The 144179-nt window shown below is 43.3% G+C and overlaps 5 protein-coding genes across 7 annotated transcripts; 2 read left to right on the forward strand and 3 right to left on the reverse strand.

The window, feature by feature from the left end:
* Window positions 1-451: 451 nt before the first annotated feature.
* Window positions 452-20007, reverse strand: LOC112231131 (arf-GAP with Rho-GAP domain, ANK repeat and PH domain-containing protein 1). Its single transcript, XM_024397704.2, has 24 exons — window positions 19867-20007; window positions 15800-15926; window positions 15660-15703; window positions 14567-15179; window positions 14285-14386; window positions 13448-13579; window positions 13234-13294; window positions 12973-13093; window positions 12713-12873; window positions 12489-12595; window positions 12069-12268; window positions 11906-11991; window positions 10219-10401; window positions 9002-9176; window positions 8662-8730; window positions 8444-8567; window positions 8223-8322; window positions 7842-8037; window positions 7678-7723; window positions 7364-7539; window positions 7024-7233; window positions 1234-1339; window positions 991-1138; window positions 452-883 (listed from the first exon to the last, which is right to left on the reverse strand). Exons 2-24 carry the CDS (start codon window positions 15901-15903, stop codon window positions 830-832), a joined length of 3318 nt encoding a protein of 1105 aa, XP_024253472.2. The 5' UTR covers window positions 15904-15926; window positions 19867-20007; the 3' UTR covers window positions 452-829.
* Window positions 20008-20300: 293 nt separating this feature from the next.
* oatx (organic anion transporter X) lies at window positions 20301-26544 on the reverse strand. The gene is made up of 10 exons (XM_024397705.2): window positions 25627-26544; window positions 25254-25357; window positions 24421-24575; window positions 23761-23929; window positions 23482-23605; window positions 23148-23263; window positions 22828-23042; window positions 22582-22690; window positions 21148-21354; window positions 20301-21071 (listed from the first exon to the last, which is right to left on the reverse strand). Exons 1-10 carry the CDS (start codon window positions 26044-26046, stop codon window positions 20954-20956), a joined length of 1737 nt encoding a protein of 578 aa, XP_024253473.1. The 5' UTR covers window positions 26047-26544; the 3' UTR covers window positions 20301-20953.
* A 1564-nt stretch (window positions 26545-28108) lies between these two features.
* On the reverse strand, window positions 28109-37590 carry LOC112231134 (reticulon-3). Of its 3 annotated transcripts, XM_024397706.2 has the most exons (8): window positions 37475-37585; window positions 37279-37371; window positions 31702-31909; window positions 31417-31555; window positions 30678-30747; window positions 29564-29610; window positions 29423-29481; window positions 28109-29212 (listed from the first exon to the last, which is right to left on the reverse strand). In XM_024397706.2, the coding sequence occupies exons 2-8, from the start codon at window positions 37355-37357 to the stop codon at window positions 29164-29166; spliced, it is 651 nt and encodes a 216-aa protein (XP_024253474.1). In that variant the 5' UTR covers window positions 37358-37371; window positions 37475-37585; the 3' UTR covers window positions 28109-29163. The 3 variants fall into 3 exon arrangements, with proteins under 3 accessions (XP_024253474.1, XP_042167387.1, XP_024253475.1); XM_042311453.1 differs by lacking the exons at window positions 37279-37371; window positions 37475-37585 and adding an exon at window positions 36664-36687; XM_024397707.2 differs by lacking the exons at window positions 28109-29212; window positions 29423-29481 and having other exon boundaries at window positions 29599-29736; window positions 37279-37590.
* A 326-nt stretch (window positions 37591-37916) lies between these two features.
* LOC112231135 (mitogen-activated protein kinase kinase kinase kinase 2) lies at window positions 37917-65328 on the forward strand. The gene is made up of 32 exons (XM_024397708.2): window positions 37917-38346; window positions 39997-40054; window positions 40552-40642; window positions 41265-41329; window positions 41590-41645; window positions 42848-42895; window positions 43125-43167; window positions 43304-43376; window positions 43466-43597; window positions 43755-43817; window positions 43935-44016; window positions 44172-44282; window positions 44432-44510; window positions 46576-46634; window positions 46747-46793; window positions 46880-46918; window positions 47261-47294; window positions 47386-47599; window positions 47779-47885; window positions 47985-48026; window positions 57995-58079; window positions 58173-58252; window positions 58346-58406; window positions 58489-58609; window positions 59229-59287; window positions 59406-59509; window positions 63122-63296; window positions 63438-63506; window positions 63669-63755; window positions 63989-64059; window positions 64163-64218; window positions 64336-65328. Exons 1-32 carry the CDS (start codon window positions 38254-38256, stop codon window positions 64421-64423), a joined length of 2592 nt encoding a protein of 863 aa, XP_024253476.1. The 5' UTR covers window positions 37917-38253; the 3' UTR covers window positions 64424-65328.
* A 198-nt stretch (window positions 65329-65526) lies between these two features.
* Window positions 65527-88659, forward strand: LOC112231136 (serine/threonine-protein kinase 26). Its single transcript, XM_024397710.2, has 11 exons — window positions 65527-65998; window positions 68316-68546; window positions 83090-83146; window positions 83229-83337; window positions 85123-85280; window positions 85622-85807; window positions 85919-86067; window positions 86217-86313; window positions 86395-86457; window positions 86548-86681; window positions 87006-88659. Exons 1-11 carry the CDS (start codon window positions 65948-65950, stop codon window positions 87019-87021), a joined length of 1251 nt encoding a protein of 416 aa, XP_024253478.1. The 5' UTR covers window positions 65527-65947; the 3' UTR covers window positions 87022-88659.
* The last annotated feature ends 55520 nt before the right edge of the window (window positions 88660-144179 follow it).

A 144179-nucleotide genomic window follows, 5' to 3' on the forward strand; every position in this document is an offset into this window, starting at 1 on the left:
CCAGTTCTACCATGGCCTACATACCTCACCAGACATGTCACACATTGAGAATGTTTTGGATGCTCTGGATCGACGTATGACAGTGTGTTCCAGTTCCCTTCAATATCCAGCAACTTTGCACAACCATTGAAGAGGAGTGGGACAACATTCCACAGGCCACAATCAACAGCCTGATCAACTCTATGCAAAGGAGATGTGTTGCGCTGCATGAGGCAAATGGTGATCACACCAGATACTGACTGGTTTTCTGATCCACGCCTCTACCTTTATTTTAAGGTATCTGTGATCAACAGATGCATGTCTGTATTCCCAGGCATGTGAAATCCATAGATTATGGCCTAATGAATGAATTTCAATTGACTGATTTACTTTGAAATTGTTGCATGTTGCGTTTATAGTTTTGGTCAGTATATTTAGGCTTGCCATAAATGAGGGGATGAATACTTATTGACTCAAGACATTTCAGCATTAAATGTTTTACACTTTTTTTTTTTAAATGTCAGTGGACAACACATCTCAATTCAATCTATTTTCAATTCTGGCTGCAACAACAAAATTTGGAAAAAGTCAAAAGGTGTGAACTTTCTGAAGGCACTAACAACATACAATTTGAGCTTGGTTTGTTATTATTTTACCATCACCTAAATTACAATAATCCCCAAATGAATATAGCAGAAAAAAGAAGTTTAATCCAGTCCATGGCCTAAATGTGTAGTTCAAAGAAGTTGTGAAAACTACACTATGTAACTAGGGGCACTATGTAACCAAATATATCTTTCCCATATAAGCTTTCTTTGAGAGCCAAAGCCAAATATATACATGTGTTTTTCTATAATTTTGTTATGAGTTCTTCACTCTCCATGTCAGACTCTTGTTCTTTACCCTGTAGAATACAATACATGGTGTTAGGCATAAAAGTCTCATACACTGTCCACTGCTTCATATGTTCCATGACCCAACAGAAGAGATTAAGTTTATTTAGTGTCTTACCAGGAAGATGAGTGTGTGGTTTATGATGAGTTCTCTGGTGAGGCGCACCATGTTTGTGTTCATGGCCAGCTCCTGGAACAGTGTTGGGACAAACACCAGCGCCAGGTTCTGAGCTGTCATACGGTTCTCTACACTGTACAGCTGAACTCTAGAAAGAGGTTGGCAACGATGAGCATTAGTCATGCAGGATCATTTTGTTGCCCTGTTAAAATCTTACAATCATTGATCATGTGTTGTTCTTACATGTAGAAGTGTCCACACAGGGCGTTGAGTGTGATTCTGTTGTCAGGGGGCAGCTTTTTCAGGAGTCTGCGGTAGGTAGCCAGTCTAAGGTTCTCTTCTGTGTGGGCTATGGTGACACAGGCAATGAATGAGAACCCCATTACTCAAAGTACGGCTTGTATTGAACAACTTGTTAATCTAGATCAGCGCTTACTCCAATACTATTTGAGAAGATCCGGTCACATAAATTTCCTAGGTGGCAAAGATCTGGATAGATATTGTCATTTAAAATCGACATAGTAACAAACCCCTACCTCGTGACCCCAAACTGTTCACAACCCTCTTGTTAGCGGAGAGAAAATAGTGCAGTTTAGAAGCTAATTTCCTGAAATTCAACACGTTTTGCCATGTCTTATGTTGCGTGTTCATACGTCTGAGTGACTCAAACATTACCTCAAAATGTAATAAAAAAACCTTGGCATGTAATCTGGACATGATAACTACAAGGCTTTCTGGACATGATACTACAAGGTTTTCTGGACATGATACTACAAGGTTTTCTGGACATGATAACTACAAGGCTTTCTGGACACGATAACATCAAGGCTTTCTGGACATGATAACAACAAGGCTTAGAAAGCTAGTTCATTAACCTAAACTATGTTAGCTGACATGGGATAGTTGATCAACTGGACATTTCTGACAGGTTATGAATAGCTGTCAGTGACTGACATAAGAAGAGACACTTCCAATGCAGTAGAACATTTTTTAAATATCTCAACAGTAAGTTGAAAGCCTGACTGAGTTTCATATATGAAATATGCCCATACCACAGGAGGTTGGTTGCACCTTAATTGGGAAGACGGTATCGTGGTAATGGCTGGAGCGGAAATGAGTGGAATGGTAACATATACATCAAACACACGGTTTCAATGCGTTTGATGACGTTCCAATTGAGCCGTCCTCCCCTCAGCAGCCTCCACTGGTCCATAGTGACCCTAAACTGTGCCATTGGTTGTGTTCGTGAGCATCAAAGCTGAGATGTATCATGGGTAAATTGTGACCAACTGACTGATCTACAAATAACATTGAGTAATTATTTATGACGCAAGTTGATTTGTAGAACAGTCATTCTCGACTCGCCTTTAACGTCGGCTGCAATGTTGACACTGGCTTCCATTCTTGCATCCTTCTCTCCTCGCCATTTTTTCAAAATTTAATGATAAGTTTTCTATTTTTAGAAGAGACAAAATTCACAAATTCTACAGCACAAACGGCAGAGTCATGTCTTAAGTGTAAAACTAACAATGACTCAATAATCCATGCTTTCTGGGAATCCTGTAAAGTCAAAAAATTATGGGCGGAGCTAGAAAGTTGTCTGTCAGAAGTATTACAATGTAAACATATATTTAATCAGTCTGTCTGCATATTTCAAAACATGTCAAATGGGGGTGTGGTGAGATACCCAATGGGCTGGACGATTCTCTTCTCATCACTCATCTTGAAAACATGTATACTAAAAACATGGAAATTAATTAATCCTCCATCATTAACTCAATGGAAAAATCTATTGATTTATTATTGAAATAGTATGGGTGACCGAGAAAAACAAACTGGTACCATTTAAGGCCATGTGGCAAACAGTGGTGTTCGGTGCTGTTTAAGATTTTTGGCCTTATTTCTATTACAGCATATTGGAGGACTGTCATTCCTATTCCATTCACCCTGTTCAATTCAACGTGTGATGTAGAAGTCCGTCACTGGCAGCATTTGGTACTGTAACGCACGCACACATTCATCACTCCTCCCTGCTCCGTTATCAGATAAGTTAACAATGTGAGTCGACACACAAGTTAACTTCTCTTAGTACATATATTTCACACTTACGTCAGTAACCGGTTGTGGGATAAAGAAATAAACAGACAAGTGTTCATATTTAATATAAGCAATATTTATTAAACCTAACGATGCTATGGATGAGCGCGTTGTTTGTTTGTTCTGTTCCTCTCTCTCTCCATCTCTGTAGCTTCCGGGTACGCTGGAGAAGGACCCGAGCTAAGGGAATTGGGCTGACTTTGTTGTGCCTGTCCCGAATGGTTCATTAATGTAAATGGGCATATTGAAAGACACTGTCAGTAGAGATGTAATTTTGTAAATGTTATATTGTGATATTGTTTCATAAAAAACGTGTTGCAATGTATATACTTTAGTATGTTTAGTTAAATGGAAAATGTTGGTTTGAATAGATAATTACTTAATTAATTATTGCTAATTGTTCTGAGGGGAGGGGCTATCCCTACAAAAGGAGCCTCTCTTTCAGTTCATGGAGAGGCATTTTGGAATGAGCTGTGGATGGGGAAGCATTGTTTTTAGCTGGCCCATAAGGTATACGTTTGATGGCAGTACTGTTGTTTTTCTTCCGGAATCACTCTGTAAATAAACACCCTGAAGCACAGAAGAACTTTTGCAGCTCCGCCATCTTTTTATTTTGATAGAGGTTAGGTTTTCCAGTTTAGCCTTCTGGCCTACTCTACGTGACTTAACGTCAATAGGTTTAGGCTCCTACACGATTCTCTAATTTTCCTTATTAACATGATGTTGCTACAACCTAGCCTATCAATGAAAGTTTACAACGTAAGTGCACACAGGTCGAGAGAGTTTGAATTGACAGATAACGACACGTGGAGACAGTGACACATTCAATAACACCTTGCACACTCTTGCCTGCATCTAGCTGATCTAGGGTGTAATCATTAGTCCAACAGTTGCAAACAAGTGTTTCTATTGGACAAATTCAGGTATATTTATCTCCGCTTCGTTCTGTTTGCTTCCATTTAGGAACAACCTTTTTCAACAGAATCTGTGGAATGAATACACCCCTTGACCACAGGTAAACACAGTTCACTCATAGCTCGTTGTATTCTCCTTGCATCTACGCACTCTCCTCCTCCACCTTTACCATTCATTTGTGGACTTCAATGCACAACACATCAGCTGTCTGACCAGGCAAAAAAAAACAAAGCCGAACCTTCATAACATAAACACTAACCCCTATATCATTGTCACCATATTAGCTAAAGTAACGTCATAGTCAACATATCTACTAGAACTAACACGTTAGTAAACCTGCTACGATCATGCAGTACAGTGTACAGTCAGTAAGTTTAGCAGTTACACCGGTGGGCCCCGGTGGCATTAAATTTGTAAAAACTAAAAGCTTACCTTGACTTGGAAGAGTTCCAGTGTCACGTTGGATAATCATAGCCTGCTAGCTAACATAGCATCCCTCTGTTTGAGTAGGCTAAACTAGCTAGCTGTATTTGCTAGCTAAGTAAGTGCAAGTGAAAAAATATATATATATAACTAGATATCTCTTGCTCTCTCTCTCTCTCAAAAGAAATTAATTTGTTAAACTAATGTCTTTCTCTTTGAGTCAACTACTCATCACATTTTATGCACTGCAGTGTTAGCAAGCTGTAGCTTATGCTTTCAATACTAGATTCCTTCTCTGATCCTTTGATTGGATGGACAACATGTCAGTTCATGCTGCAAGAGCTCTGATAGGTTGGAGGACGTCCTCCGGAAGTGATCATAATTACTGTGGAAGGGGGTAAGAACCACGAGACTCCTAGGTTTTGTATTGAAGTTAATGTACCCAGAGGAGAACAGAAGCTAGCTGTCCTCTGGCTAACCCATGGTGCTACCCTAGAGTGCTGTTGAGGCTACTGTAGACCATCATTGCAAAACAGTGTGTTTTAATCAATTATTTGATGACGTGAATATATTTAGTATAGTTGTATCTAAAAAGGATAACTTTTTAAATGTTTCACTATTTTTATTATCATGAAATTCACTGGAGGAGGACGGTCCTCCCTTTCCTCCACTGGTGGCAAACAATAATGAAGGCACTAGGGATGGGGGTGTGAACATGTGGGTCTGGGCAGGTGAGATGTAGTCATTGTTTGTGTACGTCTGTAAGTTGTTGTTCAGATGTACAGTTGAAGTCGGAAGTTTACATACACTTAGGTTGGAGTCATTAAAACTCGTTTTTCAACCACTCCACAAATTTCGTGTTAATAAACTATAGTTTTGGCAAGTCGGTTATGATGTCAACTTTGTGCATGACACAAGTCATTTTTTCAACAATTGTTTACAGACAGATTATTTCACTTATAATTCACGGTATCACAATTCCACTGGGTCAGAGGTTTACATACACTAAGTTGACTGCCTTTAAACAGATTGGAAAATTCCAGAAAATGATGTCATGGCTTTAGAAGCTTCTGATAGGCTAATTGACATAATTTGAGTCAATTGGAGGTGTACCTGTGGATGTATTTCAAGGCCTACCTTCAAACCCAGTGCCTCTTTGCTTGACATCATGGGGGAATCAAAAGAAATCAGCCAAGACCTCAGAAAACAAATTGTAGACCTACACAAGTCTGGTTCATCCTTGGGAGCAATTTCCACATTAATCTGTACAAAGAATAGTACGCAAGTATAAACACCATGGGACCACGCAGCCGTCATACCGCTCAGGAAGAAGACGCGTTCTGTCTCCTAGAGATGAACGTACTTTGGTGCGAAAAGTGCAAATCAATCCCAGAACAGCAGCAAAGGACATAGTGAAGATGCTGGAGGAAACATGTACAAAGAGTATCTATATCCACAATAAAATGAGTCCTATTATCAACATATCCTGAAAGGCCGCTCAGCAAGAAAGAAGCCACTGCTCCAAAACTGCCATAAAAAAAAGCCAGACTACGGTTTGCAACTGCACATGGGAAAAAGATTGTACTTTGGATAAATGTCCTCTGGTCTGATGAAACAAAAATAGAACTGTTTGGCCATAATGACCATCGTTATGTTTGGAGGAAAAAGGGGGAGGCTTGCAAGCCGAAGAACACCATCCCAACTGTGAAGCATGGGGGTGGCAGAATCATGTTGTGGGGGTGCTTTGCTGCAGGAGGGACTGGTGCACTTCACAAAATAAATGGCATCATGAGGGAGGAAAATTATGTGGATATATTGAAGCAACATCTCAAGACATCTGTCAGGAAGTTAAAGCTTGGTCACAAATGGATCTTCCAAATGGACAATTACCCCAAGCATACTTCCAAAGTTGTGGCAAAATGGCTTAAGGACAACAAAGTCAAGGTATTGGAGAGGCCATCACAAAGCCCTGACCTCAATCCTATATAAAATTGGTGGGCAGAACTGAAAAAGCGTGTGCGAGCAAGGAGGCCTACAAACCTGACTCAGTTACACCAGCTCTGTCAGGAGGAATGGGCCAAATTTCACCCAACTTATTGTGGAAAGCTTGTGGAAGGCTACCCAAAAATGTTTGACCCAAGCTAAACAATGTAAAATGCAATTCTACCAAATACTAATTGAGTATGTAAACTTCTGACCAACTGGGAATGTGATGAAAGAAATGAAAGCTGAAATAAATAATTCTCTCTACTATTATTCTGATATTTCACATTCTTAAAATAAAGTGGTGATCCTAACTGACGTAAGACAGCGATTAAATGTCAGGAATTGTGGAAAACTGAGTTTAAATGTATTTGGCTAAGGTGTATGTAAACTTCTGACTTCAACTGTGTATATATATATATATATATATGTTTGTAACTGGTAAAAAAAACATAAAATTGAAGAAAATAAATATTATACAACATACAAAATATGAATGAGAAGGTCAGAGGGGAGGGAATTCCGACCTCATCCAATGGGTTTTGAGAAGAGAGGACACGAGGAATCAAGGAAATACATTCTCTCTGGGGTTGTTTAAGATGCAAAGGACAGTACCTGCAGCCTTGACCCACAGTTCCCTTTGTGTCTGAGGGATGAGCACCACCTGCTGGCGGACATACTGCTTCAGGGCCCCTGCAGCGTCCAGGAGACCCTGTTCATCTTTCTCCAGAGGGGCAGTTTTAGGTGATCTGCTGAGGGCTTCCACCAGAATGCTGACCTTAGTGGCCAAGCCACAGCGCCGGTACAGCCCATCCACCTTCAGGCCTGGGAGGGAGACAGAAGAGGAGCAGAGCAGATTAACCAGTTGTGAGAATTCATGTTCCTGCCGGAAACTGGTTATCCAGATCACTACAATACTTGTTCCAGTCTCAAATGGCTTGTAGCTGACACTCACCATATTGTGTGATGTGTGAGATACACCTCTCAATGGCAGGGGGCACATTGCCAATGGCGTTGGGTGGCAGCTCGTACAGTGATGGGCGCTGCTTCCTCTTTGTGGTCACTGCCCGTTTCAGTAGGCTGTGCCAGGACTGACAGCTGTGGTCTCGTTCAAACTGCATGGACATGGTTCTAGCAGGAAGAAGAGATAGATGCATTGGAGACCATCCTTTGAATGACAGATGCTGAAATACATTTGGGAACCATTGCTATGACATCAAGTACAATGGAATGCAACTTGTTATAACAAAGTGTTCCTGTGGTGCGGACCTCTCTCCAGTGACCAGCTCTATGGTGTTCTCAGAGGAATCTATCTCTGTGGGCAGAAAATAACACCGTCATATTACCTTATCATGATACTTCTGCTCCTCTACACAAGGCATGTAGAGAAAAATCATGTTGTGTAAACATGCAGACAATGAGGTGTGACTCACTGTATTGAGTCTCAGGGTTGAGTGTTAGCCTCTCTCTGTGGCGCTGCTGGTCAGTAGGATAGACGAGGACCTGACCTCCACGGAGCACTGCCCAGACCTCAGTGTGCTGCAGGCCTCCTCCCTCCCTCAGAGACACCCGGGACACAGCAAACACCCCGTCCAGCTCCTCCTCATCTATGGGCCCGGGCAACACCACCTGGTAGGGGGAGAACATATGATTAGTTTTAACACACATTACTATATCTATCTGTGTTATCTGTAGGCCTACTCTCTGCTCAGGAAAGTTGACACAAAGGTCTCTTATCATCCAGCGTATGGAACACTGTACCTACAGTCCTTAATACTCCCAGATTGATAAACACACAGCTGTTATTGTATTACCCTGAGAATATGAAGCAGGTGATTCAGTAGACCCTCTTCAGTGTCAGCATTGCACACCAACTCGTCCGTCAGAGTCACCATTTCAAACTCATGAGTCGATCTGTGGGGGAGGAGGAAATCAACAAATCCCCCTCATATCTTATAAACCGTATTAAAACATAACATCTTAAAAATGGATATGAAATGTCTCCCACAATGTTAACGTCATAAGGTTGCAGTACCCGTTGGAGCTGTGGAAAATGGAGATGACCTCCCTCAGGTCCAGAACATCACAGGCTGCAGAGTCATTCTCCTGGGAGAACAGGAAGCGGTCCTCCTCCAACTTCCCATGGAGCTCCTCCTCTCCTGCGCACACAGTTTTACACCCATTAAGAAGTCGCCTTTTATATCAAACGATAGGCTTTTAGGCTATTGTGATATGCCCATAGTATATGGGTACCTGCAGCAGAAGGAGGGTCAGAGGTGCCCAGCAGAGACCCTGTGACCTGATGAACATAGGCAGGGGCATCTGTAAAAGAGAAAAACAAACATATTTGAAAGCATGATGAACAAGACAGACATTTTGATGTTCTGACTGATATCATGAAAGTGACAAGTTGAGACTAAGCAAAGACAAAACAACAGCAGTGCTGTGGATCTTAAGCTGCAATTACACAGTCAGACAAATTCAGATAATTTTTTCACAAATTTCGACCAATCAGATCAGATATTTTGGATCTTAGAGCCTGGACCTCTGAAGTCAGTATCTGTGGATCTTAGAGGACCCCTGATATTAGTACCTGTGTACTCGTTGTGTCTGAGCAGCTCCGTCTGCATGGCCTGTCCAGCCCGCTCTGCCAGGGAGATGGGCGTGGGGCACTGAGAGTCCCCTGAGTGGCACAGGACCCGGGCCCCCGAGCACAGCAATGACATGGTCTCTGGGACATTAGGGCCACACACCACCTCACACAGCCTCTGGAGGACACAGGGTGAGGGGAGGATGTCATAACAACCAATAACACATATCATTCAGCACAGTCTGTCCTGTACAGACCCTGGGAGGTTTATGTGTAATTTCCTATCTTTGAGGATTGATAGGAATCAGAATAGCATGCATACATGTAATAACACAAGTTAGGAAGGCATCTGAACAAAAACCAGATGAACTACACTGTCCTCTGCTGGTTGAGAGCAGCAGTGTAGTCTGAGAAAGGGGCTAAAGCTGGGATTGGGGCTGGGATTTGGTCTGAGGCTGGGTTTGGGGCTGGGATTTGGGCTGAGGCTGGATTTGGGGTTGGGGCTGAGACTGGGGTTGGGGCTGGGATTTGGGCTGAGGCTGGATTTGGGGTTGGGGCTGAGACTGGGGTTGGGGCTGAGACTGGGGTTGGGGCTGAGACTGGTTGGGGCTGGGATTTGGGCTGAGGCTGGGTTTGGGGCTGGGATTTGGGCTGAGGCTGGGTTTGGGGCTGGGATTGGGGTTGGGTTTGAGGCTGGGTTTAGGGCTGGGATTTGGGGCTGGGATTTGGGGCTGGGATTTGGGCTGAGTTTGGGGCTGGGATTTGGGCTGAGTTTGGGGCTGAGGCTGGGGCAGGGGATGAGACCTGGGGTTGGGGCAGGGGATGAGGTTGGGGCTGAGACCTGGGGTTGGAGCTGAGACAGACAGACTGAGACCTGGGGTTGGGGCTGAGACCTGGGGTTGGGGCTCAGACCTGGGGTTGGGGCTGAGACCTGGGGTTGGGGTTGGGGCTGAGACTGGGGTTGGGGCTGAGACTGGGGCAGGGGCAGGGGCTGAGACCTGGGGTTAGGGCTGGGACTGAGACCTGGGGCAGGGGCTGAGACTGGGGTTGGGGCTGGGGCTGAGACCTGGGGTTGGGGTTGGGGCTGAGACCTGGGGTTGGGGTTGGGGCTGAGACCTGGGGTTGGGGTTGGGGCTGAGACCTGGGGTTGGGGTTGGGGCTGAGACCTGGGGTTGGGACCTGTGGTTGGGGCTGTGGTTAGGACTAGGGCGTTGGCTGACCTGGTTGAGCAGTCTCTGGCTGGAGGCTAGAGGATGGGTGAATCTGTATCGGCCCTTGGTGTACTTGGCCCTGATGAAGTCCCCCCTCTGATCCACAGAGGAGTCTGGCAGGATCTGCTCTGCACCCGGCACATTGTGACCCCATACATCATTGGCTGCTTTGTTCCCATAATAGACAAATAGCTATGGAGGAAAGAGAACACAGTTATTAGCAGTGCCTATTTTCACATTACTTTACTTCTGTATTTGGTTATACATACAAGTATTCAGACACGTTCCCTTTTACCACATTTTGTTATGTTACAGCCTTATTCTAAAATTGATTAAATATGTTTTCCCCTCATTACACACAATACCCCATAATGACAAAGCAAAAAAATAGTAATAATAAATTGTTGAAAAGTTAATAAAATTCAAAACAGATTTATATTATTTACATAAGTATTTAGTCCTTTTGCTATGAGACTTGAAATTGAGGTCAGGTGCATCCTGTTTCCATTGGTCATCCTTGAGATGTTTCTACAACTTGATTAGAGTCCACCTGTGGTAAATTCAACTGATTTGACATGATTTGGAAAGGCACACACCTGTCTTTATAAGGTCATACAGTTGACAGTGCATGTCAGAGCAAAAACCAAGGCATGAAGTCGAAGAAATTGTCCGTAGAGCTCCGAGACAGGATTGTGTCGAGGCACAGATCTAGGGAAAGGTACCAACAAATGTATGCAGCATTGAAGGACCCCAATAACACAGTGGCCTCCATCATAATTAAATGGAAGAAGTTTGGAACCACCAAGACTCTTCCTAGATCTGGCAGCCTGCCCAAACTGAGCAATTGGGGGAGAAGGGCCTTGGTCAGGCAAGTGACCAAGAACCCGATGGTCACTCTGACAGAGCTCCAGAGTTAATTGGAGATAGGAGAAACCTCCAGAAGGACCATCTCTGCAGCACTCCACCAATCAGGCCTTTATGGTAGAGTGGCCAGACGAAAGCCATTCCTCAGTAAAAGGCACATGACAGCCCGCTTGGAGTTTTCCAAAAGGCAACTAATTGACTTTCAGACCATGAAAAACAAGATTCTCTGGTCTGATGAAACCAAGATTGAACTCTTTGCCCTGAATGGGTGACGTCTGGAGGAAACCTGGCACCCTCCCTACGGTGAAGCATGGTGGTGGCAGCATCATGCTGTGGGGAAGTTTTTCAACGGCAGGAACTGGGACACTAGTCAGGATCAAGGGAAAGATGAACGGAGCAAAGTACAGAGAGATCCTTGCTGAAAACCTGCTCCAGAGTGCTCAGGACCTCAAACTGGGGCGAAGGTTCACCTTCCAACAGGACAACGACCCTAAGCACACAGCAAAGACAACACAGGAGTGGCTTTGGGACAAGTCTCTGAATGCCCTTGAGTAGCCCAGCCAGAGCCTGGACTTAAACCCAATCAAACATCTCTGGAAGACGAGGCTGTAATTGCTGCCAAAGGTGCTTCAACAAAGTACTGAGTAAAAGGTCTGAATTCTTATGTAAATGTGATACTTGCAAAAATGTTAAAAAACAAATGGTTTTGCTTTGTCATTATGGGGTATTGTGCGTAGATTTATGAAGAATAAGGCTGCAACGTAACAAAATGTGGAAAACTCAAGGGGTCTGAATAGTTTCTGCAGCACTGTTACAGGGAAGGTCATCTCACCAGAATCAAAGGTTCAGTCCACACTTTACTGTCCAACTTCAGGCTTCTCACTTTGGAGACATGGATGCCCAAAGAGCGATGCTGACCTTAGAGAAACAATAGGGACATAGGTCATATAGAGCAGTGTGTACACATCCTGAGTATCACCACAGTCCCAGCTCACCTGCACAGGCCTCACAGACAACCACCAGCAGGTTAACTGAGGCCCACTCGGGGTTGGCACTGCCACAGTCGGCACACACTTTGTTCCATGGGCTGGCCCAGAGTCGGTGGGCCACCTCGCTGCATGACAGGGCACTGAGGATCACCTGGTTCAGACTCCCCAGCCACACCGCCAGCTCCCTCGATGAGTCTGTGGAGAAACTAGAAATACAAAGACTGTGTTTCTCAGTAGTAAAGCAAGGCGCTCACATACACGGGCCAGATACTGGGATAATCTGATAGAAGAGCAATTGTGTAATAACACAAGTTAGGAAGGGATCCTAACAAAAAACAGATGAACTACACTGTCCTCTGCTGGTTGAGAGCAGCACTGTGGGCTGGGGCTGATCAGACAGAGAGAGAGAAAGAGACGGACACTCACTTGAAGGTTTTGTACGGTGTGATGAGGCTGAAGTTATGACGGCCAGTCTGCTTCACTGACGCCACGTTCATGGACACATAGGTCAGCCCAACCCCCAACTGGAAGTCCTGCACGGCACAAATAACATGAACTGAATGACACAAAATACACTCAAGATGTCCTCCCGAACTGTCATAACAATCATATAGTGATGGAGCTCAGCAGAGCCCTGTTCCCTTCCTCACCTCTTTGTTGTTGTAGATCCATAGGTTGTGTCCACAGATGGCCGCGTACACTCTGTTGCTGCGAGGGTCCTTCATGGTCAGGGCTCCATGCTGCTCCGGAGGGGCTGGGGGGTCCCATCCACGAGAGGCCAGGAGGGACGTCACCCAGCCCTCCTGCACCGCTGGGACCGGGGAGAGGGGTGGAGAGATGCTCAGGCACAGGGCAAAGCACAAAAACAGTAGGAACCAGAAAGAGGAGTTCAAATCCATCAGCAGCTCACCTTTGTTGTGCGCCATGAACTCAAAGTGTTTCTTGCAGAAGTAAAGGGAGAAGCGTCCTTTGTCCTGCTTGCAGACGTTGGTGATGCTTGACACATGGAACACTAGGTCTGTGAACTTGTCCTGCGGCACAGAAAAAGAGGGGATAGTGTAAGATACTGGCATAGCCTGGGAGAGACAATAATGATACAACAACGTTATGCCTTAGTTCTAGTCAAAAGAAAGGGTCCATTGGACCATGGTGGTGCTAGTGGTTCACTCACTGTGCGTTTCTTCCAAAATGATACCAACGGTCCATCCAGCGTGGCCCACAGAACATTGTGCCTTCAGGAACCAAAAGTATCTCAATTTTCAAATACATAGAAATTAGGCAATGACATTTGGAAAATAATCTGAAATGTCATATCAGAGAATGTGATTTCAATAAGATGTTGTTGAATAGCAACAGTACATATATCCCACAGTGGCCCACATTACCTGCGGCCCTTCCATACATCCAGCCAGCTGGATCGGGACACCACATTCTCCCTACGAGAGGACTCTGCTGCCTGGGTAGCACCACCGCTCGCTGCTGCCTGTTTTCTCCTGCTGACACGGATGGTGGCCGCACTGTGGACAAAGAGAGAAGAAGTTATCTCAAAGAAACATGACAAATATTTAATTAACTGGCAGCTATCTTGAACAAATATGCTATACAATTAATACAGACCCACTGCTTGTACAGTAGCTCATGGGTAAATTACAAGACACCTATTGCATAACATGTCTTGCACAGAGCACTGCTACACAGGTAAAAACATTCTTAGTGGGGAGGAAGCAGGAAGTATAGGCATGTGTAATACAGTGATCTGAATAGGTAAACAAAGGGGCTTGTAGAGTTCACAGGTGATTAGACAAACAAGTATATCACACTCAAAATCAAATAGCTACTGTTTCATGTTTGATCCGGCAACACATTTTTACATTTACATTACAGTCATTTAGCAGACGCTCTTATCCAGAGAGACTTACAGTAAGTGAGAGCATACATTTACATACTGGTCCCACTGTGGGAATCAAACACACAACCCTGGCGTTGCAAGTGCCACGCTCTGCCAAGTGAGCCACACCCGAAATGACCACTTGGTTTTACATTCTATCACACCCTTAAAACCATGTAATAATATTGAAAACCCATTGAAATTGTATCAATATTGGTAAGTGGCTATGTTAAAATCTCAGTTGATTAGGTATCATTTTACTCTAATTGAACTCCCCATGAAGGCCATCTGTTAACTTCCTGTCTGTCTGCTGTGACGGGGTGCTGTGACGTACCGTGGGATCTTCTGTTTGAGAGGTCTGGTCTGCATAGACTCCTTTTCCACAGGAGGTTTCCCGCTGGGGACAACACCAATACAAACATGCCCTGACGCCACACTGGAAGAGGCATAGAAGAATGACAAAGCCATTCAACATTTCTACCACCAATTTGTTTCGTGTGACCTGTAGCTTGTTACATGTAGTTACACACATTGATATACATTTTCTTCCCTGCCTTTAGCCATGGCCTATACTGTTTTGTGGCCTATGCTTTTGCACCTCTTATTTGATACTCACTTGTTCATGTGGGATGGGTTCTTTATTTCTTCAGTAATGGCATCGTCATCATTGGACGATTCAGATCCAGATCCAGGGCATTTTTCCCAGTCAGCTACGTCAGTGATGTAGGGGTCAGTATCCGCAGCCGGACTGACGTAGGGGTCAGTATCCGCAGCCGGACTGACGTAGGGGTCAGTATCCGCAGCCGGACTGACGTAGGGGTCAGTATCCGCAGCCGGACTGACGTAGGGGTCAGTATCCGCAGCCAGACTGACGTAGGGGTCAGTATCCGCAGCCGGACTGACGTAGAGGTCAGTATCCGCAGCCGGACTGACGTAGGGGTCAGTATCCGCAGCCGGACTGACGTAGGGGTCAGTATCCGCAGCCAGACTGACGTAGGGGTCAGTATCCGCAGCCGGACTGTGTGGAGAGAAGGACAACCAGACAGATGGACAGAGTCCATTACTGTCCAGTACTGGGTAAGATGGAGTCACTCCAGAATCAGATCTGAAGAGAAGGAAGTTACACGGGCTTGGATTCTGCTCCGCTGGACTGGTAATGGCAGGCTTATTTAGGATAATGGCAGGGTTGTCTTCCTTTTCTGCCAGCAAATCATTTGCGGGTGGAATACCTGTGAACCCAAGATAAAATGGTGAACCGTAAAATATGCTGTGTTGTTTGGTGACAAATGAAAGCAGGAAGTATTTCAGAAGTCTGTCACTGAATCACAAGCGTTTGTGTTTAGGAGTAAAAACCATTTTTTCTTGTGTTGCTATTGTGACAGTACACTGCAGCTATGTTTGGCTGTAGGGGTGCTTTACTGGAAGTTAGGACTCAAGCTCAGTATCACATAGAATGCACTTCCTTGACCTCATTGACCTTGAGTAACTCTTTAATGAATGGCACAGAACAAATCTTGTTTAGCATGATAAAATATTGTTAATTGGTGAGATGTTGAAAGGTAAGCTGTTTCACTGGCACACTGTGTCTGAGCCAATCAAATATGGCCTGTCATTACACAAGTACAGTCATAGTCCTAACAAAACTCATCTGATCCCTATCTTTATTATTATAAAATATGTAACTTATCATGATGAGCACAAGGGCCTACCTCTGCTATGAATTCCTGTGTCAGGTGTATCGTGTATCAAATCCCTTGAAGACAAGTGTAAAAACAAAGAATTAGAAAACAATCCCCAAGAACGTATCAGGTGTTTGGTAAAACAAGTGGACATCACGAGGATCACTCACCGATCAGAAGAGAGCTGGATCTGTGGGCTCCCTCCAGCCCGCTTGTAGCGAGTCCTTGGTTTAGGTACTGGCACAGGCATGTCTGGACCGAGGGGGGCAGACATCTATTTCACAGTAGGATCTATTACTGTAGGTCACAAACACATGTCTGAAATTACTTTTTTCCCCCCAGACTTGTAGATTTGATAGTTACTCAACTAAAAGTGAAAGTCAGACAGTAAAATACTACTTGAGTTAAAGTATATGGTTTTAAATATACTTAAGTATCAAAAGTAAAAAATAATTTAAAATGACTTATATGAAGCAAAGAAGACGGCACCATTTACCTTGTTATAAAAATGTCCGATGTCCGGATAGCCAGGGGCACACTCCAACACTCAGACATTATTTATAAAAGATGCATTGTGTTTAGTGAGTTCGCCAGATCAGAGGCCGTATGAATGACCACGTGTTCTCTTGATAAGTGAGTGACTTTGAAAATGTTCCTGTCCTGCTAAGCATTCAAAATATAATGGGTACTTTGGGTGTCAGGGAAAATGTATGGAGTAAAAAGTGCAATATTTGATTTAGAAACGTAGTGAATTAAAAGTAAAAGTTGTCAAACATATAAAGAGTGAAGTACAGATACTCCAAGAAACGACTTAAGTAGAACTTATTTTTACTTAAGTACTTTACACCACTGATACCCCATGACAAAGCGAAAACAGGTTTAGAAAATGTTGCAAATGTATTAAAATAAAAAACGGAAATACCTTATTTACATAAGTATTCAGACTCTTTGCTATGGGACTCAAAATTAAGCTCAGGAACATCGTGTTTCCATTGATCATCCTTGAGATGTTTCTACAACTTGATTGGAGTCCACCTGTGGTAAATTCAATTGATTGGACATGATTTGGGAAGGCACACACCTGTCTATAAGGTCCCACATTTGACACTGCATGTCAGAGCAAAAACCAAGCCATGAGGTCGAAGGAATTATCCGTAGAGCTCCGAGACAGGAGTGTGTCGAGGCACAGATCTGGGGAAGGGTACTAAAAATGTTCTGCAGCATTGAAGGTCCCCAGTGGCCTTCATCATTATTAAATGGAATAAGTTTGGAACCACCAAGACTCTTCCTAGAACTGGCCGCCCGGCCAAACTGAGCAATCGGGGGAGAAGGGCCTTGGTCAGGGAGGCGACCAAGAACCCGATGGTCACTCTGACAGAGGTCCAGAGTTCGTCTGTGGGGATGGGAGAACCTTCCAGAAGTATAACCATGTATGCAGCACTCCACCAATTAGGCCTTTATGGTAGAGTGGCCAGACGGAAGCCACTCCTCAGTAAAAGGCACATGACAGCCCACTTACAGTTTGCCAAAAGACACCTAAAGACTCTCATACCATCAGAAACAAGATTATCTTGTCTGATGAAACTAAGATTGAAATCTTTGGCCTTAATGCCAACGTCTGGAGGAAACCTGACACCTACCCTACGGTGAAGCAGAATCATGCTATGGGGATGTTTTTCAGTGGAAGGGACTGGGAGACTAGTCAGGATCGAGGGAAAGATGAACTGAGCAAAGTACAGAGAGATCCTTGATGAATACCTGCTCCAGAGTGCTCAGGTCCTCAGACTGGGGCAACGGTTCCCTTCCAACTGTATAACGACCCTTAGCACACAGCCAAAACAACGCAGGAGTGGCTTCGGGTCAAGTCTCTGAATGTCCTTGAGTGGCCCAACTAGTGCCAAGACTTGAACCCGATCAAACATCTTTGGAGAGACCGGAAAATAGCTGTGCAGTGACGCTCCCCATATAACCTGACAGAGCTTTAGAGGATCTGCAGAGAAGAATGGGAGAAACTCCCCAAATACAAGTGTGCCAAGCTTTAGTATCATACCCAAGAACACTTGAGGCTGTAATCGCTGCTCAAGGTGCTTCAACAAAGTACTGAGTAAAGGGTCCGAATACTTATGTAAATATGATATCAGTTATTTTTTGTAATCCTGTTTTTGCTTTCTCATTAAGGAGTATTGTGTGCAGATTGACAAGGGATTTAAAAAAAAATCTATTTTAGAATAAGACTAACTTAAAAAGTGAAAAAAGTAAAGGGGTCTGAATACTTTCCGAATGCACTGTACATGACCCTCGTTCGTTTACATACACTACATGACCCTCGTTCGTTTACATACACTACATGACCCTCGTTCGTTTACATACACTACATGACCCTCGTTCGTTTACATACACTACATGACCCTCGTTCGTTTACATACACTACATGACCCTCGTTCGTTTACATACACTACATGACCCTCGTTCGTTTACATACACTACATGACCCTCGTTCGTTTACATACACTACATGACCCTCGTTCGTTTACATACACTACATGACCCTCGTTCGTTTATATACACTACATGACCAAAAGTATATGGGCACCTACTCGTCAAACATCTCATTCCAAAGTCATGGACATTAATATGGAGTTGATCCCCCTTTGCTGCTATAACAGCCTCCACTCTTCTGCTTTCCACTAGATGTTGGAATATTGCTACGTGGACTTGCTTCCATTCAGCCACAAGAGCATTAGTGAGGTCGGGCACTGATGTTGGGCGATTAGGCCTGGCTCGCAGTCAGCATTCCAATTCATCCCAAAGGTGTTCAATGGAGTTGAAGTAAGGGCTTTGTGCAGGCCAGTCAAGGTCTTCCACACAGATCTCAACAAACCATTTCTGTATTGACCTCGCTTTGTGCACAGGGGTATTGTCATGCTGAAACAGGGAAGGGCCTTCCTCAAACTGTTGCCACAAAGTTGGATGCACAGAATCGTCTAGAATGTCATTGTATGCTGTAGCTTTAAGATTTCCTTTCACTGGAACTAAGGGGCCTAGCCAGATCCATGAAAAACAGCCCCAGACCATTATTCCTTCTCCACCAAACGTTACAATTGGCACTATGCAGGAAGCACTCTCCTGGCATCCGCCAAACCCAGATACGTCCGTCAGACTGCCAGATGGTGAAGCCTGATTGATCACTCCAGAGAACGCTTTCCACTGCTCCAGAGTCCAATAGTGATGAGCTTTACACCACTCCAGCAGACACTTGGCATTGCGATTGGTGATCTTAGGCTTGTGTGCGGCTGCTCGGCCATGGAAACCCATTTCATGAAGCTCCTGAGGAACAGTTATTTTGTTGACATTGCTTTCAGAGGCTGTTTGGAACTCGGTAGTGAGTATTGAGGACAGACGATTCACGCACTTCAGCGGTCCCGCTCTGTGCGCTTGTGTGGCCTATCACACAAGGCTGAGTTGTTGCTCCTAGATGTTTCCACTGCTCAATAACAGCACTTACAGTTGACCAGGTCAGCTTTAGCAAGACAGAAGTTTGATTAACTGACTTGTTGGAAAGGTGGCATCCTATGATTGTGCCACATTGAAAGACACTGAGCTCTTCAGTAAGGCCATTCTACTGCCAATGTTTGTCTATGGCGATTGCATGGCTGTGTGCTCAATTGTATACACCTTTCAGCAACGGGTGTGGCTGATATAGCCGAATCCACTCATTTGAAAGTGCATGCTTCCTAAATGTTACAGCAACTTATTATCACGTCGTTATTACTTTTAATAATGTCTTAGATTGACGTTTAGGCCTACCGAGACAGATTCTGGAGGTCATTTTATTGCCTTTTTCTATTCAAAGCTTATAGGTAGGCTATAGTTGCTGTTTATTTTAACATTTCACATGGCCTACAAAAACTTTGCGTTCCAGTTTTGTAAATACATTAAAATATTGTTATGATTATTTGATGGCGGAAAACTGTGTGAATATGAGTTAATAGTTCGTGTTGGAAATGTTGCTCTCAACTACAGTCGTTTAAAGCTTATAAACTCTGATCAGTTACGGGTACATTCATGCTGTTCTGTTCAAAGGTGACAAACACCGTAGGCTACCGCACTTGTTTCGAGCACGTGACATAACTAGGACTGACCGTGAAGGCTAGATTTCTGTGTAACTCAACCGTGTTTAGAAAATCCTAAATTAAATGTTACATAAATGATTTGGTAGGCGTAATTAAAATCTTACCTTATCGTTACTCTTCTGTTCTTGTTCAAATGCGATGTTCCGTTCAAAAGAGATCTGGAAAGGTTACCCTCCTGATACTGAAGAGGTTTGTGGTGGCTGTTTAGCTTTCTGTCGACGACGACCGTGTGTAGCCTATGCGGGTAAAATCTGTACAGCGCGGTCTCACCTGTATTACCTGTTCAGCGGCTGAGCTAGGTCAGCTGCTGGGCAGGGCTACTAAACGAGTATTAGCACATAGATAACATCAAAGTTCAATCATTGTAACTTATTCATGAGTCAATAAATATCTCAATTAACCATACTTATTTTGCATGTACTTGGGCATGTTCAGTGCGCACGCAAACAGACACACACGAACACATTAATTGAATATGGAATATTGTCCTTTGGGGACTACTGGCTTCTACCTTCTAAGAACTGCACAAAACAAAATGTCAAGGAAACAACTGCTGAACCACACAGGCCTACTGTTTATTTTTGATTAAGCTACAATACCGCCCCTAGACAGCCAACACATTTCAAGTTCTAAATCTTGTTCTATAATGACCAATCAAAAATAGTTCCACAATGTTGCAAATGTCATAAAAACAATCACCATAAACTGCATGTTGAAGTCATAAAATGTCATGTAAAAGTGTCTAATTTATTATTTATCTACATTTTGAATAAAAAATGTAGGTAACAAAAAAAAACACATACAGTGAATATACAAGTGAAGGTTTCCAAGTGTTTTGGTTACAATTGAGACAAACTGTAAAATGATATGAGATAGGCAGCAGTTGTCAACAGGATCACTGTTGATCATTTCAACCTTGTGCCAAAGAAACCATACATCAATCAGACAAACACAAATTAAACAATGATGGCTTAGCAAAGAAACACCAGTATCTCCTGCATACCACAATCAACTTTTCGGTTCTAATCTGTTTCCATTTTGGTTTCAATTAAATAATATTGTTCTCTAAACAGTTGAATGCATCTGTCTTTAATTTGCTACCCAGAGTATACCGTTTGCTAGCATTTGCCGACACAGTAAAATTATACCACCTCTTCTACATTATTCTGATCAGATGCTGTGCTGTGTTTCTCACAGAGCATTGAGTCCCGTGATTTCCCCATCCCCCTCAACTGCTCCCTTCTTCATCTCCCGAAGAGCCACTGCCTCCTTTTTAGCCAGTTCCTCTGCATCCAGATTATTTTTAGCCCTGGAAAGCATTTTCATCATATTTCAAAACATGTCAGAGGTAAATGATATGCAGAGTCACAGCCTCACAACCTTACCATTTCTCCTCCACATCCTCGATGGTGTCAGGAAGAGGGATGTTGAGGGTTTCAGGGAGGAAGAAGGCGATGATGCCAGCCACCACAGCAGCACCTCCATAGATCATACTGGGCAGAGCGGGCAGCATCTCTTCCAGGATCAGCACAGCAGGTGCTGCCATGGAGCCCACCCTGCTCATGGTGGAGGTAAATCCCATTCCTGTCTGTCTGTAGGAGGAGGAGGAAGAGGAGGAGAGTGGGGGAGGAGGATGCGGAAGAGGAGGCGGAGAAGGAGGAGGAGAAGTAGGGAAATAGCTAATTAAACACAGAAATACATCATTTACCTAAGTTTTCACACTAATACATGTTAGAATCACATTTGGCAGCGATTACAGCTGTGAGTCTTTCTGGGTAAGTCTCTAAGAGCTTTTGCTGGATTGTGCAACGTTTGCCCATTTTTTTTGTTATTTTTGAAATGATTTAAGCTCTGTCAAGTTGGTTGTTGATCATTGCTAGACAACCATTTTCAGGTCTTGCCATAGATTTTCAAGTCTATTTAAAGTCAAAATTGTAACTTGACCACTCAGGAACATTCACTGTCTTCTTGGTAAGCAACTCCAGTGTAGATGTGGCCTTGTTTTAGGTTATTGTCCCGCTGAAAGGTGAATTCATCTCCTTGTGTCTAGTGTAAAGCAGACTGATCAATGTTTTCCTCTAGGATTTTGCCTGTACTTTGGTGTTGCAAACAGAATGCATGTTTTGGAATATTTGTTATTCTGTTCAGGCTTCCTTCTTTTCACTTTGTCAATTAGGTTAGTATTGTGGAGTAACTACAATGTTGTTGATCCATCCTCAGTCTTCTCCTATCACAGCCATTAAACTCTGTAACTGTTTTAAAGTCACCATTGGCCTCATGGTGAAATCCCTGAGCGATTTCCTTTCTCTCTGCAGAGTTAGGAAGGACGCCTGTATCTTTGTAGTGACTGGGTATATTAATACACCATCCAAAGTGTATTTAATAACTTCATCATGCTCAAAGGGATATTTCATGTCTGCCTTGAATATCCCTTAATGAAGTGGTACCTGATGACGGTGTTGTCTAATGAAGTGGTACCTGATGGCGGTGTTGTCTAATGAAGTGGTACCTGATGACGGTGTTGTCTAATGAAGTGGTACCTGATGGCGGTGTTGTCTAATGAAGTGGTACCTGATGACGGTGTTGTCTAATGAAGTGGTACCTGATGACGGTGTTGTCTAATGAAGTGGTACCTGATGACGGTGTTGTCTAATGAAGTGGTACCTGATGACGGTGTTGTCTAATGAAGTGGTACCTGATGACGGTGTTGTCTAATGAAGTGGTACCTGATGACGGTGTTGTCTAATGAAGTGGTACCTGATGACGGTGTTGTCTAATGAAGTGGTACCTGATGACGGTGTTGTCTAATGAAGTGGTACCTGATGACGGTGGGGTAAAGCTCTCCAGTAAACAGATAAATACAGGTGAAGGATGCAGAGGTGAAGGCCTTCCCCAGACAAGCCAGAGTAGTCCTAATAGACTGCATGTCTGTGTTGGGATCAAAGGGGTTGTCATTGCCAATCCTTGTCAATAACTGTTCTCAATTAGATTATCAAAGACAAGACCAATGGCACTTAATTAGACGCGAGCACAGTAGCCAACACAAAATTGTGTGACCATCTAACCTGTGGGGACGAAGATGTTGGTGAATATCATCAAGGCAGACATGAGGAGACAAGTTCCCTGAGTGATCCTCCGACCCAGAAAGGTAAGACTCCCCAGAGCCACCAGCTTGGCGGGGAAGTCCACCAGCCCAAAGATGATCTGGATCAGGTAGATGTTCACCCCAAACCTCTGCAGGTCCATTGCTAGGCCGTAGTAGGCAAAACTGGTAGAGAACCTGTAGGGTGAGAGGTCAATCGGATCACTGGAAGGTTTTGTAGATAAGAATAGGCACAAAGGTAACTGGAATGACAAATGAACCTTACCAAACAATGAACCTTACCAAACAACCATAAGACAGAGAGATATTCTTCTCATCACTGTGGTGCGTATCAAGTCGTATGCTGTGTGGGTGGTCTTACTCGACTGGACCTCTTTGTGCATGTGACATTCCAGAACCTGTAATTACACACATGCACATGCACAAACACGCACACACATGCACACACACATAGCCACACACACCCACAGAGCCACATGCACACATGCCCAAACAGACACACACACAGACACACAAGCAGGTCATAATCCTTCTCTGATCTCCAAGATCACCTCACCCTTCCAGGAACCTCTCAATATGCCTGTATCCTTCATTGTACCCCAGCCAGCTCTCTCACCTCCACGGTGATCTTCTCTACCATCTCAGGTTTGCGGTTGATCCTGGCCACACGGTGGATGTGTTTCAGGGCCTCGTCAGACCTGCGATTTAGCACTAGCCAGCGGGCAGACTCTGAGTACCACCTTAGGACCAGTTAGGAAAACACAAGAGACATTGTCTCTGGAAACCTTTCAAAGACTGCCATTCACCCATCAATCAAAAGGTAAGACATCCTGAATTGTTCATTCATGATATGGATAAGTACCTGTATAGTGGTGCAGTAAAATGGTACGCTCACCAGCTATAGAGGAAGAAGAGGAAGAAGGGAGCACAGACAGCCATCTGCAGCTTGCGCCAGTCCCGGAGGCTGTGGGCGATGCCCGCCAGGACCATCTGGCCGAAGGTGAAGAAGAAGGACGAGAGGGTGCCCACTAGAGTGCGAGACATGGTGGGAATCCACTCCACCTCTGTGGACAGAAGTCTGTTATGACTCTGTTGTCTTGCGACAGGCAGTGGGTGGAAATGGGAACTCTCCAATGTAAAATCATCTGATTCATCTGAACTGGATTTCCCCAGGGTTTTCATTCCCGGACCCACCTCTGGCAAAAGGTAATCAATTTCCCCCTTGAAAGACTTAAAAGACAGTAGCAATTTCCTTATGCTTAAAAGAGTAACAATGTCCTTATGCTGCAAGACCTGATAGTGTGCCAACTTTCACACATCACACAAAAAAAAGAGTAGAGCATCTAAGTAGCAGGTAGGCTAGCGGTTAAGAGCATTGGGACAGTAACCGAAAGGTCGCTGGTTTGAATGGTGAAAAATCTGCCAATGTGCCCTTGAGCAAGTCACTTAACCATAATTACTCCTGTAAGTCGCTCGGGATAAGAGCATCTGCTACATTACTCAAATGTAAGTCTCTAGATGTATGGGCTATAGGTGGGGTTGTAGGGAGACTCACTGAGAGAGACTGTGTTGAGGATCACCCCAGATACTGCCATGCCTGTCATGAAGCGGAAGATACAGTAGGTCATGAAGGAAGGTGAGAAGGCTGTACAGGTGCCCAGCGTGGCTAGCTGAAAATAGGACCAGATCAACAAGGCCTTTCGCCCAAATCTAGAGGGGAAAACAAATAGGGGAAACCACAGCAACACTTGCTCAAAAGTCACAAGAACATAATGTATTGTTGTTGGTGGTAACTAAGCACCAAAAATACAAGCCCTACCAAATCATTGAGTAGGGAATGTTCCCTACTGTGAAGTAAATTACATGGACACACAGGTGTGCACAAATGCGCGCACGCACACACACACAGGGAAAACTTTGCTTCTGTGAAATTACTAAAAGTTCTAAGTGTGTAAAAATAAATAAGATAAAAGTCTGATATGTGGCGAATGTTAATCTTATACTTTCAACCAGCTGGGCTCTATTCTGTCCAAGCACAAAGAAGATCAGGGTTCAAGCCAACATTTGTTTTTTCTGTTAAAGAGTCAATGATGTCCTAGCAATGGATGCAGTAGGCTACATCTTAATTAGTAATGTCAGACATCTATTTACAGTACTGATTTAGCTCTAGGTTACCTATTCATAAAGTACACCTTTATCCATTTGTATCACATTGACCACAATCCTTCATCGGGTAAATGCAGTTCCTCTGTACAACCTCTACAACAATAACGTGATGTTCTATAGGACAATATGATGATTGAATTGTTGAATTCCTTTGCCGTGATGAAAATGTTGAACACAATGACGCTATAAGGTATTCCGTGTCTGTGACAGGACGCCGCTCACCTGTCTGACAGCCCTCCAAATATGACAGCCCCTGCCAGGACCCCACCCATATAAATAGTCTGGCTCATCTGTTTCATAGGACGGAGGGTACAGACCAAGTCCCACTGGAAAACAAGATCACAAACCTTTTCTCATAGGCAGGATTGTAATATCACATTCTTTGCCTTGGCATTCAGCATCGTCATAAGGGCCACTGTTAGTGAATTATTAGACCTATTGAATGATACTAATAATAATATACACGTTTATTCATAAATCATGCATCATGATGCGTGTCGCGGGAGAAGCACATGTACTTCTATTATTTTATATTATTACACCTACTAATTTATAACCCAGTACTTAAAAAATGCACATGGACAGCTCCACTTACCTCTGAGACAACAGTGGACAGAAATTCTGATTTGTCATAGGTCCAGCCATCCAGACATATCTCTGTCTCAAGCTCTGAAAAGTTAGCCTGATGTCCAATGACGCTTACGTTGCTTTCAAGAAGATGCCACTGCGGCTCGACATACCTCGTACACTTGGACAATTTGGTCCCGCTGGCATCCATTGGGATAAAGGCGCGAAGGAGCTCTCTGTCATCCACTTCTGATTGAGAGATGTTTTGACTACTGGCAATAGAAGTCCTATTGGGTATGGTACAGTGATGTCCAGGCATACCAGCTGTGAAATTATTCAACAGATTCTGGCTTGCCATCAGTAGACCAGGGATAGATAACAAGGTAACATGGATCCATTGGAAACGTCCGAACCCGCCAACGTCATTCAAGAGGTCCGCAAAACCCATATCGGTGAGTCTGAGAGGAACAGTAGGCAAGTGTTAGTAGTCTTTAAACTGCTGTAGCAAAGTCTAAGAACAAGGCTTGCAAAAGTTTTTTTTTTTTAAATAAAAAAAAAGTTATTCGAACAGTTATTGGGAAATTATTGAGTGCCGTTATTGTCCTATAAGAGAACTCCAAAGGGCCAAGTGGTTCTGATGTGGTGGCCACCGGCTCCAAATCCGCTGCTCAGAGCAGTAGTTAATTTTATACCTCTGAAGTTTCACCTGCTACTCCTGCACACGTTTTACAACACTACGGGAGCATCACAATTCTTAACTGAGGTGTTAATGGTTGTTAGACAGCAGATCGAGGTCAGTTGTATTCCTTGAGGGAACGTGACTGCATGAGATTCTGTGAATTTGCATGTGTCCCAAAAAGCCTATAGGTCTATAGAAACAGTGTGACATAGACGTGAATAATAACGGTGATGTTGAATAATATTATTATCCCCATATTGGAGTTCTAACCTAGACTCTCCTTCAAAACGAATGAATGCCACGTAATCGGGTTACAGAAAAGCAAAGCAAAAAAGCAACAAAAAAAACACAAAAGCAAAGCCTTTATAATGGAATTTCACAGCAAGGGCTTGTAATGACATGCAAGGGCTGAGAGAAACTCATTGACATAATAATCCAGCTATGCCACTCAATGGCGTTGTTTTAGCATGTTACGTGTTCAATTCAGCCCTAGTTCATCTCAAATGAGCCTATTGGGGATCTTGGTGTAACATTAAGATGACGGATTCCTCAGATTCAGGCATAGAGTTCATAGAAAGGTTTTAGAATGTACACACAGGCATCATATACTGTATCTTCCTTTGAGATATCCAAGGGGGACAACCCATCCTACAGACCCACTGCTTGTGTACATAGACAGCTATAAAGTGGCACCCAAGTGCACATAAACAAAGGACGCCCTTGAGCAAGGTACTTAACCCTAATTACTCCGGGGTCGCTGCTATAATGGCAGACCCTGGCCGTGACCTCACTCTCCAAGTGTTTCTCATGGAGAGTTGGGATATGGAAAAAATACATTTCCAATTCACACATGCGTATTAGTACACACTTGCACGTGTGTGACATAGTACAAATAAGCACCCACCAAATTAAACTTTTTTGTTGTTGCATTAACTAGCCAATCAAATATTGACAACAGGGGTCCATCCTGTGACTGTTAAAAGCTCACAGGGCTGAGGAATCATTGACAGCATGAGAAGACACTTTACTCTGTGGCCTATAGCTACATCTGGATCCTTCCCTCATTGTCTATTGGCCAATTATGAGTTATATCACTGATTGACCCACTCATCATCCAGGGTCGGATTACCCATCAGGAACATGCCCAGGGGCCCCCCACTGATGTTATGTAAAGAACCTGGCATAAACTATGGCAAAATATGTAGAATGTCATGAAATTTGCTTTAAAATTGAATTACTGTTTTAGCCATAAGGAAACATGTAGAATTATATCCAGCGGATCTTTCATTACAAAAATAGACTCGGCTGATGAGTCACTCCCTGGTTATACATGGCCTTTGTGTGCCGCAAAATGTCATGGTTTAAAATATTACACTCACTGTCAGTACAAAACACACATTACATTCTGTGACATGAGCACATTCATTTGACATTAGGCGGTCATGTCTCGTCGTTGGCTTGGAGGAACGGTACAGTCCATACTAGTTTCTTTCCCCTAGCTCCTAACATTACGTTAATGTACACTCAACTGAAAAGATCTTGATACAGTATGTGCAAGCCAGATGGCACTATATCCTCTGTGTTACTTAGCAGAGTAATGTAGTGCCATCGTCATACTCCTTAAACCCCATCTTCTCAGGGTTGAGTCATGGAAAAATGCTTTGGGATTTTTCATTCAATAAGAGGCAAATACGTAGCCTACTTATACAAGCAACCTTTTATCTAATCCTCCTATTGCATCATGTGTGATCCTTTACACCGATACGCTAATTCTGTTGGTTTTACCAGCTCACAAACTGACAAAACAGGATAAATGAACCGTGACAGCTTGTTGCAACGGTTTCTTTCATTTTTATTTCAAGTTTGAGGACTTGCTTGCAAAATACTCAGTGCAGATAGCAAACAAGTGTCTTTAGGATGAACTGAGATGATGCTGAAAAGGTTGAGTGCCCCCTCCAAACAAAGACATTAAGTCAAACAATTAATCCCCCCCCCATCATTGCACACATGATAGGACAGCAGAGGGTCACTTTCTTTATTACCACGACTCAGAATGCTCCTCTGCCCAGTTTAAAAATCCATAACAGAGACACCTGGGGTAACCAGTGGTGCAGTCTCACCTAATCTGGATCCCAGCTTTGAGTTCTTTCATAAATATTATTTTTTTTAAATCTTTATTTTATGCCAATTCACAAACCACACCAACAAATTACTTTCCCTCAAAAAAAACAGATTAGTGTCCAAACATTTGCTTAAACATATATTTTTTTAAACACTATACACCATTCTGTATCCTTGAAATAATTAAAAGTTCTGATTTAAACCCCCCTGGCTCAATCAGGAATCATCTGTTAAAGCCCCAATCAGTAGTTGAAACCAAGCGCTTTCCACAGTTTCGTTAAAAAGATGATATGGGGTTGGAGAAATGCATCCATATCCCTGTCTATGACTTTGATAGTGGTTACAAGTACAAACAACCCATGATATCAAAATTATAGTTCTACCAATGCTTTGAGGCTATAGTGTTAGTTTCCATTTACTTTCAAACATTGGAGTAAAACAAGTTTATATTTCAGGTTCTGATGGGGTACGACAATTGAACTAAGCTCATGAGGCATTTATACATTATATTCTTCAATAATTAATGGGTACATATCATTCATTTATAAGTCACAAAATGGATGTAACAACTACAGATAGTTATTCAGAATGCGTCTGACTCCAACAACAAACACAAGCATTGCACCCTATGCAAGTTAGTTACGGTACATTGAATATTGAGCGATGACTTGGCCACAGGTTTGACGCTGGGAATGCATTTGAAAGGGTAGGACTGAAGTTGCAGAATTAGGGAGAGCGCAGTTGTTGAATAGGGGTCATGGACAATCACTCTGCTTTGGTACGCTTCAGTGCCCCTGGAAGTTTATCTTGAAGCCTGAAAAGGGGAAATCATGCTGTACTTCTCACATGTATATACACTGCACCCTGGGAAGACAAATCCTTTAGGAGGGTTTAACCAAGAAGAAGCTACTGATGCGGTGTGGTCCTGCATGCCATGTAGAAATTCTATTACCAAAAAACAGAACATGGTGTTCTATGATTTCACCTCATCTACGGTGATGGTTAGAAAAAGATGTGCCCTTACTTTGCAAGTGTGACTTCAACTCTGGTGCGAATCAGTTCAATGTATTTATCAATCTGGGTCTGAAAGAGAACAAATTGTTAACCAACACAGGTTCATAACAAACATTAGTAATTGTATGTAAAAACAAACTTTCATTCTTACTTTATTTTTGTCATAAACCGGAGGCGTGCTGAATAAGATGACATCCGCTGTCAATGAGAAACAGAGTGGACTCTGGTTAGGCACATTTGTATCGCTGGAGGTTTCCAGATAGCATGTTAGAGGTGTCCCATGCTATTTCAATAAAGCTACAGTATTCATTGAATACTATGGACCTGTTAAAAGAACAATATATTACTGTCAAGGCTATTTAAACCATGTCTACTGTACATCATTCAGACCTTGTCCCCCCCCATCTTTAGAGTAAATATAAGTCTGATTGCTCCCCGCAATTATGTAGGCAGAAGTACTGATCTGTACAATACAAGAACATAGACCAGGGATGGGCAACTTGGATGGGGTGCCCAAAAAAATTCTGAACTCATGAGGGGCCAGTGTTGTTCGGGGGTCTGAGTACCCACATGTGGATATGCCCCCACATTGCGAGTGAAACATTTTAGGAACCCCCCCTCTTGACAGCAGAGAGAAATGTTTGAGTTAACTTTGTGCAATTCTACACATTCTGCCATGGGGTGAAGAGAAAATGTTGCCATTTTAAAGCAAGTTTCCTGCAAGTCTACGTATTTTGCCATAGGGCGGAGACAAATGATCACAGTTTTTAAATATGATACCTGAGACTGACAAACAAAATCAAATGGGGGGGGCCCAGACAGTAATTAGACCATGATAACAAGTTTAGATAGCTGACTGCTAGAATAATTTACCAATCCTATAAAATGTTTAGCTGACAATGGGCTAATTGAGTGACTAACACCGCAGGTGCACACGCACATGTCCACCTTGTGTATTCTACTAATCTAACTTGCAATAGTAGGTTGAAACCCCGACGGAGTAAATAATAAAAACGGTAAGTGAATTTTTTGTTGATTAATCTGAGGGCAGCCAGTTGCCCATCCCTGACACAGGACGACCTACAGAGCCCCATTAGTTATTAACAAACATGTAATGTAATGAGAAGTCTAGGTTCCCAGAGGATCGTGAAAAAAAAAAAAGCACATGCGCATTATTAGAACATCAAGTGTCTACGTGACCGGGTGCAGAACACTTATTTGTCAGCATTAGACAAATGGAAGACTGGACAGTGTGTGATTCTTACCCAGTATGAGGATTGTGATACCATTGAAGACAGCTCCCACATATGTCATCAGCCACATAAAACCAGCCAGCTGCAACAGAGGGACCAGAACATTTCAGAAACCTACCACACCTTATGGATAAATGTCATGACAAGAATAAGGACCACATTTTCCTTGGCCACTATCGATCAATTTAATTATTATCTTCTTATTCAAACATTGACTGTGTTTGATATGAGCGTCCCACAATGTTTAGCCTCTATAGTAACTTACTGTTGGAAAATACACACTAGCTGTAATCCACTCCTTCCTTCATCTGATAAACTCTTAATCCCTCATTTGAACATCTGCCAGGCATTTCTTTCTCTGCCACCACATGACAACTTTTCAGGCTTTCTTAGTCGGGCATAACAATACATAAGAGACCGACTTCAATCTCTCTAAAGACAACTGACCACAGTTAAAATAGACCACCAGCTCTTAAGGTGTGCAAAATACTACTTTTTAATTGTACAATTCTAAGCACCATAAGTCAATTTTCCATCCAGTCAACACAAACCCTAATTTTGTCCCAAGAGCATTACCCTTCAGCCTAGTAGATGAAACTGGTGAAACTCACAAAACTACTCCCCTTGCTATACATGCCTGACAGAAGACTCTACATCAAGCACTTCTAGAATGAATCATTTAGATCCAATTGAAGACCATAGCATTGAAAATCTCCAAGACAGCAGTAGCTTATAGCCTAATGAACATTACCTTCAGTGAGTCCACCAGGTCCTCCACCAGCAGCAAGTGTTTGATCTGTTTAACGGCTCGGTTCACATAGGTCAGAAACACATCCACATTTTTACGAAAAGTCTCAGGCTGAACAGTTAGGTCCTGCTCCATCAGACCCCTGTGGGAGACAACACATCAGTCATCACCTAACAATCAAATCAGACAATGACTCCAAGGGGGCAAGTTCAATACAAGTAGACTCGGTTCTAATAATGCATCCTTGTTTCCCCATTTTCCAACATATCCCAAGTTGAGCGGTCATACTTGAAGGGGTGGCCCGCTCCAGACTTCTGCACTGCCTGAATGACAGCCTTGTAGATGCGGAAGGTGATTGTGACACAGAGCAGGGCAAACAGCAGGTAGGACAACACACTGATGATGCTGAAGATGGCCAGGGACAGAAGGACCAGCAGGGACATGCCAAAGGCCACCGCAGACTTCTTGGGGTCCCGCCAGTACACCAGCTCCATCACTGGATGAGGAATGAACAGGATGGAACAGGGGAGACAGAGTTCATTATCAAGCCAAACCTGACTGTCAGATGATCACAGATGTCCTTTATAAATCCTAATACTGAAGGAAGGTTTTGATGAGAAACCTGAGAGCATAAAGTTCCCAATTTCCCTCATATGATCTCAGGTATGACCATAACGCCACTGCCAACATGCAGTTCATTCTAGTTGAATGAGTCGTGGCTGTGAGGATTATCCATGTTACAACACACAGATCTCAGACAGAGCCAAATCTAAAAGGCATTTTCTCAGGGTTCAAAATAATGGAATGGAACACATGGTCAGCTCCTTTTCTCCTTGAGGAACTGGAACAATTGACAGTGCGCCGTTATTTGGTCACATCATGTTAGTCTAATTCTCCACAGTACCAGGGCATCAGTCCACAATCAACACTGGAAAATAATTTCCCTCAGTTCTCAGGTGAGCGCAACTGGTGGCAAATGGTTATCATTATCCTGAAAAATTGGTAATCCAGTCAACGGTCTCATATCTAGTGAAATTCAGTGGGGACCTACATTTCATTCATAGTTGTCCTAATTCAGGAGTTGTTCACTATCCTAAATGGGCTGTAGCCTGCAGCCAGGGTTTTTGTAGTTTAGAATGGTGCCAAAAACACGCGCTTCGACACAAATGGCCCCTCATCTGTTAACTTGATGCCAGTTCAGGAAGCACTAGGCTACATCAATAGCTAGGATTCCATGTGAATATTCTAAAATTCACATTAAGAAAATAAACACATTGTCCCACCATTGGTGTGTTTCCACTAGGGTTGCTAAGGGTCACAAACTCTGGTAAATGAATCACTGGAATTTCTGAACTTTTGCTTAAATTCATCAAACAAGTTAGTATAACAGTGAAGCTTCTTTGTGGGATACACAAGGCAATTCTAGGTCTTGTGGCCTAATTTTTAGTTAAACTATCCCCAATTCTATGGAATTGCAACCCTCTGCATGCAGTGTATTCTTCCATCACATGTACAGCTGATTCTCAAGATCTTGCACACTAATGAGATGCTATTGAGCCCACACTACTACACGGTCTGAGCCAAGGACTACATGCTTTCTGGTAAGTTTTGATTACAATACTGGGTGGGGTGAAAATATTTTATATGACTTGTTAACTAGAATAATAGTAGCGTACAGCAAAGTTTGTTTAAATCAATTCTAACTTGTTAACAATTCCTGCTAGTTAGTTTTTGCTACAATGTGTGTTTTAGCTTGCTTGAGCCTGCTTGCCGAGGACTGTTAATTCACCCGTTTCCATACATTTAATTTGAAAAAAAATCTTACAAAAGGATATGTTTAATGTAACTGCTTAACTATTTATCTATTCATGGAATGTCGAATTTACAAAAATGTAATCTATGTACAACAATGCAAGGTTCATTTAACTGTAAAATAAGAACATCTATTCAAAAATATTAGCTTTGAATGCCTGAAATCTATAATCTTGTTGTAGTTAGTTATTTTGCAACTGACATGCAGGCATGACAGTTAGCATGAATTTTTTAAAAATATTTTCAATAGGCACAGGGTAGCTAGCTAGCACCAATACAACTAGCCTGAAAACAATGACCAGTAGAAACTGCAGTAATCTTCATTATTCATAGCAATGATTTAGGAATCCTTGTGAGTAAGTATTAGCTAGGTAGCCACTTGTTGTTGACCTATTGAAATTGAACTTCAGTTCATGAAGCTAACATTATAGGCAGCCAGCTAGCTTCATCTGGCTAGTGAGGCTCAACCGGACAGGGTTATGCGTTGTGAAGCTAGCCACAATAAGGATTAGGCACAAGTGGAATTTGCCGTTTGCCTTCAAAATAAAAGGATCTCTTTGAAAGTGATACAGAAGGTTACAATCGGTGGACTCATGCCATATTTAGACTAATGTTAAATTAAGGTTGGAATGCGAAGCAATAAAATGGGGTATCAGTCTACTCGGCGACACCCACAGAACACAATTGTTCAGAGTTTACACAAATATTAGCGTTGTAGCTCTTATCGCGGGACTGACTGTGTGAAATCACCTCCCCAGTCAACCTATTTTGTGTATTGACATTCAAATTGCACTGTACAGCTTTACCTAAGGACTGGGGATCAATGAAATGGGGTATATTTTTTCCCCAACATCCTCTCAGAGTTAGACTCCAAAACATCCAGCCAGTATTGTTTTTCCTTGGGAATAGTGTTCAATACACAGGTTGACAATAAATGTGACTCAATTCAGTTGTTTCCAAGTCCCGCAATAAGAGCTACGACGCTAATCTTCTCTGGGTGTCATTGATCCACAATCCATAGGTAAGGCTGTACAGTGAAATAAGTATGTCCCCAATGCAATTCTAAAGTATAATACATCCAGTGTGGTTGCAATAGATTTGTCAAATTAACAATATTGTCTTTTGCTTGTTTTACATAACATTCCAACCTCATTTAGCATGACCTATTCAATTATGGCATAATTCTACTATTTGTATTCATTTGCATCACTGACAATGGCGTACTTTTATTTTGAAGGCTAACAGCAAAGTCCACTATTATGGCTGATCCTTATTGTGGCTAGCTTCACATAGATGGGTCCGACCACCATTAATCAAATAAAAACTGTCTTATAAATGAGGGTTATTTTTTTATGACACCTAGCTATAGCTACTGAAACCGATGTCGTTTTGCAATGTTTTTGGGGAAGACATTGTTTGCATCCATGAGCTAGCTAGCTTTTTTATGACCAGTACTGTAGGTTCACAAGACAACTTTACCAGCATCATAGCATCAGTATTGATGACTTGTGACATACGAGTGATAATTGAATAAAAACGCAAAACATTAATGAACGTGTTAAATTATTGTGTGACGTGCAGTCATATTCAGGTCCTGATTGGCCAAATAGTGTTATTTGATACGCAAAGACCCAAACGGCATTCCATAGTATGAGAAATCGTGGTTGAGAATGAAACGACTGAACAAATGAACAAAACAGCACAGCAAGTAAGTGAAAGAAATAGGTTTTGACTATGTTTTACTGATAATGGGGACATGCATAAATGACAACAAAATAACTTTTTGGTCAGTGTGGTGTGTGTAACCTTTAACTAGGCCAGTCAGTTCAGTTATTTACAATGGACAGCCTACCCCGGCCAAACCTGGACGACGCTGGGCCAATTGTGCGCCGCCCTATGGGACTCCCAGTCACAGCCGGATGTGATACAGCCTGGATTCTGAAGCATGCGTTGATGGCTTAGCGTTTATTTCCAGACTGCAACACTGTATGACTTCTACCCCCTCAGCACTCTCTCTCTCCATTGATTGGTAGGTTACACTATATTTAGTGTAACCTACCTATATTTACACTATCCTTCAAATACTGAGCAACACATTTACCATTTGTCTCCATACTCCATAAGTGGTGAAACACTAAAATGTGATAATCTTTGTTCAAATGTATAAGCATGAAACATACATTATGGAACACATGCCCCACTCAGTCATAGTTAGTGGAAATCAAAAGCTGGCCTTCTTACTGTAAGGCACATTGTGCACATTTTGCCAAGCTGTTTTTAGCTTCTGAAGCAGCCAAATTGACTTTTACAATAGCTGGCTAGGCTAGTTAAACTGTAACATCGAAGAGACGTATGGACATGACTGGTGCCCAGAATGATGACGTTTGTAGCAAGAGTGGCGTCAAGGAGAATGAATTCGGTTCAGTTTAGTCAGTCCTCCTGATGACCCCTTCACAGCTAGTTAGTTATACCTGTGCCTAGAAACTTCAGAGTGAATTTGAAACTTGTCTGCCGAAGTTGGGACTGTACAGAATCATTCATTTTGTACAGGAATAATAGTTTAAACTAGACGTTAATCCCGTAGTTGTGATTTTCACCTAATGTACCACAAAAAGTGCTTTAGCCGTCATCCTGGCCTGATATCGGCCTCACCATCTTAGCTACTTCCCTTCTTAATGCGGAGCGAAGGACACTGTGCCGCATCTGTTGCAGCGCATACTCTCCCCAAAGAGCAGTAGACTATCAGTGACATCCAGATGGTTACTACCAATATTACAAGTTATTTCTCGTATAGGCTGCCATCTTACTAAAAATAAAATCAAGTGGGATGGAACAAATTTGAGATTGTGACCAATACTACAAGGTATTTCTCCGTAGCCCATCAAAATAAACATCACTTACTTTTACAAGTAACTAGTGCCATGCTGCTGCCACTAGCCAGCATTTCTAGCTGGAAGGGCTGATCAGAACAATTGACTGAACCGAATCCATTCGTCGCCACACTACGCCGCATGACATACGCCATCCATTTGGGCACCAGGCCTGTCCATATAGCCTCTCCCCTGCAACACTGGCTAGCTTTCAATAAAATGGCTGAGCGGTCAAGAGTTACCTCTACATACGATCAAGACAAGTCACATTGCATGCTGCATATTTCAGGTGCACTCGAGCTGATCAGAGGCCTCTATCTTATTTCAGTCATAAGCTCGGGTTTTACATTGAGATAAAAGCAGGACATTGGCCACCTTCATGACGAGGGGATGTACAGGAGTTCTGATTGCGTCCAGGTTTAGGAGTTCTGGAAATTTGCCTGGAGTATACAGTGTTGAAATGTACTGATGAGAAAAATGTGCAGGAATTGAAGGTGCCAAAAAATAATGTCATAAGGTTTTACCGTATACACAAAATAAACATTACGTTTCTTGGCTCAACACTTACATTTCCTTGACGAAACCACTGAGCTGACAAGGTTGGTTTGATTAATGAAAGCAAAGGGATGGTAACCATGCCTTCCTTGGTCCAATCCTTGTCAGGGTGATTAGAACCATTTTAAAAGCCTTCAAATAGGGCCATGTGCTCGCGGTCGTTGCTACCCGGGATCCTTGGTATGTCCCTAAACGGACAATACCGTAGCTACATAACATTGGTCAGAGATCAACTGGGTGAACAAACGAACTATTGTGGCCTACGGAGCTACTCAAAAATACAAAAGGCTTTCTCTGGTCTTCGGCCTTTGCTAGCTACCAAATTACCCAAACAATTGCTTTATGGTATGGGCAATTCGCAACACTGTTAACCAACAGAGGGACTGTAACGTTACCTATAATATAATAAACCAATAACTAGCTAACGTTAGCCAACATGAGTCCTGTTCAACATGTGATCAAATCGTTAATTCTCTGGGGTACCGTTAGCATTCACTCACACATAACCCCCCCACGCCATCAATTGTTTGAACATGAATCGCATACGAGTGTGGTTGAGCTGAGCTCGAGCTATTACGGTCAAAATGTTTGCATTCAAAATAAAACAATTCAAAAAATAATTTCCTACCGGAATATGTGGATTCTTTTGTCGATGAAGCGTTCAGAGAGGACGAGATCTGGCCAGACTGTGTCATCGGATCTGCCATTTTTGTGATGATTTCTACCCAGACAACGAGACAATCAAAATAAACGTAAAATCGAAGTGCGTAGCTAGCTAATATGTTCTGTTCCAAATTCTTTTCAATTTTTAATAGATGACTGACGCTAAATTGACTACTCAAGCCCGTTTGACGCCTTGAAAATGATGTTTCGGAGCACAACGATGGACGTGCCTTCACCACGAAGGGGGGGCTTGGCTTTAAAGGTGTGGTCTCAATATGGTCTAGTCAGTATCATTACCTTATACCGCATATTTATACAGTGGCTTACTTATGCTACTATTTTATAAATAATTGTTTAAAAAATCCAGAGTTCATTTTTCCTATATCCATAAAATAACCTTAATAATCACCCAGTCAATCAACCAATCATCTCAAGAACCCCAGGGGCTCTCCCAAGTTTATTCACAGGGTTTACTACCTACCCTTTTGTGTGTGTGTTTGTGTGTGTGTGTGTGTTGGGTGTGTGTGTGTGTGGGGGTTGTGTGTGTGTGGGGGGGGTTGTGTGTGCGTGCGCGTGCGAGTGCGAGAGGGGATTATTATCACAAATATTTTTACTGAAATAGAAGGAAAATATAAAATATAATTGAAACAATAACCGAAATGGGGACCAATTACTATTTTTTTGACAAGGCTTTGTGTCACTGAAAAACCCAGAATGTAGATTCTGTTTTCCATTCAGGGGCAACAACAATGCCTTATTATTTACAAAAATGTCATGGCACTGGTAGGCTGCCGTTCTCAGAGCATCACAAGGCTGTATAGCTGCCATTTTTATTTCAGCTTTTGCTTCTGATGGTTTGTTGCAGAGGAAGTGCAGACATCTGGATAGGAATCATATAATTAGTGGCTAGAAAGCACTAGTCGAGACATACAGTGCTGCGATGGATGCAATTGGTGTTTCCTACTCGAACCCATTGGAGGACTACGAGATGATTCACCGGATCGGTAGTGGTACATACGGAGACGTATTTAAGGTAGGCCTATTTGAAATAAACCATGCTCTGATATTTTGCAGTCCTTTAGTGAAAATGATGTCTCTTTCGAACAGGATTTGTATCCACCCCCCGATTTATAAGATTGTTTTGATATGGCTTTATTGGTATACCTGAGCAGACCCACCTGTTTGATTAAATGGTTATTCATATCCCTAGTCGGTTCCATGTTGACGGGTTGCAGTCAACGTTTAAAAACAGAATGTGATGGTTTTATTAATCAAGAGTGATATACATTGTTTTGTGATGGTTTTTCTTTTTTTCCTGATATAATGTTTGCCAGAAAAGTGGTATTTCACCATCCGTTCTGTCATCAATTTGTGCATGGAGGCAGGCTGCATGGTCTCTCTCCATAACTGTATTGAATGTTTGGTTGACATGTGCACAGAGTTTAACATCAGAATGGCTGATGTCAAAACAAGGCTCATTGAAATGCTGAAAAACCCCTTTCTCTTGGTCTACCCAGTCATTTGTTGAAAAAGGTCCAGCACACTAAATTATGAAATGCACTCCACTGTTAAATCTTACAATATGGTTAGCTGAGATGGTGACTAGAAGGGAGCAGTTGGTAACAGGAAACTAACAATGAGTTGAGAAAGGAAGAAGTGTCATCTGTGAGAAACTCACTGTACACATGAAGCCAGTACCCTGACCGATAGCATAATATTTGGAATGGCCAGCAAATATAGTATTTTCACTGCAGCTTCACTGTCACAGCACATGACACCCAAGACACCCTTGTAAAGTATTGGAGAGAGTTCCTTAATGAATGTACTTTTTCTAATTGAAAAAATAAAATGAGTAGATCATTATGAAATTAGGGAACGATTGGTCGCCTAGGTCCTGTTTGGTAAGTGATCTTGATCAGACATTTGCAATAATAGGCGAGGTAAAAGTTCTGCTGCAATATGATACATGCCTTACATCTCCGGAAATCTTTTACTACAGAAACAAAACAGGAAGTGAGTACCGTTCCGTAACAGATGTCTTTTTTTCAAAGGTAGCAGTTCTTCTATTGGTGACACGAGCCTCATTGTTCCCTGGTGGCCGTTTGCTGCTTTGCTTGGTAACAGAAGCATGGTGTCTGTATGATCTGTAGACCAGTGGAAGCTGCATAGGAGAGGACGGCGTATAATAATGTCTGAACGAAGCTAATAGAATGGCATCATGATCTGTAGACCAGTGGAAGCTGCATAGGAGAGGACGGCGTATAATAATGGCTGGAACAGAGCGAATGAAATGGCATCAAACACATTGAAACCATGTGTTTGATACCATTCCACATATTCTGCTCCAGCCATTACCACAAGCCCGTCCTCCCCAATTAAAGTGCCACCAACCTCCTGTGCTGTAGCCATAGAGTGAGGGTGTTCTTTCCTTCATCACCCAAGTTTTCTCAGAAAAAGAAAGTGTGAGCACAAGGCCTACAAATAGGATAATATATCTGGAAATATTTTAACTAGTGATGCGTGAGGCTACTATTCCTTTTCCCATTGTAGTACTGAGATGCTGTGACACTCATGACTTCAAAGGTCATGTCACTACCTATAACGTTCACAGCAAGAAGTGAAACCACAATGTCATATGATCAGAATAAAAATCTTTTTTTTTTGTACTTTGTCTTCTCTATAGGCACGAAACATCAAGACATCCGTGATCTCTGCAATCAAAGTTGTAAAACTAGATCCTGGTAGGATATTTATCCCAAATGTGATTGTGTTTATCTTAAAGGCCCAGTGATTCTCCTGTGTTTAATATATATTTACACACTATGAGTTGGAATAATAGTGCGAAATTGTGAAAATGATGATTATGCCCTTTTATAGAGTTGTTTGAAAGGACTGCCTGAAATGTCTGCCTGTTTTGATGGGATTGAGTTTTGGCCTGCCTGGTGACAAGAAAGAGGGCTCCAAACCTATCTGCCAATAACAGCTAGTTTTCAGTTTTCCCTTCCCCACTCAGACCACTCCCAGACAGTCCTAGCTAAATTCTTGCTTGAAAAATTATCTTTGCTAAGAAGCTATTTTTGGTTATTGTTTTTCAATTAAAATGGTCAAAAATCACAGTAAGGTACTTAATTGTTACCCAGATATGATACGATATTGAGATAAAAATATCTGCATTGGACCTTTAATCACATTGTGGTGAAGTCGTGATATTCCAGTCTTTTCTCATCTCTCTCTTCAGGTGATGACATCTTATCTATCCAGCAGGAGATTACCATGATTAAAGAATGCACTCACAAGAACATTGTGGCCTATTTCGGCAGCTACCTCAGGTTTGGTCTGCAATCAAACATTACGTTGAAACTTGATATGAAATGCAATGAGGTATTCCATTTAATAGTGGTGGGAAAAGTACCCAGTTGTCATACCTTAAAGGTACTGTACCTTAATAGAAAATGACTCAATTAAAAGTGAAAGTCACCCAGTAAAATACTACTTGAGTAAAAGTCTAAAAGTATTTGGTTTTAAATATACTTAAGTATCAAAAGTAAAAGTATAAATCATTTCAAATTCCTTATATTAATCAAACTATGCGGTTTATTTATCGATAGCCAGGGGCACACTCAAACACTCAGACATAATTTACAAACAAAGCATTTGTGTTTAGTGAGTCTGCCAAATCAGAGGCAGTAAGGATGACCAGGGTTGTTCTCTTGATAAGTGTGTGAATTGGACCATTTTCCTGTCCTGCTAAGCATTCAAAATGTAACATGTACTTTTGGGTGCCAGGGAAAATGAATGGAGTACAACGTACATTATTATCTTACTGAATGTAGTGAAGTAAAAGTTGTAAAACAAAATACCCCAAAAAACTACTTAAGTAGTACTTTAAAGTATTATTACTTAAGTACTTTACACCACTGTCCTTTAACGGCATGCCTCTTCCTTTGATAGAAATAACAAGCTGTGGATTTGCATGGAGTACTGCGGAGGAGGTTCCCTGCAGGACATTTATCATGGTAGTTAATACATGGCTCTGGTGTATATGAATGGCAACATCCAGTGTTCAAGTAAATGTATATATTTACCCCCAAAAATATGGGGGATTGGAAATGATGCAGACATTTACATTGATGGAATCCACAATCAATCTGCAATATTAATGCTGATCTTTCCCTTAAAAAAATTATCAAATAAATGATATCAGTTACTACTGTGTACATCATTCTTTTTTTTTTTAATGATGGCCCTGACATACTTCATTTTTATGTTTCAATAGTTACTGGCCCCCTGAATGAGAGGCAGATTGCATATGTGTGCAGGGAAACACTACAGGTAAGCATGAAATTATATGCAGCTTTATTCATTGGCTGAGGCGTTCAACCATTTTCTACTGTGAAACTTTCTATTTGGATGTAACATTTTTTACATTATAAATTCAAAAACATCATGCTTGACTGTTGCTCTGGGGTACAGTGCCACACTCTAAAAAAATAAAGGTGCAAGTTGGAACCAAATAAGGTTCTTGAGAGCAATGTCATAGGGCATGGGTATTCAACTTTGACCCTACGAGGTCCGGAGCCTGCTGGTTTTCTGTTTTTACTTGATAATGAATTGCACCCACCTGGTGTCCCAGGACTAAATCAGTCCCTGATTAGAGGGGAACAGTGAAAATAAGCATTGGAACTGTCTTTGAGGTCCAGAGTTGAGTTTGAGGGCCATAGGGTAACCATTTTAGGGTCTCTGAAGAACCATTCAAAAATCCAAACCAGCAATGTGTTTGGCCTTCCAGGACTGGAATTGAATAGCCCTGCTGTAGTGTTTTAAGCCTTATTTGCATATTTCTCAGTGCCTTTTGAATGAATTTGAGTTACCAGGGCCACCCATGACTGTGTTTGCTACTTAGAGAGACATGGTTGTTGCATTCATTCATTTACAGTCATGTGGCCTTCACAAAGTGACAAAACAATACATATTTCATAAGTACTTATTTTAAGGGCCTCTTAAATTACATTAAGCTGGCTTGCAAAGTGATGTGTAATTCCGATTGGAATCCAGCCTGAGTGGGGATATCCAACATTTGGAACTTTTATTCACATGCAACCTGTATTCAGAATGACTACCAGGGTTGAGAAGATTAAGGTATGAGACGACCTTGAACATCTTAACTGGAACACTAACTGATGCAATAAGTCCAAGTAACAGATTGGAATAGTTTAGAAAGATGTATGTTATATATTTGAGTAGCATGAGATTCAATTAATCAATCAATGTGCATGCAAAAACATAGATATTGAAACAAACAATTCTAAAAACCAACCTGCAATAGAGCATGCTGGGAAATAGATTAATTATGGGTGTGGTTTTGGTTAAACTCTGGTTATTAACACCAACACTGAATGTATTTTACACCAGTGAGTGGTACTACCCCCCTTTTAAATCAATGGTTCTTTATCAGGCAAGAATTCTCCATTTATCCCCATTTAAGAACATTCATTTTTTTCAGTGTGGTGTTATTGGGTTTTCTGTGTTTATAGGGACTGCATCACTTACACGAAACTGGGAAAATGCATAGAGACATAAAGGTAATGTATTGTTGGATATAAAACATGTAAATAGTTTACTCTACCCCTCATCTGAATTGAATCATTTTGGTCTGGCGTGTTGGAACTACTCCTTCATACTTACTGAAATCTAATATTTAAGTGTGTGTGTGTGTGTGTGTGTGTGTGTGTGTGTAATTGGAGCTGTGGGCAGTCCTCATGAGAGAGCATGAGACGGTGCACTCATTGTGTCACTGTGGGTTTTTCACAGGGAGCAAACGTTCTTCTGACAGAGCGAGGAGATGTCAAACTGGGTCAGTGACTGTCAACCACCCTCACACTGTCACTCACTCTCACACATCCTCTCTGCCTCTCCCATAGATGGACTCAAAAACAGATCTACTAAAATACTCTTTCTCCAACTCTCTCACGGCATCTTTTTTTCCCCAGCGGATTTTGGCGTTGCAGCTGAGATCAACGCCTCCGTTGCCAAGAGGAAGTCATTCATAGGCACGCCTTACTGGTGAGTGATCTAAGTTCGTCCATGGTACCAAAACAAGGCCATTGATCATGGTTTAGCATAGTTATCCACGGGCAGCTGTGCTCTTCTAGGATGGCACCCGAGGTGGCAGCAGTGGAGAAGAAAGGTGGCTACAACCAGCTATGTGACATCTGGGCAGTGGGCATCACCGCTATCGAGCTGGCAGAGCTTCAGCCTCCCATGTTTGACCTGCACCCCATGAGGTGAGGGCACCGTTGCTGGGATGTCACCTCTCATTATTATCAGTATACAGATTAAATCTATCCAGTCATATTAACAGATCAGATTTTGATAATTAACACTGCGTCATGTTTCATCAACAGGTTAAGTACATACGATTTTTTTGTTCTTTTTTCCCAGGGCCTTGATGATGATGTCAAAGAGCAGCTTCCAGCCACCCAAACTAAAGGACAAGGCCAAATGGTTTAAGTTACTTTATAGTTAAAAAGTCATATGAGCTCCAGAACCGAAAGTATATACTGTATGTTACTGTGAGTGTCTAGGAGCCCATGTGGTAATGACCAATAACTATCTGTTTAGGTCTGCAGACTTTCACAGCTTTGTGAAAATATCCCTCACCAAGAACCCTCGCAAGAGGCCCAGTTCGGAGAAACTGTTACAGGTACTACCTCAGAGTTCCATCCTTTTAGAGGAGCGCAACAAAATAGCATCAACGTTAATAAAAAAAACTGGTGAATTCATGTCCCTAGTGGAAAAACTGTTCTGTAGTCCTTCGGGTGACAGACACTCCCCAAATTATCTATGTTTTCTCTTCAGCACCCCTTTGTGAGTCAGCTGCTGACCAGGACTCTGGCCATTGAACTGCTGGACATGGCCAGCAACCCTGTTCTGCAAACCACACACACTATGGATGAGAGTGATCTTGACGTGAGCTTGTCCCCCTATCCTATCCTACCCTTTCCTGAAATGTATGCTTGGGCTCAACAATATATGATGTGGATTACTATACTACTAAGATGAATATGTCACTAATGATCTGTATGTGCTGTGTATGTTGTTGTTGTGTGGGTTTGCAGACATGCAGTGCATTCCCTGATCAGATCCATTCCTTAGCGAAACACCTGCCGGTCCAAAGGACTCAGTCTGAGGAGCAGTGTGAGTAACTACAGATGTAGGATCTTAATTTGATCACCCTGTTCCAGAAACATGGAGTGTATTTGAGGTTCATAAAGGCTTCTGAAGTTTGTAATTTGCACTTAGAAATTTCAGAATTGATTTTCCCTCATGAAAAATGTATCAACCTCTACAAACATGTATATTTAATTATATTCCACATAATAACTAACATCCTGTTGCTGTAGATTTTTTTCCTGAAGTAGCAAACTCACCTACTCAAATTAAGATACGGCATCTGTATAGCCTCTCAGATCCTTGCCCTCTAAGCACAGCTCCTCAAGGACTCTGTTACTGATGAGCCATTGTTATGGCCAATGTAGCATTACATTACAGCATCCAGGGGCAAGCAGCCAAGGTCAGTAAGGACACGAGGGGATAGTCACTGGTATCTATTCACAGAAAATGAAAGAGAGTAGTGTGAGAACAAGTGTGTTTTTGTTTACTGGTATCTCATCATTGTCATAACAAATATATATGATGATGATAATGATGATTATCAACTACAGAGTTTATTTCATAAACTCAGCAAAAATAGAAATGTCCTCTCACTGCCAACTGTTTATTTTCAGCAAACTTAACATTTGTAAATATTTGTATGAACATAACAAGATTCAACAACAGAGACATAAACTGAACAAGTTCCACAGACATGTGACTAACAGAAATGGAATAATGTGTTCCTGAACAAAGTGGGGTCAAAACTAATAGTAACAGGCAGTATCTGGTGTGGCCACCAGCTGCATTAAGTACTGCAATGCATCTCCTCCTAATGGACTGCACCAGATTTGCCAGTTCTTGCTGGGAGATGTTCCACCAAGGCACCTGCAAGTTCCCAGTCATTTCTGGGGGGGAATGGCCCTAGCCCTCACCCTCTGATCCAACAGGTCCCAGACTTGGTCAATGGGATTGAGATCCGGGCACTTCGCTGGCCATGGCAGAATGCTGGAATTCCTGTCTTGCAGTAAATCACGCACAGAACGAGCAGTATGGTTGGTGGCATTGTCATGCTGGAGGGTCATGTCAGGAAGGGTACCACATGAGCGAGGGGGATGTCTTCCCTGTAACGCACAGCGTTGAGATTGCCTGCAATGACAACAAGCTCAGTCTGATGATGCTGTTACACACTGCCCCAGACCATGACGGATCCTCCACCTCCAAATTGATCCCGCCCCAGAGTACAGGCCTCAGTGTAACACTCATTCCTTTGAAGATAAATGCGAATCTGACCATCACCCCTGGTGAGACAAAACCGCGACTCGTCAGCGAAGAGCACTTTTTGCCAATCCTGTCTGGTCCAGGAACGGTGGGTTTGTGCCCGCGACGTTGTTGCCGGTGATGTCTGGTGAGGACCTGCCTTACAACAGGCCTACAAGCCCTCAGTCCAGCCTCTCAGCCTATTGCAAACAGTCTGAGCACTGATGGGAGGGATTGTGCGTTCCTGGTGTAACTCGGGCAGTTGTTGTTGCCATCCTGTACCTGTCCCACAGGTGTGATGTTCGGCTGTACCGATCTTGTGCAGGTGTTGTTACACATGGTCTGCCACTGCGAGGACGATCAGCTGTCCGTCCTATCTCCCTGTAGCGCTGTCTTATATGCGTCTCACAGTACAGACATTGCAGTTTATTGCCCTGGCCACATCTGCTGTCCTCATGCTTCCTTGCAGCATGCCTAAGGCACATTCACGCAGATGAGCAGGGACCCTGGGCATCTTTCTTTTGGTGTTTTTCATTGTCAGTAGAAAGGCCTCTTTAGTGTCCTAAATTTTCATAACTGTGACTTTAATTGCATACCGTCTGTAAGCTGTTAGTGTCTTAACGACCGTACCACAGGTGCATGTTCATTAATTGTTTATGGTTCACTGAACAAGCATGGGAAACAGTGTTTGAACCCTTTACAATGAAGATCTGTGAAGTCATTTGGATTTTTCAGAATTATGTTTGAAAGACAGGATCCTGAAAAAGGCACGTTTCTTTTATTAATTTTTTTCGCTGAGTTTATTTAAAGGTGTTATTCTGGATCATAATTGTATATGTGTGTTTTCCAGTTGATCTGCTGAAATTTGGGCCTCCCATGAGGAAGGAGACTGAGCTCTCTCCTGACCTGGTGAGGATTATCTGTGTCTAACCTCTATGTTCCACAAACAGCATGTTGAACATAGAAAAACAATTGATTTATTTGTCAAATTGTCAGTGCATGAACATATTTTCCCCAACAGGGATCATATGATGAATGGAGCATTACAGGAGATGAGAAGAACTCACCGTAAGCTATTATTTCTCACACTTCAGCTGTAATAAATCGCTAATGAAAGCAACAATAACTGAATCTACTCTACATTTGAGGTGCAGAAGTCTACTGGAGTGTGTTGAGGAAGCGTTACTTGAAAGGTGAGGCTATAAGACATTCCATATACAGTGCCTTGCGAAAGTATTCGGCCCCCTTGAACCTTGCGACCTTTTGCCACATTTCAGGCTTCAAACATAAAGATATAAAACTGTATTTTTTTGTGAAGAACCAACAACAAGTGGGACACAATCATGAAGTGGAACGACATTTATTGGATATTTCAAACTTTTTTTAACAAATCAAAAACTGAAAAATTGGGCGTGCAAAATTATTCAGCCCCCTTAAGTTAATACTTTGTAGCGCCACCTTTTGCTGCGATTACAGCTGTAAGTCATTAATTCCCATAACATAGTATATTTGTGTCTGTTTGATATTCCTTGCAGGAGGTTAACCATAAAGAGAGCGCCCTCTGCTGAGGTGAGCGAGAACTACAGACTATCATCAGCCTCTCAGGCACTCAACAATGTTTTTCTGGAACCACACCAGTGTCTGTGTTCATCTGTTGCAGCACTCTCCTGAAGATGAGGACATGGATAAAAGTGGTACCGTGAAGCGGAGTGGGGTCCTCAGTCCTGCCTTAAGGCATACCATCTCCCCATCCACTGACTCGACTCCTCCCACTGTCACACCTCCAGTCTCAGACTCCGCCCTGGCTGAACCCTCTCTCTTCAACTCCACTATCTTCTCAGACCTCTCACTTTCCTCCAACTGCTCGTTTGAAGGTACAGCACCGCACACGACACACCCAGGAACGCTAAAACAATCTATGACATCATCGCGTAACAAGTAGTGAAATCAACTGCTTTTCATGTATACTATCTGCATGACCAATTTAAGAACAGTCTCAAACCCAAAATCCTGAGACGCTATGCCGCACTGATGGGTCTGTGTGTTCCTGCAGAGGGCAGTGAGTCAAAGGGACGTTGGCCGGGAGAGACATCCTACATGGCCCTGGGGCCCCCACTGTCTCCAGAATGGAGCACACTGAGGAGGAGAACTGAGGACTCGGTGAGACACCATCAACAAGTCACTGACAGCACTTTTCAATTCATATTTTGTGCACACATGATGACAGATGATCTATCGTGGAATTTGTTTTTTCTTCAGAGAGGTGATTGTCATGGACTTCCACCCACGCCCAAAGTCCATGTAAGTCAAGATGTCTGGATATACAGCCACCAAAAAATAAAATACGTGTTTAGTTTTAATGTCATGTGCAAAAGTACAGTGAAACGCCTTTCTTGCAAACTCAAAACCCCCAAATGCAATAATCAATAACAATTTAATACTAGGAAAAAACACGAGACATAAGAACACAATAAGTAAGCAAGCATATTATATACAGGGTCAGTTCCATATTTACAATGCGCAGGGATACTGGAGTGATGGAGGTAGATATGTATAGGGGTACGGTGACTATATACAGGGTCAGTAGGAGGTAGATATGTATAGGGGTAAGCATACTATATACAGGGTCAGCTCCAATACCATATTTAAAATGTGCAGGGATCCTGGACCTAATATTGTGTACAATATGTTTTTTTGTAGTGATTCATATGTTGATGATGTAAAGAATATTTGCTGGTATGTAATGAGGAGCAACTAGATGTTGCACTTGATACATTTATAAAATTGCTTATTCCAGTTACTAATAAACATGTACCCATTAAGACAATAACTAAAAATGGTTAAATCTCCTTTTTAAATGTTTTTAAATTTCACCTTTATTTAACCAGGTAGGCTAGTTGAGAACAAGTTCTCATTTGCAACTGCGATCTGGCCAAGATAAAGCACAGCAATTCGACACATACAACAACAGAGTTACACATGGAATTAACAAAACATCCATTCAATAATACTGTAGAAAAAATAAAACAAAAAGTCTATATACAGTGAGTGCAAATTAGGTAATATGAGGGAGTTAAGGCAATAAATAGGTCTGGACAACAGGCCCTCTGATTTGACACACTGAACTCTATCAGAGAAGTAGTTGGTAAACCAGGCGAGGCAATCATTTGAGAAACCAAGGCTGCCAATAAGAATGTGGTGATTGACAGAGTCGAAAGCCTTGGCCAGATCAATGAATACGGCTGCACAGTAATGTCTCTTATCGATTATGATATCGTTTTGGACCTTGAGCATGGCTGAGGTGCACCCATGACCAGCTCTGAAACCAGAGGGCATCTGAAGAGGGGGATGACCTCGGCAGCTTTCCAATCTTTGGGAATCTCAGACGGTACGAAAGAGAGGTTGTATAGGTGTTGCAACAATTTCGGCAGATAATTTTATAAAAGAGGGTCTAGATTGTCTAGCCCGGCTTATTTGTAGGGGTCCAGATTTTGCAGCTATTTCAGAACATCAGCTATCTGGATTTGGGTGAAGGAGATATGGTGGGGGCTTGGGTGGGTTAGGGGTAGCCAGGTGGAAAGCATGGCCAACCGTAGAGAAATGCTTATTGAAATTCTCAATTATAGTCGATTTATCGGTGGAAACAGTGTTTCCTAGCCTCAGAGCAGTGGGCAGCTGGGAGGAGGTGCTCTTATTCTCCATGGACTTTACAGTGTCCCAGAACTTTTTTGAGTTTGTACTACAGGATGCACATTTCTGTTTGAAAAAGCTAGCCTTAGGAAAGCTAACTGCCTGTGTATATTTGTTCCTAACTTCCCTGAAAAGTTGCATATCACGGGGGCTGTTCGATGCTAATGCAGAACGCCACAGGATGTGCTCGTCAAGGGCAGACAGGTCTGGAGTGTAGCAAGGACTATATCTATTCCTAGTTCTACATTTTTTGAATGGAGCATGCTTATTTAAGATGGTGACGAAGGAACTTTTTAAAGAAATAACCAGGCATCCTTTACTGACGGGATGAGGTCAATGTCATTCCAGGATACCCTGGCCAGGTCGAATAGAAAGGCCTGCTCTCAGAAGTGTTTTAGGGAGCGTTTGACAGTGATGAGGGGTGGTCGTTTGATCGCAGACCCATTACGGATGCAGGCAATGAGGCAGTGATCGCTGAGATCTTGATTGAAAACAGCAGAGGTGTATTTGGAGGGTGAGTTAGTTAGGATGATATCTATGAGGGTGCCTGTGTTTACGGATTTGGGGTTGTACCTGGTAGGTTCATTGATAATTTGTGTGAGATTGAGGGCATCAAGTTTAGATTGTAGGTTGGCCGGGGTGTTAAGCATGTCTCAGTTTAGGTCACCTAACAGCACAAGCTCTGAAGGTAGATGGGGGGGGGCAATCAATTCACATATGGTGTCGAGGGCACAGCTGGGGGCTGAGGGTGGTCTATAGCAAGCAGCCACGGTGAGAGACTTGTTTCTGGAAAGGTGAATTTTTAGAAGTAGAAGCTCGAATTGTTTGGGTACAGACTTGGATAGTAATACAGAACTCCGCAGACTATCTTTGCAGTAGATTGCAACACCGCCCCCTTTGGCAGTTCTATCTTGGCGGAAAATGTTATAGTTAGGGATGGAGATTTCAGGGTTTTTGGTGGTTTTCCTAAGCCAGGATTCAGACACGGCTAAGACACCCGGGTTGGCAGAGTGCTAAAGGAGTGAGTAAAACAAACTTAGGGAGGAGGTTACTAATGTTAACATGCATGAAACCAAGGCTTTTACTGTTACACAAATCAACAAATGAGAGCACCTGGGGAGTGGGAGTGGAGCTAGGCACTGATTAACCTCTACATCACCAGAGGAGAAGTAGGATAAGGGTACGGCTAAGGGCTATACGAACTGGCCGTCTAGCACGTTCGGAACAGAGTAAAAGGAGCAGGTTTCTGGGCACGATAGCATATATTCAAGGCAGAGTGTGTAGACAAAGGTAAAGTAGGATGTGAGTACATTAGAGGTAAACCTAGGCATTGAGTAATGATGAGTGATCAAGTCTCTAGAGATGTTTAAACTAGGTGATGTCATCGCATGTGTAGGAGGTGGAACAACACAGTTGGTTAAGACATATTGAGCAGGGATTGATGAGGAATTGAAAAATTGTATGGTTAAGAGGGATGAGGCAAATGGTATGGCAAATAAGTCTGGCAGCCCAACTGATTGGCAAACTAACGAATTAAAAAATCATGTGACTAAGCTAAACAAAAATAATCTATACAATGATAAATTATATAAAGAATGATAGTAAAAAGCTTTGGAGCACCTTACATTACATTTTTGGGGAAAAAGCCAACTCTGCTCCATCATTCATTGAATCAAATGGCTCATTTATCACAAGAACCACTGATATTGTCAACTACTTTAATTACCTTTTCATTGGCAAGATAAGCAATCTTAGGGATGACATGCCAGCAAAAAGCCCTAACACTACACGTCCAAGTATATCTGACTAAATTATGAAAGACAAGAATTGTACTTTGAATTAAAGTCAGTGTGGAAGAGGTGAAGAAATTATTGTCTATCAACATTGACAAGCCACTGGGGTCTGACAATCTGGATGGAAAATTACTGAGGATAATAGTGACGATATTGCCACTCCCTATTTGCCACATCTTCAATTTAAGCCTGATAGAAAGTGTCTGCCATCAGGCCCCGGGGAAGCTAAAGTCATTCTGGTACCCTTGAATAGTAAAAACTCCTTTTACTGGCTCAAGTAACTGACCAATCAGCCTGTTACCAACCCTTAGTAAACTTCTGGAAAAATTTGTTTGACCAGATACAATGCTATTTCACAGTAAACAAATTGACAACAGATTTTCAGCACGCATATAAAGGACACTGAACAAGCACAGCACTTACACAAATTACTGATGATTGGCTGAGAGAAATTTATGATAAAATGATTGTGGGGGCTGTCTTGTTAGACTTCAGTGCAGCTTTTGACATTATTGATCATAGTCTGCTGCTGGAAAAATCTGGTGTGTTATGGCTTTACACCCCCTGCTATAATGTGGATAAAGAGTTACTTGTCTAACAGAACACAAAGGGTGTTCTTTAATAGAAGCCTCTCAAACATAATCCAGGTAGAAGCAGGAATTCCCCAGGGTAGGAACCTTGCTTTTTACTAACAACATGCCACTGGCTTTGAGTAAGGTCAGTGTGCCTATGTATGCGGATGACTCAACACTATACACGTCAGCTACTACAGCGACTGAAATGACTGCAACACTTAACAAAGAGCTGCAGTTAGTTTCGGAATGGGTAGCAAGGAATAAGTTAGTCCTAAATATTTCCAAAACTGAAATCATTGTATTTGGGACAAATCATTCGCTAAACCTCAACTACATTTCGTAATGAATAATGTGGAAATTGAGGAAGTTGAGGTGACTAACTGCTTGGAGTTACCCTGGATTGTAAACTGTCATGGTCAAAACATATTGATACAACAGTAGATAAGATGGGGAGAAGTATATCTATAATAAAGTGATGCTCTGCATTCATAACAACACTATCAACAAAGCAGGACCTACAGGCCCTAGTTTTGTAACACCTGGACTACTGTTCAGTCATGTGGTCAGGTGCCACAAAGAAGGACTTGGGAAAATTGCAGTTGATTCAGAACAGGGCAGAACGGCTGGCCCTTAAAAGTACACGGAGAGCTAACATTAATGACATGCATGTCAATCTCCCATGGCTCAAAGTGGAAGAGGGATTGCATCATCATTACTTGTTTTCGTAAGAGGTGTTGACAAGCTGAAGGTACCGAGCTGTCTGTTTAAACTAATAGCACACAGCTCAGAGACCCATGCATACCCCACAAGACATTTCACCAGAGGTCTCTTCACAGTCCCCAAGTCCAGAACAGACTATGGGAGGTGCACAGTACTACATAGAGCCATGACTACATGGAACACTCCACATCAGGTAACAGCAGTAGAATCACATTTAAAAAGCATGTAGAAATACAGCTAATAGAACAGCAGGGACTGTGAAGTAACACAAACAGAGGCACAGACACATGCATACACACACAATAACATACACACTATGCACACACGTATACATACATTTTGTGTTGTAGATATGTGGTAGTGGAGTATGGACCTGAGGGCACATACTTAGTGTGTTGTGAACAACTGCCTTAATTCTGCCGGAACCCAGGAAGAGTAGCTGAATGGGGATCCATAATATATATATATATATATATATATATATATATATATATATATATATATACACTGCTCAAAAAAATAAAGGGAACACTTAAACAACACAATGTAACTCCAAGTCAATCACACTTCTGTGAAATCAAACTGTCCAGTTAGGAAGCAACACTGATTGACAATACATTTCACATGCTGTTGTGCAAATGGAATAGACAACAGTTGGAAATTATAGGCAATTAGCAAGGCACCCCCAATAAAGGAGTGGTTCTGCAGGTGATAACCACAGACCACTTCTCTGTTCCTATGCTTCCTGGCTGATGTTTTGGTCACTTTTGAATGCTGGCGGTGCTTTCACTCTAGTGGTAGCATGAGACGGAGTCTACAACCCACACAAGTGGCTCAGGTAGTGCAGCTCATCCATGATGGCACATCAATGCGAGCTGTGGCAAGAAGGTTTGCTGTGTCTGTCAGCGTAGTGTCCAGAGCATGGAGGCGCTACCAGGAGACAGGCCAGTACATCAGGAGATGTGGAGGAGGCCGTAGGAGGACAACAACCCAGCAGCAGGACCGCTACCCCCGCCTTTGTGCAAGGAGGAGCAGGAGGAGCACTGCCAGAGCCCTGCAAAATGACCCCCAGCAGGCCAAAAATGTGCATGTGTCTGCTCAAACCGTCAGAAACCGATTCCATGAGGGTGGTATGAGGGCCCGACGTCCACAGGTGGGGGTTGTGCTTACAGCCCAACACCGTGCAGGACGTTTAGCATTTGCCAGAGAACACCAAGATTGGCAAATTCGCCACTGGCGCCCTGTACTCTTCACAGATGAAAGCAGGTTCACACTGAGCGCATGTGACAGACGTGACAGTCTGGAGATGCCGTGGAGAACGTTCTGCTGCCTGCAACATCCTCCAGCATGACCGGTTTGGCCTCCATGTGCTTGCCAGAGGTAGCCTGACTGCCATTAGGTACCGAGATGAGATCCTCAGACCCCTAGTGAGACCATATTCTGGTGCGGTTGGCCCTGGGTTCCTCCTAATGCAAGACAATGCTAGACCTCTTCTGGCTGTTAGTGTGTCAGCAGTTCCTGCAAGAGGAAGGCATTGATGCTATGGACTGGCCCGCCCGTTCCCCAGACCTGAATCCAATTGAGCACATCTGGGACATCATGTCTCGCTCCATCCACCAACGCCACGTTGCACCACAGACGGTCTCCTCATCAGGAGCATGCCAGGCATTGTAGGGAGGTCATACAGGCACGTGGAGTCCACACACACTACTGAGCCTCATTTTGACTTGTTTTAAGGACATTACATCAAAGTTGGATCAGCCTGTAGTGTGGTTTTCCACTTTCATTTTGAGTGTGACTCCAAATCCAGACCTCCATGGGTTGATAAATTTGATTTCCATTGATAATTTTTGTGTGATTTTGTTGTCAGCACATTCAACTATGTAAAGAAAAAAGTATTTAATAAGAATATTTCATTCATTCAGATCTAGGATGTGTTATTTTAGTGTTCCCTTTATTTTTTTGAGCAGTGTGTATGTATGTGTGTGTGTGTGTGTGTGTGTGTGTGTGTGTGTGTGTGTGTGTGTGTGTATATATATGTGTATATATATGTGTGTATATATATATATATATATATATATATATATATATATATATATATTATACAGTGCCTTGCGTATATAAAGTATTCGGCCCCCTTGAACTTTGCGACCTTTTGCCACATTTCAGGCTTCAAACATAAAGATATAAAACTGTATTTTTTGTGAAGAATCAACAACAAGTGGGACACAATCATGAAGTGGAACGATATTTATTGGATATTTCAAACTTTTTTAACAAATCAAAAACTGAAAAATTGGGCGTGCAAAATTATTCAGCCCCTTTACTTTCAGTGCAGCAAACTCTCCAGAAGTTCAGTGAGGATCTCTGAATGATCCAATGTTGACCTAAATGACTAATGATGATAAATACAATCCACCTGTGTGTAATCAAGTCTCCGTATAAATGCACCTGCACTGTGATAGTCTCAGAGGTCCGTTAAAAGCGCAGAGCGCATCATGAAGAACAAGGAACACACCAGGCAGGTCCGAGATACTGTTGTGAAGACGTTTAAAGCCGGATTTGGATACAAAAAGATTTCCCAAGCTTTAAACATCCCAAGGAGCACTGTGCAAGCGATAATATTGAAATGGAAGGAGTATCAGACCACTGCAAATCTACCAAGACCTGTCCGTCCCTCTAAACTTTCATCTCATACAAGGAGAAGACTGATCAGAGATGCAGCCAAGAGGCCCAAGATCACTGTGGATGAACTGCAGAGATCTACAGCTGAGGTGGGAGACTCTGTCCATAGGACAACAATCAGTCGTATATTGCACAAATCTGGCCTTTATGGAAGAGTGGCAAGAAGAAAGCCATTTCTTAAAGATATCCATAAAAAGTGTTGTTTAAAGTTTGCCACAAGCCACCTGAGAGACACACCAAACATGTGGAAGAAGGTGCTCTGGTCAGATGAAACCAAAATTGAACTTTTTGGCAACAATGCAAAACGTTATGTTTGGCGTAAAAGCAACACAGCTCATCACCCTGAACACACCATCCCCACTGTCAAACATGGTGGTGGCAGCATCATGGTTTGGGCCTGCTTTTCTTCAGCAGGGACAGGGAAGATGGTTAAAATTGATGGATGGAGCCAAATACAGGACCATTCTGGAAGAAAACCTGATGGAGTCTGCAAAAGACCTGAGACTGGGACGGAGATTTGTCTTCCAACAAGACAATGATCCAAAACATAAAGCAAAATCTACAATGGAATGGTTCAAAAATAAACATATCCAGGTGTTAGAATGGCCAAGTCAAAGTCCAGACCTGAATCCAATCGAGAATCTGTGGAAAGAACTGAAAACTGCTGTTCACAAATGCTCTCCATCCAACCTCACTGAGCTCGAGCTGTTTTGCAATTTGGAAAAAATTTCAGTCTCTCGATGTGCAAAACTGATAGAGACATACCCCAAATTACTTACAGCTGTAATCGCAGCAAAAGGTGGCGCTACAAAGTATTAACTTAAGGGGGCTGAATAATTTTGCACGCCCAATTTTTCAGTTTTTGATTTGTTAAAAAAGTTTGAAATATCCAATAAATGTCGTTCCACTTCATGATTGTGTCCCACTTGTTGTTGGTTCTTCACAAAAAAATACAGTTTTATATCTTTATGGTTGAAGCCTGAAATGTGGCAAAAGGTCGCAAAGTTCAAGGGGGCCGAATACTTTCGCAAGGCACTGTATATATATATATATATATGGGGTAAGGGGACTAGGTAACAGGATATAAGATAAACAGAGTAGCAGCAGCTTGCGTCTGGGTGGGTGTTTTAGAGTCAGTATAAATGTCTGTGCTTATTATGTGTGAGTGAGTGTTCGTGTGTGTGTTGGAGTGACAGTGTGTGAGTGTGTAGGGCCCTGTTAGTGTGCATAGAGACCGTCTGTAGCTATTTATCAGTCTTATTGCTTGGGGATAGAAGTTGTTCAAGAGCCTGTTGGTGTCAGACTTGATGCACTGGGACCGCCTGCCATGCGGAAGCAGAGAGAATAGTCTATGGCTTAGGTGGTTGGAATCTTTAACAATTTTCCGGGCATTCCTACCACACCCCTGGATGGTAGGTTGTTCGGCCCCGGGGATGCACTGTGCTGTTTGCACCACCCACTGTAGCGCCATGTAATCGAGGGCAGTGCTATTGCCATACCACGTGGTGATGCAGCCAGTCAAGATGCTCTCAATGGTACGCTGTTGCGTGTTCTTCATGACTGCACGTGTTTGGACCATTTTAAATCTTTAGGGATTTGAACGCTGAGGGACTAGAAGCTCTCGACCTGCTCCACTGCAGCTCCATCGATGTGGATGGGGGCCTGCTCGCCAACCCACGATCAGCTCCTTGGTCTTCCTGATTTTGAGGGAGAGGTTGTTGTTCTGGTACTACACTGACAGGTCACTGACGACCTCCCTGTAGGCTGATTTATTGTCGCTGGTGTTCAGGCCTACTACCGTCATGTCGTCAGCAAACTTGATGATGGTGTTAGAATTGTGCATGGCCACGCAGTCGTGGGTGAACAGGCAGTAAACGAGGGGACTAAGCACACACCCCTGTGGGGCCCCTGTGTTGAGGGTCAACGTGGCGGAGGTGATGTTGTCTACCGTCACCACCTATGGTCGGCCCATCAGGAAGTCGATGATCCAGTTGCAGAGGGAGGTTGTTCAGACCCAAAGTCCTAAGCTTGGTGACGAGCTTGGAGGTGACAGTGGGGTTTTATAACGCTGAGCTGTAGTCAATGAACAGCATTCTCACATAGGTTTTCCTCTTGTTTAGGTGGGTGAGGGCAATGTGGAGAGCAATTGAGATTGCATCGCCTATGGATCTGTTGGGGCAGTATGCACATTGAGTGTATCTAGGGTGTCTGGGATGGTGGAGTTAATGTGTGCCATAACCAACCTCTCAAAGCACTTCATGACCACAGAAGTGAGTGCCACAGGGCGGTGGTCATTGTGGCAGGAAGTCTTAGAGTTCTTGAGGACAGGAATGATGGTGGTCATCTTAAAACATGTGGTGATTACAGACTGGGACAAGGAGAGGTTGAAAATGACCGTGAATATGCCTGCCAGCTGTTCTGCGCATGCTCTGAGAACTCGCCCTGGAATAACCTATGGACCCGCGGGTGTTGACCTGATTAAAGACCTTTCTCACATCGGCATTGGAGAGCGAGATCACCCAATCCTCTGCGTCGGTGATGGCCCTCACACCCAGCACAATGTTGTTGTTGTCAAAGCGTGCATAAAATGCATTGAGTTCGTCTGGTAGAGTGTCATTGTTGGGCAGATCACGGTTGGGTCTTCCTTTGTATTCCGTAATAGACTGTATCCCCTACCACATTCGGCATGTGTAGTATGATTCCACCCTATTCCTATATTGCCTTTTTCTTGTTTGATAACTCTGCGGCGGTCATAGCGGGACTGAAATGATGTACAGTGTATATTGACCCACACAATCTTTTCCAGATGGGGGCCTGTTTTTCCAAGGTGTTTAATGGCTGTCCATTGAAGATTCACTGTGCTGTCACATGGGTCCTGCCAAAGACTAAAGGTACGCACAGGTTATAAAGACAAACAATAGGTAAATGAAGCTTCTGTCAAACCAGTCAGATCTCAGGGATAATGTCTGACTTTCCTCCCTCAGATCAACACCTCATACTGGGGACGGAGGAGGGCATCTACACCCTGAACCTCAACGAGCTCCATGAGGACACCATGGAGAAGGTAGCTACCATCATTTGGTTTAACACAAAAAGCAGTGTTGCTCTACCTGTCATTTTTTTGTTGTAATGTATTATTATGTATATATTTTTTCAGTTATTACCCCAGAGGTGCAGCTGGCTGTATGTCATGAACAACGTGCTAATGTCTATCTCAGGTAGGGCCCTCCGTGTCTCCACCACACCCTAATACTTATGTTCTATCTAGATGTGTGTGTTGACTGTCTTTGTGCTCCGTAGGGAAATCATCCCAGCTGTGCTCCCAGAGGCTGACTACCCTGTTTGACCGTAGACATCTGCAGAAGAGGCAGGGCCACCTGTACATCAACGCCCACCGCCTCACTGAGAGGATCAACTCAAGGTAGGGACATCCCACCACTGGTCAGAAGGAGGCTGTAGTGAAAATACCAATGGTTTATATATATATACACTAGATAACTAATAGGGGGCGCTGTGTTGACGCCACTGACTCCATCTTGGCATTCTCCCAATGTTCACAAAAATATTTTGGACACTATAGAAATACATTTACTAATGTCTACATTTGTGTTTGCCACATTTATTCCATTACAGACACTTTAATGCATACTTTTAAATTATATTATGTGAGCTAAACATACAAATAGAAAATGAAAAATATATACAAACATTTTCCTTCATGTAGTTTTTTTTTTATTAATGTAACTGCCCCCACTACAACAATAACATACTAAATGCATGGAATTTGGACCTTGAAACATTTAATTGGAATACAGTAGAATTTCATTCATTCCTATGGAGGACTGCTCCTACTGGGAAGTGCCAATATAGCCAACGGGGGGCTTCAAATCCTCTCAATGGCCAATACATAGCATCAGCAATCCAAGGTTTCTATATATCATTGGAAAATACCAGAGCACTGATACTAACATGAGAGGAAGGGAAATCATCCTGGAAATTGTACCAAAAAAAACATCATGTTAATGTGTTCTCTGTTTTAGAAAGTTTTCTGTGTCTGGGAAGATATCAGACACCAAAGGCTGTCGACGCTGCAGTGTTGGTAAGAAACATGTTATTTTAGTCAAAAATGGAGGTGTACTGCACAGTATCTATGACTAAGATGACATCTCTCTCTCCCTTTCTTTCTGTCTCCCTTCTGCCTTATCAATGCTTCTCAGTGCATAACCCGTACACTGACAGCACATTTTTGTGTGCTGTTGTACCAACTGGCCTTGTCCTACTTCTATGGTATGAGCCTCTTCAGAAGTTCATGCAACTCAAGGTGTGTGATCCCAATGCACATATATACAATTCTAGCATAGCTTTTTTTAAATATATATATATATATACAGTACCAGTCAAAAGTTGACACACATTCCACAGTTTTTCTTTATTTGACTATTTTCTATATTTCTATAACACATATGGAATCATGTAGTAACCAAAAATTGTTAAACAAAACATTTTTTATATTTGAAATTCTTCGAAGTAGCCACCCTTTGCCTTGATGACAGCTTTGCACACTGTTGGCATTCTCTCAACCAGCTTCATGAGGTAGTCACCTGGAATGCATTTCAATTAACAGGTGTGCCTTTTTAAAAGTTAATTTGTGGAATTTCTTTCCTTAATGCAAATCAGTTTTGCTATGGCAAGGTAGGAGTGGCATAGAGAAGATAGCCCTATTTGGTCAAATACCAAGTCCATATTATGGCCAGAACAGCTCAAATAAGCAAAGAGAAACGACAGTCCATCATTACTTTAAGACATGAAGCTCAGTCAATCAGGAACATTTCAAGAACTTTAAAAGTTTCTTCAAGTGCAGTCGCAAAAACCATCAAGCACTATGATGAAACTGGCTCTCATGAGGACCACCACAGGAAAGGAAGACCCAGAGTTACATCTGCTGCAGAGGATAAGTTCATTAAAGTTACCAGCCTTAGAAATTGCAGCCCAAATAAATGCTTCACAGGGTTCAAGTAACAGAAACACATCTCAACGGCAACTGTTCAGGGGAGAATATGTGAATCAGGCCTTCATCAAATCGAATCAAAATCATCAGTTGAAGTCGGAAGTTTACATACACTTAGGTTGGCGTCATTAAAACTCGTTTTTCAACCACTCCACAAATTTCTTGTTAACAAACTATAGTTTTGACAAGTCGGTTAGGACATCTACTTTGTGCATGACACAATTCATTTTTCCAACAATTATTTACAGTCAGATTATTCCACTTATAATTCACGGTATCACAATTCCAGTGGGTCAGAGGTTTACATACACTAAGTTGACTGTGCCTTTAAACAGCTTGTAAAATTCCAGAAAATGATGTCATGGCTTTAGAAGCTTCCGAAAGGCTAATTGACATCATTTGAGTCAATTGGAGGTGTACCTGTGGATGTATTTCAAGGCCTACCTTCAAACTCAGTGCCTCCTTGCTTGACATCATGGGAAAATTTTAAAAAATCAGCCAAGACCTCAGAAAACAAATTGTAGACCTCCACAAATCTGGTTCATCCTTGAGAGCAATTTCCAAATGCCTGAAGGTACCACATTCATCTGTACAAACAATAGTACGCAAGTATAAACACCATGGGACCATGCAGGCATCATACCGCTCAGGATGGAGACACGTTCTGTCTCCTAGAGATGAACGTACTTTGGTGCGAAAAGTGCAAATCAATCCCAGAACAACAGCAAAGGACCTTGTGAAGATGCTGGAGGAAACAGGTACACAAGTATCTATATCCACACTAAAACGAATCCTATATCGACATAACCTGAAAGCCCGCTTTAGCAAGGAAGAAGCCACTGCTCCAAAACTGCCATAAAAAAAGCCAGACTACGGTTTGCAACTGCACATGGGGACAAAGATCGTACTTTTTGGAGAAATGTCTTCTGGTCTGAAAACAAAAATAGAACTCATTGGCCATAACAACCCTCGTTATGTTTGGAGGAAAAAGGGGAAGGCTTGCAAGCCGATGAACACCATCTCAACCATGAAGCACGGGGGTGTTAGCATCATGTTGTGGGGGTGCGTTGCTGCAGGAGGGACTGGTGCACTTCACAAAATAGATGGCATCAAGAGGGAGGAAAATATGTGGATATATTCACGCAACATCTCAAGACATCAGTCAGGAAGTTAAAGCTTGGTTGCAAATGGGTCTTCCAAATGGACAATGACCCCAAGCATACTTCCAAATTTGTCAAAATGGCTTAAGGACGACAAAGTCAAGGTATTGGAGTGGCTATCACAAAGCCCCGACCTCAATCCTATAGAAAATGTGTGGGCAGAACTGAAAAAGCATGTGTGAGCAAGGAGGCTTACATACCTGTCTCAGTTACACCAACTCTGTCAGGAGGAATGGGCCAAAATTCACCCAACTTATTGTGGGAAGCTTGTGGAAGGCTACCTGAGACGTTTGACCCAAGTTAAACAATTTAAAGGCAATGCTACCAAATACTAATTGAGTGTATGTAAGCTTCTGACCCACTGGGAATGTGATGAAAGCTGAAATCATTCTCTGCTATTATTCTGACATTTCACTTTCTTAAAATAAAGTGGTGATCCTAACTGACCTAAAATTGAATTTGTACTTGGATTAAATGTCAGGAATTGTGAAACTGAGTTTAAATGTATTTGGCTAAGGTGTATGTAAACTTCCAACTTCAAATGTATATATATTTGCGCCCGTATGTCGTTGTTGTCTTCTCTGTTGGAATCCTCGGTCATCCTGTAGAGTCTCTGGTTAACTTTCATTGAACTCAGTCTTTTGTGTTTGTAGGTGGTTAGGATGGATACTTCAGAGTACCATTCGGAAATGTTCTCATAGAGTAGATACTTCAGCGGTTGTCGGTAATCTTGTTCTAGGTTTCCGTAATTTCTAGCTGCAGACTAGTAAATATTCATCTAAGATTTGCTCTTAGTCTGTGGGGATTGATAGTCTCATAGTTTAACCATTTCCAGCCGTGTAGCCAATACTCCACGTGATATAGTCTTGTCCTTTGGTAGAGTTGTAGTTTAAACCACTTCACACACCAGCGTCACCCGGCATGTTTTGGTCTTAACTATTCAAGACGTCCAGCTTACCGTGGGTCTCTTTGGCATGAAATGTACATTTTGCCACAGGTGGTTTTATACATTTCAGTAGAAAAGGGCAGTTCCATGATGCCAGATGTAATGGCTGGCCTAACGGGGGCGTGGCCATTGACAAGTTCAACTTTACATGGAAGAAAATTCTCTCATTTTCAAGGTTAATATCACATTACATAGTTTCATGTTTAATCACATACGTTTCACAATATTTAGATCTAAACCTGACAGCTGGGACATGTATACTTTAGGAGATACCGTTATGTGTGTTTCCTGTCCTTCATGAGATCACCAAATGAAACACACTCATCATAACTGTCCCTTAAGTGTCCACAGACCATTCTCAAAAGTAGAAATATTGTTTTAATTCTCCCATTTTAGGGATTTAGGAGTTTGGCCAAGTGAAGTCCTTTGTTCTCTCCGTGCTCTCTCCCTCTCTACTGCATGGCAGTTTCTACCCGATATTTATGACCTGAGGTACTAAACCTGGTTTAGGAGAGGGAGGGAGGGAGGGAGGGAGGGAGGGGGAGCCACGATCTATACCCAAAAAGGGCCACGTCATGACCGTGTGTAAACCTTTCATCAAGGCAAAGGGTGGCTAACACTTTTTTTTTGGTTACTACATGATTCCATTTGTGTTTTTTCAAAGTTTTGATATCTTCACTATTATTCTATAATGTAGAAAAAAATTAAGAAAAACCCTTGAATGAGTAGGGGTGTCCAAACTCTTGACTGTTACTGTATATAGAAAAGCATTGCAAAGAATTCCGACGATGTCCTCCCGCTCTCTCCTTCCCCTCTCAGTACATAGCTGTGAGTCTCCCAGAAACCCTCCCCATCTTTGAGCTGCTTGTCCTGGAGACTGATGAGCTGCCGCAGGTGTGTGTAGGTGTGAGTAGGCTACAGACCCCTGTCAAGACCTGTGAGCGGGTCCACTTTGACATCATCCACCTGAATGACACACCAAGAGCCCAGTCAGGTACTGTAGATGGAATCGATGTCATTATTATTATGATAATCACCCTCCATCACTAATTGGATATTTTAATGTAGTTTTAATCTAGACAAACACCAGCAGAGTGTACAAGCTGTGATGCTATTGTTTGTGATGTTTTCACAGATAGTCGATCTATGAAGGTGATGCAGGTAACCCAGCTGGACAGAGACACAGTCCTGATCGGTCTGGAGAGTGAGTTCATTCTTCTTCTTTTTTTCAATCGTCTTCTTTCAGTATTATTTGGTCAGGAACATTGGATGTGCTAGTGTTCTATTCAGAGCGACAAAGACTCTTGAATGAAAGGAAAAAAAGCAATGATTGAATTGTGACCGTTTTTCCATTGTACCTTTGCAGATACTGTGAACATTGTGAACCTGGATGGCAGCCCAAGCAAAGGGATGACCTCAAAGTTGACCTTTGACTTTTCCATTGAGACTCTTGGTAAGGGAATAGATGCGTTCTGATTTCTAATCATTTAGCTTGGTGTCTGGATTGGAGCAGAGGAGGCAGAGGAGGAGGAGGGGGGGGGGGTCATAATGGCTGGAATGGAGTCAATGGAAAGGTATCAAATGTGGTTGAGACCATTCCATTGACTCCTTTCCAGCCATTACTATGAGCCGCCCTCCCCTCAGCAGCCTCAACTGGATAGGAGGTGAATAAATTGTTCTTTGCAGTATGTTTGCAGGACAGTGTTCTGGCTTTCTGGAAGCATGGGCTTAAAGGTAGAAGCCTACATAGTGATGAGGTAAGGCAGAACAAGTTTTTCATGCCAGGCCAGCTTTTCGGTGTTGTCAGACTCTCCTATTGACAATAAAATGCTGTTGTGACATCTGTGATGTTTTTCATAGGTTACACAAGAGATCACGGATGAAAGTCGAATATTCAGAGTCTTGGGAACCTCAAGGCATGTCTCTTAATTATAGGAGTTTTATAGCAATTTGATAACAAAACATTTCTGTCAAATCATTTGAAGCAAAATAAAAAAATGTGTTGCACATTAACATATGCTTTCATTCCTCAGGGACATTATCTTGCAGAGTACTCCCACGGACAATCCATCAGCCTTAAGCAACTTGTACATCCTGACAGGTCATGAGAGTAGCTACTGAAGAAATCAGAGAATGGAGGACCTTCTGTCTCGAGGAAGTACACAGCAGTCTCCTGCTACTCCTAAAAGGACAAGCGCCAAGTCAATTAGGATGGAACAAGGAGCAAAGCTGCTTACAATGGCGAGTTGTTTGCAGAAGAGACACTGCAGGAACTGTCTGAGCTGTGATTGGAGTGGGTCTCCTCAGGCTCTCTTCACATCCATGTGCCAAATGGACCTGTGAATATCAGTGGTTCTTAACATTACCATTGGTCTAGGCTACATAAAGATCTTGGCAAGGATTTAAAACCACACTTGTGTGCATTCATCTGACTGGTTGTGACTGGGAGAGTTCTTCCCCCCCAACTGTATCTCAAGACTGTCTAAGTCTGCAGTAACCCAGTACCAGTCTGGACAATACTTCCCATAGGGCTGTGGTGTCAGTACTGAAGGGTAGAAAAGTAGAGGTCACAGTGTCCATGGTGTGAGGTGGAAAGCAATGGTATCATGTAGTAGCAGCTCTGTGTGTAGGCTACCTGAGAAGAAGTTATATGCAGTGAAAAACACTTATTCACCATGGGTTGATGCATAGGAGGCTGCTGAGTGAAGAATGGCTCATAATAGTGGCCGGAACAGAGCAACTGAAGGGCATTAAACACCTGGAAACCATGTGTTTGATGTATTTGATACCATTCTACTGATTCAGCTCCAGTCATTACCACAAGCCCGTTTTCCCAGATTAAGGTTCCACCAACCTCCTGTGGCTGATAGAGAATAAATATGGAAAACATAAGTGACAGCAATTGTTTTTTCAGTGTTCTAATTAGCGGGATCAAATGTCAACAATATGTGATTTATAGAGGCCTATTAGATTTGTTGTGCTGTGAAGCTGGCTGCTATACTCAAAATAAAAACTGACCAGATGGATATTTGGTTCCCTGTCAAGCAGAAGCAAATCATTCATATCCATATGTTTCTTCTTTTATGTCCATATGTTTAAATATAGTCAATTGTTTTGTCCAGTAGAAAGAGAAGTTGTAGAGAGAGTTATTTTGACAACCCCCAAAAAGGTGACAGAAACAGTGACGCATGTGTCTCTGTACATTCAGTATTCGGCTCCACCCAACTGCTGATAACTTCAGCCAGCCACATCAACGCAGGTCTGACTCTGACAAGTCGTCGACTGCTCTGCCTTTGGGAGTGCGTTTGTACTCGCTAAATCCACAGATGAATAGCCTGTCGTAACATCTAAGACATTGCTTTACAACTATTAATTATATATTTTTAACATCTAGATCGATTGTTATCATGGAACGAAATAGTCGCCTGTTGTTTTGAAGTAGCTAGCTACGACGACTTAATAGCAGCTAGCTCGCTAGCTAAGTCAATATACTGTTAACTAGCTCCTATCTGAGGTTACGTTGTTTTTCCAAAGGAAAAAAGGTTGCTACGTCTAACTAGCGAATAACAAAAAGCAAACTACGTTAACTAGCTAGTCTAGCTAGCTAAAACTATTATTTAATTGGTTGGCTTTCTGTTCCTTTGGATGCGGAAGATGGCCCAGTCACCGGGTGCGGTGCAAGTGCCTGGGATGCAGGTAAGTGGAGGCCTCCAACTTTTTCTACAACGAAACCATTTAGCTAGCTTGCTAGCTGTGAAGCTAGTTAGCAAACGTTAGCTAACTTTCAAGGCGTTGCTAGTTAGATGGTGTGTAACTTTAGAACTAACGTTACATTTTGTAACTAGCTGTCTCAGTGGTTGGATTGCAAGATCGTTTTTGAGGGGCATTATGATACTAACAAATCAAAGTCGGCTTGCTACCTTTTTACTAGCACTCATGACCGCAGGTATTCAACGACAGTTCAGTGGAAGGAATGACAAATGTCTGACATTGTGTAACAGGTGAGCTAAATGACCTAACGTTAGTCCACGCGAGCTAAGCTATCTGCTTGCCTTGTTTACTATCTAGCTATATATTTTGAGGGTGGCGTTGGTCATCTTAGCAATCAAGGAAAGGTTAATTGGCTAATTGGTAGGTGACGTTTCATAAAGGCACAGGTGTTCACATCTGGTCGCCTGAAAATTATATTTTGTGTATTCCTTGCCGTGGCAAATTTAGCTATACATGTCATTGTTTAGGCGGCCATAAGGTCACCGTTCCCTAGATTTGTGACTTGAAATAGGCCTAAGCCACTAGCTACAACTGCTGCTTTCCATTTACAGCCTGTAATCTGACATGGGTGAGAACCTTTCAGTGCAGTAACGTTAGCGATATTATTGGGGCCCGTCTGTCATTGATGTGAACACCAGAGGGAAGATTGCTCCATGAGAACGTGTGTATGGAGCTATAAGTTGAAACTGGAGCAGCAGCATGACAAGGTAGCATGTCAGGGTTCCATAGCCAATGGCTAAACAGTTGAAACTGGAGCAGCAACACGACCAGGTGGGACAGGGAAGGCCAGGTAGTCCTGAGGCATGGCCCTAGGGCTCAGGTTCTCTGGGAGGGGAGAGAGATGGGAGAATTAGAGGGAGCATATTAAAATTCACACAGGAGCCCAGATAAGACAGGAGAAATTCACCAGATAGGACAGACTGAGCCTAGACCCCCTGCACATAGACTATTGCAGCATAGATACTGGAGGCTGAGACAGGGGTCAGGGCACACTGTGGCCCTGTGACGATACCCCCGGACAGGGCCAACCAGGCAGGATATAACCTTGCCAACTTTGCCAAAGCACAGCCCCCACACCAGCAAATTAATTCCTATCCAACTGTCTCTCTCCAGGGAGATCAGCAGCTCCCCTCTCCCTTATGATTTCCTGTTGTTTTCTTATGTAGCCTGGTCATTAGGCCTACTTGGAGTCCAAAGTCTGACGCTAAATCAGGCCGCAAGCCTTAATGTCTTGTGAAACTGGTATGATACTGCCAACTATGACCAGTAGCATTGGTCATGTTGAAGTGTTGTTCTGTAAGCTCGTAGAGGGTGTGGCCTGAGATGAAGTATTCCTTACCCTCTTGTCATCACTCTGGCTTCCTGTGGGTAACTCCTGAGGTGGAGCTAGGCTAGTTGTCAACAGTGCAGGAATATTGAAACGGCCCGTTAGGACAGTTTGTGCACGTGTGTATGTTAGGCTAAATGTTTAGTATGCTGCATATTCTCTCCACAATGTGCATAGGGGCCTATTCTCTTAAGCTTTTAGTTTTGAATATAAAAAAGTTTCATGCGTGAGACAAGGGGGCAGGCAGGATACAGCCTCCTATCGCTGCTCTGGCCCTCTGTGACGCCATGAGCCGCGCTCTGCTCACCCAGACACGGACACTACACTGGTGCCATTCTAGGTAGTGCTGGAGCACCACACGTCCAAAGGTGTTGAAAGACAAGGAAGTCCTCTAGCCCTGCCTCTGTGCCATGCAGTGCTATTAATAGTCAGGGCAGGGCGAGATCAGGGCTGATGCCTCTGATTTCTTCCACTCTCTATACACCACTCTCTATGCCTTCTGGAACTGGAACCTCATTCTTCCTGTGTCAGGTGAGGCAGAGGGGTCATGATGATATCAAAACACGTCTGCTTCCCAGTGTTCTCAAGGCAGCACTCTCAACTTTGCTGAATTTAAAATGTCCCACATTTTGAACAAGGAAAGTTTTTATAATAAGCTTAACAGAGAAGAAAGTGTTTCATTTATTTGGATCCTCCAGCTTCCTTTTGCAAACATGCTTGTGGATATTTAGGGATGGGCTACATTGCAGCAACAGTGCAGATTTATATGGATTTTCCTAATTGGGTGTTTTTGATCAAATAGTTGATCATCAGTTTTATGCAATGGCCTATCAATAAAATATATTTTATTTTTTACCTGATCCAACCGTATAAACTAGCTACATAACTTGTATGTCTTCGTCTCTCGACCTTCAGAACAGCCGGACGGACCCTGAGGAGCTGTTCACCAAGCTTGAGCGTATTGGGAAGGGCTCCTTTGGCGAGGTGTTCAAGGGCATCGACAACCGCACCCAGAAAGTGGTGGCCATCAAGACCATAGACCTGGAGGAAGCTGAGGATGAGATGGAGGACATCCAGCAGGAGATCACCGTGCTCAGCCAGTGTGACAGCCCCTACGTCACCAAGTACTACGGCTCCTACCTCAAGGTAACACACACTGCTTACTAGGAATTGATTGACAAATGCCTGAACACAAACATCTAACAAAGCGTAGGCCCCACACTCTAGCATACAGCTTGCTGTTGCTTGGTGGAATGTTACCTCATACTTGGAGACCTCGGGCAATATTACACTCACAGCTGGGAGTGTAAATCAGCTACAATTCAACAGGAGATGTTAACGCCTGTTCCTTCAAAATGATAATGGATCAGTCTGTACCATAGAAATACAGTGTCACTTATCAGAAGAACCCTCTTTTACTATTTTACAATACATGTATTTCTAGAAGAGGCAGATGTGACACAGATGTGACATTCTAAATATATTGTCACCAAATAACTGTTTTAAAACACTGTTGTACAATGGTCTACAGTATCCTCAACAGCACTCTGTAGGGTAGCGCAATGGTGTATCTGGACGACAGCTATTTTACATCCTCCTCTAGGTACATAGACTTCAATATAAAACCTAGGAGGCTCATGGTTCTCATCCCCTTCCATAGACTTACACATTAATTATGACAACTTCCGGTGGACGTCCTCCAACCTATCAGAGCTCTTGCAGCATGAACTGACATGTTGTCCATCCAATCAAAGGATCAGAGAATGAATCTAGTACTGAAAGCATAAGCTCCACCTAGCTACTGCAGTGCATAACATGTGGTGAGTAGTAGACTCGGAGAGAGCGGGACAATAGTTGAACAGTTAACAAATTACTTAAATTGAGGAGCAGCAGGAGTTTCATTTTCACACTGTGCTAGCTAATGCAGCTAATTTAGCCTATACAACAACCTGACTCAGAGGAATGGTATTTGTTAGCTAGCTGGCTGATACTATCCAACACCAACTTTTCCAAATCCTTAAGTCCATGTAAGCTTTCGGATTTATACATGTATTGCCACCAGGGCCTGCCTATGTAACTGCTTGTTGTACACTACGGCGTGATTGTACACATGGATTGGAGCTTATGCGGTTGTCGATGCCCTTGGAACACCTCGCCAAAGGAGGCCTTCCTTTACTAACTTGTTAGTTCTAGTAGCTATTTTGACTGACGGTGACGATGTAGGCTGTGTAGCGGTTATGGTATGAAGGTTTGGCTTATAGATGTTTGTTCGCCTGGTCACAGACAGCTGTTGTGCAAAGGAAAAATGTGAGAGAAGAGCAGGTAGATGTGACTGCTGTTTGTATAACTGCTATGAAAGTGAAATTTGGGTGTATTCCACCAATTCTGTTGCAAAACATTTCTTGAATGGAATGAAATTGGAATGGATTTACCTGAATTTGTCCAAAATAAACTTGTTTGGACTAATGATTACATCCTAGATCTGCTAAATGCAGGCAAGAGTGTGCAAGGTGGTATTGAATGTGTCAATGTCTGTCACCTTGATTACTCCAATTTGTGTCTCGGGCCTATTTTTATAAATATTAATTTGTAGGCTAGGTTGTAACACCCTCGTGTGTGTATAGGCAGACCTGGCATATTGTCCCTAAAAAATTTTTTTTTTAAATCACAAGGGGATTTGGCCTTCTGGAGGTGCCCATCTGCTAGGGCACCAAGGCCATTAACCTCTCTGGTACAAGTGGGATGCTAGCGTCCCACCTCGACAACAGCCAGTGAAATTGCAGGGCGCCAAATTCAAAACAGATCCCATAATTTAAATTCCTCAAACATACAAGTACTGTACACCATTTTATAGATACACTTCTTGTAAATCCAACCACAGTGTCCGATTTCAAAAAGGCTTTTCTGCGAAAGCACACCGTGCGATTATGTTAGGTCAGCACCTAGTCACAGCCATTTTCAAGGAGAGGGCTCACAAGTCAGAAATAGCGATGAAATTAATCACTAACCTTTGATCTTCATCAGATGGCACTCATAGGACTTCATTTTACACAATACATGTATGTTTTGTTTGATAAAGTTCATATTTGTATCCAAAAATCTCAGTTTACATTGGCGCTTTATGTTCAGGAATGCATTGTCAAACAAACATCCGGTGAAAGTGCAGAGAGCCACATCAAATTTCAGAAATACTCATCATAAACATTGATAAACGATACAAGTGTTAAACATACGAATAAATAAACTTCTCCTTAATGCAACCGCTCAGATTTCAAAAAGGCTTTACTGCGAAAGCACACTTTGTGATTGTTAGGTCAGCACCTAACCACAGAAACCCATACAGCCATCTTCCAGCCAAGGAGAGGGCTCAAAAGTCAGAAATAGCATTAAAATTAATCACTTAGCTTTGATCTTCATCTGGTGGCACTCCCAGGTCTCCATGTTAGACAAATGTTTGTTTTGTTCGATAATGTCCCTCTTTATGACCAAAAACCTCCCTTTTGTTTGCACGTTTTGTCCAGTAATCCGAATGCTCAAGGCGCGTGCACTAAGTCAAGACAAAGTTTTTCAAAAAAAATGTTTTTAAGTACAATAAAAGTTAGTAGAAACATGCCAAACGATGTTTAAAATCAATTCTCCGGTTGTTTTTGTCATAAATAATCATATTTCAACCGGACAAAAGCTTTGTCAATAGAAAAAGAGAAAAAAGAAAGGCATGTTCCCGATCAGGCTCATGGCTGATGTCTGGAAATTTCCACTGGCCCCTGATTGCAAGTGCTGTATCTCCCTCATTTTCAGAGTAAAAGCCTGAAACGATGCCTAAAGACTGGCCACATGGAGAGGAAGCCATAGAGCCCGTGAACTGGATCCTAAGTCTTTGTATGGTGGACAGGCTTTCAATGGAAAAACAGCCTTTCAAAATAATAGTACTTCTTGGTTGGATTTTCCTCAGGTTTTCGCCTGCCATATCAGTTCTGTTATACTCAGACATTATTTTAAGTTTTTTGTAAACTTTAGTGTTTTCTATCCAAATCTACAAATTATATGCATATCCAATCTTCTGGGCCTGAGTAGCAGGCAGTTTAATTTGGGCATGCTTTTCATCCAAAATTTTGAATGCTGCCCCCTACTGTAGTGAAGTTAACAAAAGAAAAGCATATGTAAATGTACATAAATAATTAGCCTACATGTTGAAGTGTAGGTGATAGCCTGTGTTGGCTACAGCCTGTCATGTCCAGACCGATGCTTCCATGAGGGAGGCACCAGAAAATGGAGCCAGACTTTAAGGAGACTTTTAATTACATACAGTGCATTCGGAAAGTGTTCAGATTCCTTCACTTTTTCCACATTTGTTACATTACTCTTATTCTAAAATGGATGAAATACGTTTTCCCTTTATCCATCTACACACAATTCCCCATAATAACAAAGCGAAAACAGGTTTTTAGACATTTTTGCAAATGTATAAATCAAATCAAATGTATTTATATAGCCCTTTGTACATCAGCTGATATCTCAAAGTGCTGTACAGAAACCCAGCCTAAAACCCCAAACAGCAAGCAATGCAGGTGGAGAAGCAAATAAAAAAACTTGACTTGAAATTGAGCTCCGGTGCATCCTTTTTCCATTGATCATCCTTGAGATGTTTCTACAGCTTGATTGGAGTCCGCCTGTGGTAAATTCAATTGATTGGAGAGGCACGCGCCTGTTTATATAAGGTCCCAACGTTGACCGTGCATGTCAGAGGAATAACCAAGCCATGAGGTCGAAGGAATTGTCCGTAGAGCTCAGAGACAGGATTGTGTCAAGGCACAGATCTGAGGAAGGCTACCAAAAAAATGTCTGCAGCATTGAAGGTCCCCAAAAACACAGTGGCCTCCATCATTCTTAAAAGGAAGAAGTTTGAAACTACTAAGGCTCTTTCTAGAGCTGGCTGCCCGGCCAAACTGAGCAATCTGGGGAGAAGGTCACCTCCCTGACCAAGGCCCAAGAACCCGATGGTCACTCTGACAGATCTCCAGAGTCCTCTGTGGAGATGGAAGAGCCTTCCAGAAGGACAACCATCTCTGCAGCACTCCACCAATTAGGCCTTTATGGTAGTGGCCAGATGGAAGCCACTCCTCAGTAAAAGGCACATGACAGCCTGCTTGGAGTTTGTCAAAAGGCACCTAAAGACTCTCAGACCATGAGAAACAAGAGTCTCTGATCTGATGAAACCAAGATTGAACTGCATCAGCCTTTTTTTATTGTATTTTTCTTTTATGTACAGTGGCTGTATTAATTAGGGATCTATCACATCCCACAACTGTCCCAAGCTGATCAGTAGAACCTGATTTTAAAAAATAAAATAAAATTGTACTATGCGGGATTGTAGATTGACACAGGCTAGTGCTTTTTGCTGTTCTTTACTCATCTTGTTGAGTAATGGGACAGTTTTTCTAACATCTTCAATATGCGTATCGGAAATCTAGAAGGACACGTGCCTTTGCATCCCTATTGTCTGGCTTCACTTGTCGCCTGCTTTGGCTCCACTTGTCGCCTGCTTTGGCTTCACTTGTCGCCTGCTTTGGCTCCACTTGTCGCCTGCTTTGGAGTTGCAATACCTGTGAGAAGAACTCAATCACGTGACTGGCATTGGCTAATAAGAAGTGAGATATCTAAGAGAGCCATGTGAGTGGTGCTTCGGAGCACAGCGATTGGCAGCGGGGAGAAGAGAATTATAATTATTATATTCAACCCCAGGGCATAACGGCCACTTTTTGATATTTTTTTGAGGGCAATTGCGGTGATGTTGGGAAATTCGATACTCATGTAGTACCCTAAACTTATCAGTGTTATATTGAGCTGGGTGTATGGAAAATGAATGACAGTCATCCAACATACTGTAGTAGAAGGCCATGCTCATCAAAAAGTAAATCGTCCTCCCTTATCTTAAACAACACCGACCGCCACACCTGTATTTCTAGAAGAGGGAGATGTGACTCACCCCTGGTTAAATACACCAGGGCCTTGAAATGTTACAATACCTGTATTTCTAGGGGAGAGAGATGTGACTCACCCCTGTCTGTTTCATTCTATAGCTAGAGGACTCCTGATATCTCCAGGAGTGATATGTATCTGTTGTTCAGTACTGTTTTTTTTTCTTCTAGCTTGGGCCATTTACTTTACGTGCTGCCTGTCTTCCCAGTAGCCTACTCTGTGTGTGTGAACTGTTGACTGCTCATGAATTGCAGATTGTTGACAAATGAATCAAGATCAAGGGGCAGGGCAATTTGTGACTTATTTTGGTAATCAGTGGCTGTATTGGAGGGGGAGTGGTTTCTTCTCCTCTACTTCAGTCTACCCTGCTTTCTCAGCGGCAGCTGTAAACGCCAGTCGTGTCAGTGGTGGTCTCATCTGCAAAGCTAAGATGGTTCTGCGGAGTAGTTTGAGGAAGGAACGCGAGGAAGGCGCTACACCACTCTCTCACTTGACTATCTTAGCTAGTTATTTTCTGATCTCATTTTGCTCTTTTGCAGCTTTGACACCTGTGTGTTTTCTATACCAGTTCACTCCTCTCCCTGTAGGCTTTACAGACGCTCCCCACCCCTTGATTGTAAACCTTCTAATTTAGTGTACTCCGCACACAACCCATGTGGAATAAAGGGTCTCTGGCAGAGTTTGGAACTGCCGATCTGCGCTAAAGAACGCAGAGTTCATCTCGGCCTATGCTGTCCTTCGGTCCATTGACTTTTTTTGGCCCTGATGGGAGACATGGATCACCCCAGAGAACACTGCTGCTCTTCATCTGACTATGTTTTATCTCACAGTCCGAGAGCATCTGGTTGTTGCGGTGGTGGTACATGGCTACTCATTTCTCCCTCTCACCTGTCCATCTCCTCATTTGAGTTCCATACTGCCACTGTAACTTGTCCACTCAAGCTTAACATTGTCGCCTCACCCACCAGGTAAGCTTGACACCTTGATGAGCTAATTTCTTGACAACGGTTCACCGCTCTTTGTACTTAGCGACTTCAACCTCCCGACGTCTGCCTTCGACTAATTTATTTTTGACCTCACCCTTTCCCAATCCCCTCCAAATCACAAGGCAGGCAATACGCTAGAGGTTGTTCACCTACTAATCTCACTGCAACCCCCCCTCCAGATATTTGATCCCTACTTTGTTTCCTTTTCTCTCTCCTTTTCCTCCAACTCTAACCACTCAACCCTACCCAGATGGTCATCTGCCGTCGCAATCTACTTTCTCCTCTTATGTCCTATCATTTCTCCCTTCTGCTAAATCCTAATTTCCTTCCTGTCTCCTTATTCTGCCTCTTCAACCCTACTCTCCTCCTTTTCCACATCCTATCACTCTCACTGTCCCCTTTCCTCCCAGCCATCTCGGGACTGTGGCAGAATGACTCATTGCAAGCTTAAAGAACAGGACTGCAGGCAGCTGAGTGAAAACGGAGGGAAACAACTTTTTGTAAGCCTATCATCCTTTCACACCTTTCTACCTTTTCTTCCTCTGTATCAGCTTCTGAAACTACTTTCTATCAATCTAAATTTCAAGCTTCTGCATCTAACCCTAGGAAATTCTGTTCCACCTTCTCCCTCCCTCTGCGGGCGACTTTGTCAACCACTTAAAAAGTTGATGACATCCGCTCCTCATTCACCCAGTTTGAATATTTTCTATTACCACCAAGATCTGCACTGGTCCCACTCTCACACAGAACTACTCTACACCTTGACCTTTCTCCCTTCGCTCTCCAGATGAATTATTGCGTCTAGTGAGGTCTGCAGCCCGACAACCTGCCCGCTCGACCCCATCCCCTCCTGCCTTCTCCAGACCATCTCAGGAGACCTTTTCCCATTCCTCATTAACTCATCCCTGACCACTGGCTGCATCCCCTCGCTCCCTTCCGGAAACCAACTCGACTCATCTGACGTCAAAAACTATAGACCTGTATCTCATTTTCTTTCCTGATTTAACTCTCTCGTTATCTCTCTCAGAATGAGCTTCTTGACCCTAACCAGTCAGGCTTCAAGACGGGTCATTCAACACAGACGGCTCTTCTCTGTGTCAGAGGCTCTCCGCACCAAAGCTGACTCTCTCTCCTCTGTTCTCATCCTCCTAGATGGAGTCGCTTCCTTTGACACCGTGAACCATCAGATCCTCGGCTCCACCCTCTCAGGGCTGGTTGTCTCAGGCACTACACTCTCTTGGATTGCATCCTACCTGGCAGGCTGCTTCCATGTGGAGAGGATCTGTGTCTGCACCATGTACTCTCACTACTGGTGTTCCCCCAGGGCTCAGTTCTTGGCCATCTTCTCTATACACCAAGTTACTCGGTTCCATCATATCTTCACATGGTCTCTCCTATCATTGTTGTGCCGATGACAGTCAACCACTCCCACCCCACCCCCCTAACTGACATGCATTGCTGCGTGCCTGGCATATATCTCCGCTTGTTGTAGGCCAACCACAATCTTAATCTCGGCAAGACAGACCTGCTCTTGTTGTTTCTCGGCCATGAAATGCTTGCGTTCAGTCTGCATGCTCAATGCTGCACATGCAACAATGTTGGTGAAAACTATCCTGTTTTTGCTTAATATAAATCCACTAATTACACTTTGTGTTTTACATCTGCAAACAGCTTTTTTAATTTCTTAGCAAGTTGGGCCTAAATCTTGTTAGCCAGCTAACTAGCGATTAGCATTAGAAGCTATCTACCTAATAAAGGTATTGAGTCAGAGCAAAAGTAATTAGCTATACAGCCTATAATACCAGTGATGGTGTAGACTTAAATCAGCAAATCAGTTTGTGCAACACTATCTTCTAAATCTGAAGAATACGCAAAGAATGAATATCTTGGCTACATGAAGTAGCTAAGAGAACATTCAATGTAGCCAAAGATTATAGGGTCCACTAGAAAACACATGTCAACACTCTTCCCTGGCATTTTCATTCATTGTCATGTCAAACAATGTATTCAAAGTGCCCACTATTATATTCTCTAACTATAGAATTCGACTTATCATTCTATTTCCATGATTCCAACAGTTCACCAAAGTGTGTTGCTCCAAATTGCTAGTCAAATCGTGATTGCAGTGTTTGGTTAAAAATAAGGCTTAGGCCTTACCCATATCATGCAACCCTGTGTGGAAATTCTCAAATTCTCAAAGAAATGCAGAATTTTCTTTGGGGGGTTTGAATTGAACAGTATAAAACAATCAGAATTGAAATCACTTAGAATGTACAGTACCAGTCAAAAGTATGAACACCTACTCATTCCAGGGTTTTTCTTTTTTTATTTATTACTATTTTCTAAATTGTAGAATAATAGTGAAGACATCAATACTATGAAATAAGAACTTTGAACATTTCTTCAGGTGCAGTCGCAAAAGACAAGTTTTATGATGAAACTGGCTCTCATGAAGACCACCAGACCCAGAGTTACCTCTGCTGCAGAGGATACGTTCATTCAGTTACCAGACTCAGAAATTGCAGCCCAAATAAATGCTTGAGTTCAAGTAACAGACACATCTCAACATCAACTGTTCAGAGGAGACTGCGTGAATCAGGCCTTCATGGTCGAATTGCTGCAAAGAAACCACTACTAAAGGACACCAATAAGAAGACTTGCTTGGGCCAAGAAACATGAGCAATGGACTGGTGGAAATCTGTCCTTTTGGTCTGAGTCCAAATGTGACATTTTTGGTTCCAACCGCTGTCTTTGAGATGCGGAGTAGGTGAACAGATGATCTCTGCATGTGTGGTTCCTACTGCAGCATGGAGGTGGTGTGGGCGTGCTTTGTTGGTGACCCTGTCAGTGATTTATTTAGAAGGCACACTTAACCAGCATGGGTACCACAGCATTCTGCAGCGATACGCCATCCCATCTGGTTTGCGCTTAGCAGGGCTATCATTTTTTTCCCCAACAGGACAATGACCCAAAACACACTTTCAGGCTGTGGAAGGGCTATTTGACCAAAGAGAGTGATTGTGTGCCGCATCAGATGACTTGGCCTCCAATCACCCGACCTCAACCTTTATTGAGATGGTTTGGGATGAGTGAAGGAAAAGCAAAGTGAAGGAGAAGCAGCCAACAAGTGCTTGGCATATGTGTGAACTCCTTCAAGACTGTTGGAAAAGCATTCCAGGTGAAGCTGGTTGAGAGAATGCAGAGTGTGCAAAGCAGTCAAGGCAAAGGGTGGAATCTCTAAGAAAATATTTTTTGATTTAACACTTTTTTTTTGGTTACTACATGATTCCAAATGTGTTATTTCATAGTTTTGATGTCTTCACTGTTATTCTACAATGTAGAAAATAGTAATAAAATAAAAGTCCAAACTTGATTGGTACTGTTTATACGGAGACTGGTCCAAAACATATGGGGTTAAATGTATGTCGAAAAATAAACAAATGTTTCCCGATCTTTCAGATTTAGGACAGACACTTCAGAACAAACTTACTTTTTATAATTTTTGGGAGGGGGTTTTATCAGTTCCATGGCAGGGACTCTGTGTATCTGAGCTTCTGTAGAGGGCATTGGTGTGGTTGCCACAGGTTTTTTCTATTTGCACGTAAACTAATCTGAATAAATAATAACATCCCCAAACCACTTATTCCTACGATTAATGGTGTTAAATAACACTGAATCAATCCAATTTATTTATGAAGCCCTTCTTACGTCAGCTGATATAAAAGTGCTGTAAAGGAATCCAGCCTAAAACCCCAAACAGCAAGCAATACAGGTGTAGAAGCACGGTGGCTAGGAAAAACTCCTGAGAAAGGCCAAAACCTAGAAGAACCAGGCTATGAGGGGTGGCCAGTCCTCTTCTGGCTGTGCTGGGTGGAGATTATAACAGAACATGGCCAAGATGTTCAAATGTTCATAGATGACTAGCAGGGTCAAATAATAATAATCATCATAGTGGTTGTCGAGGGTGCAACCGGTCAGCATCTCAAGAGTAAATGTCCGTTGGCTTTTCATAGCCGATCATTCAGATACACTCTACCGCTCCTGCTGTCTCTAGAGAGTTGAAAACAGCAGGTGTGGTGAACAGGTCAGGGTTCCATAGCCGCAGGCAGAACAGTTTGAAACTGGAGCAGCAGCATGACCAGGTGGACTGGGGACAGCAATTAGTCATCAGGCCAGGTAGTCCTGAGGTGTGGTCTTAGGGTTCATGTCCTCCGAGAGAAAGAAAGAGAATTCGAGAGAGCATACTTAAATTCACACAGGACACTGGAAAAGACAGGAGAAATACTCCAGATATAACCGACTGACCCTAGCCCCCCGACACATAAACTATTGCAGCATAAACACTGAGGCTGAGACGGGAGGGGTCAGGAGACACTGTGGCCCCCTTCGACGGTACCCCCGGACAGGGCCAAACAGGCAGTATATAACTCCACCCACTTTGCCAAAGTACAGCCCCTTGAGGGATATCTTCAACCACCAACTTACTATCCTGAGACATGGCTGAGTATAGCCCACGAAGATCTCCTCCCCCACAGCACAACCCAAGGGGGGGCGCCAACCCGGACAGGAAGATCACGTCAGTGACTCAACCCACAAGTGACGCACCCCTCCTAGGGATGGCATGGTAGAGCACCAATAAGCCAGTGACTCAGCCCTTGGAATAGGGTTAGAGGCAGAGAATCTCAGTGGAGAGAGGGGAACCGGCCAGGCAGTCAGCAAGGGTGGTTCGTTGCTCCAGTTTCTTTCCATTCACCTTCACACCCCTGGGCCAGACTACACTCAATCATAGGACCTACTGAAGAGATGAGTCTTCAATAAAGACTTAAATTGTTATGGCTGCTATCCCACTAACGGGATAAGTGTCATCAACAACCACTGAATAGCATAGCGCTACATTCAATAAATATTACTAAAAATATGTATATTCATGAAATCACAAGTGCAATATAGGAGAACACAGCTTAGCCTTTTCTTAATCAACCTGTCATTGAAATGATGCTTTACAGCGAAAGCAATCCAAGCGTTTGTGTAGGTTTATCGATCGCTCGACAAAACATTAAGTACACTTAGCATCAAGTAGCTCGGTCACGAAAAGCAATCAAATTAATCGTTTACCTTTTGATCTTCGAATGTTTTCACTCACGAGACTCCCAGTTACACAACAAATGTTCCTTTTGTTCCATAAAGATTATTTTTATATCAAAAATACCTCAGTTTGTTTGGCACGTTATGTTCAGAAATCCACATGAAAGAGCGGTCACGACAACAGACAAATTCCAAATAGTTTCCATAATGTCCACAGAAACATGTCCAACTTTTTTTTAGTCAATCCTCAGGTTGTTTTTAAAATATATAATTGATAATATATCAACCGCAAATGTCTTTCACAGTAGGAGAGGGAAAAGCCATACCTATCCAAACTCTGTTGCGTGAGCAAAACTCATGTGACCACTTGACGCGATGTTCTTTCTGGCTCATTTTTCAAAATAAAAGCCTGAAACTGTCTGAAGACTGACACCTTGAGGAAGTGATAGGAAAAGGAATCTGGTTCATATCCCTTTAAATCCAGCAAAGGGAGGCTATGGAACATGGAGTTTTCAAAATAGAAGTCACTTCCTGTTTTGATTTTCCTCAGGGTTTCACCTGCAATATCAGTTCTGTTATACTCACAGACAATATTTTGACAGTTTTGGAAACTTTAGTGTTTTCTATCCAATACTAATAATAATATGCATATATTAGCAACTGAGACTGAGGAGCTGGCCATTTACAATGGGCACCTTTTCATCCAAGCTACTCAATACTGCCCCTGCAGCCATAAAAAGTTAAAGGTCGAGACCGAGTCTGCGTCTCTCACATGGATAGGCAGACCATTCCATAAACATTGAGCTCTATAGGAGAAAGCCCTGCCTCCAGCTGTTTGCTTACAATTTCTAGGGACAGTAAGGAGGTCTGCGTCTTGTGACCGTAGCGTAGGTGTAGATATGTACCGCAGGACCAAATCGGGAAGGAGCAAGCCCATGTAATGCTTTGTAGGTTAGCAGTAAAACCTTAATCAGCCCTTGCCTTAACAGGAAGCCAGTGTAGAGGCTAGCACTGGAGTAATATGATCCAATTTTGGGGTTCTAGTCAAGATTCTAGCAGCTGTGTTTAGTACTAACTGAAGATTATTTAGTGCTTTATCCTGGTAGCCGGAAAGTAGAGCATTGCAGTAGTCTGACCTAGAAATAACAAAAGAAAGCATGGGTGCATTTTTCTGCAGCATTTTGACATTTCTGATTTTTGCTATGTTACATAGATGGAAAAAAGTGGTCCTTGAAACAGTCTTGATTTGTTCGTCAAAAGAGCAATCAGGGTCCAGAGTAACGCCGAGGTCCTTCAGTTTTATTTGAGACGACCATCAAGATTCATTGTCAGATTCAGCAGATATGCTTGTTTCTTGGGAACTAAAACAAGCATCTCTGTTTTGTCTTAGTTTAAAAGTAGAACATTTGCCGCCTTCCTCTTCCTTATGTCTGAAACACAGGCTTCCATGGAGGGAAATTTTGGAGCTTCACCATGTTTCATCGAAATATACAGCTGTGTGTCATCCGCATAGCAGTGAAAGTTAACATTATGTTTTCGAATGACATCCCCACGAGGTAAAATATATAATGAAAACAATAGTGGTCCTAAAACGGGAACCTTGAGGAACACCGAAATTTACAGTTGATTTGTCAGAGGACAAACCATTCACAGAGACAAACTGATATCTTTCTGACAGATAAGCTCTAAACCAGGCCATATCTTATCTTTGTAGACCAATTTGGGTTTCCAATCTCTCCAAAAGAATGTGGTGATCGATGGTATCAAAAGCAACACTAAGGTCTAGGAGCACGAGAACAGATGCAGAGCCTCGGTCTGACGCCATTAAAAGGTCATTTACCACCTTCACAAGTGCAGTCTCAGTGCTATGATGGGGTCTAAAACCAGACTGAAGCGTTTTGTATACATTGTCTTCAGAAAGGCAGTGAGTTGCTGCGCAACAGCCTTTTCTAACATTTTTGAGAGTAATGGGGGATTCGATGTAGGCCAATAGTTTTTATATTTTCTGGGTCAAGGTTTGGCTTTTTCAAGAGAGGCTTTATTACTGCCACTTTTAGTGTATAGGGAGCCGTTTGTCTTCAACATAGAAGGGCCAAGCACAGGAAGCAGCTCTTTCAGTAGTTTAGTTGGAGTAGGGTCCAGTATGCAGCTTGAAGGTTTAGAGGCCATGATTATTTTCATCATTGTGTCAAGAGATATAGTACTAAAACACTTGAGCGTCTCTCTTGATCCTAGGTCCTGGGAGAGTTGTGCAGACTCAGGACAACTGAGCTTTGGAGGAATACGCAGATTTAAAGAGGAGTCTGTAATTTGCTTTCTGATTATCTTTTTGTCAAAGTAGTACATTCATTCATCACTGCTGAAGTGAGAGCCATCCTCTCTTGGGGAATGCTGCTTTTTAGTTAGCTTTGTGACAGTATCAAAAATAGATTTTGGATTGTTCTTATTTTCCTCAATTAAGTTGGAAAAATAGGATGATCGAGCAGCAGTGAGGGCTCTTCGATACTGCACGGTACTGTCTTTCCAAGCTAGTCGGAAGACTTCTAGTTTGGTGAACTATTTTGTTATAGCAAAGTTGGTAGCAACATGAAAATCTGTTGCAGCTCAAGTCGACTACGAAACCCTCAATGCTTTCTCTGGGCTGACTGGCTAGGTAACGCAGCTACACACAATACCATGGTTAACATCAGCATGTGAAGTAGCTAGCTAGACAAACTGCACTAGTAATTTAGGAGTCATCTGTCTGCCCAGAGCTTCATGTGTATATACAGTCATTGGCCCAGAGCCAGTGCAGAGTATGTTGCTATGGCAACTTACATCCCTTTTCCCACGTTTCCCATAGACACACGGGGCTCATTGAGACATGGTACTTGGAAGGAGAAACTGAGTTGAATAATTGGGTACAATGTTTAGATTGAGCACATCTCAACAAAATATATTTTGTCAGGTCGTAAACGGGTGGATGTGTTCTAAACAGTGCCCATACCATCGAAGTTATTGGCTAATAGGGCGATCTGAAGTGAAGGTAATTGTTTTAAACATTATGAAATGTGATATTGGATACAACACTATGCCCAGTGATGAGAATCATATCGCTATGACACGTTCCTATACAATTTCCTGATTTTCAGACTGATCACTTAGCGGCAGGTAGCCTAGTGGTTAGAGCGTTGGACTAGTAACCGAAAGGTTGCAAGATCGATACCCCGAGCTGACAAGGTAAAAATCTGTCGGCACATAACCCACTGTTCCTAGGCCGTCATTGAAAAATAAGAATTTTGTTTTCTTAACTGACTTACCTAGTTAAATAAAGGTAAAGTAAAAAACAAAACATCATGGTCATTTTTATTTTACCCACTGATAGGCTTTCACCAAATTGACAGAAGTTTCATGATTTTTTATTTCTGTGGGTGGTTTGTCCCTTTAAGTCATTTTATGTTTATTGAATAGAGAGGTAGAGATGGCTGGATTCAAACCCACGCTGCAGCGGTACATTGTGTACCAGAGGCTGCTGCCTAGACCTCTACACCATCCTAAGCCACGTTGTTCCATGCAGAATGTCTTACATGTTTACAGCCATGTGTATCCCCTAGAAGAGGTTGATATTAGAATGTCTAATGAGTCTCTCTCTCTGTACAGGGCAGTAAACTATGGATCATTATGGAGTACCTTGGTGGTGGCTCAGCTCTGGACCTGGTAAGAGATACAATATGTCAACATGAACAATGTCTGTTGGTGGATTTGTCTACTGGGTGTGTTCACTGTGTTTTGTGTGTAGCTGCGAGCAGGGCCCTTTGATGAGTTCCAGATTGCCACCATGCTGAAGGAGATCTTGAAGGGCCTGGACTACCTCCACTCCGAGAGGAAGATCCACAGAGATATCAAAGGTGCGTGTCATCACGTCCAGCATGTAGGATATCTCGGACAGAGGCGAGCTGCAGCAGTACAGGGTTAAAGCTGCCATGTCTGTTTTCCATATTGAAACATCAGACATTACTTAAAACCTGTCTAGGACTGTCGCTTGTGGAACCCCCCCCGCAACAGCCAGTGAAAGTGCAGGGCGCCAAAATCAAAACAAAAATCTCATAATTAAAATTCCTCAAGCATACAAGTATTTTACACCATTTTAAAGATAAAAATTCTCGTTAATCCAGCCACAGTGTCTGATTTCAAAAAGGATTTACAGCGAAACCACCACACGATTGTTAGGTCACCACCAAGTCACAGAAAAACACAGCCATTTTTTCCAGCCAAAGAGAGGAGTCACAAAAAGCAGAAATAGAGAAAATTCATCACTAACCTTTGATCTTCATCAGATGACACTCATAGGACTTCATGTTACACAATACATGTATGTTTTGTTGATAAAGTTCATATTTATATAAAAAAATCTGAGTTTACATTGGCGCGTTACGTTCAGTAGTTCTAAAACATGCGGTGATATTGCAGAGAGCCACATCAATTTACAGAAATACTCATAATAAACATTGATAAAGATACGACTATTATACATGGAACTTCAGATAAACTTCTTAATGCAACCGCTGTGTCGGATTTTAAAAAAACTTTATGGAGAAAGCAAACCATGCAATAATCTGAGTGCAGCCTTTAGACAACAAAGCAGCCAAAAAGATACCTGCTGTATTGGGTAGTCAACATTACTCAGAAATAGCATTTTAAATATTAATTTACCTTTTGATGGTCTTCATCAGAATGCACTCCCAGGAATCCCAGTTCCACCATAAATGTTTGATTTGTTCGATAATGTCCATCAGTTATGTCCAAATCTTCCTTTGTTAAGGTGTTTGGTATACAAATCCAAAAGCACATTCAGGTCGCGCCGAACGAAAAGTTCCTTTACAGCCTGTAGAAACATGCCAAACTAAGTATGGAATAAATATTTAGGATGTTTTTAACATAACTTTTTAATGTTCCTTTGTCTGTACAAATGAAGTGGAACGTAGCTACCTTTCATGTGAGCGCGCCAGACCGAGGCTGTGGCACTCTGCCAGACCACTCACTCAAAGAGCCCTTATGAACCCCTCCTTTAGAGTAGAATCCTCAAAGGTTCTAAATACTGTTGAAAACCAGTGGAAGCCTTGAAGTGAAACATAACTAATATCACCCTGTATCTTCAATGGGGGCTGAGTTGAAAAACTACAAACCTCAGATTTTCCACTTCCTGGCTGGATTTTTTTCTCAGGTTTTCACCTGCCATATGAGATCTGTTATACTCAGACATCATTCAAACAGTTTTAGAAACTTCAGAGTGTTTTCTATTCAATACTAATGATAATATGCATATATTAGCATCTGGGACAGAGTAGGAGGCAGTTCACTCTGGGCACGCTATTCATCCAAAAGTGAAAATGCTGCCCCCTATCCCAAAAAGGTTTAAAACAATGAACATGTTTCTCCCCCCCGCCCTTCCATCAGACATCATTGCACAATACAACAGCAGAATGTCCAAATTGTTTTTTTTACCACGATTCAGAATCGAACTGCCCAGTTTAAAAACCCATAAGATGCACATGTGGTGACCAGTGGTGCAGTTTCACCTAATCCTGGATCTCAGCTTTAATATATCAGGTTCTCTCACTTTTTGTGCCAGTAGTGTGTTGTGTATTAATGTCAGTAATTGCTGTTGACATCATGACTGTGTGCTTTGGTAGCGGCCAACGTTCTTCTGTCAGAGTGTGGCGAGGTGAAACTGGCAGACTTTGGCGTGGCGGGCCAGCTGACAGACACCCAGATCAAACGGGAGACGTTTGTGGGAACGCCCTTCTGGATGGCCCCCGAGGTCATCCAACAGTCTGCCTACGACCACAAGGTTACCAGCTTTCTGTTCTCTCTTTAGTTTCTTCCTAAATAGTGTCCTACAGATATAAGTGATTCATACAGACATCGACTTGGAGACATAATGCAGCTGTAAGCTCATAAAGGACTGATAATGCACTAAGCTAACTATTGGTTATACTATTAGGGGAAATAGATTGGGGTCATTGTGAGGGGCTGGAACTGCTTATCCAGGGGACAAGAGAAGAATGGGCTTGTGTTTGGTGGAAGACACTTAAGTTGAACTCTTTACTTTTCTACAACATCATGATGTTGCCCAAATACTGCAATCTTACTCCCACATAATGACTACCTAACACACACTCCCTCCTCCAGGCTGATATCTGGTCTCTGGGCATCACTGCCATCGAGCTGGCCAAGGGTGAGCCTCCAAACTCAGACATGCACCCTATGCGGGTCCTCTTCCTCATACCAAAGAACACCCCACCCACACTCAGCGGAGATTTCTCCAAGACCTTCAAAGACTTTATAGACTCCTGCCTCAACAAAGACCCTTCATTTGTAAGTAAAATGCCCCAGCTCCCACCCCATTTTGCGTTATTGAGTGGTAGTACATTTGGTTCTTCTTGGTAAGCCTGCCTTTAATTGTGGGCTGATTGTCCCTCTGTATAGAGGCCAACAGCTAAGGAGCTTCTGAAGCACAAGTTCATAGTGAAGAATGCCAAGAGGACGTCCTACCTCACTGAGCTGATAGACCGGTTGAAACGCTGGAAGGCCGAGGGACACAGTGATGGAGACTCCAGCTCTGATGACTCTGACTCGTGAGTAGAGAAGGCTCTAAACAATGTATCACTGACTGACAGTTGGTAGAAATGTGATCGAAGACCCTGTCTGAACTACAGTAAAATTCAACCTGTAGATGATCCTTCCTGCTGTCTGTCTGTGTGTGTCTCTGTCGGTATGTTTCCAGGGAGTCCAGTAACAAGGAGAACAACTCCTCCCAGCCAGGCTGGTCCTTTACTACAGTTCGCAAGAAGAAAGACCCTAAGAAGGTTTCCAATGGAACGGTGAGTTTGCCTCTGTAGGAGGAGTATGAGGAGAATGTTGTGTGTCTATAATGTTTACCTCTGCTCACCATTTGATGACAGGACCAAGACCTCCTGAAGAAATCTACCAGCTTGACCACGCTGATTGCCCCAGTATTCACTGAGGTAGGGAAGGGTGAACTCTACATCCACACTCTTTTATAAGTTTTAACGATGAGTAAATCCTCTATTGTTGTCTGTTTCCACCCCTCCTAGCTGAAGCTGCAGCGCAGGGATGGAGAGATGAAGGGAGTGGTGGAGGACTTGGAGAAAAGCATCCACCTGGCTGAGGACATCTGCCCCGGAGTCACAGACAAGATGGTCAACCGCATCGTCGACAAGTTCCAGAGGTGAGTTAGGGGGCGGGAGGCTGTTTAGGGGCGGGAGGCTGTTTAGGGGCGGGAGGCTGTTTAGGGGCGGGAGGCTGTTTAGGGGCTGGAGGATGTTTAGGGGTGGGAGGCTGTTTAGGGGGCGGGAGGCTGTTTAGGGGGCGGGAGGCTGTTTAGGGGCGGGAGGCTGTTTAGGGGGCGGGAGGCTGTTTAGGGGGCGGGAGGGTTGCGGCCATTGTAGAATAGTGCCATAGACTAGGAGTGGTTGGAAGCTGTGGAGATGACATGTTATAACTTGGAGCAGTTGGCCTTCAACTGTGTTCTTCCTGTGGACTTTCCCATCAGATTGTCTGTCAGTTAGTGGCATGTGGAGGGCAGGTTTAGACGCTTGATGAGGACCACGCCTCCAGAGTGCATCATCAGCCTCTATGCCTTTTCCCATCATCCCCCATTCCTTTTCCCATCATCCCCCATGCCTCTCCTCTGATCAGCTCCCCCAGGACCAATGGATGCAGGGAAAGAGGGAGGACTCCTGCTGTGCACACTCACTGATCTTATAACCAAAAGGATATTTTTTAAATGTATATTTGTTGAAATATGTTTTGTTATTCTATTTTATTTAATCCCTTTAAAAGTAGGCTCAAGCTAGTGCCCAAAGCAGAGCCTGTTACTGTTATGGTAGTCAATAGTATTTTAGTTTTGTAATATTTTCAGTCTGAGACAACAACAAAAAACTCTAAGGTTGCAACATCAATCTTCTGCTGAGTATAAGACATAGCTACTTAAAGATATTTCAATTTTGAATTAATTTTTTACTGCTACTAAAAATGTTTAAGTAGCTATATTTTAGATGTTCAGTGTACTGCACTTGTTTCTGATGTCTAGCTTACCATCTTCATGTCACTTGTAGCATTTAGAAACCTGCTGTTTGGAGAACTGCATATCTAGTCAAACCACAGGAGTTCAGTACCTCTCTGCTGAGAGCAAGCCATGGTTGAGGAAAGACTCATACCAGTGAATGTCCATAGAAACAAAACTTCTGTTTGTGACCATTTGGAAACGGGTCACTTGTTTGGGCATTGGGGAAAGATTGTATAGGAAATGGGTGGAGGACTTTGCTGCGCAAAAATGTATCACACCCTCTCATTCCAAAAGATACAAATCATATCTATCTTATGGGATCCTAGCTCTGTAAGGGGCAATCCTATTGGAACCTTCGGAGATCTGCTTCTGAAGGAAATATGCACTGCACACACTTTGAAGGGGGTGGAGCTTTTTCTAAATATATTTGCTAGTTATTTCCCTGTTTCAGACTAGATCTCAAGGGAGACGGGGTACTTTTCTGTCTTAAAGACAATATACTCTCCCTCTACCAAAAAAATACTTGAGTGCTCAAGTGAAATGTCAATGTCGGTATTGTGGACGTGTAATGTTTGAAACATTGGTATGAGTCCTTGAGTACTCTCTCTACTGGGGAGTCGTGTATCTTTGAACAAATCCCAAATAAAGACTTTATTGGGAATTTTATCAGCCAAGCTCAAATGCATACAAAAGGGTGCCATCTTTGGTGTGGTGATGACACTGCCCCTTTTGGAGGAAGTATGCCAACTTAACATCCAACAGTGCCTAAAACTTAAGAATTGCAGTGATATTCTCTATTTAAACTTAAGAATTGCAGTGATATTCTCTATTTAATTGTGGTCATGTATCATCAAATGCATTAAATGGTAATAATACATTTTGCCAGAGTGTTTGAAGTTTTTAAAAGCAATAAGGTATTTGATCATTGCATATTTTTATATTTCCTCAAATGACATTCAGATGGCAAAACTACGATTTTTTTTTGTTTTGTTTATATATTTCTGTATCTGAACTTTATAATGGAAACCGTGTTGACTTAGCTTTACAGGAAGCTGTCAAATGTACATATTGGATAGTCTTTGCTTCAATCGTTATTCATTTTGGTTTGGTCTTGAAAAATAAATATTTAAATTATGAATTCCTGTGTTTTATTGATGTAATACCCTTGTTAAAACCAAGTATTAATTGTATTTGTTATAATTGGTTTTAGATTTAAAAGGTGATTGAATTGCTTCTGAACTGTAATGTCGTTAATGTATTTCTTTTGAATAAATATTTCTTTAATGTACATGTGAATAGGTTGGTTTAAGTTGACCAATAAGGTAGTTTGTTAACCAGGTCAACTCTCCCATTGGCCCCAGCATAACAGGAGGCCTGGGAAAGAGAAGTTGAAGAAATATGGAGAGATCAATGTTGGTGAAAAACTATGAAAATAGAACAAAACCCATATCTACCGAGTTTCGAAGGGAAATACTGATTTGATCGTATAGGACAGTATTATTTTGTTAAAGACTTCTCCGACTCTCTTCTGTATACATCAATGATGTCGCTCTTGCTGCTGGTGATTCTCTGATCCACCTCTATGCAGACGACACCATTCTGTATACTTCTGGCCCTTCTTTGGACACTGTTAACAACCCTCCAGACAAGAGTCAATGCCATACAACTCTCCTTCCGTGGCCTCCAACTGCTCTTAAATACAAGTAAAACCAAATGCATGCTCTTCAACTGATCGCTGCCTGCAACTGCCCGCCCATCCACCATCACTACTCTGGACGGTTCTGACTTAATATGTGGACAACTACAAATACCTAGGTGTCTGGTTAGACTAAACTCTCCTTCCACATTCACATCAAACATCTCCAATCCAAAGTTAAATCTGGAATTGGCTTCCTATTTCGCAACAAAGCATCCTTCACTCATGCTGCCAAACACCCTTGGAAAACTGACTATCCTACCGATCCTCGACTTCGGCGATGTCATTTACAAAATAGTCTCCGATACCCTACTCAATCAATTGGATGCAGTCTATCAGTGCCATCCGTTTTGTCACCAAAGCCCTATATACTACCCACCACTGCGACCTCTATGCTCTTGTTGGCTGGCCCTCGCTTCATGTCCATTGCTAAACCCACTGGCTCCAGGTCAGCTACAAGACCCTGCTAGGTAAAGTCCCCCCTTATCTCAGCTCGCTGGTCACCATAGCAGCACCCACCTGTAGCATGCGCTCCAGCAGGTATATCTCTCTGGTCACCCCCAAAACCAATTCTTTGGCCGCCTCTCCTTCCAGTTCTCTGCTGCCAATGGCTGGAACAAACTACAAAAATCTCTGAAACTGGAAACACTTACCTCCCTCACTAGCTTTAAGCACCAGCTATCAGAGCAGCTCACAGATTACTGCACTTGTACATAGCCCATCTATAATTTAGCCCAAACAACTACCGCTTCCCCTACCGTATTTATTTATTTTGCTCCCCATTATTTCTACTTCGCACATTCTTCCACTGCAAATCTACCATTCCAGGGTTTTAATTGCTATATTGTATTTACTTTGCCACCATGGCCTTTATTTTGCCTTTTTACCTCCCTTATCTCACCTCATTTGTTCATTGTATATAGACTTATTTTTCTACTGTATTATTGACTGTATGTTTGTTTTACTCCATGTGTAACAATGTTTTGTCGAACTGCTTTGCTTTATCTTGGCCAGGTCGCAGTTGTAAATGAGAACTTGTTCTCAACTTGCCTACCTGGTTAAATAAAGGTGAAATAAATAAATAGAGACTGAAGCTACCGTCTCACATTGTGGAGGTATTTGACAGCTCAAGGTTAGCCTAGCATCGTGCGAGACTTGGAGAGAATTGCTTGTGGAAGGTAAATTACTTTGTTGCCATTGGATATCTCTTGCTGCTAAGGAATACTGTTTGTCTTGATAGCTGTGGATCTTGTGAGGACACCTGCACGGAACTGCTTTACTTCGCTGAGGAAATATCTACAAGTAATATAACCACAACGGTGGGGTGCTTGTTTATTTTTTTAGCTCCAACTTGCGCCAACGGGTAAGCAAGCTTGCCAGTAATTTGGACGTGGGTTGTGAGAAATCATTGGGGTTTATTATTTGTATTTATTTTGATGATGTACATGTACTATGTCTGTTTACAATAGGGATTCTTATTGGAGATGTCCTCCCCTAATATCCCATGCTGTTGCATCAGCGTCTTTGACATTCAACAGCTATGGCGGACAAGTCTAGTATTCACGTTTGTATCTGTAGTCAGTACACTTTTCCAGTGCAGCTAAGTAATTCACAAAAATAAGTCCTTGTTTCTTCCACAATCCTTGCAGTTTTTGGAACCAACGTCTATGCAGAAACTCCATCAGGAATTATTCCAACAATTTAATTCCCTAAAAGACTGTCAGTGAGGTTAGACCTGTACAGTAGCCCATAGGGATACAACAAATTGGCTAGGGATGACAAGGGGGTTGTTCAAGTTAGAGTACTGATGCTCTGATTGGCTCATGGCCGCTTTGTAGATGCAATGCCTTCAGGGTCACTTAAGTTGAAGGAGTCTTCCTCATCCAGCTGCAGACTAGCTGATGAAATACACATCTGAGCCAAGGCGCCGGAGTGCACCAGATTCCCCAGGCCTGGGCAGTAGTATGGAAACAATGTTAGTTACTGAGGCGGAACTCTCCACTCTCTGTCCTGCTCACTGCCCCCAGCGCACATAAGGAGGTGGGGGCAGTCCATTGCTCATCCATGGAGGACCAGGGAAAAGGGAGGTGTGTTGTGTGTGCAGGCGCGCGTCGTGATAGGTGGGGTTAGTGACCTAAAGGGTGGAACTCTGCTGGTTGAGGGCCGGAGGACCTTCATATCAGACTGGCTCCAGGGGCGCTTGGGCAAGCCTGTCTCGTTGCTAGAGTCATCAATGAAGTGGGCTGCCGTCTCTTCTCTGTCAAACTCCCTCCGACCAGCCAGAGTGGCAGCATACAGCCCCGGAGCAATGGCCAGGCCTGGAAGCATCAGAGGCCCGTTGTAGCAATGGCGCTGGTGCCTCAGACAGTGAGTCAATGAGGACAGGCTGGAGAAACTGGAAGAGTGGATGAAGTCGTCCAGGAGGGTGACATGGAGAGCGGGCCGGGCTGTGTAGCAAGACAGAGGGAGTGGGGCTGGAGAGTGGTCCAAGGAGAAAGAGGAGCAGCCGGACATGTCGGCCTGGGCAGAGGGCCTTGACGGGGTGCACCTCCAGGCAGGGGTAAAGCAGAACCAGCTGCTGTGTGTTGGCTATAAGTCGGCCCCTCAGCCACATTGCTGCTGCGGATGAAGCTCTGTCTGGGCCGGAGTTATATATTTTTTTTTTAACTAGGCATGTCAGTTAAGAACAAATTCTTATTTACAATGACGGCCTACCAAAAGGCCTCCTGCGGGGATGGGGGCTGGGATCAGAAATAAAATAAAAATATAGGACAAAACACATCACGACCGGAGACACAGACACAACACAACACTACATAAAGAGAGACCTACGACAACAGCATGGCAGCAACACAACATGGTACAAACATTATTGGGCACAGACAACAGCACAAAGGGCAAGAAGGTAGAGACAACAATACATCCTGCAAAGCAGCCACAACTGTAAGTAGAGAGTCCATGATTGAGTCTTTGAATAAAGAGATTGAAATAGAACTGTCCAGTTTGAGTGTTTGTTGCAGCTCGTTCCAGTCGCTAGCTGCAGCGAACTGAAAAGACAAGCGACCCAGGGATGTGTGTACTTTGGGGACCTTGAACAGAATGTGACTGGCAGAACGGGTGTTGTATGTGGAGGATGAGGGCTGCAGTAGATATCTCAGATAGGGAGGAGTGAGGCCTTAGAGGGTTTTATAAATAAGCATCAACTAATTGATCTTGCGACGGGTATACAGAGATGACCAGTTTACAGAAGAGTATAGAATGCAGTGATGTGTCCTATAAGGAGCATTAGTGGCAAATCTGATGGCCGAATGGTAATGATCATCTAGCCGCTCGAGAACACCCTTACCTGTTGATCTATAAATTATGTCTCTGTTATCTAGCATGGGTAGGATGGTCATCTGAATCAGGGTTAGTTTGGCAGCATGGGTGAAAGAGGAGCGATTACGATAGAGGAAACCAAGTCTTGATTTAACTTTAGCCTGTAGCTTTGATATGTGCTGAGAGAAGGACAGTGTACCATCTAGCCACACTCCCAAGTACTTGTATGAGGTGACTACCTCAAGCTCTAAACCCTCAGAGGTAGTAATCACAGCTGTTGGAGAGGGGCAGTCTTCTTACCAAACCACATGACCTTTGTTTTGGAGGTGTTCAGAACAAGGTTAAGGGCAGAGAAAGCTTGTTGGACACTAAGAAAGCTTTGTTGTAGAGCCTTTAACACAAAATCCAGGGAGGGGCCAGCTGAGTGTAAGGATGTATCATCTAAGAGAGCTTTCCTCTGAGAGAGCTTCCTACTGCCACAGCTATGTTGTTGATGAAAATTGAGAAGAGCGTATGGCCTAGGATCGAGTCTTGGGGTACACCCTTGGTGACAGGCAGTGGCTGAGACGGCAGATGTTCTGCTTTTATACACTGCACTCTTTGAGAGGTGTAGTTAGCAAACCAGGCCAAAGACCCCTCAGAGACACCAATACTCTTTATACCGGTCCACAAGAATGGAATAGTCTACCGTATCAAAAGCTTTGGCCAAGTCAATAAAAATAGCAGGACAACATTGCTTAGATCAAGGGCAATGGTGACATCATTGAAGACCTTTAAGGTTGCAGTGACACAAAACATAGCCTGTTTTGGGTGTTTGGAGTCATACCTTGTGGGATTGTTAGTAATCTGAGAAAGATTTAGGGAGTCCCATTTGCTTTAGGACTTGGTCAGGTGGTTTAAGCATGTCCCAGTTCAGGTCACCTAGCAGGACAAATTCAGACTTAGTGTAAGGGGCCAGGAGAGAGCATAGGGCAGGTAGGGTACAGGCCGGTGCTGATGGAGGACGATAAGACCCAGCAACAATCAACAAAGAGCTATTTGAAAGTGTAATGCTTATAACCAGCTAATCAAATTGTTTGGGGAAAGACTTGGAGGAGACAACCGAGCACTGAAGGTGATCCTTGGTAAAGATTGCCACTCCCCCACCTTTGGAAGATCTGTCTTGCCGGAAAAGGTTATAACCAGAAAGGTTAACATCAGTATTCAAAACACTCTTTCTTAACCACGTCTCAGTAATGACCAACACATCTGGATTGGAACTGTGAACCCACACTTTCAATTGACCCACTTGGGCCCCTGTAGCACTGTGGGCCCTTGCTTGGCCCCAGAGGAGGAGGTGTGCCCATCCGCATCATGGGGAAAGAGGTCTGTTCATACTCCTGGGAAACACGTGTTACTGTAGGCTTCCGTATGTCTGGCATGCAGTGTCAACAATGATTTGTCAGAAGAAGATTGTATTGGCAAGATGGATAATGACATTCAGAAGTGTAGTACACTGTCAAAGTGCTGTTTGCTTGATGCTACATATAATCATAAATGATTCCTCTGGCTGCAGAGTACAAGGCATGATGCAGGCCAATAGAAGAGAATGGAGGTAGCGAGAAGTACAACGACTTGAAAGGACATCCAGCCTCAGCAAGAACAGAAGTCCATTTAACTGATTTAAATGTACCTTAAGAGGCAAAGGAATGCCTCTTGAACACAGACTGGCACTGTGTTTAAACTGTTTAAAAGGGTTTAAAACCGTAGAAAGTGAACTGTCTGACACCTGGCTGTGTGTTCATCTCCATATTGTATGCCTTAGGATATGTGGTCATACTGCAACCTTACCTCATACTACAAACTTGCGTTATCAAAACAAACTGACCAAAAAAAATGCAGAAGTGAGCCATTGGAATTGGCTCACAGGAAATCTCCTATTGTACTTGTGCATCTACAGGTTTGGCTGTGAGCATGGTTCCTAACAGAAGGTACCTGTTTGGAGACATCAGTGAGGACGACAACCTGCGCTGCCTGTTGTCATAGTGGGCTGTGTACAACTTCCTGGAACGTAGATGTTTAGAAGGGTTTTGTTATTGCTTTGTTTAACCATATTCAAGCAATGTAAAGATTTATTTCACAGTAGGTCTAAGAATTGTTTTTCTGGACTAAAAAGCATTTTCAGTGGAGATTCTCCATTCAGCTTGCCTTTCAGTCCAGGACTAGGCTTACTCTGTGTTTGGGGAAACCTCACCAATAAGTGTTGTCACATTTCAAAAGGCAGGTTCTTCCTCTCCTGACACAGTCCAACAGTTGTGTCTGGGTCCTACCACTAGAGAGAGGGGTAGCACAGTGTTATCAAACTGAGTAAACGGTCAAACGGTACAGATCCCTCTTGACAAATGAGTGCTCTACTGTGTCCTTACATGAGGGCTAGCCAGGGCTAGCTCTACTGTGTCCTTACATGAGGGCTGGCCAGGGCTAGCTCTACGGTGTCCTTACATGAGGGCTGGCCAGGGCTAGCTCTACGGTGTCCTTACATGAGGGCTGGCCAGGGCTAGCTCTACTGTGTCCTTACATGAGGGCTGGCCAGGGCTAACTCTACTGTGTCCTTACATGAGGGCTGGCCAGGGCTGAGGGCTCTACGGTGTCCTTACATGAGGGCTGGCCAGGGCTGAGCTCTAGCTCGGTGTCCTTACATGAGGGCTGGCCAGGGCTAGCTCTACGGTGTCCTTACATGAGGGCTGGCCAGGGCTAGCTCTACGGTGTCCTTACATGAGGGCTGGCCAGGGCTAGGTGTCCTTACATGAGGGCTGGCCAGGGCTAGCTCTACGGTGTCCTTACATGAGGGCTGGCCAGGGCTAGCTCTAGCTCTACGGTGTCCTTACATGAGGGCTGGAGGGCTGGGCTAGCTCGGTGTCCTTACATGAGGGCTCCTTACATGAGGGCTGGCCAGGGCTGAGCTCTACGGTGTCCTTACATGAGGGCTGGCCAGGGCTAGCTCTACTGTGTCCTTACATGAGGGCTGGCCAGGGCACACGGTGTCCACATGAGGGCTGGCCACACACATGACACACACACACACACACACACACACACACACACACACACACACACACACACACACACACACACACACACACACACACACACACACACACACACACACACACACACACACACACACACACACACACACACACACACACACACACACACACAGAGAGAGAGAGATATAATACAGGTATTATCTGAGGAAATAAAGCAGCATGTTTATAAAACCAGATGTAACCAACAAACACCTAACAAGGATGGTAACTACCCTCTATACTTCAAACCCCTGTCTCCTCTAAGCAGACCTGCAGTCATTCTGGTCCCTCTATACTTCAAACCCCTGTCTCCTCTAAGCAGACCTGCAGTCATTCTGGTCCCTCTATACTTCAAACCCCTGTCTCCTCTAAGCAGCCATGCAGTCATTCTCGTCCCTCTTTACTTCAAACCCCTGTCTCCTCTAAGCAGCCATGCAGTCATTCTGGTCCCTCTATACTTCAAACCCCTGTCTCCTCTAAGCAGCCATGCAGTCATTCTGGTCCCTCTATACTTCAAACCCCTGTCTCCTCTAAGCAGCCATGCAGTCATTCTCGTCCCTCTATAGGCCTCATCCTCTTTTTTTTACACTTATCGTCCCTTCACTCATCACATATATGCACGAAATGCCCCATGGCTTGAAAGGAGAAATACTGCATGTGGTCAACAAGGATAATGGGGACTTAAAAAGGCGGCAGATTAATTGCCAACAGAATACAGTGGGAGTCAGACTAACCCATTTAATTGTAACAAAAAGGATAACATTGAATATACTTGTGTTTACAATAAGCTGAGGCATTTAGGTTTACAAATACATAAAGTACCAATTACTGCCTTTTGGTCAACTGTATGTGTAAATCATTGGAGACTCCTCAGAAGAGGGGAGGAACATCCTCCTCAGTGAATTTCATTATTTTTTTAAAATTGTAAAACATTTTAAAAAGTTATCCTTTTTAGATAAAACTATACTAAATATATTCAAGTCTACAAATAATTGATTACAATAACCTGTTTTCTAATGGTCTACAGTAGCCTCAACAGCACACAGTAGGGTAACACCATGGTGTAGCGGGAGGACAGCTAGCTTCCGTCCTATTTTTTTTCTCTTCAGTTTCACTTACTTAGCTAGCAAATGCAGCTAGCTAGTTTAGCCTACTCAAACAGAGGGATGCTATGTTAGCTAGCTGACTATGACGATTCAACACAACACTGGAATTCTTCCAAGTCAAGGTAAGCTTTTGGTTTTACTAATGTATTGCCACTGTAAGTGCTAAACTGCTTACTGACTGTACACTGTAACGTTACTGCATGATTGTAGCGGGTTTACTAACACGTTAGTTCTATTAGCTATGCTGACTATGATGTTACTGTAGCTAATATGGGGACAACGATGTAGGCTGTGTGTAGCGGTTATGACATGGCTTTGCTTGGAAAGGCTTTTTCACCTGGTCACATACAGCTGATGTGTTGTTCATTGAAGTCCACAAGACGATAGCCCTATTTGGTAAAAGACCAAGTCCACAAGACGATAGCCCTATTTGGTAAAAGACCAAGTCCACAAGACGATGGCCCTATTTGGTAAAAGACCAAGTCCACAAGACGATGGCCCTATTTGGTAAAAGACCAAGTCCACAAGACGAGGGCCCTATTTGGTAAAAGACCAAGTCCACAAGACGATGGCCCTATTTGGTAAAAGACCAAGTCCACAAGACGATAGCCCTATTTGGTAAAAGACCAAGTCCACAAGACGATAGCCCTATTTGGTAAAAGACCAAGTCCACAAGACGATAGCCCTATTTGGTAAAAGACCAAGTCCACAAGACGATGGCCCTATTTGGTAAAAGACCAAGTCCATATTATGGCAAGAAAAAGCTCAAATAATCAAAGAGAAATGACAGTCCATCATTACTTTAAGACATGAAGGTCAGTCAATCAGGAACATTTCAAGAATTTTGAAAGTTTCTTCAAGTGCAGTCACAAAAACCATCAAGCGCAATGATGAAACTGGCTCTCATGAGGACCGCTACAGGAAAGGAAGACCCAGAGTTACCTCTGCTGCAGAGGATAAGTTCATTAGAGTTACCAGCCACAGAAATTGCAGCCCAAATAAATGCTTCACAGAGTTCAAGTAACAGACACATCTCAACATCAACTATTCATAGGAGACTGCGTGAATCAGGCCTTCAGGGTCGTTTTGCTGCAAAGGAACCACTACTAAAGAACACCAATAATAAGAAGAGACTTGCTTGGGCCAAGAAACACAAGCAATGGACATTAGACGAGTGAAATCTGTCCTTTGGTCTGATCAGTCCAAATGTGAGATTTTTGGTTCCAACCACCGTGTCTTTGTGAGATGAAGAGTAGGTGATCTCCGCATGTGTGGTTCCCACTGTGAAGCATGGGGAAGATGGTGTGATGGGGTGGGGTGCTTTGCTGGTGACACTGTCAGTGATTTATTTAGAATTCAAGGCACACTTAACCATCATGGCTACCACAGCAATGATCATTCTGGCTGGAGTTCAGTTCAGCTCATGTCCACACATTGACACAAAATAGCAGAACTGCTCAAATGTTCAAAGTCCGGCCCCTCTTACAAACACTTTGTCAAGGAGATTATAAAAGTATCTTTATGTTGTGTCAAAATATGACTGAATAACTTAAATGTAAGTTGGATGGAATCATGGAAACTTTTTGGCCTCCCCTCAAGCTATTCAACAAAATGTGTTACCAACCTTTTTCTCTTCTGTGGATTTCATCATCTCCTCAATGATACATCCTCACTATAGTCCAAGTAACATCTTGTAAAAGCCACTGTGAAGAGGGGTACCATCCTTTCTATCCTTGGATGACAGCCTTTCCCACTAACATCTCCAGCTATAGCTCCAAATAGAATGCTACAAGGGTTAAAGGGATCCAAGGAAAGAGTCATGCAAGATGTGCGCCTGTTGAAACGGGTGGCACACGTTAAACGTGTTTGTGCAAACACATATACACACACACACACACACACACACACACACACACACACACACACACACACACACACACACACACACACACACACACACACACACACACACACACACACACACACACACACACACACACACACACACTCGGTGTGATTGCTGAGGTATGCAAGGTCAGGTGGTCACTATGGTAAAATCATGGGCATCTATTTTGAAAAATAAAGAAACAGTACTGTGGACTGCCACTAGATGTCACCAAGTGCATGCAACATGACTTATCAGCTTCACTTATGCTAGTGAGCTATCATCTCTTCAATACAAAGTTTTATTGGAAAGTAGCATATAACCTGTTGTATTTTCCATTGGCAGGATGGCCAAGGATGTTAAATATTTCAAATGAGATCATTCACTTGTTCAAACCATATCGGTCAATGTAAATAAGATGGTTAAGAATAAGCCATTGAAAGATAATTCATTACTTACTGTACAGGGCTTTTATCTCGTAATTTCACTGATTTCAGTGTTCAGTAATGGCCATGTTTGCAACAAGTTTACAATGTTTGAATTACTAGGGAACTCTTATACTGAAGTCAACTGAAAAGGATGCCTGAAGTAAATGAGATAATCTCTGGAGAAATCTACAGAAAAACCTAGACTGTAACAAGCATCTACTGTGCATATACGAGCTCATTCTCTGCAGTCTGCGAATCTGACCCCCACAGAGTGTGTGAAATCTGCCCCGCTAGGTGAGTCAAATCTGCCCCGATAGGTGAGTCAAATCTGCCCCGCTAGGTGAGTCAAATCTGCCCCGCTAGGTGAGTCAAATCTGCCCCGCTAGGTGAGTCAAATCTGCCCCGTTAGGTGAGTCAAATCTGCCCCGCAAGGTGAGTCAAATCTGCCCCGCTAGGTCAATTCTGAGTCAATTCTGCCCCGCTAGGTGAGTCAAATCTGCCCCGCTAGGTGAGTCAAATCTGCCCCGCTAGGTGAGTCAATTCTGCCCCGCTAGGTGAGTCAAATCTCTGTCAAATCCCCGCTAGGTGAGTGAAATCTGCCCCGCTAGGTGAGTCAAATCTGCCCCGCTAGGTGAGTCAAATCTGCCCCGCTAGGTGAAATCTGCCCCCCGTCAAATCTGGTAGGAGTCAAATCTGCCCCGCTAGGTGAGTCAAATCTGCCCCGCTAGATTCTGAGTGAGTCAATCTGCCCCGCTAGGTGAGTCAAATCTGCCCCGCTAGGTGAGTCAAATCTGCCCTGCTAGGTGAGTCAAATCTGCCCCGCTAGATGAGTCAAATCTGCCCTGCTAGGTGAGTCAAATCTGCCCTGCTAGGTGAGTCAAATCTGCCCCGCTAGATGAGTCAAATCTGCCCTGCTAGGTGAGTCAAATCTGCCCCGCTAGATGAGTCAAATCTGCTCTGCTAGGTGAGTCAAATCACCCACTAGGTGTCTAGCCTGTAGCTCTCTTTACCCTTTTGCATTTTAATGTCACGACTCCATGCATTCCAATGATACCATTGATAAACTGGGTCACAGTGGAGAAAAAAAAAAAAAAACAAGAACAATGATTCAACAAACACTAAATGTTGAGTGACACTAAATAAAGAAAATATCCAAGAAATACAGGCGATATTGAAGTGGAAACATATGTCAGGTTGATTTAACGTTCTCAAAGGTCTGTGACTGGCCGAACTGATGAGGGTCTGGCAGTACAGAATGCTTGTTACTGAGACAGTGGAGCCTTCAGGCCCAGACATCCAGCACAACAACCATGAATAGTCAGATACACAGTACCAGTCAAAAGTTTGGACACACCTACTCATTCAAGGGTTTTTCTTTATTTTTACTTTTTTCTACAGTGTAGAAAAATAGTGAAATCATCAAAACTATGAAATAACACATATGGAATCACGTAGTAATCACAGAAATGCTAAACAAATATTTTATATTTGAGATTCTTCAAAGTAGCCACCCTTTGCCTTGATGACAGTTTTGCACACTCTTGGCATTCTCTCAACCAGCTTCATGAGGTAGTCAAATGGAATGCATTACAATTAACAGGTGTGCCTTATTAAAAGTTAAATTGTGGAATTTCTTTCCTTCTTAATGTATTCGAGCCAATCAGATGTGTTAGCTCAAATAAGCAAAGAGAAACGACAGTCCATCAGTCCATACTTTAAGACATGAAGGTCAGTCAATCAGGAACATTTCAAGAACTTTGAAGGCTTCTTCCAGTGGAGTCGCAAAAACAATCAAGAGCTATGATGAAACTGGCTCTTGTGAGGACCACCACAGGAAAGGAAGACTATCATTTATTTTCAACAGGACAATGACCCAACACACCTCCAGACTGTGTAAGGGCTATTTGACCATGAAGGACAGTGATGGAGTGCTGCATCAGATGACCTGGCCTCCACAACCATCCGACCTCAACCCAATTGAGATGTTTTGGAATGAGTTGGATCACAGAGTGAAGGAAAAGCAGCCAACAAGTGCTCAGCATATGTGGGAACTCTTTCAAGACTGTTGGAATAGCATTCGAGGTGAAGCTGGTTGAGAGAATGCCAAGAGTGTGCAAGTAGTAAAAATGAGTAGGTGTGTGCAAACCTTTGACTGGTACTGTATACGACACTAAACTAACCTTAACAGAACATCTACCATGGGAAAAATACCACTACTCTATATATGTAGCTTGATACCTCTCCATGAAGTGGTTGAGTTTTATTCTCTCCTCCAATAAGAGTATCCTTGCCAGCTCTTAATGACCCAGCCATGTGTTTTATAGTAATTCATCCCCCTTCAATCTGTAAATACTCTCAACAGAGCGGAGATCAAATTATGGCAAAACAAAGCCCTGTGAGCAGAGCGAGGAGAGACTGTGCATTCACAGGCGTAATGAGCCATCTGTTCCGTCCCACCACCGCAAAACAAATGTCATCAAACCCTTGGTTCTCACCTCCCTTTCTTTCCAGGTAAACTGGGAGCTTTGTTTGTTCTGGAAGCAGGAACACCTTGCTAATGTGAGACTGTGCTGTGCCCTGCCGACAGCTGCTGTCACCACACATTGTGACAGTTGTATCTGATTTTTCCAATGGAAATTGATTCACACCTGTCGACGCCACAGAGCGTGTCATTGGAGCTTTCTCTCTGCTGCGGTTGCTTCTGTTCTGTGAATTCTCCTCTTCCACTTCGGTTGGAAACTGATCTCCAATTTCAATGTGAATTACAGTTGTAAAATGAAAAAATAAAAACAGAGGTTTTCCAGTAGCACATTAATATTGTCAACCTTACTAAAAAGATAGTGACAGCAACACAGAATATGAGAGAACAGAGGTAGAATACTAACATATATTAAAAACAGACATGGGTTTTTGATGACACAGTAGAGGTTGTAAAAAAAAAACATGCAGGTTGAATTGCGAGGCTTTCCCTGTCCCAGTGTTTTGGGAGGGGTTCAAATCGAGGTTGAGGTGCCTCATGGTTCCTGTAAGAGTTACTGTAATCCCTAAACACTCCCAAAACCATTCCAGAAATATACACGGGAGAAACAAAACAGCATCAGACACTCTGGCTGAGCAAAACTCAAACTAAACCAACATCCACAGTGCAAAAAATAAAAGGCAATTGATTTCTTCAGTCACTTCAGCATATATACACACACATTTATCATAATGCAATGGCTTTTACAAAGAACAGGCTGCTACAACAGATGTCATGAGTAGCAGATGGCAAAACTGGGACAAATATAAATAAAAGACACGTCAAGAAAAGGGGGCGGAACCTATTAAAACCAATCATATCCCCAAAGCAGAGCTGAAACAGCATCCCCCCCACTCATTGGAACCTTTACACCAACCTCAGGTGAGAGGAGAAACACAGCGAGTAGTCTTCTACCTATATACTGCCCAGACTCCATTCATATGCTGTGCATGCCAATGTACAGACAGTATGTATGTATCCACATATATACACACACACATATACACTACCGTTCAAACGTTGGAGCTCACTTAGAAATGTCCTTGTTTTTGAAAGAAAATCACATTTTATGTCCATTAAAATAACATGAAATTGATCAGAAACACAGTGTAGACATTGTTAATGTTGTAAATGACCATTGTAGCTGGAAATGGCTGATTTTGAATGGAATATCTACATAGGCGTACAGAGGCCCATTATCAGCAACCATCACTCCTGTGTTCCAATGGCACGTTGTGTTAGCTAATCCAAGTTTATAATTTTAAAAGGCTAATTGATCATTAGAAAACCCTTTAGCAATTATGTTAGCACAGCTGAAAACTGTTGTTCTGATTAAAGAAGCAATAAAACTGTCCTGCTCTAGAATAGTTGAGATCTGGAGCATCAGCATTTGTGAGTTCGATTACATTCTCAAAATGGCCAGAAACGAATAACTTTCTTCTGAAACTCGTCAGTCTATTCTTGTTCTGAGAAATGAAGGCGATTCAAGAAATTGGCAAGAAACTGAAGATCTCGTACAACGCTGTGTACTACTCCCTTCACAGAACAGCACCAACTGTCTCTAACCAGAATAGAAAGAGGAGTGGGAGGCCCCGGTGCACAACTGAGCAAGAGGACAAGTACAATAGAATGTCTAGTTTGAGAAATAGACACCTCACAAGTCCTCAACTGGCAGCTTCATTAAATACTACCCACAAAAAAACCAGTCTCAACATCAACAGTAAAGAGGCGACTCCGGTATGCTGGCCTTCTAGGCAGAGTTGCAAAGAAAAAGCCATATCTCAGACTGGCCAATAAAAAGAAAAGATTAAGATGGGAAAAAGAACAGACACTGGATGTATATATATAAAGTTCCTTCGGAAAGTATTCAGACCCCTTGAATTTTTCAACATTTTGTTACATCACAGCCTTATTCTAAAATGGATTGAATAAATACAAATCCTCAGCAATCTACACACAATACCCTAAAATGACAAAGCGACAACTGATTTTTAGAATCTTTTGCAAATTTATTTAAAAAATAAAACAATTTAATCATTAATGCAATTCATATTTTCGTGTAAAAATACTCAGCCATAATTGTGTCAATTTAGTTTTGTAAGTATATTTTAGTCAGTGTGGGAGGAGAGAAAAGGAACTTCACAGACTCCTTTCAACACAGCTTATTGGAAAGGAACTATGATTTCTGTAAATGGGGTGACTTTTGGTTTGCCGACCATGGCACACGGAAAGTGTTTCTTGACACTCTTTGATAGGCCCGTGAGTGAGACTTAAAGCGGTCAAACAAAACAAGAGAGGATGATTTGGAGCTGTCTATATCATTACCCTTTAAAAAGTTTGGGATCAAAAAAATGTACCCAAAGAAAGAGAGAGAAAAAGGTGTCAGTCTGAAATGTCAGTTTGGTCATTACCAAAATGTCAAACAATTATAATAGGTGTTCTTTTCCTGCCGTGGGTAGTGGAGTGATTTAGTTCAATAGGAGAGTAGCAGAGGTGTTTTACCATCAACGTGATGTCGCTTCAAAAGATCTCCCAACCTCAAAATACACTGTCCTCTACACCCCTCTGTCTGTCCACACATACACATGCACACTCCTGACCAGAGACACACCCCCACACACCTGACCAGAGACACACCAACACACACCTGACCAGAGACACACCAACACACACCTGACCAGAGACACACCAACACACACCTGACCAGAGACACACCAACACACACCTGACCAGAGACACACCAACACACACCTGACCAGAGACACACCAACACACACCTGACCAGAGACACACCCACACACCCCTGACCAGATACACACCCACACACCCCTGACCAGATACACACCAACACACACCTGACCAGATACACACACACCAACACACACCTGACCAGATACACACCAACACACACCTGACCAGATACACACCAACACACACCTGACCAGATACACACCAACACACACCTGACCAGATACACACCAACACACACCTGACCAGATACACACCAACACACACCTGACCAGATACACACCAACACACACCTGACCAGATACACACCAACACACACCTGACCAGATACACACCAACACACACCTGACCAGATACACACCAACACACACCTGACCAGATACACACCAACACACACCTGACCAGATACACACCAACACACACCTGACCAGATACACACACCTGACCAGATACACACCCACACACTCCTGACCAGATACACACCGACACAATCCTGACCAGATACACACCCACACAATCCTGACCAGATACACACCCACTGTTACGGATACAGTTATTATGTGTGTGTGTGTATCCTGTGTGTGTGTGTGTTTCTTTTCTCTCCTTCTCCCCTCACAGGTGAAAATCATCACTCCCCAATCAGTCAACAATCAATCATCAATCAGAAGACACACCTCCTCCTATTTCCTACCCTATCACAGTTCCTTCCCCATGGTTTAAAAACCCCATCATTTGTTTGCTCTAGAGCTCAATCTCTCTGTAAATGCCATGTATGTAGATCTCTGTGTTTCACTCTCGCTTTGTGTCTTAACCTCTCTTTTGTTTGAGCACCTCCATAGCACTTTATCATCACCTGTGAGTATTGTTTTTTGGTTATGGTGTTTGTTTGTTGCTGGTGGGAAAAGGGGGAAACCAAGACAAGTCGCCCATGGGCATACACTACCCGTAGGTGAACTTTGTTAAATACACTAGTTAGAACTGGGCGGACCACCCACTGTATTTTTGGTTAGTTAGCTGTTGTTAAAGTAGGCTAGTCTAGCTTAGGGGTGTTTTTGTATATTTGTTTCTTTCCTTGGGTCCAGCTCAGCCCCTTTTCCTGCTCCCCCCCATTAGTGTGTTTATAAATAAACCTGGAGTTTGACGGTAGATTTCTGTTGTCGTGGTTATTTCGTTCACACTTTTACTTTGTCACAATAATCATTTGCATGAGTTATGTTACGGGTCTCATTACCATCCCCCCTAGACTGTCGGGCCAAAAGGGATTCGTAACATAAGTGGAGCCTCATCCGGGATCGGTCATAACTGACACCCATGCCGCTCATGTAGATTGTTGTAGTGGTATAGTTCAGTGTTGAGCGTCATAGCTGAAGTAGCATTAGTGTTTGCTATTTTCTTTGGCACTTGTGAAGTAGTGTAAAATGACTACTTTTGATTTGAAATCCTTTTTGGATAACCCTTCGTGGGAGGTTTTTGACAAATGTCGTAGAGTTGATTTAATGACCTTGGCTTACCATTATTCAGTATCGATTCCGCAGAGTTTAGTTAAGGCGGCGGTTAAACAGCTAGTATTAAATGTATTGTTGGAAGAGCAGGTGCTTGTGTTACCGCTGCCTGAGTCTACTACCCCTGTAGGGGATGTTGCTGCTCCTGTAAGCCCATTGGTGTCTGATAATGAGGGCGAGGCTAAAACACCAGCCACATTGTCCCGTTTTGATCCACTCTCCCCACTGTCAATTGGTGATGCCAGGAGGGATGTCCGTTTAGCACAGTTCCAACTGGAGGTGGAAGAGAGAGCCCAAATTAGGCGAGAGACTCTCCAGTTGGAGACGTGTAAAATTGAGGCAGAAAAAGAACGAGAACAAAGGCAGTTGGAGTTCAAAATGCGCCAGATGGAACTGGAGGCAGAGACAGCAAGGCTAGCCTTCGTTCCTACTGTGCCTGTTTGTGAGCCGTCCTCACCTGCTGTGTCCTCAAACACGTTTGACATTAGTAGGCAGATTGACTCTCTGAACAAAGGTACTAAGGCAGAGGTTGACTCCGATTTTTGTGTATTTGAGCGTATAGCCGTAGCATTGAAATGGCGTCTATTACTTCAGTGTAAATTAACTGGTAAAGCCCAAGAGGTTTTGTCAGCGCTACCTCTAGAGGACAGTTTGAATTATGAAGTGGTCAAAGCTACTGTTCTTCGTGCCTATGAGCTTGTGCCTGAGGCATACCGACAGAGATTTAGGTCTCATAGAAAGTCTTCTAGTAAGACTTATGTGGAATTTGCTAGAGACAAGGGAAATCTGTTTGATAAATGGCATGCTGCTAGTAAGGTAACTGATTTCAACTCTCTCCGGGAGTTAATCTTGTTGGAAGAGTTTAAAAATTGCTTACCCGAACGCATTGTAGTTTACCTAAACAAACAGAAAGTATCCTCCCTGGCAGAAGCGTCTGTGTTGGCAGACGAGTTTGTGTTGACGCACAAGAGTGTGTTTTCGGCTCAAACTGAGAGTAGAGCCACTGAGTTTCCTACCTTTAGCCCTAGTCGGCCAGCAATAGTATATCAAGCACGCCAGAAGAATGAGCGTCCCTGTTTCTATTGTCATAAAGTAGGACATATGATTAATGATTGCTTCCTGCTTAAACGCAAACAAGGGATGCCTCTTCGTGCCAAGCCACCAACAGGTGTTGCTCTAATTCGTACGGTTGTGAGGTCTGCAACAAAACAGGTGCCTCAGGGTAACTGTAGTTTGAAAGTCTCAGTCCCCGACCGCAGTTATGAACCATTCATTTGAGGGGTTTGTGTCCCTAACGAATGACGAAGCGTCTCAGCGTCCGGTTAAAATCCTTAGAGATACTGGTGCGGCGCAGTCGTTTATATTGTCTGATGTGTTGCCCTTATCTGACGATACATACTGTGGTTCCAGTGTGTTAGTGCAGGGTATTGAAATGGGTTTTGTCCCAGTGCCATTGCACTTTGTGAAAGTACACTGAGTTAATCAGTGGAATATTCCGAGTGGGGGTACGTACTATGTTGCCAGTGAAAGGTGTGACCTTTATAATGGGTAACGATATTGCCGGAGGAAAGGTAGTACCCGTATTGGAAGTATTGGATAAAGGTGACCACTCTCTCTCCAATGAGTTGGCACAGAGTTATCCACGTGTTCCCCGCTTGTGCTCTCACTCGTGCTCAGTCACGACAAGAGGGTGACGTGATAGATTTGTCAAACACTGTTCTGTTCAAAGAGGATGATCAAGAGGATGGATTGTGTGATACCTCTGAGAAGCTGATCACCTCTGACAAACAGCCCAGGAAAGAATCAAAGAACGTTGAACTTATTGCTGAGGCAATACAGTTACCAGTCACTCGTGAGCAGCTGATTGCTAACCAAAAGGTTGATGACAAGCTTGCTAAATGTTTTTCTAGTGTTGTCTCACTGGAAGATGTGAAGAAGAAGAACGTGGCTTACTTCATTGATGGTAATCTCCTCATGCGTAAATGGAAATCCCATGTTGACGCGGATGGAGATTGGAATGCTGTTTACCAAATAGTGATTCCTACAGCCTTTCGACAAAATGTGTTATCCCTTGCTCATGATCACCAGTGATCTGGTCATTTAGGAATCACAAGAACTTATGATCGGATCCTTCGACATTTCTTTTGGCCGGGTTTAAAACAAGATGTGGCTCAGTTCTGTCGGACATGCCACACATGTCAGATAACAGGAAAACCAAATCAGGTTATTCCTCCCGCTCCTCTTTGTCCCATACCTGTCATAGGTGAACCATTCGAGCATGTGGTGGTTGATTGTGTCGGACCGTTACCGAAGACAAAAATCGGGTAACCAGTTTTTGTTAACGATAATGTGAATGGCTACAAGATACCCCGAGGCCATTCCTCTGAGAAGGATTACAGCCCCGGTAGTGAGTAAAGCCTTAATAAAATTCTTCACGACATTCGGGTTACCTAAGGTGGTACAAAGCGATCAAGGTACCAATTTCCTATCCAAGCTCTTCAAGCAGGTGTTAAAATCCTTGTCAATTACGCACCGTGTGTCAAGCGCCTATCACCCAGAGTCTCAGGGTGCGCTTGAAAGATGGCATCAGACACTGAAGTCTATGCTACGTAAATATTGTTTGGAATCTGAGAAAGATTGGGATGAGGGAGTTCCTCTAGTTTTGTTTGCTGCTCGTGAAACTGTGCAGGAGTCCCTAGGTTTCAGCCCGGCTGAACTAGTGTTTGGTCATACAGTGAGAGGACCAATGAAAGTCCTTAAAATAACAGTTCTTGTCCCAAGAGTTGTGTACCAGAGATGAGAATGTGTTGGACTACGTTAGTCGCTTTCGTGAGCGCCTACACCAAGTTTGTGCTCTCGCAAAGGAAGCTCTGTCTTCCTCACAGAGGAGCATGAAAAGACACTATGATAAGAGGCTGTTTCTCGTCCACTACAGCCAGCCACTTATGTTACGAATCCCTTTTGGCCCGACAGTCTAGGGGGGATGGTAAATGAGACCCGTAACATAACTCATGCAAATTATAATTGTGACAAAGTAAAAGTGTGAACGAAATAACCACGACAACTGAAATTATACCGTCAAACTCAGGGTTTATTGTAAAACACACGGTAATGGGGGGAGCAGGAAAAGGGGCTGAGCTGGACCCAAGGAAAGAAACAATAAGAATCCAAAACACCCCTAAGCTAGACTAGCCTAATTTAACAGCTAACTAACTAACCAAAAATACAGTGGGTGGTCCGCCCAGTTCTAACTAGTGTTTTTAACAAAGTCTACCTACGGGTAGTGTATGCCCATGGGCGACTTGTCTTGGTTTCCCCTTTTCCCACCAGCAATCAAACAAACACCATAACCAAAAACAATACTCACAGGAGATGACAAAGTGATTTGGAGGTGCTCAAACAAAAGAGGTTAAGACACAAAGAGAGAGTGAAACACAGAGATCTACATACATGGCATTTACAGAGAGATTGAGCTCTAGAGCAAACAACTGATGGGGTTTTTAAACCAAGGGAAAGGAACTGTGATAGGGTAGGAAACAGGAGGAGGTGTGTCTTCTGATTGATGATTGATTGTTGTCTGATTGGGGAGTGATGATTTTCACCTGTGAGGGAAGAAGGAGAGAAAACACAACACAGGATACACAGGATAACTGTATCCGTAACACTCCCACCCTTAAAAGAGCAACCCTAGGGGGATTGCGACCACAGTATTAATGAATACTCACAACAAAGCAACAACCTTGCAAAACATACAACAATTATTACACACGAGACAAAGCATCTGCCAACACATTATCTGAACCCTTTTTGTGACGGATCTCCAAATTATAATTTTGTACAATCAGCGCCCAACGCATAAGGCGCTGGTTCTGGTTGTACATTCGGTGGTGAAAAACTAAGGGGTTATGGTCAGTATACACAATCACTGGTAGGGCACTAGAACCAATGTATACTTCAAAGTATTGCAGAGCCAACAACAAAGCAAGAGCTTCTTGTTCTATTGTCGCATAGTTTGTTTGACATTTATTAAATTTACGTGACAAATAACAAACGGGATGATCCACTCCACTCTGAATATTCCACTGATTAACTCAGAGTGTACTTTCACAAAGTGCAATGGCACTGGGACAAAACCCATTTCAATACCCTGCACTAACACACTGGAACCACAGTATGTATCGTCAGATAAGGGCAACACATCAGACAATATAAACGACTGCGCCGCACCAGTATCTCGAAGGATTTTAACCGGTCGCTGAGACGCTTCATCATTCGTTAGGGACACAAACCCCTCGAAAATGAATGGTTCATAACTGCGGTCGGGGACTGAGACTTTCAAACTGCAGTTACCCTGAGGCACCTGTTTTGTTGCAGACCTCACAACCGTACGAATTAGAGCAACACCTGTTGGCGGCTTGGCACGAAGAGGCATCCCTTGTTTGCGTTTTAGCAGGAAACAATCATTAATCATATGTCCCACTTTATGACAATAGAAACAGGGACGCTCATTCTTCTGGCGTGCTTGATATACTACTGCTGGTCGACTAGGGCTAAAAGTAGGAAACTCAGTGGCTCTACTCTCAGTTTGAGTCGAAAACACACTCTTGTGCGTCAACACAAACTCGTCTGCCAACACAGATGCTTCTGCCAGGGAGGATACTTTCTGTTCGTTTAGGTAAACTACAATGCGTTCGGGTAAGCAATTTTTAAACTCTTCCAACAAGATTAACTCCCGGAGAGAGTTGAAATCAGTTACCTTACTAGCAGCATGCCATTTATCAAACAGATTTCCCTTGTCTCTAGCAAATTCCACATAAGTCTTACTAGAAGACTTTTTATGAGACCTAAATCTCTGTCGGTATGCCTCAGGCACAAGCTCATAGGCACGAAGAACAGTAGCTTTGACCACTTCATAATTCAAACTGTCTTCCAGAGGTAGCGCTGACAAAACCTCTTGGGCTTTACCAGTTAATTTACACTGAAGTAATAGGCACCATACCTCTTCAGGCCATTTCAATGCTACGGCTATACGCTCAAATACACAAAAATCGGAGTCAACCTCTGACTCTCTGAACAAAGGTACTAAGGCAATCTGCCTACTAATGTCAAACGTGTTTGAGGACACAGCAGGTGAGGACGGCTCACAAACAGGCACAGTAGGACCGGAGGCTAGCCTCGCTGTCTCTGCCTCCAGTTCCATCTGGCGCATTTTAAACGTCATCTGCCGCTGTTCTTTTTCTGCCTCAATTTTACACATCTCCAAATCTAAATGCCGCTGTTCTCGTTCTGCCTCAATTTTACACATCTCCAACTGGAGAGTCTCTCGCCTAATTTGGGCTCTCTCTTCCGCCTCCAGTTGTAACTGTGCTATACGGACATCCCTCCTGGCATCACCATTTGACAGTGGGGAGAGTGGATCAAAACGGGACAATGTGGCTGGTGTTTTAGCCTCGCCCTCATTATCAGACACCAATGGGCTTACAGGAGCAGCAACATCCCCTACAGGGGTAGTAGGCTCAGGCAGCGGTAACACAAGCACCTGCTCTTCCAACAATACATTTAACACCAGCTGTTTAACCGCCTCCTTAAATAAACTCTGCGGAATCGATACTGAATAATGGTCAGCCAAGGTCATTAAATCAACTCTACGACATTTATCAAAAACCTCCCACGAAGGTTTATCCAAAAAGGATTTCAAATCAAAAGTAGCCATCTTAAACTACTTCACAAGAGCCAAAGAAAATAGCAAACTCTAATGCTACTTCAGCTATGACGCTCAACACTGAACTATACCACTACAACAATCTACATGAGCGGCATGGGTGTCAGTTATGACAGATCCCGGACGAGCCCCCACTTATGTTACGAATCCCTTTTGGCCCGACAGTCTAGGGGGGGATGGTAATGAGACCCGTAACATAACTCATGCAAATTATAATTGTGAACGAAATAACCATAACAACTGAAATATACCGTCAAACTCAGGGTTTATTAATAAAACACATGGTAATGGGGGGGGGAGCAGGAAAAGGGGCTGAGCTGGACCCAAGGAAAGTCCTTAAAGAACAGTTCTTGTCCCAAGAGTTGTGTACCAGAGATGAGAATGTGTTGGACTACGTTAGTCGCTTTCGTGAGTGCCTACACCAAGTTTGTGCTCTCGCAAAGGAAGCTCTGTCTTCCTCACAGAGGAGCATGAAAAGACACTATGATAAAGAGGCTGTTTCTCGTCCATTACAGCCAGGTGACCAAGTACTGGTGTTATTACCTGTTCCAGGATCTTCACTGTCAGCTCGTTTCTCTGGTCCTTATTTAATTGAAAAGAAAAGTGAAACTGACTATGTGCTTCAAACTCCTGATAGACAACGCCAATCTCGTGTGTGTCACATTAACATGTTGAAAGCTTATCACACCCGACCCATCACACAGTTAGAGAGTTCAAAAACAGAGGAAGGTACTGCTGTCTCCTCTGCTACTACTGCTATCATAGTGGACTGTCATATTGATGATGATGATGATGGATTGGAGTTGCGCAACACTCAACAGCAGTGTGTTAGATTGCCCAACTCAGAAATGCTGCTGTCTATCCAGTCAGGTCTGGTTCATTTAACGGATGGACAGGCTAATTATAGTGAGGCTACTACACAGTTTTCCATGTCTCTTTAATGACGTTCCTACTCGCACAAATGTGTTGGAACATGACATTAATGTTGGAAATGCTACACCTATCAAGCAACACCCATATCGTATCAACGCTTCCAAGAGGAAGATAATGAGGGATGAGGGGAAATATTTGTTGGAGAATGACCTGGCTACGCCAAGTTCCAGCCCTTGGAGTTCTCCTTGCATTTTGGTTCCTAAACTTGATGGTACGTCCAGGTTATGTACGGATTATCGAAAGGTAAATTCTGTCACAATGCCAGATTCGTTTCCGTTACCCAGACTGGACGACTGTATCGACACTATTGGTGCTGCTAAGTATGTAACTAAGTTAGACCTCTTAAAAGGTTACTAGCAGGTTCCGTTAACTTCACGTGCTTCTGAGATTTCTGCCTTTGTGACCCCAGACAACTTCCTACAGTACTCAGTCATGGCTTTTGGGATGCGAAATGCACCAGCCACCTTCCAACGCCTGGTTAACTCCGTATTAGCTGGCGTTCCTAATTATAGTGCATACCTTGATCACCTAGTGATTTATTCGTCTGAGTGGTCAGATCATGTTGACTCGCTAAGGGTAGTATGTGAACGGTTGGCAGCTGCTTCTTGGCAAAGTGCGAGTTTGGGAAGGCTACTGTTACCTATCTCGGTAAAGAGGTTGGCCATGGACAGGTGCGCCCTGTTGATGCCAAGGTCTTGGCTATAACTGCATTCCCTGCACCTACCACCAGACGAGAGCTACGCCACTTTTTAGGGATGGTTGGCTACTACCGTAGCTTCTGTAAAAATTTCTCTGCGGTAATTGCTCCATTGACCGATTTGCTTAGTCCGGCAAGACCATTTGTGTGGTCCCCTGATTGTAAGAGAGCTTTTGAATCAGCGAAAGCACTCTTATGTAGTACACCTGTACTTGCTGCTCCAGATTTTGAACAACCGTTCAAACTTGAGGTAGATGCTGGTGCTGTTCTACTGCAGCAGGACAAGAGTGGAGTGGATCATCCTGTTTGTTATTTTTCCCGTAAATGTAATAAATGTCAAACAAACTATGCGACAATAGAACAAGAAGCTCTTGCTTTGTTGTTGGCTCTGCAATACTTTGAAGTATACATTGGTTCCAGTGCCCTACCAGTGATTGTGTATACTGACCATAACCCCTTAGTTTTTCTCCACCGAATGTACAACCAGAACCAGCGCCTTATGCGTTGGGCGCTGATTGTACAACATTATAATTTGGAGATCCGTCACAAAAAGGGTTCAGATAATGTGTTGGCAGATGCTTTGTCTCGTGTGTAATAATTGTTGTATGTTTTGCAAGGTTGTTGCTTTGTTGTTGTTGTGAGTATTCATTGTAATACTGTGATCGCAATCCCCCCTAGGGTTGCTCTTTTAAGGGTGGGAGTCTTACGGATACAGTTATGTGTGTGTGTGTATCCTGTGTGTGTGTGTTTCTCTCCTTCTCCCCTCACAGGTGAAAATCATCACTCCCCAATCAGTCAACAATCAATCATCAATCAGAAGACACACCTCCTATTTCCTACCCAATCACAGTTCCTTCCCCATGGTTTAAAAACCCCATCATTTGTTTGCTCTAGAGCTCAATCTCTCTGTAAATGCCATGTCTGTAGATCTCTGTGTTTCACTCTCGCTTTGTGTCTTAACCTCTCTTTTGTTTGAGCACCTCCATAGCACTTTATCATCACCTGTGAGTATTGTTTTTTGGTTATGGTGTTTGTTTGTTGCTGGTGGGAAATGGGGGAAACCAAGACAAGTCGCCCATGGGCATACACTACCCGTAGGTGAACTTTGTTAAATACACTAGTTAGAACTGGGCGGACCACCCACTGTATTTTTGGTTAGTTAGCTGTTGTTAAAGTAGGCTAGTCTAGCTTAGGGGTGTTTTTGTATATTTATTGTTTCTTTCCTTGGGTCCAGCTCAGCCCCTTTTCCTGCTCCCCCCCCATTACCGTGTGTTTATAAATAAACCTGGAGTTTGACGGTAGATTTCTGTTGTCGTGGTTATTTCGTTCACACTTTTACTTTGTCACAATAATAATTTGCATGAGTCTCATTACCATCCCCCTAGACTGTCGGGCCAAAAGGGATTCGTAACACACAGCAACACACAGCCGACCAGATACACACAGCAACACACACCCGACCAGCAACACACACCTGACCAGATATACATACCCCTAACCATGTTTTGATGGTGTTTGTTTGTGCAAGGGTGGCTAGTTGAAGAATCTCAAATCTCAAATATATTTTAATTTAACACTTTTGGTTACAACATGATTCCATGTGTTTTTTCAATGACTTCACTATTATTCTTCAATGTAGAAAATAGTAAAAATAAAGAAAAACCCTTGAATGAGTAGGTGTTCTAAAACTTTTGACCGGTAGTGTATATGTGGACCTTTTACTGACTGCTCCAGCCCCTAACGCCCAGCACCCTCAACCCCCCAGAGCCTCTGCTGAGCCCCCCCGGCCCTTTCCAATCCCCCACCACATCTCCTACCCAGTGGATGAATGAAGAGCCTTCAGCCAGTCAGCCAGGTGACTTTGTCTCTTTGACCTGTTCTGGCCCACTGCTCTCCTTATCTAGTGATTCATCCTCAATAACTCACAATATTTGTCCTGACATTTTAATTAAAATACTACTACCTCCTTCCTGTGATGAAAAGGGTGGCGTCACAGAGCACGGCCCCACACTACACTGGCCTACTACCTGACCACCTCGTCTACCAACACACACACACACACACACACACGGGGTGAAAGAGAGATATGACAGGAAAAGAGATGTGGTGGGGTAAAGAGAAAGAGGAGAAAATGAGAGGGATCTCAATCACGTCTGTCACTTTCATGATGACGTCTCACAGCTGGAAAGGAACAGTAGTAAAACTGCTTCAACAGGCGATTGTGGACCTCTGTGTTGGTTTGGGTCAGAATGGAGCTGCCTCTGGCTTGAGAAAAGCCTTAACCTGACAAACAGATCCCTGCCTCAGTAAAACAACTGACTACTCCAATATATTAGATATAGCTGCATGTAGACATTACAAGTTTAATATCCAAAATAACAAAAAACACATTCAAAATGGCAAAAGTTATGGGTTCTGGAAGAAAATGTGTTCCCCATGAGGTGCAGGCTAAATGAGGACCTGGAGCTAATCAAACGTTACGGATTTCCATAGAATTTCTTGCTAAGGAAATATTGTGTCTCATTGGAACCAAATTCCTTGTATGGATGTGACATGTGGACCTTCACCCTTCTGCTCTGCTCTGTTCTGTAGGTGAAATTAAACTGCTCCAAAACCTAGGGGGACAAAAATGACAACGTTGACCAAAACAATGCATCTTCACAAACAGGAATGAACCCCGAAGGATATAGTTAGGTCTATAAAAACATCTCCACAGAGACATGTTGAAACAGTATTTCCATCATTTCTTGTAATAAGGAGGTTTCATCTGAGGTCATGTGCTAACTTACTATCAAGGAACCAAGCAGAGCCTGACAGAAGGTAATGGGAATCAATGGGACAACAGCCTGATGCCAGTCTGGCACGCAGCCATCAATATCAATCATTGTTATTACTGATAATGTCTCCATGCAACCCCGATAAATGTCAGTGCCGCCTCACCCAACTACAAACCAGCCAGATCTCTCTTCTTTAAGAAATGATATTATGAGGTACTTAGAAACGCACATTATTTTGTATCAAGTATTGACGGTGAAGGTGAGGATATGGAAATCAATCAAGAGAGAGGTAAGGTTAGATATTTGACGGTGAAAAGGGGTGTCAGATGAGAGCTTCCTAGTGTACCTTCCGTGGGTTCCTCTCCAGGACTAGCTGGTGTGTAGAACAGCCTGGACACCACAGGACACACTCTTCTTGGTCAGAGGCAGAGCAGGAGGAACACGTCAGGTACACACACATACCACCCTGTATTATTAGCCAAGCAGAATACCATCGTCTCCTCATTAGCAAATGTTCTCCATGACGACATCAGCCCATTTTCCATCTGTCTTGTAGAGAGTGAGACGAACCTTCCCTAAAGATATGGAACATTGTGTAATTACCCTCCGTAGTCAGTTTCCTGTTCCTTAACACACTGCCGATGTAGGGATTCAGTTTCTCCTCTGCAGCATGGCAGGGACTATTCCGTGCTACAAACAGAGTTACACATGGAATAAACAAGCGTACAGTCAATAAAACAATATAAAAAAGAAAGCCCTATATACAGTGTGTGCAAATGGCATGAGGTGGTAAGGCAATAAATAGGCCATGGTAGCAAAGTAATTACATTTTAGCAGATTAACACTGGAGTGAATAATGAGCAGGTGATGATATGCAAGTAGAAATACTGGTGTGCAAAAGAGCAGAAAGTAAATAAACAGTATGGGATTGAGGTAGGTAGATTGGGTGGGTTATTTACAGATGGACTATGTACAGCTGCAGCGATCGGTTAGCTGCTCAAATAGCTGATGTTTAAAGTTAGTGAGGGAAATATAAGTCTCCAGCTTCAGCAATTTTTGCAATTTGTTCCAGTCACTGGCAGCAGAGAACTGGAAGGCCAAAGGAGGATTTGGCTTTGGGGATGACCAATGAGATATACCTGGTGGAGCACGTGCTGCGGGTGGGTGTTGTTATTGTGACCAGTAAGCTAAGATAAGGCGGAGCTTTACCTAGCATAGACTTATAGATGACCTAGAGCGAGGGCCAGCCGACTAGAGCTTACAGGTCGCAGTGGTGGGTGGTATAAGGGGCTTTGGTAACAAAACGGATGGCACTGTGATAGACTGCATCCAGTTTGCTGTGTAGATCCTTGAACGCTATCTTGTAGATGACATTGCCAAAGTCGAGGATCGGTAGGATAGTCAGTTTTACTAGGGTAAGTTTGGCAGCGTGAGAGAAGGGGGCATTGGTGCGAAATAGAAAGCCGATTCTAGATTTGATTTTAGATTGGAGATGTTTAATATGAGTCTGGAATGAGAGTTTAGTCTAGCCAGACACCTAGGTATTTGTAGTTGTCCACATATTCTAGGTCGGAACCGTCCAGGGTAGTGATGCTAGTCCGGCGGGCGGGTGCAGGCAGCGAACGGTTGAAAAGCATGCATTTGGTTTTAGTAGCGTTTAAGAGCAGTTGGAGGCCACGGAAGGAGTGTTGTATGGCATTGAAGCTTGTTTTGAGGTTAGTTAACAGTGTCCAAAGAAGGGCCAGAAGTAAACAGAATGGTGTCGTCTGCATAGAGGTGGATCAGGGAATCACCCGCAGCAAGAGCGACATCATTGATATATACAGAGAAAAGAGTCGGTCCGAGAATTGAACCTTGTGGTACCCCCATAGAGACTGCCAGGGGTCCGGACAACAGGTCCTCCAATTTGACACACTGAACTCTGTCTGAGAAGTAGTTGGTGAACCAGGCGAGGCAGTCATTTGAGAAACCAAGGCTGTTGAGTCTGGCGATAAGAATATGGTGATTGACAGAGTCGAAAGCCTTGGCCAGGTCGATGAAGATGGCTGCACAGTACTGTCTTTTATCGATGGTTGTTATGATATCATTTAGTACCTTGAGCGTGGCTGAGGTGCACCTGTGACTGTGACAGGTTAAAGGAAATATTCATAGCCTGTTATACATTAAAAAGTATTAGTAAGTTCATAGTATGTGAGGATCTTAAAACATCTAAGGTTAAAAAGATGCATTCAGTATTAGTTGATAGGGATTGATAACATTCATAGAATTGTGTTAGTTCAAATCCATCAAGCGTACAAAGGGTACGAATTGTGAGAGTAATGTGTAAACATTATATTGATTACTTTATTTTGTGGTGCCTAAAAGTGTTAATCTGTGATCTACGAAATGCTCTTAATCTATGAGCCGGAGATCGATTGCTCTGGTCTCCACCCATATTCCTGGGGAAATCGCGGTCTTTTCTCATTGAACTAAAAGTTGAATTGAGAAAACAACACCGAGAGTGATTATTTCTCCCCTGTTTACAGGTACTTTATTGATGATAAAAAAAAGAGTAATTTAAATGTAATAACTCGCTAACGTTAAGAGTGTTTAAGGTGTGCCTTAGTAACATCTTGAGGAAGTTAGAGTTATGTTTGAAGAGAGTAATATTAGCCCTGCTCGGTTGAAGTGAAGAACAGCATCGTACTGAGAGTAGCTGCCATTTTATGTCGATTGTGAATGAACATGTACGTTGTTAATAAGATATTTTGCTGTGTTATTTGTATAATGGTTTTTCTGTTGTTTTGTAATGTGTTACTTTTGTAAAATGATTGAACTAAAAGTTGAATTGAGAAAACAATACCGTATCACTCTCGTGATTATTTCTCCCCTGTTTTCAGGGGCGTAACATGACCAGCTCGGAAACCGGATTGCACAGCGGAGAAGGTACGGTGGGATTCGAAATGGTCAGTGATCTGTTTATTACCTAGGCTTTCGAAGACTTGAGAGGCAGGGCAGGATTGATCTAGGTCTTTAGCATTTTGGGTCTAGAGTGTCACCCCCTTTGAAGAGGGGGATGACCGCGGAAGCTTTACAATCTTTAGGGATCTTGGACGAGAATAAAAGGAGCAGATTTCTGGGCGTGGTAGAATAGATTCAGGGTATAATGTGCAGACATGGGTATGGTGGGGTGCGGGTACAGTGGGGGTAAGCCCAGGCACCGAGTGATGATAAGAGAGTTCGCATCTCTGGACGTGCTGGTTATACTGGGTGAGGTCACCGCATGTGTGGGAGGTGGGACAAAGCAGGAATCTGAGGCATGTAGTGGGACTAGGGGCTCCACTGTAAACTAAAAAAAATGATAACTATCCTAAACAGTAAACAGGGCATACTGACATTTGAGAGAGACGTAGAGCGAGGCATAAAGCAGCCACAGGTGTTGATTGGGAGAGCTAGCTAAGACAACCACAACAGCTAATCAGCTAAGACAACAGCTAATCAGCTAAGACAACCACAACAGCTAATCAGCTAAGACAACCACAACAGCTAATCAGCTAAGACAACCACAACAGCTAATCAGCTAAGACAACAGCTAATCAGCTAAGACAACCACAACAGCTAATCAGCTAAGACAACCACAACAGCTAATCAGCTAAGACAACCACAACAGCTAATCAGCTAAGACAACCACAACAGGTAAAATGGCGATGAATGGGCAAAAAGGGTCGGTTAGCTACACACAGCGCCTGAGTTCACGGCTGGGGCTGACAGAAACAAAAATAAACAGAATGGAGGACCGTGATTAATGAACAGTCCAGCAGGCATCAGCTATGTAGCCAAGTGATCATAGGGTCCAGTGAACAACAATAGATGGAGCAGGGAAGCCGCGGTGTGTTCGTTACTACGCTGGCACGCAGGAGACACAGCGTTTGTTAGCAAGTTAGCAGGCCGGGGCTAGTAGAAGCGTCTTCCCCGACGTCCGACAGAGGCCGGTTGCAGGCACAGCGGATGGAGTATTCATCGGCAGACCAGTCGAGGTGTTATGACGGGGTGCCGTGTCGACAAGGGGTCCAAGCCAGATGGCAAGAGAGGTATTGTTGTTGTAGTAATTTCCTTTGCTAGCCGGGAGATGCGCCTGGCTCGCAGCTAACTGGTGCTAGCTTTGTGGCAGGGGCATTAGCAACTATAGCCACTCGGTAGCAGCGATGATCCGTTGCCAGTGGATTCTATCCGTGTTTGGGTGGAGTCCGGGTGAACACAGTAGGCTGGGAGGTGGGCCTGGCTCAGGGCTAGCTGCAGGGCTGGGTCACTCGGTGGCAGCTAGCTAGCTGTGAAGATCAGGTGTAATGGTCCAGGGTTTTACGGCAGGAATCCAGCGTTGTAGTGGAGAAACAGTCCGATAGTGGAAGGCCGGCAAGTATTATCCAGGCTAAAAAAAGGGTTGGTGTCTGTGCAGAAGGAAAAGGCCACTAGCAGTGGCTAACAATTACTAAATAGCTAGTAGCTAATTAGCTGGTTAGCTCCTGATGGCTAGCTTCCGATGGAGTTCTGGCTACAAGGTCTAAAAAAAAATAGCGGTTCCGTAACACGTTGGGTGAGGCAAGTTACCGGAAGGTATATTTCATTTAAAATGGAAAAGAGATTGAAAATAAACCTGAAATATATACAAAAAATTACGAAAAATACAAAAGTACACAAGAGGACAAACAAAAACACGTCTGCACTGCTACGTCATCTTGGAGATGAAATTGGTCTGGTATATATTCATCAGTATAAATGGATAATCTGTAAACTGTAAACTCTGCAAGCATTGTTCAATGCAGATTAATTATATAAAATATGTCCCTCTACTTTTGTGTGTGTGTGTGTGTATTGCATGCCTGTCAAGCTCATCATCATCTCATGATTGCAACTGATCCACTCAGGTAGAACTACATTACTTAAGGGACGCTCCAGCTATCCATCACACACACACACCACACGCACAAATTCCTCAGAGTGAGGGAGTGGAGGAGTTCTGAGGAGTCCCTTCCCCCCCAACCACATGGAGATGGCCAATGGACAAACGTCACCATTGCTCATCTATCTAAGTATGATGACTGACTGGGAAATAATACCAGGATTGCTAAAAACAATAACACTCATAAATAACTATACAGTTAGCGATATAATCATCATCATCACTGTCGCCACAATTCAAATGGAAAATGGGGATATATTGTTTGACCCAAAACCCTACACACACACACAGGAGATGGAAGGTTCAGGAACACTATCATTCACTCACACGACCTACTTCCCTCAATCTTGGTTTTCTGTCTTATTTTTCCATTAATTCTAGTCTGCCTTACAACCCTGATGTCACCTGGTCTGCAAGAAACACTGCCTCGTCTAAGCATCATGGAATTACATTTCTAAAACAACGGCCCTCTATGTAAATGGCTCTGTCTAATACCAATCCCACCCCCTCACCCCCACTCTCCGTCTTATCCCCTGTCCTGGGCGGTGGGTGGCGAGGTGCAGCTGGACTCACAGGTGCCTGGCATACAGGTCATGGTGGAAGAGCAGAGCTCTGAGGCGCACCACTGGACCGCCAGGCTCCATGGGAGGCACAGTGACCAGGGAGTTCTATAGTACACAGACAGACAGTTTGCCTGCCAGACAGACAGACAGTTTGCCTGCCAGACAGACAGACAGACAGAGTTTGCCTGCCAGACAGACAGACAGACAGAGTTTGCCTGCCAGACAGACAGACAGTTTGCCTGCCAGACAGACAGAGAGTTTGCCTGCCAGACAGACAGACAGTTTGCCAGACAGTTTGCCAGACAGTTTTGCCAGACAGACAGACAGACAGATTGCCAGACAGACAGATTGCCAGACAGACAGATTGCCAGACAGACAGACAGTTTGCCAGACAGAGACAGTTTGCCAGACAGACAGACAGTTTGCCAGACAGTTTGCCAGACAGTTTGCCAGACAGTTTGCCAGACAATTTGCCAGACAGATTGCCAGACAGATTGCCAGACAGATTGCCAGACAGACAGTTTGACAGACAGACAGTTTGCCAGACAGACAGACAGTTTGCCAGACAGACAGACAGTTTGCCAGACAGACAGACAGTTTGCCAGACAGACAGACAGTTTGCCAGCCAGACAGTTTGCCAGACAGCCAGACAGTTTGCCAGAGCCAGACAGTTTGCCAGACAGCCAGAGTTTGCCAGACAGGCAGTTTGCCAGACAGACAGTTTGCCCAGACGGTTTGCCAGACAGACGGTTTGCCAGACAGACGGTTTGCCAGACAGACAGTTTGCCAGACAGACAGATTGCCAGACAGACAGTTTGCCAGACAGACAGTTTGCCAGACAGACAGTTTGCCAGACAGACAGTTTGCCAGACAGACAGTTTGCCAGTTTGCCAGACAGACAGATTGCCAGACAGACAGATTGCCAGACAGACAGATTGCCCAGACAGATTGCCAGACAGATTGCCAGATTGCCAGACAGATTGCCAGATTGCCAGACAGATTGACAGACAGACAGACAGAGACAGACAGGTAGTTTGACAGACAGACACAGGTAGTTTGACAGACAGGCAAACCTTACTTTGCTACCTGACAACTTTACGGCTTTTACTTTTGAATTACTGTTTATATTTTTAGTTTCCTCCACTCAACTTTTTTTTCATTAAAAACTTTTTACTCCGGACGCTTTATCTGGACGTGGTTCGTCAGGACCTCCAACAGCCGAAGCCAAGTAGTAACATTAACCAGATGCCTTCTAATTGCAGTCGCTGTACTCATAATATACAGGAGAACGATCGCCTTACAGCGAGGATAGCTGTGCTGCAAGCCCAGCTTCAGACGCAATCGCTAGGCAAGGGTAATTTCAGAGTAGTAAGGATGAAACAGCGTCTGTGCCACCAGTAAGTACAGATAGTATAAATCCCCTCGCACAGTCCCCGCAGCTGGACAACTTTCTCATGGATTCTGGAGGGAAATGCTGTAGGAATGCTCAACCGGAGTCTCTCATTCAGCCGACAGAAACTACAACCAGTTTTCCCCATTAAGCAGCAAGTCGGAGACTGAGGCTTCTCTGGTCTCTACCCCTCCCGTTACGGGGTCTGAGACGCCGAAGATTCCCACCATTAGCTCTGACAAATTGAAAACCCTAGTCATTGGCGACTCCATTACCCGCAGTATTAGACTTAAAACGAATCATCCAGCGATCATACACTGTTTACCAGGGGGCAGGACTACCGACGTTAAGGCTAATCTGAAGATGGTGCTGGCTAAAGCTAAAACTAGCGAGTGTAGAGAGTAAAGAGATATTGTTATCCACGTCAGCACCAATGATGTTAGTATGAAAAAGTCAGAGGTCACCAAGCGCAACATAGCGGATTTACACGCTGAAGCTAAAAAGATGTCGGCATCGAATATTTGTCTCTGGCTCCCTCCCAGTTAGGGGGAGTGATGAGCGCTACAGCAGAGTCTCACAACTCAATCGCTGGTTGAAAACTGTTTTCTGCCCCTCCCAAAAGATAGAATTTGTAGATAATTGGCCCTCTTTCTGGGACTCACCCATAAACAGGACCAAGCCTGCTGAGGAGTGACGGACTCCATCCTAGCTGGAGGGGTGCTCTCATCTTATCCACCAAACATAGACGGGGCTCTAACTCCTCTAGCTCCACAGTGAGATAGGGTGCAGGCCAGGCAGCAGGCTGTTAGCCAGCCTGCCAGCTTAGTGGAGTCTGCCACTAGCACAGTCAGTGTAGTCAGCTCAGCTATGCCCATTGAGGCCGTGTCTGTGCCTCGACCTAGGTTGGGCAAAACTAAACATGGAGGTATTCGCTATAGCAATCTCACTAGAATAAAGACCTCCTCCATTCCTGCCATTATTGAAAGAGATTGTGATACCTCACATCTCAAAATAGGGCTACTTAATGTTAGATCCCTCACTTCAAAGGCAATTATAGTCAATTAACTAATCACTGATCATAATCTTGATGTGATTGGCCTAACTGAAACATGGCTTAAGCCTGATGAATTTACTGTGTTAAATGAGGCCTCACCTCCTGGTTACACTAGTGACCATATCCCCCGTGCATCCCGCAAAGGCGGAGGTGTTGCTAACATTTACGATAGCAAATGTCAATTTACAACAAAAAACCCTACGTTTTCGTCTTTTGAGCTTCTAGTCATGAAATATATGCAGCCTACTCAATCACTTTTTATAGCTACTGTTTACAGGCCTCCTGGGCCATATACAGCGTTCCTCACTGAGTTCCCTGAATTCCTATCGGACCTTGTAGTCATAGCAGATAATATTCACATTTTTGGTGACTTTAATATTCACATGGAAAAGTCCACAGACCCACTTCAAAATGCTTTCGGAGCCATCATCGACTCAGTGGGTTTTGTCCAACATGTCTCTGGACCTACTCACTGTCACACTGTGGACCTAGTTTTGTCCCATGGAATAAATGTTGTGGATCTTTATGTTTTTCCTCATAATCCTGGACTATCGGACCACCATTTTATTACGTTTGCAATCGCAACAAATAATCTGCTCAGACCCCAACCAAGGAGCATCAAAAGTCGTGCTATAAATTCTCAGACAACACAAAGCTTCCTTGATGCCCTTCCAGACTCCCTCTGCCTACCCAAGGACGTCAGAGGGCAAAAATCTGTTAACCACCTAACCGAGGAACTCAATTTAACCTTGCGCAATACCCTAGATGCAGTTGCACCCCTAAAAACTATAAACATTTGTCATAAGAAACTAGCTTCCTGGTATACAGACAATACCCGAGCTCTGAAGCAAGCTTCCAGGTAATTGGAACGGAAATGGCGCCACACCAAACTGGATGTCTTCCGACTAGCTTGGAAAGACAGTACCGTGCAGTATCGAAGAGCTCTCACTGCTGCTCGATCATCCTATTTTTCCAACTTAATTGAGGAAAATAAGAACAATCCAAAATGTATTTTTGATACTGTCGCAAAGCTAACTAAAAAGCGTCATTCCCCAAGAGAGGATGGCTTTCACTTCAGCAGTAATAAATTCATGAACTTCTTTGAAGAAAATATCATGATTATTAGAAAGAAAATTACAGACTCTTCTTTAAATCTACGTATTCCTCCAAAGCTCAGTTGTCCTGAGTCTGCACAACTCTGCCAGGACCTAGGATCTAGAGAGATGCTCAAGTGTTTTAGTACTATATCTCTTGACACAATGATGAAAATAATCATGGCCTCTAAACCTTCAAGCTACATACTGGACCCTATTCCAACTAAACTACTGAAAGAGCTGCTTCCTGTGCTTGGCCCTTCTATGTTGAACATAATAAACGGCTCTCTATCCACCGGATGTGTACCAAACTCACTAAAAGTAGCAGTAATAAAGCCACTCTTAAAAAAGCCAAACCTTGACCCAGAAAATATAAAAAAGTATCAGATCTTCCATTCCTCTCAAAAATGTTAGAAAAAGCTGTTGTGCAGCAACTCACTGCCTTCCTGAAGACAAACAATGTATACGAAATGCTTCAGTCTGGTTTTAGACCCCATCATAGCACTGAGACTGCACTTGTGAAGGTGGTAAATGGCCTTTTAATGGCGTCAGACCGAGGCTCTGCATCTGTCCTCGTGCTCCTAGACCTTAGTGATGCCATCGATCACCACATTCTTTTGGAGAGATTGTAAACCCAAATTGGTCTACACGGACAAGTTCTGGCCTGGTTTAGATCTTATCTGTCGGAAAGATATTAGTTTGTCTCTGTGAATGGTTTGTCCTCTGACAAATCAACTGTAAATTTCGGTGATCCTTAAGGTTCCCGTTTTAGGACCACTATTGTTTTCACTATATATTTTACCTCTTGGGGATGTCATTCGAAAACATAATGTTAACTTTCACTGCTATGCGGATGACACCTAGCTGTACATTTCAATGAAACATGGTGAAGCCCCAAAATTGCCCTTGCTAGAAGACTGTTTCAGACATAAGGAAGTGGATGGCTACAATATTTTTACTTTTAAACTCAGACAACAGAGATGCTTGTTCTAGGTCCCAAGAAACAAAGATCTTCTGTTGAATCTGACAATTAATCTTGATGGTTGTACAGTCGTCCCAAATAAAACTGTGAAGGACCGCGGCGTTACTCTGGACCCTGATCTCTCTTTTGACGACCATATCAAGACTGTTTCAAGGACAGCTTTTTTTTTCCATCTACGTAACATTGCAAAAATCTGAAACTTTCCGTCCAAAAATGATGCAGAAAAATTAATCCATACGTTTGTTACTTCTAGGTTAGACTACTGCAATGCTCTACTTTCCGGCTACCTGGATAAAGCATTAAATACACTTCAGTAGCTTGACAGACAGGTAGTTTGACAGACAGTCAGAAAGACTGACAGACAGATAGACCGGTAGTTAGACAAGCAGTCAGACAATTAGTTAGACAGACACTCAGACAGACAGGTAGTTTGACAGACAGGTAGTTAGAAAGACTGACAGACAGGTAGTTAGACAGGTAGTTAGACATACAGTCAGACAGAGAGTCAGACAAACAGGTAGTTAGACAGACAGCTAGTTAGACAGACAGTCAGACAATTAGTTAGACAGACAGAGACAGACAGGCAGACAGACAGACCGGTAGTTTGATAGACAGGTAATTTGTCACAGTCAGACAGGCAGACAGAGAGAAGTACAGCACCTACACACATAGACCTGATGAAGTCTGCCAGACAATCCTAAAGCCTATTACCAAACTTCAGATCTAAGTAATGGATCCCTGTAATCCTTTTATATGAATCCCCTGGATGTTATTATAATGTCCTTCTGGCTGAGGCCGAAGTGAGATCACTCCTTTTTAATCAAGTGGACAAATTTAAGGAAGCAAAGTCAGTGTATCCCATGTTGGGAGAGAGCAGGGGATAGAGGGAGAGCAGGGCCAATCTCCCTTTGTATCTGCCTGGGTCCACACTGTCATTCCACAGGACCATCCAACAGCTAATTAAAAAGAGAGTGAATATTTAATTCCGTTTTGTCACACAGTCATGTAATATTCCATTTCCACACTGTGTCAAGACACAGAAATTAATTTAATCTTCTCCCTACTAACTAATGAGCAGAAATTACACACGGTTTTCCCTGTCTTCTTTCTGAGTGATATTCAAAGACGGATTTCAGCCGGAAAACCAAACTTGTGTCACGAAGAGGGATGAAAATTCTATGGATATATGCTCTTTATGCAGACACTTTAGGGAATTGGATTGATCAGATTTCTTTCAGCGTGTTCTAAACCATTATTCCATGTTTTTCATATTCATATTGAAGACTGGCACTCAAATTAGCGTACCTAATGCTAGCATGTCAATTCCCATTCTCCAGCCGGTAGGATTATTTAATCAAATTCCAAACCAGTCACAACAAACAGCATTAGGGAGCTTTCATTGAACTGGTTAGTTTTTTCACAATGGATTTGAAATCTTCATGGTAGACAGCTGCATGTCAGGACTACTGTAATGATCTCTCAAATCAGCTCTGATGTTTTGTTGTTCTTGGACGCAGACCAAAAATCTATACAAATGTGATAGAGCATAAAATAGAATGTAATGCAAAACAACACGAGGAGCTAAAGTGCAGACATGGCAGGAATAGCGCTAAGCCACACTGGATATCTGAATTGAAATGTATGTGTGTGCCCTTTGAATATGTCGTAAAGTCTCACTGTATGGAGAGGAACAGGGGACGGAGCCGTATGGGACGGGGGATGAGCCGTATGGGACGGGGGATGAGCCGTATGGGACGGGGGGATGAGCCGTATGGGACGGGGGGATGAGCCGTATGGGGACGGGGGATGAGCCGTATGGGACGGGGGATGAGCCGTATGGGACGGGGAATGAGCCGTATGGGACGGGGAATGAGCCGTATGGGACGGGGGAATGAGCCGTATGGGACGGGGATATGGGGAATGACGGGCCGTATGAGGGGGGGACGGGGGGGAATGAGCCGTATGGGACGGGGACGGGGGGGAATGAGCCGTATGGGACGGGGACGGGGGAATGAGCCGTATGGGACGGGACGGGGGAATGAGCCGTATGGGACGGGGAATGAGCCGTATGTGACGGGGGAAATGAGCCGTATGGGACGGGGAAATGAGCCGTATGGGACGGGACGGGGATTGAGCCGTATGGGACGGGGACGGGGATTGAGCCGTATGGGACGGGGACGGGGAATGAGCCGTATGGGAGGGGGGGGATGAGCCGTATGGGAGGAACGGGGGGATATGCAGAGGAACGGGGATGGGACAGGGAACGGGGATTGAGCCGTATGGGCACGGGAAGGGGATGAGCCGTATGGGACGGGGATGAGCCGGGGATGAGCCGTATGGGATGCAGAGGAACGGGGGATGAGCCGTATGGGACGGGGGGACGGGGATGAGCCGTATGCAGAGGGACGGGGGATGAGCCGTATGGGACGGGGGGACGGGGATGAGCCGTATGGGACAGAACAGGGGATGAGCCGTATGGGACAGAACAGGGGATGAGCCGTATGGGACAGAACAGGGGATGAGCCGTATGGGACAGAACAGGGGATGAGCCGTATGCAGAGGAACAGTACACTCACTACCTGCTGGTCAGAATTCAACGCCAGAACTGACCGTTCTGTGACGAGAACCGCTCTGGATATCTGCCTGTGAAATGAGAAGATGGATGAAAGAGAGGAAAGGGGAGGGAGGACATGAGAAAAACAGAAGCACCAATATTAGATTGATACTGCACTGTTTTCCTTTCTTCTCTGTTCTCTGTTGTGGTAGATTTTGGCTGTGAGACAGTCCAGTCTAGGCCATGCTACAACAGAACAGTGGCTGGGTTGGTTCTGCCCAGCCGGGTCTGTCATTCTGCGCTGCTGTCTTTAAGAGCATTAGTCATGCTCTAATTGGGGTCAGTGGTGTAAATGTCAAGGTCTCCATTGTCGCAGGCAGGCAGACAGGCAGGCAGGCAGGAGCGGTGTGCAGAGCAGAGCCCAGTCACCTGCAGCCAGGTCTGTGGAGTGTGTCTGGGATAATCAGCCCTTTCACCATGACGCCACTGAAACTGTCCCACAACATAAAGACCCTCTTATCTGCACTGAGACCCTCCTCCCAAGTTGACTCCAAGGAGAAATGTCACCACTATGTAGGCTATGCACTGTTCTCACTAAATGAAGCCTGAAACAGTGAGTGAGAGCAATATCAATGACTATGAAGGGAAGGTGATGAGGAGGACTGGGTGAGTAGAGGCTGTCCTCTCCGCGCCCCCTAGTCCTCTCCGCGCCCCCTAGTCCTCTCCTCGCCCCCTAGTCCTCTCCACGCCCCCTAGTCCTCTCTTAGTAGCAGCAGCAGCGTGACCTTCCTGCCTTGCTCGTCTCAGACAGAGGGGAAACGGTGGGGAATCTCTCTGCTTGTTATGTCAAGAGTTATAAATGTGCTTTATAGGGCTCATTATCCAAACTAATGGGCTAGTGGTGACATCCTTGAAATGGACTTTCACAATAAAGGAGAAGGCAAGCTGCACTCCAAAACACCCTCTCCCACCCCACTCCAAACCACACCCCTCCGAATAATCCACGCCTCGGAGAGATTGACTGCAGGATGGACAGTTTATGTAATTGAAGACGTATTTACTAGGAGAGGGCTTGGCAGTGGGAGCTGGCAGTTCAAATCAATCCTAAACCAATGCAGTGAGATATGGGATATAGGAGACGGGATCGCTGGTTTTTAAACAAAAATACTGCACTCTCTGGAAAGTACCTTCACAAGCGGTATATAATAGCAATACGGCCTGAGGGGGTGTGGTATATGGCCAATATACCACTGCGTTCAGCCAATCAGCATTCAGGGCTCAAACCACCTAGTTTATATAGAAGACGTAGAAATGATGGGTCGATAATGTGAATGGATGTGCTTCAACACTATTCTTTTTTTTTTTTTTTTTTTTTTTGTTGAATTTGACCCCTTTTTCACCCCAATTTCGTGGTATCCAATTGTTGTAGTAGCTACTATCTTGTCTCATCGCTACAACTCCCGTACGGGCTCGGGAGAGACGAAGGTTGAAAGTCATGCGTCCTCCGATACACAACCCAACCAAGCCGCACTGCTTCTTAACACAGCGTGCATCCAACCCGGAAGCCAGCCGCACCAATGCGCCGGAGAAAACACTGTGCACCTGGCCACCTTGGTTAGCGCACACTGCGCTCAGCACGCCACAGGAGTCGCTGGTGTGCGATGAGACAAGGACACCCCTACCAACCAAGCCCTCCCTAACCCGGGCAACGCTAGGCCAATTGTGCGTCGCCCCACGGACCTCCCGGTCGCAGCCGGTTACGACAGAGCCTGGGCGCGAACCCAGGGACTCTGATGGCACAGCTGGCGCTGCAGTACAGCGCCCTTAGCCACTGCGCCACCCGGGATGCCCCCCACCCGGGAGGCCCCGCTTCAACACTAATCTATATCCTCTGTCATCTACACACCTGTAGACATAACCTGGGAATAAACCTCAAACCTAACACTAATGGTAGCTCTAATGATTACTGTCCCCCTACCCAGAAGGCCACAGCCGGGCAGGCTTTATTTATCATAACTATAAAGTGTTCATGAACATGCAGATCCTATCCATAGCAATCAGGGTCACAGCCTTGTACACAGCCATGCATAGTTCTGACTTTGATCAACATCTCAACCGGAAGGAACTCTTTACTGTGGCAGAGCAGTGAACCAAACTAACTCCACCCATGACCTACATTACAGTCACAAATAGTCAAGTTATCCCTCTGTTGTTTATTTATTTACTACATCTACTCAGTTCCAATTGAGATGGCTATGATAAATACCGTTCCACTGGGCACAGCACGTCATTTCAATGTGGAGAATTGGGTAATATTTGGTAGATTTGTTGATCAATGAGATTCCAACCTATTTTCACCCACTCAAAATACAGACCAAAAAAAAGTTGAATTGCCAACGTTATTACTGTGCTTTCAACCATCTTAAAGCACAACAAAATTCAAATGGGAATACAATGTTAAATAAATAAACAAAGTATCTGACAACTTAATGTGTTATCACTGTGCTTCATCTAATAGCACAAACAAATGTCCTGGATTGTAGTTGAGATTACATTAAAGTACATGGTGCAAGTGATCAATGCTGTTTGAGACTCGGTGCAGATTATTACAGCAATTGTGAAGATTTCCATAGACCCACGACCCCGAACATACATGCTTTCTGTAATTACATAAGAAGACATTTACTGTTACAGTAACTGTGGCCATGAGATGTGTTACTCATGTTACGGTTGAATAAATACTGTTACATTAGTTTGTCAGATGGCCTTAACATTAGGCTATTTACTGTTTCACAAAAGTAATATTGAATTGTGTTTGGTTGACAACACAACTAGATAAATTTATTTATTTATTTTTGTCTTTTAGAAAAAAATGTTTTTGTTGTATATATATGACACATCAATACAGGGACATTCCTGTGAATAGAATGGAAAATGAAGTAATAGAACAGCAGGTGAACCCCCCATTTAAAGGAGAAGTATCTACTGCTGAGATAGTTCCATCTGCGCCACTGGCTTAATCCCATTCTTTAACCTTTTGAGTGAGATAGAGACGTTAATCCAACCTATCATTTGTTAACTTGTAGACAAGTTAGACTATTTTCCGTATTGCAAAAGTGATATTGAATTGTGTTTGGTTGTTAACGCAACCAAATATCAACATTTGATGGAGATGTTTCTTCTGCTTGTATAGCTCCATCTGTACCACTGACGCTGGTTTAATTCCAGTTTGTCTACAAATTAATCATTTATATGTTGGATTCAGGTTAAATAATAGGACTAAGTCAAATCAAACTTTAAATGCACTATAAATTCAGTTTCATTTGATTTAATCCTATTCTTTAACTTCGATTTTTGTTTGAGATGGAGACGTGAATCCAACATATTTATTATTGACTTGTAGATGCCATTTAGAAATCAACTGAAGCTTGAAACCCCAGGCCTACTGTCACGCTCTGGCCTTAGTATTCTGTGTTTTCGTTATTATTTTGGTTAGGCCAGGGTGTGACATGGGGATTTATATGGTTTGTTTTGTCTGGGGTTGTTTGTAGTAATGGGATTGTGGTTAGAGTAGTACTCTAGGTAAGTCTATGGTTGCCTAGGGTGGTTCTCAATCAGAGGCAGGTGTTTATCGTTGTCTCTGATTGGGAACCATATTTAGGCAGCCATATTCTTTAAGTCTCTTGTGGATGATTGTTCCTGTCTGTGTTTGTGGCACCAGATAGGACTGTTTCGGTTTTTCGCGGTTCTTGTTTTGTAGATTGTTGTATTTTCATCTTTATTAAACATGTACAAAACTAACCACGCTGCATTTTGGTCCGCCTCTCTTTCCCCAGAAAACCGTTACACCTACAGTATATGTACTGTCTAGTTTTAGTTGAAATCTGGGCTGGATTTAAACAATAGCTGTCGATGACTTCCCAAATGCTACAGTATATGTACTGTCTAGTTTTAGTTGAAATCTGGGCTGGATTTAAACAATAGCTGTTGATGACTTCCCAAATGCTACAGTATATGTACTGTCTAGTTTTAGTTGAATCCTGGGCTGGATTTAAACAATAGCTGTTGATGACTTCCCAAATGCTATATAGGCCTAAAAACCATAATTGATTATATACTGTATGATTGATAACATATTTACATTTCATTTGCTCTGTTTAACCTACCCTTTGGAATGACTTCTTTAGCAACAGTGATTCTATATTGTGAAGATTCCTCAACAATCATTCTCACGATAGCACATTGGTTATATATTCAGTGACAGATATTAAAGCGAGGCTTGGATAAAACCCTGGACAAGACTGCTGTAGATAGATCAACTCTCCAGTAGGAGGTGCTGCGCAGCCTATAGTTTTTTCTTATCGTGGATATTACGTTGAAGATCTGAAGTTGATTCAAAGTACAAATTCAACGTAATTTATACAAGGATTGTCTGTTGAAAATTGGTTACCATCATGACATAATCCTATGGTTAGAAATGATTACTTTTTTCAAATCCAATGTATTTTCCACGTCATCAAACTTTGATTTAACCCGTTTGTACCCAGTGGAATTAGACTATGATCAGTGCATTAACACCAAGGGATAGATAGTGACAGGAGAAGTCAGAGAGAGGAGGGACTGTCAGGGGAGGGACTGAGTGAAAAGTCTGGACAGTTGAGTCAGGACAGACAGAGGCAGACAGAGAGAGACAGACAGAGACTGAGAGATACAGACAGAGAGATACAAAGAGAGACAGAGATACAGGCAGAGGGAGAGGGAGAAAGACACAGAGACAGTCAGAGACAGAGAGAAACAGAGAGAGACAGTCAGAGACAGAGAGAGACAGGCAGAGAGAGAGAGAGACAGAGAGGCAGAGAATGAGAGAGACCGCGAGAGACAGGCTGACCGACATGGGGTGGAGATGACTGCTGTAGTAGTATGAAGGAGCAGGTCCAGGACAGAGGAGAGGCAGCTGGGATGTTAGGCCTACTGCATTATTCATCTCCCTCCACCCTTTCAGCTTTATGTATGTAATAGAAGGAGACATAAGGAGGTAATTTATGACGCCGGCGAAATTAAAATCATTGTTCAGCCTGGCAGACACCTTGCCTGTATTTTTACCTTCAAAAAACATTCTTCCTCCGATGATGTATTATGCTTGCCTTGACCAAGGAGCAGAGTGGACACCTGTGCGGCGCGTGTAGAGCAGAGCGGCCGAGACCCTCTCGGCCGTGCCTCACTGCTGGCTTATGGACTGCTCTCCTTTGCTGACTGACAGGGACTCGGATCATCTTCAACCTCACTCTAACCCCTGTATACATGGAAAACTAGCAGAGACCACTGCTGTCTACAGCATTGTGACGTAGTTTTACGCATTTATGTTGAAGAATACCCGTAGGCGGCTACATTGCGCAAGTGGTCACCTGATGCTCACAGGGTGACTCTTGCGTAAAATACAGAGGTAGCCATTACTCCAATCGGTTCTACTGAAAAACGAATTGTCCCGATGGATATATTATCGAATTGATATTTGAAAAACACCTTGAGGATTGATTATTAACAACGTTTGCCATGTTTCTGTCAATATTATGACTGCAATTTCCGGGCGAATTCTCAGCCAAACGTGAAGAACAAACGGAGCTATTTCGCTTACAAAAATATTATTTTTGGAAAAAAGGAACATTTGTTATCTAACTGGGAGTCTCGTGAGTGAAAACATCCAAAGCTCATCAAAGGTAAATTATTTACTGTGATTGCTTTTCTGATTTCCATGACCAAGTTACCTGCTGCTAGCTGGACAAAATGCTATGCTAGGCTATCGATAAACTTACACAAATGCTTGTCTAGCTTTGGCTGTAAAGCATATTTTGAAAATCTGAGATGACAGGGTGATTAACAAAAGGCTAAGCTGTGTCTCAATATATTTCACTTGTGATTTTCATGAATAGGAATATTTTCTAGTAATATTTATGTCCGTTGCGTTATGCTAATTAGTGTCAGATGATGACAACGGTCCCGTTCACGGGATGGGGTGTCACTAGAGACTACCAGAACCCACTGGATTCTCCAATTACCTTGAATGAGCTGTAGGACAAAATAAAAACCCTCCAACCCAAAAAGCCATGTTGTGTTGATGGTATCCTTAATGAAATGATCAAATATACATACAACAAATTCCAATTGGCTATACTAAAACTCTTTAACATCATCCTTAGCTCTGGCATCTTCCCCAATATTTGGAATCAAGGACTGATCACCCCAAACCACAAAAGTTGAGACAAATTTGACCAATAACTACCGTGGGATATGCATCAACAGTAACCTTGGGAAAATCCTCTGCATTATCATTAACAGCAGACTCGTACATTTCCTCAATGAAAACAATGTACTGAGCAAATGTCAAATTGGCTTTTTACCAAATTACCGTACTACAGACCACATATTCACCCTGCACACCCTAATTGACAACCAAACAAACCCAAACAAAGGCAAAGTCTTCTGATGCTTTGTTGATTTCAAAAAAGCCTTCGACTCAATTTGGCATGAGGGTCTGCTGTACAAACTGATGGAAAGTGGTGTTGGGGGTAAAACATACAACATTATAAAATCCATGTACACAAACAACAAGTGTGCGGTAAAAATGGGCAAAAAACACACATTTCTTCCCACAGGGCCGTGGGGTGAGACAGGGATGCAGCTTAATTCCCACCCTCTTCAACATATATATATATCAACGAATTGGCGCGGGCACTAGAAAAGTCTGCGGCACCCGGCCTCACCCTACTAGAATCTGAAGTCAAATGTCTACTGTTTGCTGATGATCTGGTGCTTCTGTCACCGACCAAGGAGGGCCTACAGCAGCACCTAGATATTCTGCACAGTTTCTGTCAGACCTGGGCCCTGACAGTAAATCTCAGTAAGACCAAAATAATGGTGTTCCAAAAAAGGTCCAGTCGCCAGGACCACAAATACAAATTCCATCTAGACACCATTGCCCTAGAGCACACAAAAAAACGATACATATCTTGGCCTAAACATCAGCACCCCAGGTTACTTCCACAAAGCTGTGAAACGTCTGAGAGACAAGGCAAGAAGGACCTTCTATGTCATCAAAAGGAACATCAAATTCAACATACCAATTAGGATCTGGCTAAAAATACTGGAATCAGTCATAGAGCCCATTGCCCTTTATGGTTGTGAGGTCTGGGGTCCGCTCACCAACCAAGAATTCACAAAATGGGACAAACACCAAATTGAGACTCTGCATGCAGAGTTCTGCAAAAATATCCTCCGTGTACAACGTAGAACACCAAATAATGCATGCAGAGCAGAATTAGGCCGATACCCACTAATTATCAAGATCCAGAAAAGAGCCATTTAAATTCTATAACCAAAAGGAAGCAATTCCCAAACCTTCCATAACAAAGCCATCACCTACAGAAAGATGAACCTGGAGAAGAATCCCCTAAGCAAGCTGGTCCTGGGGCTCTGTTCACAAACGCAAACACACCCCACAGAGCCCCAGGACAGCAGCACAACGGTCAATCACCCTCGGTCTGGGGCTCCATGCAAGATCTCACCTCATGGGGCATCAATGATCATGAGGAAGGTGAGGGATCAGCCCAGAACTACACTACATGACCTGAAGAGAGCTGGGACCACAGTCTCTTATATACGGCTGTGATTATAATCGAAGAGAATTCTCTTGGTAGATAATGCGGTCTACATTTGATTGTGAGGAATTCTAAATCAGGTGAACAGAAGGATTTGAGTTCCTGTATGTTTCTTTCATCACACCATGTCACGTTGGCCATAAGACATACGCCCCCGCCCCTCTTCTTACCAGAAAGATGTTTGTTTCTGTCGGCGCGATGCGTGGAGAAACCCGCTGGCTGCACCGCTTCGGATTGCGTCTCTCCAGTTAGCCATGTTTCCGTGAAGCAGAGAACGTTACAGTCTCTGATGTCCCTCTGGAATGCTACCCTTGCTCGGATTTCATCAACCTTGTTGTCAATAGACTGGACATTGGCAAGAAGAATGCTAGGGAGTGGTGCACGATGTGCCCGTCTCCGGAGTCTGACCAGAAGACCGCTTCATTTCCTCTTTTCTGAGTTTTTTTTTTTTTTTTGGTCGCTGCATGTGATCCACTCGGTTACACTGGTTGTAAGGCAGGACACAGGATCCGCGTCGCGAAAAACGTATTCTTGGTCGTACTGATGGTGAGTTGACGCTGATCTTATATTCAGTAGTTCTTGTCGGCTGTATGTAAAGAAACCTAAGATGACCTGGGGTACTAGTGTAAGAAATAACACGTAAAAAAACAAAAAACTGCATAGTTTCCTAGGAACGCGAAGCGAGGCGGCCATCTCTGTCGGCGCCGGAAGTTAACGATCGCCAGTCCAGCTTCCCTGCCCCATCCACCGCTGCCCCTGGACACTGATCTCTTGGACTGATGCACTCTGGACTGTCCATTAATCACGGTACTCCATTCTGCTTGTTTATGTTTTATCTGTCGGCCCCGTTGCCTAGTCAACGCCATTTTACCTGCTGTTGTTGTGCTAGCTGATTAGCTGTTGTCTCACCTACTGTTTAAGCTAGCTTTCCCAATTCAACACCTGTGATTACTGTATGCCTCGCTGTATGTCTCTCTCAAATGTCAATATGCCTTGTATACTGTTGCTCAGGTTAGTTATCATTGTTCTAGTTCACAATGGAGCCCCTAGTTCTACTCTTCATACCCCTGATAACTCCTTTGTCCCACCTCCCACACATGCAGTGACCTCACCCATTACAACCAGCATGTCCAGAGATACAACCTCTCTCATCATCACCCAGTGCCTGGGCTTACCTCCGCTGTACCCGCACCCCACCATACCCCTGTCTGCGCATTATGCCCTGAATATATTCTACCATGCCCAGAAACCTGCTCCTCTTATTCTCTGTCCCCAACGCTCTAGGCGACCAGTTTTGATAGCCTTTAGCCGCACCCTCATACTACTCCTTCTGTTCCGCGGGTGATGTGGAGGTAAACCCAGGCCCTGCATGTCCCCAGGCACCCTCATTTGTTGACTTCTGTGATCGAAAAAGCCTTGGTTTCATGCATGTCAACATCAGAAGCCTCCTCCCTAAGTTTGTTTTACTCACTGCTCTAGCACACTCTGCTAACCCTGATGTCCTTGCTGTGTCTGAATCCTGGCTCAGGAAGGCCACCAAAAATTCAGAGATTTCCATACCCAACTATAACATCTTCCGTCAAGATAGAACTGCCAAAGGGGGAGGAGTTGCAGTCTACTGCAGAGATAGCCTGCAAAGTAATGTCATACTTTCCAGGTCCATACCCAAACAGTTCGAACTACTAATTTTGAAAATTACTCTCTCCAGAAATAAGTCTCTCACTGTTGCCGCCTGCTACCGACCCCCTCAGCTCCCAGCTGTGCCCTGGACACCATTTGTGAATTGATCGCCCCCCATCTAGCCTCAGAGTTTGTTCTGTTAGGTGACCTAAACTGGGATATTCTTAACACCCCGCCAGTCCTACAATCTAAGCTAGATGCCCTCAATCTCACACAAATCATCAAGGAACCCACCAGGTACAACCCTAACTCTGTAAACAAGGGCACCCTCATAGACGTCATCCTGACCAACTGGCCCTCCAAATACACCTCCGCTGTCTTCAACCAGGATCTCAGCGATCACTGCCTCATTGCCTGTATCCGCTACGGAGCCGCAGTCAAACGACCACCCCTCATCACTGTCAAACGCTCCCTAAAACACTTCTGTGAGCAGGCCTTTCTAATCGACCTGGTCCGGGTATCCTGGAAGGACATTGACCTCATCCCGTCAGTTGAGGATGCCTGGTCATTCTTTAAAAGTAACTTCCTCACCATTTTAGATAAGCATGCTCTGTTCAAAAAATGCAGAACTAAGAACAGATACAGTCCTTGGTTCACCCCAGACCTGACTGCCCTCGACCAGCACAAAAACATCCTGTGGCGGACTGCAATAGCATCGAATAGTCCCCGGGATATGCAACTGTTCAGGGAAGTCCGGAACCAATACACGCAGTCAGTCAGGAAAGCTAAGGCCAGCTTCTTCAGGCAGAAGTTTGCATCCTGTAGCTCCAACTCCAAAAAGTTCTGGGACACTGTGAAGTCCATGGAGAACAAGAGCACCTCCTCCCAGCTGCCCACTGCACTGAGGCTTGGTAACACGGTCACCACCGATAAATCCATGATTATCGAAAACTTCAATAAGCATTTCTCAACGGCTGGCCATGACTTCCGCCTGGCTACTCCAACCTCGGCCAACAGCGCCGCCCCCCCGGCAGCTCCTCGCCCAAGCCTCTCCAGGTTCTCCTTTACCCAAATCCAGATAGCAGATGTTCTGAAAGAGCTGCAAAACCTGGACCCGTACAAATCAGCTGGGCTTAACAATCTGGACCCCCTATTTCTGAAACTTTCCGCCGCCATTGTCGCAACCCCTATTACCAGCCTGTTCAACCTCTCTTTCATATCGTCTGAGATCCCCAAGGATTGGAAAGCTGCCGCAGTCATCCCCCTCTTCAAAGGGGGAGACACCCTGGACCCAAACTGTTACAGACCTATATCCATCCTGCCCTGCCTATCTAAGGTCTTCGAAAGCCAAGTCAACAAACAGGTCACTGACCATCTCGAATCCCACCGTACCTTCTCCGCTGTGCAATCTGGTTTCCGAGCCGGTCACGGGTGCACCTCAGCCACACTCAAGGTACTAAACGATATCATAACCGCCATCGATAAAAGACAGTACTGTGCAGCCGTCTTCATTGACCTTGCCAAGGCTTTCGACTCTGTCAATCACCATATTCTTATCGGCAGACTCAGTAGCCTCGGGTTTTTCGGATGACTGCCTTGCCTGGTTCACCAATTACTTTGCAGACAGAGTTCAGTGTGTCAAATCGGAGGGCATGCTGTCCGGTCCTCTGGCAGTCTCTATGGGGGTGCCACAGGGTTCAATTCTCGGGCCGACTCTTTTCTCTGTATATATCAATGATGTTGCTCTTGCTGCGGGCGATTCCCTGATCCACCTCTACGCAGACGACACCATTCTATATACTTTCGGCCCGTCATTGGACACTGTGCTATCTAACCTCCAAACAAGCTTCAATGCCATACAACACTCCTTCCGTGGCCTCCAACTGCTCTTAAACGCTAGTAAAACCAAATGCATGCTTTTCAACCGATCGCTGCCTGCACCCGCATGCCCGACTAGCATCACCACCCTGGATGGTTCCGACCTTGAATATGTGGACATCTATAAGTACCTAGGTGTCTGGCTAGACTGCAAACTCTCCTTCCAGACTCATATCAAACATCTCCAATCGAAAATCAAATCAAGAGTCGGCTTTCTATTCCGCAACAAAGCCTCCTTCACTCACGCCGCCAAGCTTACCCTAGTAAAACTGACTATCCTACCGATCCTCGACTTCGGCGATGTCATCTACAAAATGGCTTCCAACACTACTCAGCAAACTGGATGCAGTCTATCACAGTGCCATCCGTTTTGTCACTAAAGCACCTTATACCACCCACCACTGCGACCTGTATGCTCTAGTCGGCAGGCCCTCGTTACATATTCGTCGCCAGACCCACTGGCTCCAGGTCATCTACAAGTCCATGCTAGGTAAAGCTCCGCCTTATCTCAGTTCACTGGTCACGATGGCTACACCCATCCGTAGCACGCGCTCCAGCAGGTGTATCTCACTGATCATCCCTAAAGCCAACACCTCATTTGGCCGCCTTTCGTTCCAGTACTCTGCTGCCTGTGACTGGAACGAATTGCAAAAATCGCTGAAGTTGGAGACTTTTATCTCCCTCACCAACTTCAAACATCAGCTATCTGAGCAGCTAACCGATCGCTGCTGCTGTACATAGTCTATTGGTAAATAGCCCACCCATTTTCACCTACCTCATCCCCATACTGTTTTTATTTATTTACTTGCTCTTTTGCACACCAATATCTCTACCTGTACATGACCATCTGATCATTTATCACTCCAGTGTTAATCTGCAAAATTTTAATTATTCGCCTACCTCCTCATGCCTTTTGCACACATTGTATATAGACTCCTCCCTTTGTTTTCTACTGTGTTATTGACTTGTTAATTGTTTATTCCATGTGTAACTCTGTTGTCTGCTCACACTGCTATGCTTTATCTTGGCCAGGTCGCAGTTGCAAATGAGAACTTGTTCTCAACTAGCCTACCTGGTTAAAATAAAGGTGAAATAATAAATAAATAAATAAAAAAAATAAGTATTTGATCACCTACCAACCAGTAAGAATTCCAGCTCTCACAGACCTGTTAGTTTCTTTAAGAATCCCTCCTGTTCTCCACACTTGCCAGGTCGCAATTGTAAATGAGAACTTGTTCTCAACTTACCTACCTGGTTAAATAAAGGTAAAATAAATTTAAAAAAAAAACCTCATTACCTGTATTAACTGCACCTGTTTGAACTCATTACCTGTATAAAAGACACCTGTCCACACACAAACAGACTCCAACCTCTCCACAATGGCTAAGACCAGAGAGCTGTGTAAGGACATCAGGGATAAAATTGTAGACCTGCACAAGGCTGGGATGGGCTACAGGACAATAGGCAAGCAGCTTGGTGAGAAGGCAACAACTGTTGGTGCAATTATTAGAAAATGGAAGAAGTTCAAGATGACGGTCAATCACCCTCGGTCTGGGCTCCATGCAAGATCTCACCTCATGGGGCATCAATGATCATGAGGAAGGTGAGGGATCAGCCCAGAACTACACTACATGACCTGAAGAGAGCTGGGACCACAGTCTCAATGAAAACCATTAGTAACACACTACGCCGTCATGGATTAAAATCCTGCAGCGCACGCAAGGTCCCCCTGCTTAAGCCAGCGCATGTCCAGGCCTGTCTGAAGTTTGCCAATGACCATCTGGATGATCCAGAGGAGGAATAGGAGAAGGCCATGTGGTCTGACGAGACAAAAATAGAGCTTTTTTGGTCTAAAGTCCACTCACCGTTTTTGGAGGAAGAAGGAGTACAACCAAGAACACCATCCCAACCGTGAAGCATGGAGGTGGAAACATCATTCTTTGGGGATGCTTTTCTGCAAAGGGGACAGGACGACTGCACCGTATTGAGGGAAGGATGGGGCCATGTTTCACGAGATCTTGGCCAACAACCTCCTTCCCTCAGTAAGAGCATTGAAGATGGGTCGTGGCCGGGTCTTCCAGCATGACAACGACCCGAAACACACAGCCAGGGCAACTAAGGAGTGGCTCCGTAAGAAGCATCTCAAGGTCCTGGAGTGGCCTAGCCAGTCTGCAGACCTGAACTCAATAGAAAATCTGTGGAGTGAGCTGGAAGTCCGTATTGCCCAGCGACAGCCCCGAAACCTGAAGGATCTGGAGATGGTCTGTATGGAGGAGTGGGCCAAAATCCCTGCTGCAGTGTGCAAACCTGGTCAAGAACTACAGGAAACGTATGATCTCTGTAATTGCAAACAAAGGTTTCTGTACCAAATGTTAAGTTCTGCTTTAAGTTCTGATGTATCAAATACTTATGTCATGCAATAAAATGCAAATTAATTACTTAAAAATCATACAATGTGATTTTCTGGATTTTTGTTTTGGATTCCGTCTCTCACAGTTTAAGTGTACCTATGATAAAAATTACAGACCTCTACATGCTTTGTAAGTAGGAAAACCTGCAAAATCAGTGTATCAAATACTTGTTCTCCCCACTGTATTCCACAGATCCAGATTACACAGATCCACAAAGACTTCAAAAACAAACCCAATTTTGATAAACTCCCATATCTACTGGGTGAAATTCCACAGTGTGCCATCACAGAAGCAAGATTTGTGACCTGTTGTCACAAGAAAAGGTCACCCAGTGAAGAACAAACACCATCGTAAATACAACCCATATTTATGCCTATTTATTTTCCCTTGTGTACCATTAACCATTTGTACATCGTTACAACACAGTATATATACGTAATATGACATTTGTAATGTCTTTATTGTTTTGAAACTTCTGTACGTGTAATGTTTACTGTTCATTTTTATTTTTTTATTTCACTTTTGTATATTATCTACCTCACTTGCTTTGGCAATGTGAACACATTTCCCATCCCAATAAAGCCCCTTGAATTGAATGGAGAATAGAGAAAGTGTAGAGAGAGAGAGAGAGAGAGTAGAGAAAGTGTAGAATAGAGAATGTGTAGAGAGAGAGAGAGTAGAGAAAGTGTAGAATAGAGAAAGTGTAGAGAGAGAGAGAGAGTAGAGAAAGTGTAGAATAGAGAAAGTGTAGAGAGAGAGAGAGAGAGAATAGAGAAAGTGTAGAATAGAGAAAGTGTAGAGAGAGAGAGAGTAGAGAAAGTGTAGAATAGAGAAAGTGTAGAGAGAGAGAGAGAGTAGAGAAAGTGTAGAATAGAGAAAGTGTAGAGAGAGAGAGAGTAGAGAAAGTGTAGAATAGAGAAAGTGTAGAGAGAGAGAGAGAGAGAAAGAGAAAGTGTAGAATAGAGAAAGTGTAGAGAGAGAGAGAGAGAGTAGAGAAAGTGTAGAATAGAGAAAGTGTAGAGAGAGAGAGAGAGAGAGTAGAGAAAGTGTAGAATAGAGAAAGTGTAGAGAGAGAGAGAAAGTGTAGAGAAAGTGTAGAATAGAGAAAGTGTAGAATAGAGAAAGTGAGAGAGAGTAGAGAAAGTGTAGAATAGAGAAAGTGTAGAGAGAGAGAGAGTAGAGAAAGTGTAGAATAGAGAAAGTGTAGAGAGAGAGAGAGTAGAGAAAGTATAGAATAGAGAAAGTGTAGAGAGAGAGTAGAGAAAGTATAGAATAGAGAAAGTGTAGAGAGAGAGTAGAGAAAATATAGAATAGAGAAAGTGTAGAGAGAGAGTAGAGAAAGTATAGAATAGAGAAAGTGTAGAGAGAGTAGAGAAAGTATAGAATAGAGAAAGTGTAGAGAGAGTAGAGAAAGTATAGAATAGAGAAAGTGTAGAGAGAGAGAGAGAGTAGAGAAAGTATAGAATAGAGAAAGTGTAGAGAGAGAGAGAGAGAGAGAGAGTAGAGAAAGTATAGAATAGAGAAAGTGTAGAGAGAGAGAGTAGAGAAAGTGTAGAATAGAGAAAGTGAGAGAGAGAGAGTAGAGAAAGTATAGAATAGAGAAAGTGTAGAGAGAGAGTAGAGAAAGTATAGAATAGAGAAAGTGTAGAGAGAGAGAGAGAGTAGAGAAAGTATAGAATAGAGAAAGTGTAGAGAGAGAGAGAGAGAGAGAGAGTAGAGAAAGTGTAGAATAGAGAAAGTGAGAGAGAGAGAGAGAGTAGAGAAAGTATAGAATAGAGAAAGTATAGAATAGAGAAAGTGTAGAATAGTAGAGAAAGTGTAGAATAGAGAAAGTGTAGAGAAAGTGTAGAATAGAGAAAGTGTAGAGAGAGAGAGAGAGAAAGTGTAGAATAGAGAAAGTGTAGAGAGAGAGAGAGAGAGAAAGTGTAGAATAGAGAAAGTGTAGAGAGAGAGAGAGAGTAGAGAAAGTGTAGAATAGAGAAAGTGTAGAGAGAGAGTAGAGAAAGTGTAGAATAGAGAAAGTGTAGAGAGAGAGAGAGTAGAGAAAGTGTAGAATAGAGAAAGTGTAGAGAGAGAGAGAGTAGAGAAAGTGTAGAATAGAGAAAGTGTAGAGAGAGAGA

This window comes from Oncorhynchus tshawytscha, linkage group LG33 (assembly GCF_018296145.1).
Source record: "Oncorhynchus tshawytscha isolate Ot180627B linkage group LG33, Otsh_v2.0, whole genome shotgun sequence".
Lineage (NCBI taxonomy): Eukaryota > Metazoa > Chordata > Actinopteri > Salmoniformes > Salmonidae > Oncorhynchus > Oncorhynchus tshawytscha.

Coding starts and splice junctions, on each gene's coding strand:
- LOC112231131 (XM_024397704.2), bottom strand. CDS start 15,903: ATGTCTGCCCCCCTCGGTCCAGACATGCCTGTGCCAGTACCTAAACCA. Junction 8,323..8,443: donor ATTTTCCACAGCTCCAACGG/GTACTGCAACCT, acceptor CCTCCCCCACAG/ATCGACTCATGAGTTTGAAA. Junction 7,234..7,363: donor CTCACACATCACACAATATG/GTGAGTGTCAGC, acceptor TCTCCCTCCCAG/GCCTGAAGGTGGATGGGCTG.
- oatx (XM_024397705.2), bottom strand. CDS start 26,046: ATGGGTTTTGCGGACCTCTTGAATGACGTTGGCGGGTTCGGACGTTTC. Junction 22,691..22,827: donor CAACATCTTCGTCCCCACAG/GTTAGATGGTCA, acceptor ATCCCAACACAG/ACATGCAGTCTATTAGGACT. Junction 21,355..22,581: donor CTTTACCCCACCGTCATCAG/GTACCACTTCAT, acceptor CTCCTCCTACAG/ACAGACAGGAATGGGATTTA.
- LOC112231134 (XM_024397706.2), bottom strand. CDS start 37,357: ATGGCAGATCCGATGACACAGTCTGGCCAGATCTCGTCCTCTCTGAAC. Junction 31,910..37,278: donor AAAAGAATCCACATATTCCG/GTAGGAAATTAT, acceptor TTCCTCATCCAG/TGATGGAGCTGGTGTACTGG. Junction 31,556..31,701: donor GGAGCGGGCCACCCCTTCAA/GTATGACCGCTC, acceptor TGTCTCCCACAG/GGGTCTGATGGAGCAGGACC.
- LOC112231135 (XM_024397708.2), top strand. CDS start 38,254: ATGGATGCAATTGGTGTTTCCTACTCGAACCCATTGGAGGACTACGAG. Junction 59,510..63,121: donor AGAAGTTCATGCAACTCAAG/GTGTGTGATCCC, acceptor TTCCCCTCTCAG/TACATAGCTGTGAGTCTCCC. Junction 63,507..63,668: donor AGTCCTGATCGGTCTGGAGA/GTGAGTTCATTC, acceptor GTACCTTTGCAG/ATACTGTGAACATTGTGAAC.
- LOC112231136 (XM_024397710.2), top strand. CDS start 65,948: ATGCGGAAGATGGCCCAGTCACCGGGTGCGGTGCAAGTGCCTGGGATG. Junction 83,147..83,228: donor GTGGCTCAGCTCTGGACCTG/GTAAGAGATACA, acceptor TTTTGTGTGTAG/CTGCGAGCAGGGCCCTTTGA. Junction 86,314..86,394: donor AGAAGGTTTCCAATGGAACG/GTGAGTTTGCCT, acceptor ATTTGATGACAG/GACCAAGACCTCCTGAAGAA.